This window comes from Archocentrus centrarchus, chromosome 8 (assembly GCF_007364275.1).
Source record: "Archocentrus centrarchus isolate MPI-CPG fArcCen1 chromosome 8, fArcCen1, whole genome shotgun sequence".
In the NCBI taxonomy this organism is placed as follows: domain Eukaryota; kingdom Metazoa; phylum Chordata; class Actinopteri; order Cichliformes; family Cichlidae; genus Archocentrus; species Archocentrus centrarchus.
The window spans coordinates 15,842,167-15,964,062 of record NC_044353.1 but is presented as its reverse complement, the minus strand read 5'-3'; the positions used below and the strand labels follow the sequence as shown (position 1 = coordinate 15,964,062).

The following is a 121,896-nucleotide window of genomic DNA, read 5'->3' as shown; positions in this document are numbered from 1 at the left end:
GGGTCTCTTACCTTACAATATAAAGCGCCTTGAGGTGATTTGGTGCTATTTAAATAAAAGTGAATTGAACTGAATGTACGGGAATGTCTGGTGAGATCTGAAATGAGGCCCAAATATATGAACAACTGCTTATTATAATTTTTGTTGATCACCATGTCTTATTAACTGTAGATACCTTTGATAATGAGATCACTTACATGATGACATCAGAAGAGACCAGAATGGAGAGTATAACTCAAATAAATATAAAGAAGGTGCCGTTAACTCTCAATCAGGTACAGTGCAGTAGTATTAATAATGGTATTGGTATTAGAATCAGTAATATCCTCATTATACTGCAATTATAAAGCAAAATAAATGATCTATTATAAGGACTGTAGGTTTTTGTACAGCTGCTCAAACAACTTCAGTCACTGTGAGTCTCGAGCACAATAATAAACAGCAGAGTCTTCAGTCTTCAGACTGTTCATCTGCAGATACAGCTGCTCTCTGCTGTTGTCTCTGGAGATGGTAAACCGGCCTTGAACTGACTGAGAATAATAGATGTAAGCACTGTCATATCTGATGCTCGCAACCCACTCCAGCCCTTTTCCAGGAGCCTGTCTGACCCAGGCCATCCAGTAGCTGCTGAATGTGAATCCAGAGGCTGTACAGGTCAGTCTGTGGGATTCTCCTGGCCTTTTAATCACAGGTTCAGACTCAGTCAGAGTCTGACCATCAACACCTGTGAAATCAAAAGAAAGTCATTTTGATTCAAGCTCAAACTTTATGAAGACAAATAATAATATTAATAATAATATGTTTTCACCTGCCCAGCAGAGAGCTAAAAGCAGCAGTCCTGTGCTACAGTCCATCATATCAAACTGTGTGTTCACTGACCTTCACTCTCTCTGCAGCCTGATAAGTGAGTGAAAGACATCTGAGTTTTGCATTGACTCCTCCTCACTGTGTGGACTGACTTGAAACGAGTGTGTTTGCATCTCATATGTGTTAATAACTTAGTTCTGTCAGCGACAAGAAAAACACAGCACACAGAAACCAAAAAGACACAAATTATACAATTCTGAATGTACTTAATATGTCTCAGAGTTTTTTTTTTTTCTTAAATAACAAAGCAGACATTGTTTGTACTGGTGTAACAACAAAAAACTGGCATGGTACAAATACTTCATTACTGTACTTAAAGAGAATTTTCAGCCATCTGAAGATGCTTTACTTGAGTATTTATTTTCATTTTTCTGACTACATTTTACTACAGTTTTACAGAAATATCTGTACTTTCTACTCCTTACATTTTCAAAATACACTCATTACTTTAGGTTTAACACATTTGAGGGAAGTTTTGATTTCAGATCACTGCACCTTCAATCTTCAAACCAATCTGAGACTAAATGGAGGAACAATTACACATAAAAGCCAATATTATTGGTGTATCCATCTCCAGGGTTTATTGCATACAAAGAGCTGAAAGAGGCAAAACCATATAATCCATGCATCAATTATAGTGCTAAACTCAGGGGTTAAAGTGGGTCCAAGCATGTGCACATGTCTGCAAGTTGTGGTCGCTGTACTTCAGCATCCAACTAGAGCAACAAATGAGGAGCATAAATGAAGCAATTTCAAATGCAACATTTCTATCTGCTCGACAAATATCAGCAAACACACAAACTGTTTGCATGCAGATTGTCACACTGTGTATCTGCGAGCTAAAGGTCCAGGTCCTGTAAGTCCCAGAGGGAGAAAAGAATGAGAGATAACTTCACTTAGAGATGGAGAAAGAGAAGAGGAGGACAGGAAAGGATGAAGAGAGGTTACATTTAAAGGTAAAGACTGCTCAGTGATATCTGATGAACTGGAAATTTAAAGCTTACATGTAATGTCTTCATTTTTAAATCTGCTGAAGTTATGTATTTTCATAACTGAGGTACACTAATTTTGTGTTATTCATAGGTTGCATGAAAATACTGCAGTTTGGTGCAGGATAAACAGGTTAGTTTGCTGTACTGTTGTGTATTGACAGTAAAGCTCTGTGTTGGACTGGTGCACAGCTGCTGTGGGAAACTCTCCATTACTCATATTTTCATTTACGGCTCCTGTGTGGTTGTATGTTGCCAGTTGAGCAGCGGTTTGTATGACTGTGAGGTGACGTGCACAGTAATAAACAGCTGTGTCCTCAGGCTGCAGATTCTGTCCTGTTATTGTCACTGTTTGAGCAGAAGTGTCTCTGCTGATGCTGAACTTGTTCTTTAAAGCATCATTTTTGTCAGTACCCCCACCACCCCAAATAGTGAGAATCCACTCCATTGGTTTTCCTTCACGCTGTCTGATCCAGCCTGTTCCATAGTGAGTCACAGAATAACCAGAGACCTGACAGGTGATGGTCAAAGACTGTCCAGGCTGAACAACCATTGAGTCTGGCTGAATGAGATCAATACTGTACACACCTGTGGAAACAAATCAACATTGTTGTCATTACTCATTTGATTGTTTGACAATACTATTGAATTTACTTTGTGAAGTTTCTCACAGGATCCCGCTGTTAGCAGCAACATCAGTGGTACAAAGAACATGGTTGATCTTGAAGCTGAACTGAGCTCTTCTGTCCTCTCACTGATGCAGTCGCACTTTACTTCAATTATGAGGAAGTGCTTGATGGTTATTTGAATAAAAGACCTTTGCATTTACACTTATATGTGTGAAATATGTGTATTTTTGTCTAATTGGAAATATGTGTATTTTCTCTTTACTTCATTATATGGAAGGTGTTGATGTCTGTCTGAATAAAGGGAGTGTTTTTGCATTTCATTACTTAATTTGAATGTTCAGTGATAGACTGTCAAGTAGATTCTTTTTTCTTTTTTTTTTTATTATATTTTTATCATGTGATATCACATCAGTAAAAGCTGCAATTACAGTAACGTTTTTCTATGGAAGGGCAGCACGGTGGCGTGGTGGTTAGCAGTGCTGCCTCACAGCTAGAATGATGTTTAGAAGGTCTGGGTTTGATTCCACCTTGGCCCAGACCTCTTGCTGTGTGGAGTTTGCATGCTCTCCCCGTGTCTGTGTGGGTTTCCTCCAGGTACTCTGGTTTCCTCCCACAGTCCAAAGACATGCAGTTACTGGGGTTAGGTTAATTGGTCACTCTAAATTGGCCATAGGTGTGAATGTGAGTGTGAATGGTTGTCTATCTCTCTGTGTTAGCCCAGCGACACGCTGGCGACCTGTACAGGGTGTACCCTGCCTCTTGCCCTGTGATAGGCTCCAGCCCCCCGCGACCCTGAATAGCAGTAGAGGATGGATGGATGTTACTGAGGAATATGTTATGCCTGACACTGTACATGAACACCTAAAGTTGGCTTGAGGTTATTTTCTCATTAATGTAAGGGTAAACTGCTTGTCTCTGTTTATGGTGGTCTAAGAGCTCCTCCACTGGTGATGTCATGCTACAAATGTTTAGACACTGCAGAGTTTTTGTTCAGGTCTGTTGATGGTTTGTGTTGCTGTGGCTCTCTGGCACAGTAATATACACCAGAGTCTTCAGGCTGCAGATTTTGTCCTTTTAAAGTCACTGTCTTGCTGGAAGAGTCTAATTCAATGCTGAACTTGTTTTTCAGTGAATCTTTGACTTCAGTGTCCTGACTGAGGCATTTCCTTGCAGGCTGTCTGAGCCAAGCTGTGTAATAGCTATCCAAAGAATAAGCTGAATAGCTGCTGACCCGGCTTCACTGACATGGAGGCTGGCTGTGTCAGCTGTTCACACTTCACACCTGTTAAAAAAGAAATTGTTTTGTGACAAACGATTAAGTCATACAACGAAAGGAGGACTGATCACTATTACAAATATAAATAGACTCACATCAAGTCAGCAAGAGTAGAAACAGAGCTACAGAAAACAGGTTTTTTGGTGAGCAGGATGTGCTATAAACACACTTCATGGCCATATATGTATATATGGCCATGAAGTGTGTTTATATATATATATATATATATATATATATATATATATATAAACACACTTCATATATGGCCATGAAGTGTGTTTATTTATATATATATATATATATATAAATGCCCGCTCCTCCAGTCTTCTGGCTTTTTTCATGAAATTTAACATCGTGAACTACAGCAAAAGTTCACACACAGAGCAGCACCCACTGTTTTCCAAAGGAAGAGACTGACTGCCCTCTTGTGTTGTGATAAGAGCTTTTTGTGCTGCTTTTCACTGTATTTCAAGCACATGGTGACAGCCTCCCAGCAGAAAAAAGTGGTTGGATGGATGGATGGATGGATGGATGGATGGCTGATCAACTAACTCAAGTCACTGTGGACGTCAAGCACAACAATAAAGAGCAGAGTTCATCTGCAGATACAGCTGATGTCTTCTCAAATAATCAGGCCGCATCTTATCTTAAAGACCTCATAGTACAATATCAGCCCAGTAGAGCACTCTGCTGGGTTACATGTGGTTCCTGGGGTAATTAAAAGTAGAAATTTCCTAGGAGCTCCTCTTGGGTGTAACCTGCTCCCACTTTGGATTCGGGAGGCAAGTGACCCTGAACCATCCCTTACTTGTGCTGCAATAGGTGTCTGGACCTATTGCAGCATGATGCACTTTTTCTTTTTCACTCAACTTTTTTCACTTAGTTTCCACACCACTCCCTGTCTCCCACCCCTCAAACCCAACCAATTAGACTGAGGTTTCTTCCTGTTAAAAGGGAGATTTTCCTTCCCACGGTTGCCAAGTGTTTGCTTATATGGGGTCGTTTTGATTGTTGGGTTTTCTCTGTATTATTGTAGGGTCTTTACCTTACTATATAAAATGCCTTGAGGCAACTTTTGTGATATGGCAATATATACATTGAACTGAACTGAACTGAACTGCATTGTCTATGATGATAATAGATGCTAGCACTGTCATACATGCTCGCAACCCAATCCAGCCCTTTTCCAGGATGTGACGACCCACTCTGCCCTGCCTTTATTTTGGCCTGCTTGTGTGGCAGGTCTCTGGTAATTAGTGGAGGGCTGGAGTGGCTCATTTGCTGATTAGTGACACTGGCAACACCTGGACCCATTGTGTGTCAGTGCTCTATAAGGTCCCACAGGTAAGTTGTTTGCGGGCTCTCCTCCTTGGGACATTATTTTGGTGTTTGGTTTGGGTTCTTGCACTTGACAACATCGCATACACTTTTTTTTTTTCCACTCATGCACTCACTGACACTACTGATTGTACTGACTACACATATCATGTTTAGTTTGAATTTTGCTTCTGTTCATTTAATTTGGAATAAAACACATTTTAATTGGCCTTGCTGTGCATCTCCCCTTTTCTTTGTCATGGCCGTGCGGCCCGGTTCGCGACACAGGAGCCTGTCTGACCCAGGCCATTCAGTAGTTGCTGAATGTGAATCCAGAGGCTGTACAGGTCAGTCTGTGGGACTCTCCCACTTTTTTGATTACTGATTAAGAATCTGTCAGCGTGTGACCATGAACACCTTTAAAAAAAAATGTCATCTGCTGTGAGTGTGTAAATCATTAAAAACAAACAGAGCAAAATCACCTACCCAGAAAATAAAATTAAAAAAAAAGCAGCAATCTTGTCCCGATGTCCATCATGTAAAACTGTGACCTCTTATTAGCTTGTTAGCTCGGCTGTTCTGAAGAAAAAGTCGAGCTATTGTCACACCCTTGGTGTTGGCATCTGTTCCACAAAAATGCTGTGGTTGACCCTAACTTGAGAACGATGTGATCTAGGATGTTCAGAATTCACACCATACATGCTTTAACTAATCTCAGATCACTTCAAATTTCGGTGGCCTTGACCCAAGGGTAAAGGTCGGAGGTAAAGTTTTTCTGAAAATCTCATGAAGACAACAACTCAAGAGTGATCTCACCTAGGATGTTCAAATTCATACCACAGTTGCTTCTACTAGAAATCTCAAACAATTTTAAATCTCGCCAACTATGACCTGAAGGTAAAGGTCAGAGGTTAAGTTCCACAACAAAATTTACATTGGCAACAACTCAAGAGCGATCTCATCTAAGATCTTTAAACTTACTCCATAGATACACATTGTTCAAACTAGACCATCGAACTTCACACACTTCCTGGCTTTACTATAACAGCACTTACCACTTGTTATATTGGGCTTTTGTTTCTTGCATGTGTGTTAAATGAAAATAAAATTCACTGACAGCTGCAGAGAAATAAACTTGTGTTTGTTGGAGGCCTTTAGAAAGAAGACATGAAGACATGAATCTGTGTTAGTTTCTCATTAATGTAAAGGTAAACTGTTCTTCCCAGTACAAAGTGGTCTGAGAGCTTTTCCTCTGGTGACTTCAGGGTTCAAATACAGAAAACAGAAAATGTTCAACAGTTTAAGAGTTAATAACTCAGGAAATAAAAATGGTGTGACTCTGCAAAAAAAAAAAAAAAAAAGTGAAATACAATCCTGCACATGGTGCTGACTTCATTTTTAAATTAATGAATAGCTAATATAAAGCTGCTCTGATTTTGACATTCAGACTTTAAAGGTCAAAAAATTTAGGTTTATTTACTCATTCCTATACGGTTGTTTTCTTATATGCAAATTCTATATGGGGAATTAAAATGTTATTGCTTCCAGTCTCAGGCAGCACGGTGGTGTGGTTAGCATGCTGCTGCAGTTAGTGGGGTTAGGTTGATTGGTGATTCTAAAATTGCCCATAGGTGTGAATGTGAGTGTGAATGGTTGTCTGTCTCTCCGTGTTGGCCCTGTGACAGGCTGATGACCTGTACAAGGTGTACTCTGCCTCTCACCCTATGACAGCTGGAATAGGCTACAGACCCCCCATGACCCTGAACAGTAAAAGAGAATGGATGGATTAATTAAATTAAAATAATGATGTAAGTCAATTTGGTATTTACAACTTCTTTAAGTAAAGCAAAATTTTATTTATATAGCACCTCTCAAGACACACATATCATAAAGTGCTTCACAATATAACAGCATAATAGGAAAAACAACAAAACAACCCCACAAGTCTAAAAAGAGTTTTAGCTGTTTTTAAAAGACACTATCAAATCCACAGCTGTCAAGCTCAAAGGGAGAGAGTTCCAGTGTTGGAGAGCCACTATTGCAAAAATATAAATAATTGCTCTAATTGTATTTCTTTTCATCTGCGCAACAATCTTTTATGGTTTGGACTATCCATTTGAATAGTTGGAATAGGCCTGAAAGGATTCCCACATATATCAACAACTGCTTGTGATCATTTTTAACTGATCACAATGTTTTATTAACTTTGGATGGAATCACCTTCATGATGGTTTCAGAGGAGGCAAGAATGGAGAGCACAGCTGAAACAAATATAAAGAAGGTGTTGATTCTTAGACAAGTGCAACAGAGATTTCTTAGTAGTATTAGTAGTACTAGTAATATCTTGATTATACTACAGTTAACATGCAAAATAAATGTAGCATAATGAAGACTGTTGGTTTTTGTACAGCTGTTCAAACAACTTGAGTCACTGTGAGTCTCGAGCACAATAATAAACAGCAGAGTCTTCAGTCTTCAGGCTGTTCATCTGCAGATACACCTGCTGTTGGCTGTTGTCTCTGGAGATGGTAAACCGGCCTTGAACTGACTGAGAATAAAAGATGTAAGCACTGTCATATCTGATATAGGCAATCCACTCCAGCCCTTTTCCAGGAGTCTGTCTGACCCAGACCATGCTGTAGTCGCTGAATGTGAATCCAGAGGCTGTGCAGGTCAGTCTGTGGGATTCTCCAGGTCTCTTAACTGTTGGTTCAGATTCTGTCAGAGTCTGACCATAAACACCTGTCAACAGAAATAAATATTGATCAACAAATTAAGCAGAAAGTTTTATCATAAACTAAAGAAACACAAGAACATGAGTCAAGTATTTCACCTGCCCAGCAGACAGTTAAAAGCAGCAGTGCTGTCCAAAAGTCCATCTTGTTTAACTATGTCAGCTCATTATTTTGTCATACTCTAAGCAGTCAGATAAATAGAGGTAGGAGACAATGAAATATTTGCATTGACTCCTCCTTAAATGTAGAAGAGAACTGGTGAATCATTATTAATGGGCCTCATTTACTAATATTTGCATGGAAACATTCTTACACTGGGCAGCATGAAGGTCCTGCATTCAAATACACTGTCTGACTGGGGCCTGTCTGTGAGGAGTTTGTGTATTCTCACTTCGTTTTTGTGGGTTTTCGCTGTCTTTCTCACACAGTCTAAAGACATGCAGTTAGTGGGGTTCAGTTATTGGTGATTCTAAATTGGCCATAGGTGTGAAAGTCAGTGTGAATGGTTGTCTGTCTCTCTGTGTTAGCCCTGTGACAGACTGGCAACCTGTCCAAGGTGCCTGTCACCCTGTTAACAGGCTCCAGGGACTCTGGTTCCCCTGCACAATAATACAGTAAACTGCAGAATCCTCAGTCTTCAAACTGTTCACCTGCTGTCTCTGGAGATCATAAACCAGTGTTGAATTAGAATAATAGATGCTAGTGCCGTCATATGATGCTTGCAACCCACTCCAGTCCTTTTCGAGAAGCCCGTCTGACCCGGACCATCCAGCAGCCACTGAATGTGAATCCAGAGGCTGTACAGGTCAGTCTGTGGGTTTGTCCAGACCTTTGAACTACTGATTCAGACTCAGTCTGACCGTCAGCATATGTAAAATCAAAAAAGAAAGTACTTTTAATGCAAGCTCTGACTTTAAGAAGACAAAACAACTAAACATTAGTGAAAATCTTCACCTCCCCAGTGGAGAGTTAAAAGCAGCAGTCCTTAAGGTATTGTCTTTAAAATATGCATATTTCATTTTTAAATATCACAGTATTGTTACTACTGGTATATAGTGGTGAAATTTCTCCACTTTGTTCACCTGGAATGAAATTGAGTTGTAAACATAAGACATGCAGAAATATGAAACGCTGACCTTTTGAGGTGTGACCGCTACTGATGCACCTGAAAAAGTCACTACAAATACACCAGTTACCGCATGTAACTGTAAAAGGCCACATACACACATATTCACTGAAAATCAATGTATGATACAGCAATACAAATACAGTAAATATATGTGTGTTTTTCTCTCTGTTGCTGCCTGGCTTGCTCCTATTTTTGAGCATTCAGCCTTTAGCTTAAAAATAAATGCATGTCTCAGTTTGTGAGAGAGAGAGCATAAGAATCTGACATAAAGAGCAAATAAAAACATAAAACTGCTAAACCATTTTTAAAGGAATTGTCTTTATTTGTGTTTCCATTCAATGTGTGCGGTTCAGTAAGAGAGTTCTATTTGTTCAGGTAGATTGATAGATTGAATCAAAGTTAGTCAAACACATTTTTACACCCAACAAAAACAAAAACTCATACTATCACTCATTCATATTCATATTTAGAACATGTGTTGAGTATTTGCGCAGGTTTGTCAGTGGTTTGTATCACTGTGCATTACGTGCACAGTAATAAACAGCTGTGTCCTCGGGCTGCAGATTCTGTCCTGTTATTGTCACAGTTCCAGCTGAAGTGTCTCTGCTGATGCTGAACTTGTTCTTTAAAGCATCATTTTTTGCAGCACTCCCACCAGCCCACATGGTGAGAATCCAGTCCATTTGTTTCCCTCCACGCTGTCGCATCCAGCTTGTTGCATAGTTGCTATCAGTCAAAGAATAACCAGAGACACGACAGGTGATGGTCAAAGACTGTCCAGGCTGAACAACCACTGAGTCTGGCTGGATGAGATCAATGCTGTACACACCTGTGGAAACAGAAATAAACATTAAAGCCATTATTCATTTATTTATTTAGCATTTGTATTTAGGGTGTAAATCCACCAAAGTTTCTCACAAGATGCAGCAGCCAGCAGCAGCAGCATCAGAGCTACTGAGAACATGGCTGATGGTGAAAGTGAACTGATCTGAGGTCTTCTGTCCTCTCACTGATGCAGTCACACACTTTACTTCACAATTATGAGGAAGTTCCTGATGGTCATTTGAATAAAGGGACTGTATTTGCACTTGAAAAAAATCTATGTGAAGGTTCAGTGACTGATGAATGATTGGACATATAATTATTTATTTATTTAAACTTGATCTCTAATTTTCAGCCTCATCAATTCTGAAACTCTAATATTAGTACAGATCTCAAGTCTGCAGTGGCTTTCCTCAACTGTTGCTTGCTACTTGGAATCAATAGGATAGGATGGAGCTATAATTTGCACTTTTCAATCACCACCTTTTAAAACCTGCACAAGATGTAATGTGATCTTCTCGATAGTCACTGTTTGCAACACTCTTTCTACAAAAATTTAAGAGGATGAAAAAGGCGCACTAAATTACAACAGAATTCCAGCCAAGGGGTGGAGTGCCCATTCCCAGAACGAGTCCAGAATGAGTTTCTGCCCCAAGTGGAGTAGGGAGCTCACTCCCATCATCTTCCCTGCAGCCACCAGAGTACGTTTAAGAGATCCAAGTTTCGCACTGACTCCTCCTCAAAGGAAGGACACTGTATAGTCAGGGTGGACTTCCATTTTCTACCATCACGTTTGCTTATGCAATGTTTTAAATTAGACTGTTTCAAATTAGACTGTTAGCATGCAAGTACAGGCCATCATAAAAACAGCACACTTCAAACAATTACACTGATCGTGCAGCTGACACTCAAAAAGTGTCTTAAGAATTAATCTGACTATTCAGCCTTTTTGAATGTGTTCAATAATGTGAGACCTCTTCAAAGGATCCAATGTTTACGCTGAAGCAGAGATAACTGACATACTGATTCTATTTTTGACTGAAGTTCATAAATATTGATTGTTTTGAATATGTTAGCTTTGTTCAGTACTTGTAAAATAGCAGTAGTTTTTTTTTTTGTTATCATGTGATATCTCAGCAGTAAATAGTGATTTGTTCTTTGAATGTGTGTTGAATTTAATATTTGCACTGAAAACATCTGTCTGATGGAGACTCTAAAAGATCACATGACCAGTGTTTGGGTTGTTACTCAAAAAGAGTAATGTATTACACATTTATTTTTCTCAAAGGTAATGCAGTATGCAGAGGTGGAAAGTAACAAAGTACAAATGCTTTGTTATTGAACTTAAGTAGAATTTTCAGGTATCTGTACTTTACTTGAGTATTTATTTTCCTGACAACTTTTTACTTTTACTCCCTACATTTTTACACAAACATCTGTACTTTCTACTCCTTACATTTTCAAAACAGGCTCGTTACTGCAGGTTTAATGCATTTGAGGGAAGTTATTACTTCACATCATTGCACACTTGCAAACATCAAAATGATTTGTGCATAAATGAAGGTAACGATAACACATGAAAGACAATCCTATTGCTGTATCCATCACTGGGACTTTTCATATATAAAGAGATGAATAATTTATGCCTCATTTACAGAGCTATATTCAGGGTTTAAATTGGGTCGGAATGGTGCACATGTCCACAAGTTGTGTTCACGATACTTCAGCATTTAGCTTTTTGTTTGTTTGTTTTTTTTTCATATTTTGAAACATCCTGCGAATCAAATTGAGGTATACTAACTTTCTGTTATTCACACAGAGGCTGTGGTGTTCATGGTCAGAGTTGGGATACATCAAGTGTAGCAGAGATGAATTTGAATGTAAGCTGATGATGTTTAGATTCATTCACTGAATTCCACCTTCATATCAACTCTATACTGTCTGTAATGTATTCTGCCAGTGTAGGGAACAGAAATCAGCCAAGATAGCTTGTGAAACATCTGCTTACATTGTGTTGCATTCAGTTGTGTAAACCCACAAAGAACAAAAGCAGCACAAGTCAGCTTATCATAGCCTGTACACAGAAAACATTTATGGGAGCTCACAGTAGAAATGATTACCTCCACCAAGGAAGTTATGTTTTTTTGCAGCATTTGTGTGCATGTCATCATTCTGTTTGAAAAAGGTTTTATGAATAAATTCTGATAAAACTTTGTAGGAGTGTAGATTGGGGGCATATTAACAAGCCTTTAAAATTTGGCTTACATCCTCTAAGGTCCTCAAGACCATCTTAAAGATTTACTGGCTGATAATTCACAAAAAGCCTCATAACTTAGGAATTATGATTCTTACAAGTATGGTGCATTGTCAACATATAGAAAGTATCCATTTAAAATATCATGTCACATTTAACCTCTCATAGACCAATAGACATACAAATTCAAAGTGATAATAGTTTGCATCCAAATTTCATCACATTTGACCTCTGACCTCAATTTTACATTTCACATCTGCCTTTCTTTCACGTTGACCCAAAAATGTGTTTATCTTTAAAGAAAAGATTGTCAAGAGAAAGAGAATGAGCTGCCTGGTTAGTTAGAAACATACTGTAGTATAATATTATATAATAATCTCATTACTTATATCCAGTTATTTACAATCAACACCTATTATCATTACCTGCTGCTACATAATGACTGTGTAATCAAAGTAAATATCTGCCATGCTGCTCTTATGTGATTTTTACTGAACTTCTTAAAGCACCTTTAAAAATAGCAAAGAAAGCAAAATGAATATTCACAAAATAAAATACTATTCCCTTAAAAGTAAATGCTGCCCAGAGAGGGAGCTGCCTTGGTGGAAGTTTGTGCTCTTGGAGGGCTTCTTGTTGTGAGTTGTGATTCTTTTCCCCACCCTGAGCCACTACAACAGATCTCAGGGTTCCCCCACCTGCTGAATCCCACTTTAACCCCTGACTGCAGTCATTCTTCTGTTCAGGTGTGGAGACAAAAAAACAAAACAAAACAATACATTGTGTTCCCATGTACTAATATTATTTTATTAATATAGCATTAGGTTGAGTTAACGTCACACAAAAATAGCTGCTAGAAATGTCCTCCAAATAGCTACTTTTTACTTTCTTACCTTGAATACATTTCAGAGGCCGTACTTTTTCATTTTTACTTAAGAAAATAAGTACTTTTGCCAGAGTATTTTTTAACACAAGTATCTGCACTTCTACTTCAGTAAAGGATGTTTGTATTTTTGTCACCTCTGGCAGTACATTACTTAATTAATCGCTGGAGAAAGTAATTCATTATGCTACTTGTTACAGTACTTGACCTCAAACGCATTATGACATCACAAACAGTCACCAACATAAACCTGAGGCTGAGGCAGCACAGTTCCCTGTGCGACATTTTTGTTTTTACGTATGAATGCAAAACGACAATACCGAGCAAAGCTGAAAACCAGCTGAAAGACACTCCAAGTGTGCGATTTGTCAGGTCAAAATTCTGAAGTTAAATTAATCAACCTCATCTGGCCAATCGGCTCTAAATTCAGATTTTTAAACCCCAGTAAGAACAAAAAGAAACTCACTCAAAGCAGAGAAGAGCAGAGTTCATCGCTAAACCGTTTATTGAGCATCTACAAAAGTGCAGGTTCAACAAAAACAACAAAACGTAAGGAGCAGCCTGAGATGTCTGCAAGTCTCAAGCTCAAAGAAACATACAAAGACAAACGGACTGCCAGGGGCTCCTCTGACTCCCCTAATATTGAGAGAGCAAACATTTCATATGCAACACACAATGTATATATAATATTGAGTGTAGCTACAATGCTACAAGCCTGACTGTGGCATAAAGCACTTGTTTTTGTCCTGGATGCAGTTTGCATTTAACCATCACATTTTGTCCTTTTGTGCAATAAAATAATTTCAGTATCTGCACTCCTGCAAAGCTGGAAACTGCTCCATCACTTTCCTCCTCCAACTGAAATCAGCTTATTGTAGCATGAGTGCAAAAAGAAAAAAAAAAAAAAAAAGCAAGTTTATTTATTTATTTATTTTCTTGTTTTATTTCCTTTCTATCTACCTGGTGTGCAGATAACTTAAGAACATTAACAATATAAATAACCACTATACTGTAGTCTTAATGTATAGTATTTACTAGATTTTGTAAAGTAACATGCTTCATTATGGCATCACTAAAAAATGCAGTGTGACTACAGTAAAGCATTACTTTGTAACATGTGACACCGGGTTCTCATTAATGTAAAGGTTAATCTGCTCATTTCAGTTCATAACTGTCTGAGAGCGCCTCCTCTGGTGACTTTATGCTACCAGGATTCAGGCACTGCAGGGTTTTTGTTCAGGTCTGCTGATAGTTTGTGTCACTGTGGCTGTCTGGCACAGTAATACACAGCAGTGTCTTCAGGCTGCAAATTTTGGCCTGTTAAAGTCACTGTGTTGCTCGAAGAGTCTAATTCAACACTGAACTTGCTCTTTAGTGAATCTTTGACAGTTGTGTCAGCACTGAGCCACTCCAGTGCTTTTCCTGCAGGCTGTCTGATCCAAGCTGTGACGTAGCTGCTCACAGAATAAGAGACCTGACAGTTGATGGTCAATCGTTGACCCGGCTGCACTGACATGGAGGCTGGCTGTGTCAGCTGTTCACACTTCACACCTGTCAAAAAAGAAAATGTTTTGTGACAAATTCTCAAGAATTACTGCAAAAGAAGGACTGATTATTAATACAAATATAAATAAACTTACATCCAGCTGCCAAGAACAGTAACAGGGCTACACAAAACATGTTTTTAGTGAACTGGATTTTCTGTCAACACTACTTGACAGTCTGATATGAAGGTTTTATAGCTGAATAACAGGAAGTCAGTGAGTTTGCATAGAATCTGATATTTAAAGCATCAGTGCTGGGAACTGGAACAAAAGTAAAAATACGAAAAAGTAGCACTAACAACAGCTAACAGGGAGCTGAATTCAGTAATTTCATGGCAAAAAAGACTAACCCTACTGTGTCCCTAAGAAAGAATGATGTCTGAACTACTTGCAGTGTACACTTGTTTTTAGCTGGTTGTGTTTATGCTTTCTATTCAGTATTGTTAATAATGCTGTGCAGGTGTTATGTGCTGTGTTTATCCATCATAGGGAGGAGAGAACTGTACTTGGATCACAGCTGTTAGGTGGTAAATGACACTAGGACCTGTGGTACATTGTATATGAAAAACAAAGATGGAAATGAGGGAATATGAGAACCTTAAGTTACAACCTCAGACATCCTTATTTATTCATTTATTTGTTTATTCATATAATTCTGGAAAGCTTTCTTTGTCAGAATAAATAAACACCAGATTCTTTAGTCATAAGTCAACAGCTGCTGTCTGTTCTAAACCAAGCTGGGACTAACTTGGAATAACACGCGTAAGCACTGTCATATCTGATATAAACAATCCACTTCAGACATTTTCCTGCAATCTGTCCCAGTCAGTGCATGCTGTCATCACCAAGTTATATCCAGAATCTGTGAGATTCTCCTGGTCTTTTAACTGCTGCTTCAGATACTGTCTGTCTGAGCAGTAGAGCTGGTAGACATCCAAACATTTGCACTGAGTCCTCCTCTGACCACGACTTTGTTTAACAGGAGTTTGAGCAGAAACGTGAACTAAAGTTCAATAAGGAAGATCTGTAATCACTTATCAGCCTGCTCTCCTGGGTTTCCAGCTGTTAGTCTGTTCTTTACATCACTTCCCATTTCTCACACTGTCTCAAACTCAATACTGACATCATTACTCTAGTCTAATAATTTTCTTGCCCGCCCTCTGCGAGCCAGAATCTGCATGTTTCAAATCTCTGTACTCTTCTGTCATTCTGCATTTCAGGCTGTCATTCGTGTAACCACCTTGTCTCCATCTCTGCCTCACTCAGCGACTCATCCACGCCTCCATCTTCATCTTCCATCATCTAGACTCCAGGACATTGTTCCTAACATCTATCACCTCTGGGTTCCTGTTCGGCTACAGTATTCTTGATCATCAGAGTCCAATCATTAAAAATTTTAACTGAATTCTGTGGCTTAATGAATCACATTCACTTCTTCCAAATTCAAACATTAAATTGCAGCAATTGCTGATCTAGTTGTTTTTTAGACAGAGAGATTTGACACCGACTGCTCTCTAGTGTTTTGATAAGAACGGCAACATTAATGTCTAAATTCACTGTGTCAGTGATACTGCAACTGTGGTTTTAGCAAACAAACTGTTTAACATACACTCACTGTTAGCACTGGGATGTGAGTCCATTTTTCATTTGGTTATTTCTGATGGAAAGAATCAGTGTTTGCATGTTCATTAAAACCAGATACCAACAGCTCTCTGGTGTTGTATTTGGAGATGTTGACTTAGCCTTCAACGTTTTATTTTGTGTCATTTTGGTGGGTCAGTGCTGAGAAGGCGTAATAAATATAAACACTCTCATACTGTATGTGTTAGCAGCAAACCACCCAGGATTCACTGAATTTGAATCCAGAGAGTGTGATGATCAGTCTGTGGGATTCTCAAGACCTTTTTTTTCACAGACTTAGTCAAGCTGTCAGCACCTGTCAAAGTAAAACTGCCATTTGCTATGAGCTGGTAATTTATAAAAAGACAAACACAAGTCAGTATGATAAAAGTCTTCAACCTGCTCAACAGATAAAAGCAGTCCTGTCCTGCAGTCCATACTGTTAAACTGTGAGTCCTCTGCTCCCTGTCTGATAAGTAGAAGTGACTCTGATTTTCACACTGACTCCTAATTGCTGGTTGCTGGTTCTGAACATGGTTTTAGCCTGTCATGTGCTGAACCTTGACAACTGCACTTCATTTTATTGTTAGACTATAATGTAAAATTATTTTCATAGAGTTTCTGATTTTCACAATCACTTTTATAGCATTACTTTTATGGTATCTGGTATTTCCAGGGGTTTACAGTATTTGTTCAGAGTATTTGCGCAGGTCTGTCAGTGGTTTGTATTACTGTGCCTCTCGTGCACAGTAATAAACAGCTGTGTCCTCAGGCTGCAGATTCTGTCCTGTTATTGTCACTGTTCCTGCAGAAGTGTCTCTGCTGACACTGAACTTGTTCTTTAAAGCATCATTTTTGCTATTGCTCCCATCATACCACATGCATAAAATCCAGTCCCATGGTTTTCCTGCATGTTGTCTGATCCAGCATGTTCCATAGCTAGTCAAAGAATAACCAGAGACCCGACAGGTGATGGTCAGAGACTGTCCAGGCTGCACAATCGCTGAGTCTGGCTGGATGAGATCAATACTGTACACACCTGTGGAAACAGACATTAACATTATCTCCATCATTCATCTGAATATTTAGTGTTTCTAGAGATTATTAGAATGAATCCATTAAAAGTTCCTCACAGGATCCAGCAGCCGGCAGCAGCATCAGAGTGAACATGATTGCTGTTGAAGCTGAAATGATTTGAGCTGATTGGTTCTCTCACTGAAACACAGATGCACCACTCCCTTTTTAGTGACACTTTTATTTCCATATTTTTAAATAAATTATATTTTAATAAATATTATGACTGGACTGCATTTCACTTTTTTAATGTCAGAGGTCACATTTACTATAGTGTGACCTTCTATTTATTTAAGTAAACTTGACATGTTTTTAATTAATATTATAAATATGCAAATCTATTGTTCTCATACAAATTGTCATGACAGTTAATTGATGACCGTGTGTACTATTCATGTAGAATTGGGGAAAGGCTGAAATCACTGAAAGACCAGGACCTGACCTGTAGGTTTGAATAGTTTGCAGTTGTGCTGTGATAAGGCAGCTATTCAGTGTTGTCCCATCCACTTAACCAAAAATAGTTTCTTCCACTTAAAACACTGAATCCAAGTGAGATAAATAACCTGCTGGGACATGTAAACATGCATCAAGACAAAAGCAGCAGTTCTGCCCTTTAGCCCATACTGTTACACTGTGAGTCCACTGCTGTCTGTCATCGTTGCTTTTATTAAAGAAGCAGAAATGAAAGACATCTGAGTTTCACTCTGACTTTTCCTCACTGGAAGGATCGAGATGGGAAGAAAACTTGGACAAAATTTTAGTGTATTTCATACTGAACGCTGATAATTTAACTACACGGTAATGGTAGGTCATAGTATAGCTATAGTATGAATGAATTATTTTCTGTATAGAGTTGATGATTGTGTGTTTATAAGAGATGACATATTTGCATGGACCACCTTCTGCAGGTTTTAACCTTAAATAGAAAAAAAAAAAAAAATAAAAGAAAAATATGTTTTCTATTGTATTATTATATTTTCCCATACTCAACAAACTCCGTATCTCATATCATGATTATTTTTTTTCTTTACAGGTTGTGAGTTGCTGGTTGCTGAGTATTTGCACAGGTCTGCTAGTTTCTGTCACTGTGGTATACAGTAATAAACAGCTGTGTCCTCAGGCTGCAGGTTCTATCCTGTTATTGTTGCTGTTCCAGCAGAAGTGTCTCTGCTGACACTGAACTTGTTCTTTAAAGCATTATTTTTTTCAGCACTCCCATCAGACCACATGATGAACATCCAATCTGTTTGTCTTCCTTCATGTTGTCTGATGCAAGAATAACCAGAGTCCGGCTGGGTGAGATCAATACAATACACACCTGTGGGAGCAGAAATCAGCATTGTAGCCATTATTAATTTGATTTTTCAGCATTTCTACTGTGTTTAGTTGCATGAATCCAGCAGTTTCTCACAGGTTCCAGCTGTTAGGATACAGAAAACATGGCTGATGATGATGCTGATCTGATGCCAGTTATTCTGTCCTCTTACTGATGCCATCACACACTTTACTTCAATTAGGAGGATGAGGTTTGAGGATGAAGATGTCTTTGAATAAAGTGAGTGTGCATTTGCAGTTGAATAATTAATTTGGATATTCAGTGTTAAAACAGATGGGCACATAATTATTTCTATATTTTTTTAATTCTTTTGATTAAAATACCTTTTTAAAAACACCTGAAGAGAAATCAATAATGTTTTTTTCCAGAATTCATTTGAAAAGGATTCAAAGATGTTTGTTTGTCTTTGCATTTTCCACAATGAAATTTAGCATTGCAGTGTTTTTAGTCAGTGTTCATATGTGTAGTTAATAATGTGAGAGCTCCTCACAGGATTCAGCTGACAGTATTTCAGAGCTACAGAGAAGATGTCTTATGTTGATGCTGATTCTGTTTGTTTGTTTTGACTGAAGTTCATAAATGTGGTTGTTTCTGACTTGTGAAATAACTTATTTTAGATTATGCAGTATCACAATATTAAACTGTGCTTTTGTTATTTAAAGTTAAGTTAAAAATTCCCAATGAAAACCTAAGAAACATGACCACAGTTGGTTTCTCCTTACTGCAAACATAAACAGTTCAGTAAAATGTTACTTTGGAACACGTTTACACCCAACGCTGCCTGAATCTGTCTTATAGTCAGTTTCTCATGAATGTCAAGGTAAACTGCTCATCTCAGTTAAAGCTGGTCTGAGAGCGCCTCCTCTGGTGACTTCATGCTACAGACGTTCAGGCACTGCAGGGTTTTTGTTCAAGTCTGCTGATAGTTTGTGTCACTGTGGCTCTCTGGCACAGTAATACACAGCAGTGTCTTCAGGCTGCAAATTTTGGCCTGTTAAAGTCACTGTGTTGCTCGAAGAGTCTAATTTAACACTGAACTTGCTCTTTAGTGAATCTTTGACATCACTGTCCCTACTGAACCACTCCAGTGCTTTCCCTGCAGGTTGCCGGATCCAGTGCGTGTAGTAGCCGCCAAGCGAATAAGAGACCTGACAGTTGATGGTCAGTCGTTGACCCGGCTGCACTGACATGGAGGCTGGCTGTGTCAGCTGTTCACACTTCACACCTGTTAAAAAAATAAATAAAATACATAAAGTTTTGTGACAAACTCTCAAGTCATGTTACAAAAGGAGAAATGCTGGCTATGACAAATGTAAAGAGACTTACATCCAGCTGCCAACAGCAGGAGAAGAGCTACAGAAAACATGTTTGGTGAATCTGATGAGCTGTGAATCCACCCCACGGTCTGATGAGATGTTTTTATAGCCAAATAGGAAGTCAAGTTTGCATAGAAGTGAACATAGAAGCCATCAGTGCAGTTAACTAAAGACAGTCTGAGAAACTGATAGTAATGTATGCTGTGTCAAACTCACTCACTTGTAGCACATTGATGAAACCAGTGATTAATCCAGAGACTGAACAGGTCAGTGTAGATGATTCTCTGGGTTTTTTTAATCATGGGGTAGACTGGGCTTTGCATTGTCTGTTTCCTCTAAAGGCAGTTAATCTAAAATGCTTTATAATATTTTGGCCCTCAAACAAAGTGGGCTGCAGCTTAAAATATTTGTTTTCAAAGAGAAGATTTATCTGAAGTGAACTGATTATTGTTTCACTGTCTACATAGTCAACAACAATTCAGGACAATTGACACTGACAATATAAAATAAACCTTTGGGTAGGATAAAAAATGAAATAGTTTTTGTATTATATTTCTACAGGGGTTGGACAATGAAACTGAAACACCTGGTTTTAGACCACAATAATTTATTAGTATGGTGTAGGGCCTCCTTTTGCGGCCAATACAACGTCAATTCATCTTGGGAATGACATATACAAGTCCTGCACAGTGGTCAGAGGGATTTTAAGCCATTCTTCTTGCAGGATAGTGGCCAGGTCACGACGTGATGCTGGTGGAGGAAAACGTTTCCTGGCTCACTCCTCCAAAACACCCCAAAGTGGCTCAATAATATTTAGATCTGGTGACTGTGCAGGCCATGGGAGATGTTCAACTTCACTTTCATGTTCATCAAACCAATCTTTCACCAGTCTTGCTGTGTGTATTGGTGCATTGTCATCCTGATACACCGCACCGCCTTCAGGATACAATGTTTGAACCACTGGATGCACATGGGCCTCCAGAATGGTTCGGTAGTCCTTGGCAGTGACGCGCCCATCTAGCACAAGTATTGGGCCAAGGGAATGCCATGATATGGCAGCCCAAACAATCACTGATCCACCCCCATGCTTCACTCTGGGCATGCAACAGTCTGGGTGGTACGCTTCTTTGGGGCTTCTCCACACCGTAACTCTCCCGGATGTGGGGAAAACAGCAAAGGTGGACTCATCAGAGAACAATACATGTTTCACATTGTCCACAGCCCAAGATTTGCGCTCCTTGCACCATTGAAACCGACGTTTGGCATTGGCACGAGTGACCAAAGGTTTGGCTATAGCAGCCCGGCCGTGTATATTGACCCTGTGGAGCTCCCGACGGACAGTTTTGGTGGAAACAGGAGAGTTGAGGTGCACATTTAATTCTGCCGGGATTTGGGCAGCCGTGGTTTTATGTTTTTTGGATACAATCCGGGTTAGCACCTGAACATCCCTTTCAGACAGCTTCCTCTTGCGTCCACAGTTAATCCTGTTGGATGTGGTTCATCCTTCTTGGTGGTATGCTGACATTACCCTGGATACCGTGGCTCTTGATACATCACAAAGACTTGCTGTCTTGGTCACAGATGCGCCAGCAAGACGTGCACCAACAATTTGTCCTCTTTTGAACTCTGGTATGTCACCCATAATGTTGTGTGCATTGCAATATTTTGAGCAAAACTGTGCTCTTACCCTGATAATTGAACCTTCACACTCTGCTCTTACTGGTGCAATGTGCAATTAATGAAGACTGGCCATCAGGCTGGTCCAATTTAGCCATGAAACCTCCCACACTAAAATGACAGGTGTTTCAGTTTCATTGTCCAACCCCTGTATTTCTGCCTCTCACAGTGTCTCTCTGGAACAGTAATGAACTGCTGTGCCCTCAGTCTTCAGGCAGTTCATCTGTAGATGGGTTTTAATGCTGGAGTCATCTCTGGAGTTGGTGAATCTGACCTTCATGTTCTCTGGTGTCCTCCCTGCAGACAGCTAAGACGAGCATTGGCTCTCCCTCACAGGAAGAAGAAAACAGTTTAATTAAAACAACAGCAACTAAACATAAACTTGTAGTTCTTCTTTGGGATCTCTCTACATGATAAAAATAAGTGGAGCATTTTATTTCTTTGTTTTCATGATAATGGTCTTGTGAAAGTGTGTGTGTGTGTGTGTGTGTGTGTGTGTGTGTGTGTGTGTGTGTGTGTGTGTGTGTGTGTGTGTGTGTGTGTGTGTGTGTGTGTGTGTGTGTGTGTGTGTGTGTGTGTGTGTGTGTCACAGATCTGTTTATAGAGCAGTTTGTGTAGAGTATCTTATTGTCCTTGGAATCAGTGCTTTGGCGGCAGAGGAAGACGTATGAAGGCAACAGCTCTGTAAAAAAGTTGTTTCTTATTCTGCGGGTGAAGATTTATTTTGTCCTAAAACATCAACCAGACAGCTGTGCTGCTGACATAGAGTGATCAGGATGTATGGTGTTCTTCTCAGATGGCTGAAATATAGATTTATGAGCTATATCATGTGCTTCAAATAATGTACCTTGGCATACACATCTCACAGGACCTGTGGTGGTCTTGCCACACCAGCTCCACTGCAAAGAAGGCTTGCCAGCATCTCTACCACCTCAGACGTCTAAGAGACTTCAGACTGCCCTCCAAGGTACTGTGGAACTTCTACACCTGACATCTGATTTGGAAACAGCACCAAGCAGGACAGACAAGCTCTTCAAAGACTAGTGCATTCAGCACAACACATCATTTGGACTGAACTTCCTAACCAGCAGACCGTCTACTACAGGTGGTGCCAGACAAAAGCCAGAAAGATTGTGAAAGACCCCAGCCATCCCAACTATGAACTCTTCTCTCTGTTGAGGTCAGGGAAGCGCTTTCGCTCCCTGAAGGCTAACACTGAGAGGCTGAGGAGGAGCTTCTTTCTGCAGGCTATAAAGGAGCTGAACTAGGACAGCTGACAGTCTAGTGCTAAACTCACCCGACTTATACGATCACATTTAATTGGAAATGTATTACAATGGGACCAGATTTTTTATCTGAGATAGGCAAAAATTTGACTTGTATGATCTGATATAGTTGAAGATTTTATTGGAATTAAGGTTAGGAAAAATCGGGACTGCAGAAGCCATCCGACTAGAGCGAAAGTCCAATTTGTGCAACTTTGACTTATTACTGTATTTTGATTCTGAGCATTTCACCTTTCTCCTCCAGATGAAGTTACTGATGAACTCTAATATATGGCTTACACAGCAGCAATAAGTTAACAGCTGAAATGACAATGGAACGCTCATTCATATGTGCAGAAAAAAGCCATTGAAGTCACATGGCTATTTGAGGTTTTTGTACAGCTGTTCTTCTGTTTTCAGTCACTGTGCTTTCACGGGCACAGAAGTAAACAGCAGAATCTTCTGCAGTCAGGCTGCTGATCTCGAGGTACTGTCTGCTGCTGGAGTCTTCTTCAGTCATGATGAAACCACTTTGAAAAGAGCTGCCATAGCTAGCAGAGTTTCTTCCTGTGTTCATCCTCCCAATCCACTCCAGAGCTCTCCCCGGCCTCTGTCGTATCCAGTGCAAATAATGGCTTGTCAGGCTATAACCAGATATAATACATGACATCTTCACTCTCTCTCCAGGTCTCTTCACCTCAGGGGGAGACTGCTCCAGTTTGACCTCACTCTGAACTCCTGTAAAAAAAAAAAAAAAAAATGTGATCATTGTTGATCAGACTTGTCTTTGGTGTTTTAAAGAAAACACATATTTCATACCATGGAAACAAACAATGAAGAATAAACTCCAGGTAATCATGTGTTCCATAATTTACAACACTTTATATTCACAATGATTGTTTGGTTAAAAAAGTGCCCAAGATGTCATGTATCAAATAAAATGAGGATTGGTGATGATGTGTTTATAAAGGAGTAAAAATTTGCATAGACCTCCCTCTACAGGAGCCCTTTGGTATTCAAATTCAGTTAAATAGCTTCTAAGTATTTTATGACTACCTATCATACAATATCATGAATATTTTTGCTGTTGTATCTAATAATCAGTTTTGCTCTTTTTTATTAGAATAAAGTAGTGTAAGCCTCAGTGTCTCACCATTTTTTGTGTTGTCTAACTGTTCTCACTGGGATTCACTGCACACTCTGTTCTCAAACAAATGCTTTAAAAAAATAACACTGTTAACCTTGATGCTAAAAAACAATTTACCTTTTAATACAGCATAGCTAAGATATAGTTTATATTAGATTTATATTTTTGAATGAACACACTGAGCACATCTTTTGCGTGGGAATAGTTTGTGCATATTGCAGGTTTGGTGCAATGCTGCTCCTGTGCTGTAGGAGGAATACCGGCCACCAGAATCAGCAGTATCATTTTGATGATACTTTCTTTTTCTTGTACTCTTTAATGAAGGTAACTAACAGTGTCATACCTTAAACCGTGTGTCAGATATAAAACAGTGTGTGAATTAAAAAAAAAAAAAAATTTGTTTTATTTGGAGTGAAGGAAAAATTATATAAATGGGTTGGAATAAATTATGTGAGTGGATCCATTAAGACCTTTAAGATCAGTAACAGCTGTAAGATTTTGTACAGCTGCTTAAACAAGTCCTCTCACTGTGAGACTCGAGCACAATAATAAACGGCTGAATCTTCAGTCTTCAGGCCGTTCATCTGCAGATACAGCTGCTCTCTGCTGTTTTCTCTGGACTGACTGTGAGTAGAATTTGCCACTATCACCTCCATCAGTAGCAATCCACTCCAGACCTTTTCCAGGAGCCTGTCTGATCCAGGTCATCCAGTAGCTGCTGAATGACAGTCCAGAGGTTGTGCAGGTCAATTTGTGAGACTCTCCAGGTTGTTTAAATGGTGGTTCAGACTCTGTTAGAGTTTGGCCATTAACACCTATCAAGAAAAAAAAAAATCAAAGACTTCAACTTCAAAGCATGGACCCAAATATTTTAGATGAACATCAGTAAAGTTCTTCACCTGCCAAGCAGAGAGTTAAAAACAGCAGTCCTGTCTTACAGCTCATCATGTTAAGCTGAGAGTCCACTGTTCTCTGTCATCCACTCTGCAGTCAGATATAAAGCTGTACAAGCTATCAGTGCTTTTGTATTGACTCCTCCTCCAGCCACATGAAGGACAATTAGAGGAGGAGACAAGCAGTATATGCCTGAAATAAAAAAAAAAAAAAACTTTCTTAATAGAAAACTGAGTCAAGATGATGCCAGATGTTTCTGTGCTTAAGAATGCTTGTATAATCAAGGGCAGTAATAAACAGCAGAAACCGCTGCTTTCAGCCTCTTGACCTAGAGGTCAGTGCTCCAAGACACATTTTGAGAAAGCCTGAAATGACTTTGTAAGGAGCTAACATACAGTAAGAAGCAGTTTTTATTTTTCAAACATCAAATCCACTCCCCAGCTGTCGCCGACATGGGTAATAACTTGTGATAACTAGATGTAAAAGTACAGATTTTCTTTTTCTTCTGTACTTGCAGATTTTATTTTTTTTATCATGAATACTAACAACAAAAAACTGTCCAGGTAACCATAAGTTCAAACTACCCTAACTATCAAAGTGGACACTGAAATTTGTAATCAAAGAATTACTAAAATGAAGCCATATGTTTTGACCAGATGATAAAAAGGTTAATGAAAAATGGGAAATTCATTTGCATAGACCTTTCTCTAATATAACCTGTTTAATACACCTTTGGGTACATGCAGTACAAGTAGTCTCCTTAACAACGTGACACCGGATGTCTGCTATGTTTTAACTACAATGTACAGAAAAATGACCACAAACATTAAACAAATTGCTTTATATTGTAAGACAAAACCTAACAACAATAATTACAGAAAAAACCCAACAATCAAATGATTCCTTATGAGCAAGCACTCAACAAGACCTGTTGGGGTGAGGGGAGGGAGACAGGACAAAAGAAACGCTGTCAAAGAGAGCCTGAGATTAATAGCAACTAATGAATAAATGCAGAGTGGGGTATAAACACAGAATGAAAAGAGGTGAGTGAAAGAAGCGCAATCAGTGTATCAAGTAGTATCAGGGGAACCCCCCAGCATCCTAGGCCTATTGCAACATAACTAAGTGGGGGGGTGTCAAGGTCATCTGATCCAGCCCTAACTATAATCTGTAATTTTAATTTTATATTGTACATCTGCTGTCTTATGTAAGAAAAAAATCTTAAACTTGATATTATGTCTCCTCTCAGAAATATATTTCTTTCAGACTGGGTGTTTTTTCTAATTTTATTGTATCTCGTATCTAGTACAAATTATAGTCTGTCAGGCTGAACCCAGATATTACACATATCTGGTTTCAGCCTGACTGACTCCTGTAAGAAAAAAAAAGAAAAAAACAAGAAATTGATTATCATGATTTTTTGTTGTTTTTTGTTGAATCAATTTGAATTATCTTTAATAATATGTATAATATGCATGTGTATTACTTGGACCTGTTACAATTAATACAACCATGTTATGCTGTATTGGCTGGTCGTGACACGCCTGATACATAAATTTTGTGTATTCCTGTGTGGATCCACACACATTAATTAGAGGCCTCTAGAACAGACCAGGGGACATCTCCTGCTACGAATTTCTAGATGGCAGTTGGGATGAAAAGTTAAAATCAGATTTGATGCTTTGCACAGCAGTAACTGCCATTTGTGCTGGCTGTGATTGCACCCCATTGGCAGCCATGCGGGTGGTTCAGTCTTTGTTCAAGAAGAACTTTCAGTTTCAACTTTTTTTTGCCATCCATATTTCTCCACTTGCTGGCTGCTGGCAGGGTTCTTTTGGAACTGACAGATGAAAAGATGTTGCTCTTCTAGCTCACCTAGATGAGCAGCTGACTCATATACTGAAGGTTAGAGTCCCGGACTTGAGTTTGCTCAGACCATGTAGGAGGAGGACAGGATGAAGGGACAGAGTCCCTCCACACTTTTAGGGACACCACACAGGGGTTAAGGCTTGTTTAAAGTCATTTTATCTAAAATGCCATTTTATGACTTTAGCAAAATGAATGCTTGATGATCCCTGACAGAGACACAGAGAAAATGATTTGAGCAGGAAATGTTTGGTTTACATTGAGCTCAAAGGACAAACAGAACTGTATGTTCTGAGGTTTTCTTATTTCTCATGGGAAAAAAAAATCTGTCTTTTGACAGCGTGAAATCCAACTTTCACCGTGATAATTTTGGGTGTGAGGGGTATGAGTGACATGATTCATTATGATGACAGATTCTTCTGTACTTGAGCTGGCCTGTGCATTTGAACAAAGAAATCTTTTTGCAGTCTTTTTAAGCAAATCCTTAACGTTTGCATCAATACCACTGTAATCCACTTCAGGCTGCCAAATCTAAACTGTGTCACAGATGCTAAGAGAATAAGATGGATCAAGCATTAGCTTATGATCATGTTGTCTTCTTCAAAGTAAGTCTTATATTATATTCTAAGGTGAACAGCTGCTACAGAAAAGGGTGAAATATGATGGAAACATCAGCCTTTAAAATCATCTTTTTCTCATTAAGAAGAGTTTGCATTTGACATCAAGTTAATAAGAGCTCCAAAGTCAGATTAGAAAATGGACAGATCAGTTTTACATCTTAAATTTTATTCATCATTAATCTTCTGTTTACAGTGTATTGATTTGTCAGTTAATCTGTCACATTGTTGCTTAGAAACATGTTTCTTGTCTTGTAGTTTCACTGCAGTGTTGACCTGTTGGAGCAACTCAAACAATTCCACTATGAAATTTTCACTTCTGTCAAGAACTAAAGTTCATTATGTGCCAGTAACTTAGTCAGAATCCACTTTAATCCTTTCACAATAACCTGTCTGATCCAGAGTCTCCACTCCTTCATTAGACTGTAAAAGTCAGTATGAGAGAATTCAGGTTCCTACTTCAACAAAGAAGGAAGTCTTTGCTTGCACTAATTAAACCAATTAAATATTGTTTTAATGTCACCCAGCTACTCGAAATGAATGTTATATATTATTGTTGAGTCTTTACCTTACAATATAAAACACCGTGACTGTTGGAGTCATGAAAGATCTTTTGCTTGTGCAAAAGAATCCAAGTTTTTGAAGTCACATGGCTACTCAAAGTTTTTGTACAGCTGTTCTTCTGTTTTTAGTCACTGTGCAATCGAGCACAGAAGTAAACAGCAGAATCTTCTGCTGTCAGACTCTTGATCTCCAGGTACTGAGTGCTGCTGGGAACATCCTGAGTAAAAGTAAAACGGTTTTGAAAGGAGCTGGCATAGGTAGCAGCAGTTGTATCTGTGTTTATCCACCCCATCCACTCCATAGCTCGCCCCGGTTTCTGTCATATCAGTTCATGCTGTAACTTGTCATCGTATAACCAGATGTGACACATGAAATCTTCACAGTCTCTCCAGGTCTTTTGACCTCAGAAGGAGGCTGGTTCAGTCTGATATCACACCAAACAGCTGTAATTAAGGTAGACAAATGAAAATCACTATAAATGATACTATCAGAAAAAAAAAAAGTTATTTGTAACTGTTCTTCACTTTCTTACCATGAATGGTCAGAACAAATAATAAAGTCCAGGTGATCATATTTGTCATTTCACTCACTGTGAGCACTGATGCTTCTGATGCTCTTTCTGGAGTTTGAAAAAAATGTAGCAGTCTGTGTGTTTTACCTGTTACTGTTGGTGTGTTTATAAAGAAGGATGAGTTTGCATAGACCTCCCTCTACTGGAGCCTCTGCTGTTAGAATACTTTTAGAGGGGAAAATGCAGACATGATGTAGTGCACTAATGGTTTTCCTCTAAACTGTGGACGTGGGAACAGAATTTGCTGGAAGCCTCTGAAAAACTGACCAGAGACCAAAAATACTTCATTCATCACACTTGGACTACATCAAGTGACCTGAATGACTCCCACAAACAGCACTTTAGGAAATTCAGGAAAGATTCAGGAAAGGTTTCCTTTATGTTTGAGTGAGTTTTCTTCCATGGATTCAATTAAGAATAGTTTTAAATTTATGTTCCTTTTACTCATTTTTCTTGTGAAACAACAAATATTAACACTATTACTGTTGTTTTAGCAGGGTTTATTAGAGACATGGAAAAATAAAAAATGAATTAGATTCATAATTTAATCCTCATTGTTGCTTTAACAGGGATTATTAGCATCATTATTCAAAGACAGAGGCTGATCTAATGTGTCATTTTCCTGAGAGAGGGGTCAGTCTGAGGTTCCCAAAATCTTTATTTCTTTATACTGATGTAGGTCTCAAGTAAAATACATTTTAAATGCTATATAACATCTCTGTAAAGAAGTAACTTGATGTAATACATGTGTGGTTGAGTGTTGCTGGTTGTTCAGTATTTGTACAGGACTCTTGGTGGTTTGCATCACTGTGGTGCGACGCACACAGTAATAAACAGCTGTGTCCTCAGGCTGCAGATTTTGTCCTGTTATTGTCACTGTTCCTGCAGACATGTCTCTGCTGTAGCTGAACTTGTTCTTCAAAGCATCATTTTGATAAATGGCACCACTGCTTCCTCCCCACTGATCAAAAATCCAGTCCATCGGTTTTCTTCCACACTGTCATATCCAGCTTGTTGCATAGTTGCCATCAGTCAAAGAATAACCAGAGAGCCGACAGGTGATGGTCAAAGACTGTCCAGGCTGCACAACCATTGAGTCTGGCTGGATGAGATCAATACTGTACACACCTGTAAAAACAGAAATAAACATTAAAGCCATTATTCATTTATTTATTTAGCATTTGTCAACAACATATCAATATTTGAGCTAAATATTCATGATCTTGTTCAATTTATTTGTTTGAATCAGTTGAAAATTCCTCACAGGATCCAGCAACAAACAGCAGTATCAGAGCTGCAGAGAACATGGTTGATACTGAAGCCGACCTGATGTGACTTCTTCTGTCATCTCACACGTCCCTTTCTTATGAGAAGCAGCTGTTTGCATATTAATGAAAGAACAAAGACATTTACATGATGATAATGGTGATGTCATCCTCTCAAACAATCACTGACGCAGAAACTGTTAATCCAAACTGTAATTTATTTTTTCATTTCATTGTGCAAACACTGGCCGAAAATGTAATGTAATGTTAGAGAGATTTTTTTAAATTATTAATTTATGATTTAATTTCTGATTATAATGAGCTATCGCCGATTTAGCTGGCTGATGTGAAAAAACATATGACTGATAATACAGAGGATATTTATGAAACAGGTCTTGAAGCTCCAATACAATCTGCTCTACATATTGTTATTGTTTCAGTGATTACCATTATTATCTATAAGAATCAGGGACCAACTGTAAAAGCAAAATTATTCCAACTAGCCAAAACAGATATTTTAGGACTGCAGATCACAAGAAAATCTAACTTCTTACAAATTATCAAAGCTCATCACTTTGATATGAGCAGACTGGCTTCACTGAGATTGAAAAAGAAACTTGATTTGTATCTTAAATGTGTCAAAATCATCGTAGATTGTCTCTTAAAATATAATACACTTGCAAAAGCAACAGAAGTGGTTCCAAAAGAAAGCAAACATAAAAAATAATCAGTTTATTATCATTTTTTTCAGATGAGGATTTGAAACATAAGCTAAATATGTCTGATGAGCACTGTGGGATTTTTTTCAGCTGCTTAACTAAAATCAGTCACTGTGAGTGTCGAGCACAATAATAAACAGCAGAATCTTCAGTCTTCAGGCTGCTCAGCTGCAGAAACAGCTGCTCTCTGCTGTTGTCTCTGGAAACAGTGAACCTGCCTCGGACTGACTGAGAGTAATAGTTGGTGCCACCATTAACATCAGTTGCAATCCACTCCAGTCCTTTTCCAGGAGCCTGTCTGATCCAGGCCATCCATGCTACTAAATGACAGTCCAGAGGTGGTGCAGGTCAGTCTGTGAGACTCTCCAGGTTGTTTAACAACTGGTTCAGACTGTGTCAGAGTCTGACCATGAACTGTAAAAACAGAACAATAATCACGTGTTTTTATTTCACAACATTTTAATGACAGAAGCTACAGTAACTGATCTTCACCTGCCCAGCAGATAGTTAAGAGCAGCAGTCCCGTCCTGCAGTCCATCCTGTCCAAGCTCAGTCTATCCCAGAAGAGCACCGAGGGAGGAAACGACAAAGGACGAGGGGAGACAGGACCTAAAATTTAACACTGTGAAATGCCACCATTTATGTGCACTGTAGACTATGACTAGTTGAATTTCTCTATCAAATACTGAATTTGCTTCTAAAGGAATTAAAGGCCTACTGTACCTCCTGTCAACTCATAAAATACAGCTGGTAGTTACCATGAGGGGCCCAGATTCTGTGGTGTGCAGAGAAATGTTTAAAAGCTGTACTTACAAAACTATAAAGGCTAAGGCTGGGTATAAACCATTTAAACCCTTGATAAAGATGTGAGTTTAGAAATTGATGTAAAATGTTGAGGGCACATGGGTCAAGTGACTGAAAGGTTAGGGTCATTTGAATTTTTTAAAAAGTAAAGTTTCAAACACGTGTTAACACACAATTAAGGTGGGGCTAAAAAATGTTTGTCAAAGCATTTTTTGTCTTTTTGTTTTTATTATTTTAAAGCCACTGATCCAACCTGTTCCAAATCAAAGAATAATCAGATATGTGACAGACGATGGTGAAAAAAAAATTCTCATAATTAAAATTCATCAGATTATTTAATTATTCACAATTTATTCTTTTGGATGCTTTTGCTAGAGTAAAGCTGCTAATCTCTGTAAGATCTGCTTTAAAGAGCTACTATGTAGTTCTTCCATCTTTTCACTGACACACGGACTTTGCTGCTGTCCTAGTTATATTTAAAGTATTGGTTTATTCTGAAAAAATAATATTTACTGTTAACTGTTAATGGTTTGTTTAGAAATTAACAGTTTTGTAATTAAATTACAGTCACAGTGCTTTTTACATTATGGATGTTATAAAGCTCTGAAGCACTATTAATGAAAATGTTATTTATTCTGAATTGGTAATTTAAAAATTAAACTTTTCCAGCATAATTTATCAAAGAAAATATTTTTTCATGTCCTGTCCTACAGCCATGTTAGTCTGTGAGTGAGTCCACTGTTCCCTGCCATCATGCCTACAGTCAGATATTTCAACATTTCTGGATGAAATTGCACTAATTTACTGCACTATTCAAAGTGAATAGTGAAATGCTAGACAAGTGACACTGACATTGCTAAAAGTTCCAGGCGGTGAGAGCAAATAGAGGAAGTAGTTTTTGTATGACATTCCTGTTTCTGTCTCTCACTGTGTTTCTCAGGCACAGTAATAAACTGCTGTGTCCTCAGTCTTCAAACTGTTCATCTGTAGGTAGATTTTACTGTTGGAGTCGTCTCTGGAGATTGTGAATCTACCCTGGACTGACTGAGAGTAACGGAGAGGAGAACTAGAAGTGCCTATATAAGCAATCCACTCCAGTCCTTTTCCAGGAGCCTGTCTAATCCAGGCCATTGCGTAGCTTCTGAGTGTGAATCCAGAGACTGTGCAGGTCAATCTGTGGGACTCTCCTGGTCTTTTGGTGACTGGTTCAGATTCTGTTAGAGTCTGACCATCAACACCTGCTGAAAGATTTCAAAGATCGTGTGAATTAAATAGGGTTACAAAAATAAATATTTAAGCATACTGAAGTCAGAGAAAACCTTCCTACCTGCCCAGTAGAGAGTTAAGAGAAGCAGTCCTGTCCTGTAGTCCATCATATTAAACTGTTTGATCTCTGCTGTCCTCCCTGGCAGTTATGTAGAGATGATGACTATTTAAAGTTTGTATTGACTCCTCCTCACAGGAAGGAGATGACTGAACTCCACTGATCTCAGCTGCTGTTCAGTGAATATGCACTTCCTGTATACTTTAATTAGGAGTTATTCCTTATCAAGGTTAGCTTCTTTTTTCTTCTTTTTATTGCTCACACTTCACACCCATTGAAAAATATGACACCCAAAAAGTGCAGAGTATGACAAAGACACTCACAGCCAGCTGCTAAGAGCAAAAACAGAGCCAGAGAAAACATTGTTTTTGCTAAAAGTCATTTGACACAGTCAGAGCCTCTGCAGTCTTTCTTGCTCACCGGACTGGGTGGAGATTATTTATCTAACTATGTATTTATTTTTACTTATGAAGTATGACCTCACTACATTAAACCCACATTATAAATTGATTTAAAATAAGCCTAAATAATACTCGCATTGAACACAATTATATTTTTCTGATAGGTGTTATTAAATAGAGCAGCTGTGCTGCACATCCTGTTTAATTTAATTTGCTTTAAACTGATGCATAAGCAAGGATGTCCTTTCAGCTCCAATGTGCCAAATCATCTTCTCTCCTTGGATTTAAGTCTTCCAGCCATCTCCTAGTATTCCTTGTTGTCTTGTTTGTTGTATACCTCATGTACAGTACAGTCTTCCAAATGATCCCTGGACTTTATCTTTAGCCTGTTCCTTCTTTTTTGGATTATTTGCTGCACTAACTGATAATCTATTTATGACTGTGGTCTGTCTTTAGACTAATGATTAGGAATGTGGATTATACTCTGCTACATGCTGTTATGTGCTTGGGTCTGTTGGAGTTATGGTATAAATTCCATTCTGTTTATTATAAATTATCATATCTTCTGTTTGTATATTTTCTATAAGTTGTTTTATGTGCATATGACTGTTGTTTTTATGTTTGAAATGGGAACACGTGGTGGTATTTCTTACAAAGGAAGTTGTAGTTACCTGCAGGCTGCTCTCGGCCTGCAGAGAACACATATAGGATACGTGTCTCGTATACGCCATGTTACATGCGCACATGTCACAGTATGCTTACGACCATATATGGTAAGGAAAAAGCCAAGAATGTTGTTTATTACATGCTGTAAACTGCGTTTGATGTAACCCACGTGATCTTATTGTGAAAATCCGAATAAAAGCGCTGCGCAGGAAGCAGTTCGCCAGGACAGATAACTTCCGCTCAGCTGAGAGCTGAGTTCAAGGAACGGATCTCTCCTCCTTGCGCAAGTTCAAAAGAGTTGTGTGTTTGTCCTCTGAGTTTTTAAAATGATCTGAACCTATCAGGTCCTTTCAACAAAGGTCATTTTTCACTGTGTGAGTTCATGTTTTGAAGGGCTGCATTTTGGCTCAAATCTCAATATTTTTAAAACTGAATAGTGTTATGTGTCTAAAACCCATGAGTAGAAAAGCTGCCATCACCCAGACACCCACCTAAAAGAGAACCTTTACAAAGTGGGATCCAATCATGCTGACTGTGATGACATGTCTGACAAAATAACATTATTTGATGCCCTGGATGAGAACATTGTTGGATATGATTTTGGTAATATATTGAGCATAAACTTTTATTTGTAAAAATATTGATTATTTTTATCTTAGTGTAAAGGTTGCTGTAACCCATACTGCTGTAAAGTTTTCTTTTTGGAAATGTCAAAACATAAAACATGTTTATGTTGTCAGAATTCACATTTACAGCAATTTTTAAAAAATGTCAGTCAAATGAACATGATCCTTTTTTTTAGGAATCAATTAATTTTATTATCATTTCATCATGTTAGTGCAAACTGTACAGTTTATCTTTTTCACAGTAAACTGGCATTTACAGCAACAGTGGTCCAAGAGCTCCTCCTGTGGTGGCTTCATGTTACAACTGTTCAGGCACTGAAGGGTTTTTGTTCAGTTCTGCTGATGGTTTGTGTTACTGTGTCTCTCTGGCACAGTAATACTCAGCACTGTCTTCAGTCTGCACATTCTGTCCATTTAGGGTCACTCTGTTGCTGGAAGAGTCTGTGGAAATGCTGAACTTGTTTCTGAGTGAATCTTTATAATATGTTGTGTATCCAGAACGTGCTACTCCAATCCACTCCAGTCCTTTTCCTGCAGGCTGTCTGATCCGGTGAGTCCAATAGCTGCTCACAGAATAAGAGACCTGACAGGTGATTGTCAGACTTTGACCTGGCTGTACTGTCACAGAGGCTGGTTGTGTCAGCTGCTCACACTTCACACCTGTTGAAAAAGGAAATGTATTGTGGCAACTTATCAAAATATATGACAACCAAAAAATGCAGAGACAAAGACAAAGACACTCACAGCCAGCTGCTAAGAGCAGAAACAGAGCTGGAGAAAACATTGTTTTTGCTAAAAGTCATTTGACACAGTCAGAGCCTCTGCAGTCTGTCAGGTTCTTAAAGCCAAATAACTCAGGAAGACAAAGAGTTTGCATACAATCAAATACATGAGTCATCATTGGAAATGGATCTAACAGGAGCCAATCAAGGAGTCTGTTATTCAAAGTAATGAAAATATGCTTGGAAAATGCACAGAGGATATTTTAATTTGATTGATGATACAATTGTAATGACAGTGAAACAAGTCACTGATGGTAACACTGCATTTAATTTTAACATAACTACAAAAAGAGGTACCAGAGAATTTTATCAGTGTTGATTAGACTTTATTTATTTTACCATTATTTGTAAGATTCATTTATTGGTCTCTTTATTTTCATACTTTACAGATTTATTTGTTTCTTATTTGGCTTCAAGAGGGTTGTTTAATTTGCATAAAGTCTCAAGTCTGCCTTGACTGATTTGCAACTTTGTATAAAATATAATTGGGTTAAATTTTTCATCTTTCCTCTCCAGTCAAACTTGGTGGAAAAGGTCATGGATCCAATCAGGCTGGAAACAGAAAGGATACATGACAGCTTTACTCTCTCTCTCTCTCTCTCTCTCTCTCTCTCTCTCTCTGTCTCTCTCTCTCTCTCTCTCTCTCTCTCTCTCTCTCCAGGTCTCTTCATCTCAGAGGGAGATCGCTCCAGTTTGGTCTTCCTTCAAACTCCTGCAAGAAAAAAATTGTCAGACTTGTTTTTGTTTTTCTGTTTTTGTTTTTTAAAGAAATCAAAATAGATAAAGAATCAAAGAATATTGATATGTGACAGTGAAAAAATGTCCAGTCATTTCATTTATCTGATGATTCAGAGTTTCTGTTGTTTGTTAATGTGAAGCCAATAATCTCATCACAGGATCTAATATGTATGAGCTGAAATAATGAAAGCTGTACAGTCTTCTCATCAACAGACAGACGTTACTCAGTTATATTAACAGTATTTGCTTGATTTTGGAAAAGAAAAGTTAACTATGAAGCATTTACAAATTAACAATAGAATTAATAGTTAAATAGTCTCTCTAATTCATGGATGTTACTGAGCTCTGAAACCCTGTAAATGAACAAGTTATTTATTCCAACCTTAAATGAAAAAAAAAAGATCTTTCAGTATATATTTGATGTTTCATTTCTCATGCACTCTTTAGTGAAGGTAATTATCCAGCATCTTATAAAATAGTCTGTAATTTTTAAATATATATTTTTCTCTATTGGAAAAGAAAAATCTCTAAACTGACAGTACAAGTTATGACTGAGTGGATCTAATAAGACCTGCAGGATTTTGTACAGCTGCTTAACTAAGATCAGTCACTGTGAGTCTCGAGCACAATAATAAACAGCAGAATCTTCAGTCTTCAGGCTGCTCATCTGCAGATACACCTGCTCTTTGCTGTTGTCTCTGGAGATGGTAAACCGGCCTTGAACTGACTGAGAGTAGTATTTGCTACCACCACCACCATCAGCAGCGATCCACTCCAGTCCTTTTCCAGGAGCCTGTCTGATCCAGTGCATCCAGTAGCTGCTGAGTGAGAATCCAGAGGTCGTGCAGGTCAATCTGTGAGAATCTCCAGGTCGTTTAACTGCTGGTTCAGATTCTGTCAGAGTCTGACCTTTAACACCTGTCAAGATAAATACAAAATCAATAACATGCACAACTTACAAGCACTTACCAAAATATTTTAGATCATCATCAAAGAAACTCTTCACCTGCCAAGCAGAGAGTTACAAACAGGAGTCCTGTCCTACAGTTCATCATGTTAACCTGTGAGTCCACTGCTCTCTGTCATCATCTCCACCTTCAAATATAAAGATGTAGAAGCTATTCATGCTTTTGCATTGACTCCTCCTACCAGAGGTGTGTGATTAGGTTCAGCCTGACATTCAGATACAGTGAGGTGGAAATTTATGATGAAAAAATGAAAGTTAATTAAGGCTTGTTAAAATTATGTTTATTTAAAATGCTGTTTTTGAATTTTCCAGCATTTATACTTGACTCCTCAAAAAGAGATCAAAGCAAATCTTTGTTTAATGTTGGGCTGAAAAGGTAGTGTGTATTCTTGTCTTTTTTCCTTTTTTCTTTGGTCACTGCAGAACAACAACTACGTTTTGAGTTTGAAATTCCATTGTTAGTTAATATAATGCTCTCCTTTGGGTTTTACAGTAAATAAAAATCATACAATAAAACATAAAAATTATACTCTTTCCCTCTCCTAACCCCAACTGGTCACAGCAGATGATGGTGAGCCTGGTTTTCCCTGGAGGTCTTTTCCTGTTTAAAGGAGTTCTTCCTCCTTACCATCAACAAGCGTTTGCTCAGAGAGCATCAGCTGAGTTCTCTCTCTGATCGTGTCTTTACTTTCCAATCTAAGGCCACTTGAAATGACTCCTTCTGTGAGCACCACTTACAGTTCAGTATGTCACTTGTGCAACAAGTGTTCAGAAAGTGAATGGGGTTTATACTGGGGTCAGCTACGTTTGTGTTACTGTGGTTTCTGATCAGTAACAGAGTCTAAACTGAAACTGAACTTTAAGCAAATCCTTGATGTTTGCATCAATACTACTGTAACCCACTCCAGGTTGCCAAATCCAAGAGAATAAGATGGATCAAGCATTAGCTTATGATTATGTTGTCTTCTGCAAAGTAAGTCTTATATTATCTTCTGAGATGAACAGATGCTACAATATGAAATATGTTGGAAACTGAAGCCTTTAAAATCTTAATTATTAAGATCTCCAAAGTCACATTAGAAAATGGACAGATCAGTTTTATGTCTTAAATTTTGCTTTTTTTAATCTGTGGTCTTCTGTTTACAGTGTATTGATTTGTCAGTTAATCTGTCACATCGCTGCTTAGAAACATGTTTCTTGTCACACTTTGCTCACAGGATAGGTTTATTTTTATTGTGTCACATTTTTACTACTCAAAGCAAGGATATCATGTAGTTTCACTGTGGTGTTGACCTGTTGGAGTGTTGGAGCAACTCAAACAACTCATTCAACAACTCAGTGTTCAATTCTGTCCAGAACTAAAGTACATTATGTGCCAGTAAGTCAGAATCTACTTCAATCGTTTTGCAATATCCTGTCATGTTGGAAATTGTTATCACTTTTTGCAGTATATTGGTATTTACTGTCACTATTTTATATCATGTATTAATGAACACTGTGTGCTTTAAGGTTACTGGGGTAAAGGTAAGGCCTGTTATATCTAATACTCATATATGCTTGAGGCCTTGTTGGGCTGCAGGAACATCTCTGGTTCACTTTTGTAACCTCATGTTATATTTTAGGAACTCTTCTGAAAAGTAGGCTCCAAAAGTGGAGTTCTGCACACTCACCTGTGTTTTTGTAACATAGATTAGCAGGGGATAAATTCTAGCTAAGTGGGGATTGTCAGAGAGGTGTTAATTGAAAGAAGATCAACCTTTCAGAGCTCTTGAAAACCATTGAGTTACTCTGGTGACGATGTTTCTTTAGCACACGTGTGACGAAAGTTGGCAGAGCCTCAACAGATGATTGGTTGGGGTTCAAGTTTCAGGGGTTGAGACTTTATGTAAATTTGGAGGGGTCAAAGGCAAGTGGACAGTTAACATCTTTAAGATATAAACGTTGGCCCGCTCTTTGTCTCGCTCTCTTACTTTTTGCTCTTCCCTTTCCCATCTTTTTCTTCTTGTCTTCCTGTCTCTGCATGTTTCTCCATCTCTTTGTTTCTCTTTTCACTTCTCTCTTCTTCTCTATGTGTGTGTGTGTGTGTGTGTGTGTGTGTGTGTGTGTGTGTGTGTGTGTGTGTGTGTGTGTGTGTGTGTGTGTGTGTGTGTGTGTGTGTATCTTAGTCTTAACTATGTTACTGTCTGTGTTTTGGTTTTTGTCTGTGTGTTGTGTTATCAATATGTCTAATAAACAGCCTGCACCGGAACTTGCTCATCCCAGTGATTTTTTTGGAAACTTTGGTTTTAATTGGGAACCACTAAAATTACACCCAACAGTCTGATCCAGTGTCTCTACTCATTCATTAGCTACTAAAAAAGTCAGTATGGTTCCTGCTTCGGTTAAATACCTGACAAAGAATAAAATCAGTATTTGCACTCATTAAAACAATAAAACACTGTTTAAATGTCACCTGGCTACTCAAAATGAATATGTTACTTATTGTTGTAGAGTCATTACCTTACAATATAAAACACCTTGAGTCAAATGTTGTTGTGATTTGGTGCTATAAAAATAAAATTCAATCAAACTGAGTTTATTGATTTTCACCTTGTTTATCTTTCCAGATAAAATTCATGGTTGCTTTTTACAGTGTCAATTTAGGATTAATGATTAATACTGAAATAACAACTTGAGTAATGAATATTTTCTTGTTCATCTACAGTAAAATGAACCATGGATTCATCAGAGTTCTTTTGTTTGTGCAGAAAATTGCAAAAGTCATAAAGGTCACATGGCTATTTGAGGTTTTTGTACAGCTGTTCTTCTGTTTTCAGTCACTGTGCTTTCACGGGCACAGAAGTAAACAGCAGAATCTTCTGCAGTCAGGCTGCTGATCTCGAGGTACTGTCTGCTGCTGGAGTCTTCTTCAGTCATGATGAAACCACTTTGAAAAGAACTGCCATAGCTAGCAGAGTTTGAGCCTGTGCTCATCCTCCCAATCCACTCCAGACCTCTCCCCGGCCTCTGTCGTATCCAGTGAATATTGTAGCTTGTTGGGCTATAACCAGATATTATACATGACATCTTCACTCTCTCTCCAGGTCTCTTCACCTCAGAGGGAGACTGCTCCAGTTTGACCTCACTCTGAACTCCTGCAAGCAAAAGAAAAAAGAAATGTGATCATAATGAATGAGAGTTGTTTTCACATTTTAAAGAATATATTATTTTCTTACCTTGGAGAAAAATGCAAAAGAACAAACTCAAAGAAATTATATATTCCATAACTTAGAACACTTTATAATCCGAATGTTTGTCTGGTTAAAACGTGTCCAAGGTGTTCTGTAACAAACTAAATGAGAATTAGCAATGACGTGTTTATAAAGGAGCAAAGCTTTGCATAGACCTCCCTCTACAGGATTTTTTTTTCTTTTCAGTATTTTAGGAAACAGATAGCAGGATACAGTATCATCAATATTCTATTTTTGCTGTTCACATCAAATAATCTGTACAAAAAACATAAACAGTATTTGCAAATATAAAAACTGGTAGTTTTTTCAGTCCCAGTCCCACTTTTTGTATTCTGTAACTGTTCTCACTGGGATTTACTGAACTTTCTCTCCTCAAACAAATGCTTAAAAAAAGAACTAATACTGCTGTTTGTTAAAGTGATAAAAACAACACATTCCCTTTTTAGTATGGAACACTGAAAAAAGTTACTTTGAATATTGTGAACTTGATAATTGAATATCAAGTTCACACTTTTTAAGCACATCATCATAAGGATGATGCTGTATTATTCCAGATTATTCCAGAGATTGTAAAAGTGAATATGTGAGAATACTGATTTCTGCTTCTGCTAAAAATCTGATAAAGAAGAAAATCCTCACTTACACTTAAGGTATCAAAACAATGAAATTAAAGTCACTCAGTTATTCAAAGTTACTGTGAATAATTTTCAGCTTGCTCATTTTTCCAGACAAAGGTCAACTGTTGTTTTTTTACAGTGTCAATTTATTACTTACTTAATACTGAAATAATTGCTCAGTAATGGATATTTTCTCACCTGTTTACAGGAAAATTATATATGGAGGCATCAAAGTTCCCTTGTACATATTAAGGTCACATGGCTACTTGACGTTTGACTGTTGCACTAAAGTAAACAGTAGAATGATCTGCTGTCAGGCTCTCGAGGTTCTGTCTGCTGCACAAGTTTTCATCAGTCATGACGAAATGACTTTGAAAAGAACCGGCATACTTCGCACAGTTTAAGCCTGTGTCCATCAAACCAATCCACTCCAGAGCTCTCCCTGGCCTCTGTCGTATCCAGTAAATATTGTGGCTAGTTGGGCTATACCCAGATAGGATACATGACATCTTCATGTTCTCTCCAGGTCTTTTCAACTCAGAAGAAGTTTTTCCCTTATAAAAAAAAACAAAATGTGATCATCATCTATCAGACTTAAATGAAGGATTTTAAAGAAGAAATAATTTTCTCACCCTGAAAACAAACAACGACGATTAAAGTCCAGTAAATCATGAGAATTGTGATGATGTGTTTATAAGGATCAAAACGCTGTGTAGACCGCCCTCTAAAGGAGGATTTTAAAATTAAAAAACTCAGTTACAGCACTTCTTTATGTAGCAGCTGGTAGTAGACAATATCATGAATAATCTATTTTTGTTGTTATAGCTAATCATCTCTTTATATAAATCCACATAAGCCATGAAGAGTATTTCTAAACATTAAAAAATGTAGTGTTGTCAGTCTCTGCTCCTCAACACTGTTTTGTGTAACTGTTGATGCTGAGATTTACTGCACAAATATGAATCTCTTCAGAATCAAATGATTTCCAAAGAAGCAATATTTTCCCAAGCTACATTTTATACTCAAAAAACAGTGTTTATGCCCAGCTCTGATTCCTCATTATGTGGCTTCCTCTCCCACATGGATAGGTTAAGTTCATTCTAAATAGGTGTGAGTGTGAATGAGAAACTGTGAAATCTTCACAGTTTCTCCAGGTCTTTTGACCTCAGAAGGAGGCTGGTTCAGTCTCATATCACACCAAAAAGTAAAAAAATGTAAAAAAAAATACTATGATGTTTCAATATATATACGGAAATGAAATGAATTAAAAGGCATTAAGCAGTTTCAAATATTTAAAGTCATAGAGATTTTTTTTTAATAATTAATTTGTGTGATTATAATGAGCTATTGCTGGTTTAGCTGGCTGATGTATAAAAACATATCACCGAAAATACAGAGGAAATATATGAAACAGGTCTTGAAGCTCCAGTGATTACCATTATTATGTATTAGAATCAGGGACCAACTGTAAAAGCAAAATTCATTCTGACAAGGCAAAAATATATTTTCAAATAGGACTGCAGAACACCAGAAAATCTAACTTCTCACAAATTATCAAAGATCATCATTTTGATATGAGCAAATGAAGGTTAGATTGGCTTTAATGGCCTTGAAAAAGCTCTAATCATACAAACCACTGTAGATTGTTGCTCAAAAATATAACACACTTGCAAAAGCAACAGAAGTGGTTCCAGAACAAAAGTAAAATTAAAGAAAATCATTTTTATTATAATTTTCTTTAGATGAGAATTTAAAACATATAAGCTAAAGATGTCTGATGAGCACTGTAGGATTTTTTTCAGCTGCTTAACTAAAGTCAGTCACTGTGAGTGTCGAGCACAATAATGAACAGCAGAATCTTCAGTCTTCAGGCTGCTCATCTGCAGAAACAGCTGCCCTCTGCTGTTGTCTCTGGAGACGGTGAACTTGCCTCGGACTGACTGAGAGTAATAGTTGGTGCCACCATTAGCATCAACTGCAATCCACTCCAGTCCTTTCCCAGGAGCCTGTCTGATCCAGTGCATCCAGTAGCTACTAAATGACAGTCCAGAGGTGGTGCAGGTCAGTCTGTGAGACTCTCCAGGTTTTTTAACAACTGGTTCAGACTGTGTCAGAGACTGACCATGAACTGTAAAAACAGAAGAATAATCATATATTTTTATTTCACAACATTTTAATGATAACTGAAGCTACAGTAACTGATCTTCATCTGCCCAGCAGATAGTTAAGAGCAGCAGTCCTGTCCTGCAGTCCATCATGTTAAACTCTGTGTCTTCTGCTCTGTCATGCTCCCTGCAGTCAGCTGTTTATAGGTGGAAGATATGCAAGTTTTGCATTGACTCCTCCTCACATTATACAACTGACTGACTTTAACTAAGCCTCGCATCTCAGTTGAATGTAAAATGAATCTTATTTTCTTGTATCTTTTGCTGATAAAAGAAAATAAGATGTTTATGATCATTCTAAAGGCTCCAATAGGCTCCAATACAGCAAAGGACATTACTAATAACTAAGGCAACAGCTCAGCACAGATTATTATTTTTTTATTACAGCAGTGATGTTCAAAGTTCAGCTGTGTATTTAACAAACTGTTGTTAACTAAAAATATATCAGCAGGTTATGGCATGAAATGGAAACTACCATTACGTTAACATTTACATTTACATTAAACTTTGTTCATTAGCGCGATTGTCTTCATAAATGGTCGAATGGTCTGTCACAATGAATTATGGGGCAGCATTTTCTCCTTTCCTTTCATAAATGATGGAGCCAGTGTATCCTACAGTATACCAGCTGAGGTTTTAAAGGAAGCACTGAAGCTGCTTTGCTCAGTATTTGGAGAATTGGAACAGCTTTTATTCTGGCTGACACCCACATACTTCCAAGTCACTTGCCTCAGTAGGCAATATCCAACTCAGTAGCAGAGAGCTGGTTGGCTATCTGTTTATTTTTATATATCTACTTGTAAAGTATGACCTCACCACATTAAACCCACATTATAAATTGATTTAAAATAAGCCTAAATAATACTTGCATTGAACACAATTATAATTTTCTGACAGCTGTTATTAAATAGAGCAGATGTGATACACATTGTGTTTAATTAAATTTGCTTTAAACTGATGCATAAGCAAGGATGTCCTTTCAGCTCCAATGTGCCAAATCATCTTCTCTCCTTGGATTTAAGTCTTCCAGCCATCTCCTAGTATTCCTTGTTGTCTTGTTTGTTGTATACCTCATGTACAGTACAGTCTTCCAAATGATCCCTGGACTTTATCTTTAGCCTGTTCCTTCTTTTTGGATTATTTGCTGCACTAACTGATAATCTATTTATGACTGTGGTCTGTCTTTAGACTAATGATTAGGAATGTGGATTATACTCTGCTACATGCTGTTATGTGCTTGGGTCCTTTCAACAAAGGTCATTTTTCAATGTGTGAGTTCATGTTTTGAAGGGCTGCATTTTGGCTCAAACCTCAATATTTTAAAACTGAATAGTGTTATGTGTCTAAAAGCCATGAGTAAAAAAGCTGCCATCACCCAGACACCCACCTAAAAGAGAACTTTTACAAAGTGGGATCCAATCATGCTGACTGTGATGACATGTCTGACAAAATAACATTATTTGATGCCCTGGATGAGAACATTGTTGGATATGATTTTGGTAATATATTCAGTATAAACTGTGTAACCCTGGAGAAATAAAAACTGTTTTATTTGTAAAAAAAAAAAAAAAATATTGATTATTTTTATCTTAGTGTAAAGGTTGCTGTAACCCATACTGCTGTAAAGTTTTCTTTTTGGAAATGTCAAAACATAAAACATGTTTATGTTGTCAGAATTCACATTTACAGCAATTTTTAAAAAATGTCAGTCAAATGGAAATGATCCTTCCAATTAATCAATTAATCAATTAATTTTAGTATCAATTCATCATGTCAGTGCAAACTATACAGTTTATCGTTTTCACAGTAAACTGGCATTTACAGCAACAGTGGTCCAAGAGCTCCTCCTGTGGTGGCTTCATGTTACAACTGTTCAGGCACTGAAGGGTTTTTGTTCAGTTCTGCTGATGGTTTGTGTTACTGTGTCTCTCTGGCACAGTAATACTCAGCACTGTCTTCAGTCTGCGCATTCTGTCCATTTAGGGTCACTCTGTTGCTGGAAGCGTCTGTGGAAATGCTGAACTTGTTTCTGAGTGAATCTTTATAATATGTTGTGTCTCCAGAACGTGCTACTCCAATCCACTCCAGTCCTTTTCCTGCAGGCTGTCTGATCCAGTGCGTCCAATAGCTGCTCACAGAATAAGAGACCTGACAGGTGATGGTCAGACTTTGACCTGGCTGTACTGTCACAGAGGCTGGTTGTGTCAGCTGCTCACACTTCACACCTGTTGAAAAAGGAAATGTATTGTGGCAACTTATCAAAATATATGACAACCAAAAAATGCAGAGACAGAGACAAAGACACTCACAGCCAGCTGCTAAGAGCAGAAACAGAGCTGGAGAAAACATTGTTTTTGCTAAAAGTCATTTGACACAGTCAGAGCCTCTGCAGTCTGTCAGGTTCTTAAAGCCAAATAACTCAGGAAGACAAAGAGTTTGCATACAATCAAATACATGAACCATCATTGGAAATGGATCTAACAGGAGCCAATCAAGGAGTCTGTTATTCAAAGTAATGAAAATATGCTTGGAAAATGCACAGAGGATATTTTAATTTGATTGATACAATTGTAATGACAGTGAAACAAGTCACTGATGGTAACACTGCATTTAATTTTAACATAACTACAAAAAGAGGTACCAGAGAATTTTCTGTTTCTGTTGTGTTTGTTAATGTGAAGCCAATAATCTCATCACAGGATCTAATATGTATGAGCTGAAATAATGAAAGCTGTACAGTCTTCTCATCAACAGACAGACGTTACTCAGTTATATTAACAGTATTTGCTTGATTTTGGGAAACGAAAAGTTCACTATGAAGCATTTACAAATTAACAATAGCAGTAATAGTTCAATAGTCTGTCTAATTCATGGATGTTACTGAGCTCTGAAACCCTGTAAATGAACAAGTTATTTATTCCAACTTTAAATGAGAAAAAAAAGATCTTTAGAGTATTTTTCTTTTTTTTTAGTAATTTAGTTAATCTCTCTTCATGTGAATTAATTAATAAATCTGGTGTAACTTTGTTCTCTTTTTTTACAAGTTGGGAGACACGTGATGACCTGGTGTGCTGCCAGATTCAGTATATATTTAATGTTACATTTCTCATGCACTCTTTAGTGAAGGTAATTATCCAGCATCTTATAAAATAGTCTGTAATTTTTAAATATATATTTTTCTCTATTGGAAAAGAAAAATCTCTAAACTGACAGTACAAGTTATGACTGAGTGGATCTAATAAGACCTGCAGGATTTTGTACAGCTGCTTAACTAAGATCAGTCACTGTGAGTCTCGAGCACAATAATAAACAGCAGAATCTTCAGTCTTCAGGCTGCTCATCTGCAGATACAGCTGCTGTCTGCTGTTGTCTCTGGAGATGGTAAACCGGCCTTGAACTGACTGAGAGTAGTATTTGCTACCACCACCACCATCAGCAGCGATCCACTCCAGTCCTTTTCCAGGAGCCTGTCTGATCCAGTGCATCCAGTAGCTGCTGAGTGAGAATCCAGAGACTGTGCAGGTCAATCTGTGAGAATCTCCAGGTCGTTTAACTGCTGGTTCAGATTCTGTCAGAGTCTGACCTTTAACACCTGTCAAGATAAATACAAAATCAGTAACATGCACAACTTACAAGCACTTACCAAAATATTTTAGATCATCATCAAAGAAACTCTTCACCTGCCAAGCAGAGAGTTAAAAACAGGAGTCCTGTCCTACAGTTCATCATGTTAACCTGTGAGTCCACTGCTCTCTGTCATCATCTCCACCTTCAAATATAAAGATGTAGAAGTTATTCATGCTTTTGCATTGACTCCTCCTACCAGAGGTGTGTGATTAGGTTCAGCCTGACATTCAGATACAGTGAGGTGGAAATTTATGATGGAAGAATGAAAGTTAATTAAGGCTTGTTTAAATTATGTTTATCTAAAAGTTGTTTTTTTTAGTTTTCCAGCATTTATACTTGACTCCTCAAAAAGAGATCAAAGCAAATCTTTGTTTTATGTTGGGCTGAAAAGTTAGTGTGTATTCTTGTCTTTTTCACTGCAGAACAACAACTACGTTTTGAGTTTGAACTTCCATTGTTAGTTAATATAATGCTCTCCTTTGGGTTTTACAGTAAATAAAAATCATACAATAAAACATAAAAATTATACTCTTTCCCTCTCCTAACCCCAACTGGTAACAGAAGATAATGGTGAGCCTGTTTTTCCCTGGAGGTCTTTTCCTGTTTAAAGGAGTTCTTCCTCCTTACCATCAACAAGCGTTTGCTCAGAGAGCATCAGCTGAGTTCTCTCTCTGATCAGGTCTTTACTTTCCAGTATAAGGCAACGTGAAATGACTCCTTCTGTGAGCACCACTTACAGTTCAGTGTTTTGTCCACATACCTCACACACCTAGTTCTTCTATTATTTTTAACTTATAAACACAATGAAAATAAGTGGTGTTTTGCTGTTGCCTCTAGTAAACTGACCCTGGACTGACTGAGAGTAGTATGTGCCGTAATATCAATAGAGGTGACCCACTTAATTATGTGTTGGTGTCTCTCAGTGAAATAGATATACAATAAATAAAATTATCTAAAATATAGAATCTAAAATCCCATCCAAAAAATACAGCAGCAGTCTGAAAAGCTTTCATGAAACAGTTTTTATGATAACAGTGTTTTGAAAATTTTTATGGTAAAACAGTTTGGGTGCATGAGTGTGAGCATTGGTGTGTGCAATAGTTTCTGAGAATAGTAGCTAATCATTTAGTGAAAACACTGTGACTAAAAACTGTAATAGCAAAACATAATAAAGTTGGACACAAGTTTAAAGCCAAAAAAATATGCTGTAAGTTTATCAAAGCTGGAAAGTCAGATTATAAAAAGGACGTATCAATGGCTGCAGAAGTCAGTACGTGTGACTCTCCAGGAGGACTTTCAGGTTCCTGGTTCTCTATGAACAAACAACTTAAAGAAGAAAAGCATCATGTTCTCTCAGTAAAGCTGCTCTATGGACATCTCAACTTCTCATGTTGAACCAGTGTTTTAAATATTCAGTAAACATCGCCTAAATCGGATTGAAATGACCCATGGAATTTCATCCGACTTGTAAAAAATCTGTCTTATGCTGAAGTCGGATAAAATCCAATTCTTCAAAGTTCTTCATAGTTATATACAGTTTAGGGGTCTAATAGTGAATTTCACAGCAATGGCTTTCTGCTTCATCCCTAAATTTGCTTCAGTGGGCGTGATGGGAGCTGAGGAGGGCTTTAGTGCTAAACTCATCCGAGTTATACAATCACATTTAATTGGAAATGTATTACAATGTCACCAGATTTTTCATCTGAGGTATCGAAAAATTTGACTTGTAATGATTTGATATAGTTGAGGATTTTATTGGAATTAAGGTTAGGAAAAATCGGGACTGCAGAAGCCATCCGACTAGAGCGAAAGTCCAATTTGTGCAACTTTGACTTATTACTGTATTTTGATTCTGAGCATTTCACCTTTCTCCTCCAGATGAAGTTACTGATGAACTCTAATATATGGCTTACACAGTGGCAATAAGTTAACAGCTGAAATGACAATGAAAAGTTCATTCATATGTGCAGAAAAAAAGTCATTAAGGTCACATGGCTACTCGAGGTTTTTGTACAGCTGTTCTTCTGTTTTCAGTCACTGTGCTTTGTCGGGCACAGAAGTAAACAGCAGAATCTTCTGCAGTCAGGCTGCTGATCTCGAGGTACTGTCTGCTGCTGGAGTCTTCTTCAGTCATGGTGAAACCACTTTGAAAAGAACTGGCATAGCTAGCAGAGTTTCTTCCTGTGCTCATCCACCCAATCCACTCCAGACCTCTCCCCGGCCTCTGTCGTATCCAGCCAATATTGTAGCTTGTCAGGCTATAACCAGATATAATACATGATATCTTCACTCTCTCTCCAGGTCTCTTCACCTCAGAGGGAGACTGCTCCAGTTTGACCTCACTCTGAACTCCTGCAAGCAAAAGAAAAAAATGTGATCATAATGAATGAGAGTTGTTTTCACGTTTTAAAGAATATATTATTTTCTTACCTTGGAGAAAAATGCAAAAGAACAAACTCAAAGAAATTATATATTCCATAACTTAGAACACTTTATAATCCGAATGTTTGTCTGGTTAAAAAGTGTCCAAGGTGTTCTGTAACAAACTAAATGACAATTAGCAAAATGACGTGTTTATAAAGGAGCAAAGCTTTGCATAGACCTCCCTCTACAGGAATCATTTGGTATTTTAGGAAACAGATAGCAGCATACAATATCATCAATATTCTATTTTTGCTATCATGTCTAATAATCTGTACAAAAGACATAAACGGTATTTGCTAATATAAAAACTGGTAGTTTTTCAGTCCCAGTCCCGCTTTTGTTCTCACTGGGATTTACTGAACTTTCTCTCCTCAAACAAATGCTTTAAAAAAGAATCAATACTGCTGTTTGTTATAGTGATAAAAAATGTTTTTATACAGAACACTGAAAAAAGGTCAGCTCAGTTTAGGTTTATGTTTTCAATTGAATATCAAATTTACATTTTTTAAGCACAGCATCATGAGGTTGACGCTCTATTATTCTAGTATTTGCTTAATTTTGAAAATAAATATTTATTGTTTACTGGTAATGATTACATGTGAAAGTAGCACTCTAGTTATAGTTATTTTACATCATGAAAGTCATTAAGCTCTGAAGGTCTGTTGCAAACTCAATTTTCTTTCAGTTTTAGAACTGCTATCAACTGTAACACACTGTTAACAGGAGTCATTTGCCAAAGTTTGTTAGTGCTTTATGTGATTTCTTAAATGACTCTGTGGTGACCTTGTTCTCTTAAACTGCAGCACAGTTTAAGTGAAGTATGAGAAATATCAGCATCATGTTTAAGCTACTACAATCAGTAGTGATTTTTTTGTCTCTTTTTTAATGCACTATTTATTTTAGATAATTATCCATACTTTAAACACACGAAGTACAGTTTATAAAAATTCTTTCTGGAGCTTGAAAAAAATGCAGCAGTCTGTGTGTTTTCTCTGTTACTGTTGGTGTGTTTATAAAGAAGGATGAGTTTGCATAGACCTCCCTCTACTGGAGCCTCTGCTGTTAGAATACTTTTAGAGGGGAAAATGCAGACATGATGTAGTGCACTAATGGTTTTCCTCTAAACTGTGGACGTGGGAACAAACTTTGCTGGAAGCTTCCAAAAAACTGAACAGAGACCAAAAACACTTCAGTCGTCACACTTGGACTACATCAAGTGACCTGAATGACTCCCACAAACAGCACTTTAGGAAATTCAGGAAAGGTTTCCTTTATGTTTGAGTGAGCTTTCTTCCATGGATTCAACTAAAATAGTTTTAAGGTTATGTTCCTTATGAAATAACAAATATTAACATTATTAACATTATTGCTGTTGTTTTAGCAGGGTTTGTTAGAGACATGGAAAAATACAAAATGAAAACATGTCATTTCTTTGTAGAGAGGGTTCACTCTGCTATTTTATACTATTGTAGGTCTCAAAAAATATATATAGTTAAATACAAAATATTAAAATTATCTGTTCAGATTTATAGTTTGCTCCTCATTGTTGCTTTAACAGGGATTATCATTATTCAGAGACAGAGGCTGCTCTGATGTGTCATTTTCCTGAGAGAGGGTTCAGTCTCAAAGCCTTTATTTCTTTATACTGATGTAGGTCTCAAGTAGGGTTTAATATTTTTCCCGAAAATGACATGGATCAAATCCCGGGAAATGAAGAGCCATTTCCCGGGAATCCCGGGAAAAAGTTTATTTATTTTTTTATTTTAATTAGGCCTTCTGTAGCCTGTGTCGGCCTTAACCTATTCTGATATTGTAGAGGTAGCTTTCCAGCTATGTCCTGTTATGCCCAGTAGGGGGTAACGTCGGCTTGATTAATGCAATAAAACCTACATCTGGACATTCGAGTGCTCGAGCTATGCGGTGTTGTATCGTTCCTCAACACTCCCTTAACAAATATAATTCGAATATTCCTCCATTGTACATGGAATTATACCAAGATATTTTACAACTGCTGGTGCAAAACAATACGGTTCATCTCCACAGCATTGATAAAGGCTCAGCCACGCTGTCGTGGCGACATCTGTTGGGCTATATCTCCACCAGTGGAACGCTGTAATAGTCATTGAAAAGTTAACTACCGTACTACACTATAATATGGCATAACACAGGGCCTTGAGTAATGCACTACGACTTGGTCATTGCCATTCTGGCAACAGCAAATTTATAACACCGTGTCTGAGGGTTAAAGTAGGTTCGCTGTGAATCGTCTATTGAAAAACTGGCCAATCCTTATAGCCTAAAAAAATATACATTTTACTCAACTCCATTTTAAAAGCGAAATATGTTAAAGCAATCTATTTCATGATAATTTCTTCACACATTAGGCCCGTATCCTAATTCATGATTGTTAGTAAGCGGCTGCAAACGAGGAAAAGAAACACTCGAAGTTAAACAGATATTTCTTTATTGTTCAGGGCAGGCATATTTTATAGGCTATATAATGCAATATAACAATATATAATAATATAAAATTATATAATACAAAATACCTTAGGGTAAACACATTGCCTACGATTTCAACAAATTAAAGAGGAAAAAAGCACAACTGTGTAATACCTCTATTAAAACGCTTGAGATGAAGCTGAAGCCTTAAACGGAGGCTGAACATGCCTGAAATGAAGAGTAATGCTTTTCGCATTAAACGAACCCTTCTCTCAACATTTCCTTAAATTTAACATTCTGAAGCTTTCTTTTCTTTCTGAAAGTCAAATCGACGCGCGCGACTTTTTTCCCGGTTTCCCGTCTAACGTTTCCCGGGAAACGGGAAATGGTTCTGATCGCATTTCCCGGGAATCCCGGATCTCGGGATTAAACCCTAGTCTCAAGTAAAATACATTTTAAAGGCTATATAACATCTCTGTAAAGAAGTAACTTGATGTACTGTACTATGTGTGGTTGAGTGTTGCTGGTTGTTCAGTATTTGTACAGGACTCTTGGTGGTTTGCATCACTGTGGTGCAACGCACACAGTAATAAACAGCTGTGTCCTCAGGCTGCAGAGTTTGTCCTGTTATTGTCACAGTTCCAGCAGACATGTCTCTGCTGTAGCTGAACTTGTTCTTCAAAGCATCATTTTGATAAAAGCTGCCACTGCTTCCTCCCCACTGATCAAAAATCCAGTCCATCGGTTTTCTTCCACACTGTCTGATCCAACCTGTTGCATAGTTGCCATCAGTCAAAGAATAACCAGAGACCTGACAGGTGATGGTCAAAGACTGTCCAGGCTGCACAACCGTTGAGTCTGGCTGGATGAGATCAATACTGTACACACCTGTAAAAACAGAAGTCAACAACATATCAATATTTGAGCTAAGTATTCATGATCCTGTTCAATTTATTTGTTTGAATCAGTTGAAAATTCCTCACAGGATCCAGCAACAAACAGCAGTATCAGAGCTGCAGAGAACATGGTTGATACTGAAGCCGACCTGATGTGACTTCTTCTGTCATCTCACACGTCCCTTTCTTATGAGAAGCAGCTGTTTGCATATTAATGAAAGAACAAAGACATTTACATGATGCTAATGGTGATGTCATCCTCTCAAACAATCAATGAAGCAGAAACTGTTAATCCAAACTGCAGTTTTTAATTTCATTGTTCAAACACTGGCTGAAAATGAGTTCAATATGTTTCAGTCTTTCAATTATAATTTGTAGTAAAAAATGTCAAAAATACTATGATGTTTCAATAAATATAAGGAAATAACTTCAGAAATTATTCATAAAGTATGTGTATGAGTTCAAAGACATTAAGCAGTTTCAAATATTTAAAGTCATAAAGAAATTTTAAGGGTTTTTTGTAACAGTTATTAATTTGTCTGATTATGAGCTATCCACTATTTTAGCTGGCTGATGTGAAAAAACATATCACTGAAAATACAGAGGAAATTTATGAAACTGGTCTTGAAGCTCCAGTGTTTACCATTATTATGTATTAGAATCAGGGACCAAATGTAAAAGCCAAATTCATTTCAACAAGCCAAAAAATATATTTTAGGAGTGCAGATCACAAGAAAATCTATCTTCTTACAAATTATCAATTAAATTAAATTCAATTTTATTTATATAGCGCCAAATCACAACAAACAGTCGCCTCAAGGCGCTTTGTATTGTGGGTAAAGACCCTACAATAATACAGAGAAAACCCAACAGTCAAAATGACCCCCTATGAGCAAGCACTTGGCAACAGTGGAAAGGAAAAACTCCCTTTTAACAGGAAGAAACCTCCAGCAGAACCAGGCTCAGGGAGGGGCAGTCATCTGCCGCGACCGGTTGGGCTGAGGGGAGAGAAAAAAGACATGCTGTGGAAGAGAGCCAGAGATTAATAACAATTAATGATTAAATGCAGAGTGGAGTATAAACAAAGTAAATAAGGTGAATGAAAAGAAACAGTGCATTATGGAAACCCCCCAGCAGCCTAGGCCTATAGCAGCATAACTAAGGGATGGTTCAGGGTCACCTGATCCAGCCCTAACTATAAGCTTGATCAAAAAATAAAATTTTAAGCCTAATCTTAAAAATAGAGAGGGTGTCTGTCTCCCGAATCCAAGCTGGGAGCTGGTTCCACAGAAGAGGCGCCTGAAAGCTGAAGGCTCTGCCTCCCATTCTACTCTTCAGTATCCTAGGAACCACAAGTAAGCCAGCAGTCTGAGAGCAAAGTGCTCTGTTGGGGTGATATGGTACTATGAGGTCTTTGAGATAAGATAGGGCCTGATCACTCATCACTTTGATATGAGCAGATTGGCTTCAATGACGTTGAAAGAGAAACATGATTTGTATCTTAAATGTGTCAAAATCATTGTAGATTGTCTCTCAAAAATATAATGCACTTGCCAAAGCAACAGGAGTGGTTCCAAAACAAATGCAAATATCAATATTATATTTTATTATAATTTTCTTTAGATGAGGATTTAAAACACATAAGCTAAAGATGTCTGATGAGCACTGTAGGATTTTGTTCAGCTGCTTAACTAAAGTCAGTCACTGTGAGTGTCGAGCACAATAATAAACAGCAGAATCTTCAGTCTTCAGGCTGCTCATCTGCAGAAACAGCTGCTCTCTGCTGTTGTCTCTGGAGACGGTGAACCTGCCTCGGACTGACTGAGAGTAATAGTTGGTGCCACCATTAGCATCAGTTGCAATCCACTCCAGTCCTTTCCCAGGAGCCTGTCTGATCCAGGCCATCCAGTAGCTACTAAATGACAGTCCAGAGGTGGTGCAGGTCAGTCTGTGAGACTCTCCAGGATTTTTAACAACTGGTTCAGACTGTGTCAGAGTCTGACCATGAACTGTAAAAACAGAACAATAATCAGGTATTTTTATTTCACAACATTTTAATGATCACTGAAGCTACAGTAACTGATCTTCACCTGCCCAGCAGATAGTTAAGAGTAGCAGTCCTGTCCTGCAGTCCATCATGTTAAACTCTGTCTTCTGCTCCCTGCAGTCAGATATTTATAGGTGAAAGATTTGTACATTTTGCATTGACTCCTCCTCACATTACACAACCAGGCTAACTCAGTCTCACATCTTAATAGGAGGAACTAGAATGAATGTAAGCAAGCAAATGTCTCAAATGTGTTTTCACAAGCTTTAAATTGAGTATGTTTTTAAAATCACTTTAGCAACAATTAAAGCACTAAATATGAAATCTCACTGATTAATTGAACCCTCCATCCCTCCCCCCTTAAAATAAAAGAAAATACACCCACACCCTTTTTATAACTTGTGTAACAGTAAAAGCCGGATGCAGGGACAGAGAGGGCACCAGACTTCGTGAACTAATGTGGAGATTGTATTAACAGTCAGGGAGACGTAGTCTGGTCTGGAGCTCTGTATTTGACTTCATTTTTTTGATGGAAAATAAACGCAATTGGAAATTAATTGAGCGCCTCCTGCAATTTTCATTAAAGAACACGCGAGTTTCATTTTTTAAAACTCAACAACTTAAGTAAAGAAGTTGAACCAGTAGAGTAGTAGCCCCGATCCAATCCATGGCATGCACACGCTCCTGTCTTGCCCCACCCTTAGCACTTGTGCAGGGCTGAGAGCCAAACTACTGCCACACACTTCTCCTCTGACCTGCAGTATCAGACTGATAGGCAATAACAGTGTTTGTGAAATCCCTGACATTGTTGGGTGCAAAATTAACCACAACACTTAACATTATAGCACCGCTGAAAACATTACATGGCTACTGGCATAACTTTTCTTAAGGGGGGCATTTAGGCATCACACCCGCTGAAAATACTTGTCTTTTCATACAAAGAGTATCCATGCCTAATACATAACCTACACGTTTCGTAATCATGTCATGAAATATATGATTGCATAGCGTTGTTCAGCTGTTTACTGATGTTTGTCATGTTTAATGAAGGGGAAAAGGGGGCAAACTACAGCAGACAGAGAATTTGAAGACAATTTTACTGTTTTAAAAATTAGACAAGTTCACTAGTTTTGTTCAAATAGAAATCTTACTTATTTTGGTGCGAAAGCCAGAAAAAAAAAGAAAAGCATGCACACAAATATTTTGCAGGAGAATGGCAAATAGTTTCCATTTATTTATGCAATTTGATAATTTGAGTTATTTGAATGTCTGTGATCGTGCCCATCTGATGCAGCACTCCATCACCTTCTTTCTTGGTCAAATAACACTTATATAGCCTGGAGGTGTGTTTGGGGTCATTGTCCTGTTGAAAAACAAATGATGGTCCCACTAAGCTCAAACCAGATGGGATGGCATGTTGCTGCAGAATGCTGTGGTAGCCATGCTGGTTAAGTGTGCCTTGGATTTTGAATAAATCGCCAACAGTGTCACCAGTAAGGCACCCCGCCCCATACCATCACACTTCCTCCTCCACACTTCACAGTGGGAACTACACATGTAGGAACCATCCGCTCACCTTTTCTGTGGCTTAAAAAGACATTGTGTTTGGAACCAAAGGTGACTGTAGTGTTTTTTATAAAATCAATGACCACCCCCTATGCTTTAGAAACACTTATCTTTAAAAAAAAGTGGATTCACACAAGTCAGTGAAATCCCTGATCATAGGCCCGTGATCACTGCTGAGGAAGAAAAGGCAACAGAGTCATCAGCAAATTTTAAAATGTGGTGCTGTGGATACTGGCTGTGACAATCATTGCTGTATAAATTAAACAAAAGGGGTGAAAAAACACAGCCCTGAGGAGACCCGGTAGAAGAGAAAATGAGATCAGGATGATCCCCTTGACCCTCATTGGCTGAGAACACAGATTTCAGCCAACATACTGTATGAGGCAAGAATCAATGCCATAAAAGCATTATAATTTCTCAGCCAAAATATGGGATTGAATACAGTTAAAAGCAGATGAGAAATAGATAAAAAGTCACATTGGGGTGTTTTTTGGTGTCCTCCAGATGTCTTATGTTATATTCTAGTTAAGGTAGACATTGTTGTCTCTAAATATGCAGAAATGCACAGCTACTGTAACGTCAGATGCTCTCTTTGGCCTCATTTTAATCAAATAAATATTTGGCCTTTTTCTGATTAGCTAATTTTGAGAAGTTGTGCAGGGCAAAGAATTAACACATTTTCAAAAGTATAAATTTATCAATATTACAATATAAAAGTAAACTAAGCCACATAACATTTATAAGCTATGCCATTTTGTACAGCTGCTAAAACAGCTTCAGTCACTGTGGATCTCGAGCACAGTAATAAACAGCAGAATCTTCAGTTTTCAGGCTGTTCATCTGCAGCTGCAGCAGCTGCCTGCTGTCGTCTCTGGAGATAGTGAAGCGGCCTGTGACTGACTGTGAGTAGAATCTCCTGCTACCACTGCCACTATCATGCCAGGCAATCCACTCCAGTCCTTTTCCAGGAGCCTGCCTGATCCATGCCATATAGTTGCTGCTTATTGTCAATCCAGAGGCTGTACAGGTCAATGTGTGGGATTCTCCAGGCCTTTTAACCACTGATTCAGATTCTGTTAAAGTCTGGGCATGAGTACCTGTTAAAAAAAATAAATAAAATTGTCACTAGCTGTAAGCTGTCAAATTGTAAAAGACTGTGAATATTTTCTCACCTGCCCACCACATTGTTAAAAGCAGCAGTCTCATCTTAAAGTCCATCATGTTGAACTGCCTGTCATCTGTTTTTGGTCATCCTCCCTGCAGTCAGATATGAAGAGCTGGATTGCATCTAGGTTTTGCATTTACTCCTCCTCATAGGAAACAGCTGGATAGGAGCTGAATCTTAAAATGTGTAAATTTATATTAGTTATAATGTACATCCACCTATTCCTCATCTACTCATCACTTCTCTGATTTTAAGGGCCGGCTGGTGCTCCCATTCTTCGCTAGGTTGTTGTTGCATCAGTGGTGCAATTTGGCTCATTGAATGTAACTTGTAGCTCTTCATCTGCATTGTGTGATTGTGCTCTCTTCTTTCTTTTAGTACATCTCCGGTTCATGCTTGGCTGGAACCCTGAAGAATCAGCTCCACTCTGTGTGCTTACCTCCAATCATTTTCTACATGTGTCCAGCAACAGAAGATAATTATACACACTTGAACGTACCTGCCTGCCAACTCTCCACTGCTTCCAACCACTGCCCTTCTTTCATCAATAAGAGCATTCTGGCAGATACCTCCTAAAAGACCCAGTTCTCTTCTTGTAGATGGCCCATATGAGATCTCTACCCTCTGTCCCTGAAAAAATCCTTACCAGTGTTTGATCAGCCTGTCCCTCATGATCCTGTTCCTGAGTTTACAGTAAAGTCTGTTAAATTGTCATTGGTTTCTTGGGTCGTGCATTAGAGTCCACTAGCCCTGGTATCATAACACAATCTAATCAAAGTCATAATACTTGTTACTACACTGTTTATGCGCAATAAGTTAAATGCTTTCCTAGTTATTAAATTTGATTCTGAAGTACAATTTCACTAATTCATGAACACAGTCTGGCATTTTTAGGAAGCCAAGCAACTGTAGCAGTAGCCTTTAAATGTCATTTTTATTACTTAAATTTTAATATTTTTGTAGTATTTCAACTTTACGCTGTACTTTTTTTGGTTTAATCTCAAAATGCAAAACAGACACAGACACAATATTTATATATTTATTTTTCTTAATGTGTTTCAGAGCTTCAAATAGCCTGCTGAGTCTAAAAAAAAGACTATATCATGGGGACAAGTTTACCATAATTTTTGAAACACCAAGGTGTTCCCAGGCCAGCCAAGAGAAAAAAATCTCTCCAGTGTTTCCTGGGCCAAACTCAGGGCAGCACATGCTTGTGGTCAGGAGGAGGCATCCTAATCAGGTGCCCCAAACCACCTCAGCTGGCTCCTTTTGATATGGATGAGTAACAGCTCTACTCTGTGTCCCTCCCAAATGCCTGAACTTTTCACCGTGTCTCTAAGGGAGAGGCCAGCCAACCTTCAGAGAAAACACATTTCTGCTGCTTGTACACTATCTGCAGCCTCATTCTTTCGGTCACTACCTCGTGACAGCTTTGTTTTTATGCTCAGCTGTCTTTTCACCACAGCAGACCAGAACAGTTTCCACATCACTGAACACATTGCATCAATTCATCTGTCAGTCTCACTCTCCCCTCTCCCTTCATTTGTGAACAAGACCCCAAAATACTTAATCTCCTTCACTCAGGGCAGCAACTCGTCTCTGACTTGGAATCAGCGCTGTGTCCTTTTCCGGCTGTATACGATGGGCTGAGACTTGGAAGTATTATTCTCATTCCCACTGCTTCACACATGACTGTGAACTGCTCCAGTATGAGCTTGAGTCCATTACCTGATGAGGCCAATCAGACCACATCATCCACAAAAAGCAGAAGTCAGATCCTGAGGCCACCAAAGAGCCACTTGGCTCCACCTAGAACGTTGATCAATAAAAAAATGTGAAAAGAATCAGTGACAAAGGGCAGCAGAGTCATCACCCACCATATATATATATATATATATATATATATATATATATATTGACCTGCACTATCCCAAGAGGAGACTTTGCATAGATTCTGTTATTCTATCTAGAGAAGGGATCACACATAGATAGACAGATAGACAGATAGATAGATAGATAGATAGATAGATAGATAGATAGATAGATAGATAGATAGATAGATAGATAGATAGATAGATAGATAGATAGATAGATAGATAGATAGATAGATAGATAGATAGATAGATAGATAGATAGATAGATAGATAGATAGATAGATAGATAGATAGATAGATAATATTTATTGTCATTCCACGCAACATCAATGATGCACTGCAGAACAAAATTACGATGCATGTTAGGTCACAATATAAAACAGCTGAATCATAAAATCATAAAATAAAATAGAATAAAACCAGGTCAAAACCAGGTCAAAAAAAGAGGGACTGCCATATAAATATAAGTGTAACTTTTGCAATTTGTGCAGAAATGTATGAGGAAATAGAATGAGATAACAGAATAATCACTGTTCTACATGACAGGCTGCGGTATCTTCTGCCTGAGGGTAGGAGAGAGAACAGTTCATGGCGGGGATCAGTGGGGTCTCTGATAATTCCTGTTGCTCTCGATAGGTGGCGTTGTTTTGCCAGATCTCCAATGGGTGGCAGCGTGACCTCAATAATTTTTTTTGCTGCTTTCATGCCACAGAGAGATGCTACTGGTGAGCACACTCTCAATGGTGCCCCTGTAGAAAGCAGTGAGGATCGATGGGTTAAGGTGGGCTCTCTTTAACCTGCGCAGGAAGTGCAGGTGCTGTTGGGCCTTTTTGACAGTGGAGTTGATGTGCAGCGACCAGGTGAGATAGTCTGCCACGTGGACCCCAAGGAATTTGATGTGTGGAACGATCTCCACAGCAGTGTTCTTAATGTAGAGTGGGGTATGCACATGCCGTTTCTTCCTGAAGTCGATTACCAGTTCTTTGTTTTTTTTTTCCACATTCTGAAACAAGTTGTTGTTGCTGCACCAATCTACAAAAAGTTTCACCTCCTCTCTGTAGTACTTCTCTTCACTTCCCTGGATGAGACCTATAACATCTGCAGATCACCTCAGCTTGAACCTATTTTTTTCATTGCACACTCAACTGCAGCATTTTTGAAATAGTGTCAGCATTTACAGTAATAAAGTAACAGTTAACATTACTGTTGCTAAAAGCTAATGATATGGAAATGTATTATAGTGACAAAAAATATTTTTTTAAAACAGGTGCCAATTTTTTGCGCATTAGCAAATAATAATATTGCTAATGGAGGCTACTGATTAACTTCAGATTTTTCATAAGACACATAATGACACCCAAGGAAACAAAGGATATGTTATTTAAATGTAATATAAAGTTTTTAGTGGAGACAATAAATTTACAAAATTTACTACGAACCCTCCTTCATTGGACTTGTGATGAAATTCAAAGAAATCAAAACAAACTATTTAAAACTAAAATATATTTTTTCTTTGATTAGATAACTTATAAACATATTTAGAGTGCTATCAGCCATGACAGTGCAGTACATGAACAGAAAGTTTGTTGTTGCTTGTTTGCATAAATACCCTTAATGTTTTCAGTTCCTGCAGATGTGTGAGAACAACAGTATAACTTGATACTGTAGGAAAATAGCTTTGAAGAACTGAAACTGTGTGACAATGTGCAAATCACAGATGAATAAATGGGAAATGAGATGCAAAAATAATGAACACTTAATATCTTATTTTATATATATATATATGTGTGTGTGTGTGTGTGTGTGTGTGTGTGTGTGTGTGTGTGTGTGTGTGTGTGTGTGTCATGTTTTGGTGTAATGTGCAAAACATGACACATTACACCATGTCATTATTAATTTATGTGAGTCTGTTGACAGGATATATTTTTGTAAATATTTCACTTAATGAACATTAAGAACTTTACAGCTGCAAAAATGTGCTATTGTAAACTTCAGAAACAGGAAGTCACAAACCACAGTAGCAGCTGCTCCTTTTATAGTGTGTACATATTTACGTGTATTTCAGGCTTTCACCTCAGCTCATATGTTTTACTGCCACCTTTCGGTGATTGTAACATATTTTTATTGAGCCTCTATTCTAAGTAATACAAATGTTGAAAGTGAATTATTTCTCAAAACTACACCTTTGAATCTGAAATGTCACTAGAAACTAAAAAAAAAAAAAAAAAAAAGCTGGTTATTATTAATTTGAGGATGTCTGGTAAGTATTGTATGGTTTTGTATGATTACAGCTGCTCGTCCCTGGAGACAATAAACCTTGGACTGACTTAGAAAAGTTGTTGCCACCATTAGTATCAGCTGATATCCACTCCAGTCCTTCCCCAGGAACCCGTCTGATCCAGGCCATCCAGTTGCTTGTGAATGACAATGACAGTGAATGAGGTGGTTCAGGTTGATTTTTGTAAGATTTAGAGGTTGTTTTTATAGTTGGGTAATACAAATCCTCACTGAGTTTTCATAGAAGTAAACAGACAAATACTCAGTCCTGGTTGAACTGGAACTCTAAGACAAGTCAGCTCAGTTTTTGGTATTCCATCAAACATTTAACCACTTTTGTTAATTGGCCTGCATTTAACAACTGTTAACTGTAGGTGAATATTAAAGGCTCAGATGGGACATGTGGCTGGTCAAAACAAGTTATGACACATAAAACATCCCATATTTATCTATGAAGCCAGTAATAAAAATATAACAAAACAAAACAAAACAAAACAAAACAACGAGAGGAATCACAATTTATTATTATTATTATTTAGTTATTTTTAACTTAAGTTGATCTCAAAGATTAATGTTGCATACAATTTGCAGTTGAGTTTCATGGTTTGGGGTTTTTGAGCAGGTCTGTGGGTGGTTTGTGTCACTGTGGGCCACGTACACAGTAATAAACAGCTGTGTCCTTAGGCTGCAGATTCACTCCAGTTAGTGTTACAGATGAAGAAGACGTGTGCGTGTGGTAAAGGAATTTGTTCTTCAGAACATTGTTTTGATAAAAGTCACCTCCACCCCACCGAGACAAAATCCACTCCAACGTTTTTCCTTCACGCTGTCTGATCCAACCTGTTGCATAGCTGTTATCAGTCAGAGAATAACCAGAGACCTGACAGGTGATGGTCAAAGACTGTCCAGGCTGCACAACCATTGAGTCTGGCTGGATGAGTTCAATACTGTGCACACCTGTGAAAAAAGAGATTAACATTATTTCTCTCATTCATCAAAATGTTCTGCATTTCTTTTGTGTTTATTATTCATCTGAAGCTCCTCACAGGATCCAACTGCCAGCAGCAGCATCAGAGTCACAGAGAACATGGTGTCTGGTCGTGGTCTGACTCTCCTGCTACCCCTCCTACAGGCCGAGGAGATTCCAATTGGGATCAGATGGTCTTGGAATTAAAACCAAACTTTTCAAAAAAGGCACTGGAGATGAGCAGGATCTGTTGCCAGGATTTATTGATACACAGAGTTAAACAGAATACAAGAAGACATATAAACAGAGTTTGTGCCTTTGAGCCGTTAGGAAAGTTAGCAAAGGAGACAGAGGGGAAGGAAAAAGCTCCCGGCCTCTCCCACACTTGGCAGTTATACCTTTCCCCCAAAGCTCACTCCACCCTCTCCTTTGTCTTTGGCCAATTTGCATGCGGGGGGGCGTCTCTGGAATCCTGATTGTCAGTCAACCTGCTATGAAGTCCACTAGTTCCGCTCCTTTTTGCACAGGCTCAAAAACACAGTCCACCGAGGCTTTTCATAATCTACAGCAGATATAACAACTGTCAATATGAAGGACTTTTCCCAGCTGAAACTACCGCTCCAAAAATACTCCCACTGACAGCTTTCTAAAACTTCCACTATAAAAAACTCCTTAGGCCAGTTTTATCTAAGTATACAAAATTTATTCCCACGCTTTATTCATATTGCAAAAACACAGGTGGATCCCAGATTTCAAGGGCACACTGTCCTCAGCAACTTGTCAAAACTTATCAAAAAAGGTGATAAAGAGTCATGTGAACAAAATGTTGTGCATTAGATAAAGTGAAGCTTCAAACACAGATGAGAGCTGTTTAAACAGGAGATAAAAGTGAGTCCCTGAACATCCAAAAGAAAAGAATATAACAGACCTCAGTTTTATCCTACTACCTACAGCGTTCATTAATCCAGTGTGTGTGTGACTAATGTAAGTACTAATAAATGATCTAAAAATAGTACCAGTAAATATTAATATCAAAGTGATAAAAAAATTCCAACATTTGCTGATGTTAAAAAAAACCACTGTGAGCTCTTTTGTTCTCTCACTGCACAGACACACTTCACCTTCTAATAAGGTAACACACAAGAAAGCTGATTTGCATATGACTTACATTCAGTCAGGAAACTACCACGCATCATATCACAATGTCCTGGCATCATTCATCTCACAAAAATAGAAGGTGAAAGGGTGGAGAGCATGAGGCAAAGCACCTTAGGTTTTATATAAGCTCTAATGGTACTCAGGGCTTTATGTTCAGGGCTAAAGTTGGTTTGTGTTATAGCTGGTTTCTTGCACAGTAATAACCAGTAAAATCTTCAGGGTGCATATTCTGCCCATTTAAAAATACTATAATTGTTGGACGAGTCTAAGTTAATAAATGACTCATCCTTTTGTAAGTCTTTAAAGTGAGCGTCTCCAGTAAATGTTATTTCAATCCACTGAATACTCAAAATACTAGAACAATCTTGGTACAGTACAAACACTAAATGAAATTATTTTACTGAGACTCTGTATGTCTGCATGTGTTGATAATGTTAAACAGATGTTTATTTCTTCTCATGTAAATACAACATTGGGATGTAAAGTTTTTGTAGAGCATTGCTTATTCTTGTGTCCCTGTGGCCTTAAAGCAAAATAATAAACAGAATCCTCAGATCAGGTGCAGATACATTTCCCTTTTTTGTCTCTGGAGATATTAAACTGGCCTTGAAATAACAGAGTAGCTGCTATAACTGCCACTTTCCATGTAAACAATCCATTCCAGTCCTTTTCCAGCAGCCTGTCTGATCCAAACAGCATGAATATCACTGCTGAACTCTGAGTATGTGCAGGTCAGTCTGTGGGATTCTCCAGGCCTTTTAACCACTGCTTCAGACTCAGTCAGTGTTTGACCCTCAGTACCTACACATATGTTAACAGATCATTAGTAAAATTATATTTTATGCATATACAGTACCAAACTTTTGACTGACACTGTAAATTAGTTTGTCTGACAAATTTATAAAAGTTACCAACCAAGGTAAAAAATACAATGAGAGAAACAACAAATAAGCACCTCTGATCATTGTAAGACAGCTTTGTCCAGTCTGCAGTGCATACTGTATGTAAGACTGAGTCCACGCCTTTCCTGTGCATCATACATGAAGTGACTGAAGATGAAGTTTTGCATGGACACCACACTGCATTTGTTCACTTATATATATATATGCATTTACTTCCAAGGCATACTTTTCAAACAGTTTTTTATTTGTTTGAATAAAGTTCTAAAAATCAATAAAATACCACAAGCTCAGCATCATCTCTGCATTTAGCTGATTAATTGAGAGATTTATTATGTTAATATTCTGCAAGTATAATGTCATTGTTTCAGAGTTGTTGTGCCTTTAAAGCATGTATTAGAACCTCATTAAGGCAGGACCTGATTGTCAATGCTTTAGATAAAATAGTAAAGATAGTTTGTTGTTAGTTTGTAGTTCATCTGCTGGAAATGGTATTTTCAATAGTGTTGACATCTGCTGTCTCTGTGCACCACGCTTCTCATTTTTAAGTTCTTATTAACTCTCGTTTACACCTTTCCTTGACCTCATGGCGTTTTACAGAGATCAAGGAAAAGTGGTTGGGAAAAGGACGGCATCCAGAGGCTCCATGTTAGCCGTGTCCTGCCCCTGCTTCTTGCCAACTTAGTGACAGCCAGGATGAAATCAGGGATATGATGAACTAATGTAGGGTACTTTTCACCCTCAGTCACCCTGAGGCTCTGAACAATTTTAGGACTTTAGAAAATATAAAGATTTTTTAAAAACTAATTCAATGTATAGCAACATATTGGCATATGCAATATATAGAATCTATTGTTTATGTTAAGTATGAATGTTGTACTTTAATATTTATAATATATAATGAATAAAATAAATAATCAAATATACTAAATGTTTAGACCTCAGAATGAGGACAGTAGGATTTTGTACAGCTAATAAAACAACTTCAGTCACTGTGTGCGTCGAGCACAGTAATAAACAGCAGAATCTTCAGTTTTCAGACTGTTCATCTGCAGATACACCTGCTGTTTGTCATTGTCTCTGGAGATGGTAAACCGGCCTTGAACTGACTGAGAGTAGAGTTTATCACTACCACTTGGTTTACTTAATAAAGAAATCCACTCCAGTCCTTTTCCAGGAGCCTGTCTGACCCAGGCCATCTGGTAGTCGCTGAATGTGAATCCAGAGGCTGTGCAGGTCAGTGTGTGGGACTCTCCGGGCCTTTTAACCACTGGTTCAGATTCTGTCAGAGTCTGACCATCAACACCTGTTAATGCAAACATGAAAACATTTGAGAAATGTCAGTAACACAAAAATAAACTTTATAAAGATAAAGCCAGATCACTTAGAGACTTCACCTGCCCAGCAGAGAGTTAAAAGCAGCAGTCCTGTCCTGCAGTCCATCATGTTTCACTGTGTGTCCACTGTTACAAGCAGTCAGATAAGTAGAGATGAGATGAAAAAGTTTTACATTGACTCCTCCCCTGAGAAAAAAAAAGGAGTGTTCGTGTGTAGAGTTATTCATGATGTGGGGAAATTAATCAGTTTACATATTACATTTTTTTTTTTCTCTTCAGCTCTCAGCAGAGATGGTCGCACTTTTCTTCTCTCCCCAGCCCTTCCTTTTCCCCTGCTTTGCTCCTTTAGAGTCTCTCTTTTCGCAACTTCCGAACTGGAATTTATAATTATGGATCTGGTCAGCTGGTCTCTCAACGCCATTATTTTGATCAAATTTTCACCATGAGGAGATTTGGAGAAGGAGAACCCTGTGCTCTCTTATTAATTGACATTCCAGCTGGCTACGTTATGGATTCCTGAGTGGTGTGGAAGATGACGTGCCTGGCCGTATTGCCAATGGAGGACACACACATTTGGCTTATTGACACTGGGATAGCTCCGAATTGGACCTGGAGATACCTGGCTTGTCGTTGCAATTCAGGAAGTCTAGGCAGCTGTCTGGCCTTGGTAAGGCTGCTTATGACAAGAATGCAGGAAGGTGCAGACTCAACTCAGACTCAGTATATCTGGAGCTGATTCGGAGGGGTAAGATCTTGGAGGTGTATGTATCTGTTTCTGCACGGCGAAGGAACAAACCAAGAAGATTCGGATGAATTGGATTTTTTTGCCACAGAGAGGTGCCAGAGAGACTGAAGGCTGTCAACAAATTAATCAGTGCAGTCTGTACCCAAAACAAGTCGTAGAATCAGGAATTCGGCTCCCTGGACTTGGACTGCCGCTTATCAAATTGTCTTCGGGATGTTTTGTAAACAGATGCTCTACACCCCCGCTGTCCTGTCTTCTTCTGACCTGTGTTGGACTGATCTCCCTGACCTGGTGATGAACTATACATCTTATCAGAACTGTTAGCTGAGGAGGGAGTTTGAGTCAGCCCCACAGTAGCCCAACCCCACCCCAGCCTCCGCTGGCTCCCCTTTCCATCCCTCCCCACCCTAGTGCTCCCATGCTATATGTATGCTTCTGCTCTATCGCAGAGGTTTTTGTAACCTTATACTGTGTATGTGTGTATGTATACAAAGTATGAGATGATTTTTTTCCTCACTCATCCCTATATGTTTTCACTATTGTTTCTGTCTTTTTAATGGCAGCACCTCCAGAAGGGGGGCAGCATGGCTACAATTCACCTATCTCCCCAGTTTTATTAAAAAAACAGAATGTGATCTTTAATTTTTGAATAATTCATTCTGCTTTTGAAATGTGTTACTGGATGAGCCTTATTAGAGCAGGAACTGAAACAATCTTTCAGCATGTTTGTCCCACTGGAGATGTTAATTGGAAAAATCCCAGTTGCCACTTGAATTCTCAAAATTTTCCAATTCAGCCTTCATTTCTATCTACAAAACAGCTGCCAAATTTCAACCACTGGATACATTTTTTGTAGTTTTATATCATTCTGTCCATAAAATTTATAATTTACAAACTTATTCAGAGCTTTAAGTAAAACAAAATAATTGCAATGACACATTTGTTACATGTTTCTCCAATGAAAAATGCAGCTGCAGAGTGCTGTGCAGATTGAGGGATTACCACTTTACCCCCATTGATAGCAGCAAGGTTCAGATGTTTAACACAATCCCATGCAATTCAATGAATTTCATGAAGACTGTTCTATCCTCTGTTCAACTCTCACATGCTGGCTCACATAAGCATAATTTTTAAGCCACTGATTTACTTTACTTTACTTTACTTTTGATTTTAGTGCAGTACCGTGGCATGGTGGTTAGCACTGCTGCATCACAGCTAGAATGACATCTGGAAAGTCTGGGTTCGATTCCACCTTGGGTCGGATCTCTTGCTCTGTAGAGTTTGCATGTTCTCCTATGTCTGCATGGGTTTCCTCCCATAGTACAGAGGTTAATTGGTCACTCTAAAGTGCCTGTGAGTATGAATGGTTGTCTGTCTCTCTGTGTTGGCCCTGCAACAGACTGGTGACCTGTACAGGGTGTACCCTGTGTCAGCTGGGATAGGCCCTGCAACCCTGAATAGGATAATAAGATGTACTGACTTCCAATTTTAGGCGAACACCTAGAGACACCAGCAGCCTCTTCAGAATCACAAACCAATCTCACAAGCAAGCAGTTTTGTAAAGTTGGTTAGTGTTTTGTGTTCAGCCCCCTCCTAGCTTCGCCCATGGTAAATGGACTGCAAATTTTATAGTGTTTCTTTACTCTTATCTAGCACTCAAAGCACTTTTTACAGTGCAAGCTGCAACCATAGCATCATTTCTACTGCTACACCATACACCGTTTGCAAATTTCAGCCATCTTGAACGAGACAGCAATCATGACAATGCCCATCTTCAGTTTTTAAATGGCTAATGGCCTTTATCAAATAAGTAATCATAAAGGAGTTTATGTGGGAATGAGTTCCCTGAAATGTTATCTGCTGCATGATAATCATGTGGATAGGTCTTCACAAAAAAAAAATAAATAAAATAAAGGAAAACTTTTTAATCATTAGTCTGATAATTTGAGTAGCAGAGGGGGTTGTTAATTAGTTTCAGCTGCTTTGGTTTTAAAGAAATTAACAACAGGTGCACTAGAGGGCCAATAATGAGACAACCCTCGATACAGGAATGGTTTCACAGGTGGAGGCCACTGACATTTTTACCCCCCACATCTTTTCTGACTCTACTTACTCTAGGAGAGCTGGACAGGGGCAAACTCAAATAAATGTTGCCAGATATCAGAACACTTTTTTTTTTTGGGGGGGGGGGGGGCGGTATGACAGAGAGGGTAATTCTTATTTTTAAATATTGATGGAGAAAAAAAATTGGACTCCAGCAGAAAGGGCACATTCCTCATTCAGGGCAAAAGGGCAGCACTAGGGGTCTATCTGTGCAAGTGCCTGTGTGTATGAAAACTGCTGGAGCCTGTACAACAAATCAAACTAACAACAGTTACTGTGAATTGTCAGTCCTGACCTGAACTCACAAATGACATCATAGTAACTTAGTTAGCAACTTAGTCAGAATCCACTTCCATCCTTTTCCAAGACCTTGTCTGCTCCAGTGTAGCTGTTCACTGGATGTGAACTGAGAGTCTGTAAAATCAGTTTGAGAATTCAGGTTCCTGTTTGTGTTAAATACCTCACAAAGAAGAAAATCACCACATGTACTTATTAAAAACAATTAAGCAATTAAATTTTTTTTTCACTCAGTTACTCAAAGTGACTGTGAATTATTTTCACCTTTCTTGTCTTTCCAGAATAAATCATTTTAGAGTATCTATTTAGTAGTAATACTTCATACTGAAGGCAACAGGTGGTGCAGTGGTTAACACTGTTATTTCACAGCTAGAAGCTCTGGGTTTGAATCCACCTTGGCCCGGGCCTTTCTGTGTGGAGTTTGCATGTTCTCTCCCCATGTTTGCGTGGGTTTTCTCTGGATACTCTGGTTTCCTCCCACAGTCCAAAGACATGTGGTCACTGGGGTTAGGTTAACTGGTGATTCTAAATTGCCCATAGGTGTGAATGGATGTCTGTCTCTCTGTGTTAGCCCTGTGAAAGACTGGTGACTTGTACAAGGCACACCCTGCCTCTCACCCATGACAGCTCGGATAGGCTCCTGCGCCCCAATGCTGAATGGATAAGTGGAAGAGAATGGATGGATGGACTTCATACAGAAAAAATAAGAGTATTGAATAATTTCTCATCTGCTTACAGTAAAATTATACAGTATATGGAGAGATTCTTTTTCCTGTTTTTTAAGAAAAAACTTCAAATTCATTGAAGTCCCATGGCTACTCAAAGTTTTTGTACATCTGTTCAATATGATGTCTGTCACTGTGTGATCGAGCACAGAAGAAAACAGCAGAATCTTCTGCAGTCAGGCTGCTGATCTCGAGGTACTGTCTGCTGCTGGAGTCTTCTTCAGTCATGATGAAACCACTTTGAAAAGAACTGGCATAGATAGCAGAGTTTCTTCCTGTGCTCATCCTCCCAATCCACTCCAGAGCTCTCCCCGGCCTCTGTCGTATCCAGTGAATATTATAGCTTGTCAGGCTATAACCAGATATAATGCATGACATCTTCACTCTCTCTCCAGGTCTCTTCACCTCAGAGTGAGACTGATCCAGTTTGATCTCACTCCAAACTCCTTCAAGTAAAAACAAAATAAATTAAAAATTAATAAAGAATTTTAGAGTTGTTTTTATTTTTTTTTATAAGAATAAATCATTTTCTTACCCTGGAAACAAACAATGAACAACAAACTCCAGGAAACCCCATACTCCATATTTTCCAGCAGTTTGTAATCTGAGTGTTTGTATGTTTGATAAAGTGTCCAAGAAGTTCTCTAACAAATTAAATGAGACTCGTTGATGATCTGTTTATAAGGGAGGTAAACTTTGCATAGACCTCCCTCTACAGGAGCCTTTTGGTATTCAAAAACCAAGTTTCAAGTATTTGGGGAAGCAAATAACAGCATGTGTCTTGTGCTATGTCTAATGCTACTATGTCTAATAAGCAGTCCTGTCCTGCAGTCCATCATAACAAACTGTGAGTCCACTGTTCACTGTAATCCTCTCTGAACTCAGACACTCAGAGGAAGGAGACCAATGATCTAAACATTAAAGGCTTTTTTAACCCTTTGGCTGTCAGCTGATGTCTATACAATAAAAATAAAAAATCATTTGTGTGTGTTTTAAGTCAGAAACTTATTTTAGCATTTTCTCATCACTGTCACTATATTTACAAATCAATAAACTCTCTTTCAGGGAGGGCAGACATGTGCTCCCAGCAGTGTTTATTCTCTGGCTCCTGTTGAACATGGTGAATGTTTTAACTTGTGATAACTAACTAACTAGATGTGGTGTAGAAAAACATCATGTGGTATCTCACTTGTCTTAGTAATGTTACAGAATGTAACAAACTTATGATTTTTTCTTTTTTTTATACCTGCAGTTTTTCTTTTTTTTTTCATTGCTTTCAAAATAATTGCTAAGATTTGTAAACAGAGTATTAGAATTAATGATAATTAGGGACCATGAATCCAATGAGGTTTGACAGTGAGGTCATTACAACTGTGCATGTGGAAATGCTGTGATAATTTGCTGATTGTTTAGAAATACTCTTTACATAGTGACATACTTATCAGGATTCTATACTATACATGATAATGGAGCTTTATGTTTTATTGATTGTTTAACAAATATTTTTTCTGCTTTAATAATGTGTTGAAAATTGTGTTTCTGTTGTCTTTTAATGGAATAAAGGAGCAGCCCACAGATGGAGGTAGTATGAGTTTGGATGAAGCTTCATTAAAATCTTTAACATATCTGGATTGTTTCAAACTTCATGATGCAGCCAAAAGGGATGCTGTATAACCCAAATCTTCAGAGTGACACTGGGCAGGAGATAATGCATTAATATTTATTAATTTTGTTTTGGTTTCCTTAATGGATTCTGCAACAGGATTTTATTTATTTATTCTTTTTTTTTTTTTCCATGAACATTTAAAGATAAAATTACCAGTGCAGTGAAGAGGCACTGAGTTTACCAGATATCCCCTGGTGCTGGTAATAGAGGAAGTAGTTTTTGTATGACTCTCCTGTTACTGTCTCTCACTGTGTTTGTCGGGCACAGTAATAAACTGCTGTGTTCTCAGTCTTCAAACTGTTCATCTGTAGGTAGAGTTCACTTCTGGAGTCATCGATGGAAATGGTGAATCTACTCTGGGCTGTCTGGGGATAATAGGCAGGATAACCCAAAGTGCCTACATAAGCAATCCACTCCAGTCCTTTTCCAGGAGCCTGTCTGACCCAGACCATAGCGTAGCTGCTGAGTGTGAATCCAGAGACTGTGCAGGTCAATCTGTGGGACTCTCCAGGCCGTTTAATGACAGGTTCAGATTCTGTCAGAGTCTGAGCATCGACACCTGGTAACACATTTGAAAAGTCACTTGATTTAAGCTGGGTGAGAAACAGAAAAAAAGCATATTAAAAACAAGGTCAGAACTATCAGATATTTTTCACCTGCCCAGCAGAGAGCTAAAAGCAGCAGTCCTGTCCTGCAGTCCATCATGTTATTTTTTTGTTCTCTTCCATCTGCTGCACTCAGTTAAGAAGAGTGACAGTTTTGCATAGACTCCTCCTCACAAGAAAACATTTACTGAAAAAGAACTGCCTTTGCTTTCACTTGGTCAGAAATGTAAACTGGCAGACTGGAGTTCAGGAAGGAGTTCAGTGCGTCATGGGAAGTCCCCCAGCAGCCTAAGCCAATGACACAATAATTAGGGGATGGTTCTAAAAGTAACTTATGATTGTGGTGTTTTCTTCAAAATAAGTATTAGATTATTTTCTTCTGGGATCAACAGCTGCTGCAGCAGCTGGGTGACATGACGTGAACTTCACCTTTCAAAACACAAACTTAATACTCTTCACTTAATTTTACCCTCACAAATTTTTCATTCAGCTTCATTTTAATAAAATTTGAACTTCAGATTAGAAAATGGAGAGATTAATTTCTTGTTTTAAATTCTAAGTATTGTTTTATGTGAGGAGAAAACAGCAACATATGATTCACATTATTATTATTATTATATCTCAGCCTAGAATATGTATTTTGCCACAATTTGCTCACTGGGTGTTTAGGTTATTGTGTCACATTTTTACTACTCAAAGCAACAACACGCAGTTTCACTGTGGAGTGGAGGAAACCTGTTGGAGCCTGTACAGCAACACACAACTCACTCAGCATCAGTCTGTGAGTTTTAAGTCCTGTCATGAACTGACATGCACTGTGCATAATACTGAAATAATAACTGTCAGTAATGGATGTGTTTATGGTAAAATTACATACGGAAAAAACAAAGTTCCTTTGCATGTGCACAAAAACATAAACTAAGATTTACACTGATTTGTGTGCAATTTTTGAGAAATGTGCGTTCCAGTCCACACACAAATACAAAGCAATTTTGTCACATTTTAAACCATTCATAGTGATCATATTCACACAATTTTTAAAGTTCAGCTTTTCATTTTGGCTTTAAAACACTTCCTGTGCCTACAAACATCTAAAAATATTTGTGATATTATTTTCACTCGCTTACATTGCCTGATACCCACAGATCACATCAGATGCCACACTGCCTGCTTCACACAGAGCTGCAAATGTAAGCTGGGTTCAAGTGCCACTGAGAAACTGGGACATCTGGGCTTCCTCTGTATTCCTGTGTCATTTCAAATAAAGCAGGCCTTTATTTTCTAAATAAAGAGAACAGCCAACAGTCCTTTTCTAGAAAACTAAGATTTGCCATTTACAGACACTACACAGTAATGTATAAATATGAATATATGGTTTGAATAAGCTGCTCTTACTTCTGCTGGAAAAAGTCAGTCAGTGCTCAGCTGCAGATGGGGAAACACCATGGCTGAACATCCCTGTGGATCCCTGTCTTCTGAATCTTCTGTCCTTCTATAATCTAGTTCTATTAGAAACAAACAAACAAACAAAAAAACAGACAAAAAAAGCTGCTGAAGAAAAACATCACTTTTTCTGAGTAAACCTACTAGGTTCATCCAATGCATTAAATAAATTAACAACTAAATTCATTGCTATGAGTAATTGCTATTTTCCCATCCATTTTGAGTACAATTGTGCAAAAAAGTCCAAAAGTTATTGAAGCTGCACGGGCAGTTTCGGGTTTTTGTACCGCTGTTCTTCTGTCTCTCGTCACTTTGCTTTGTGGAGCACAGAAGTAAACAGCAGAATCTTCTGCTGTCAGGCTGCTGATCTCGAGGTACTGTCTGCTGCTGGAGTCTTCTTCAGTCCTGATGAAACAACTTTGAAAAAAGCTGCCATACTCAGCAGAGTTTTCTCCTGTGTCCATCCAACCAATCCACTCCAGAGCTCTCCCCGGCCTCTGTCATATCCAGTGCAAATAGTATTCTGTCGGGTTATAACCAGATATTATGCAAGAAATTTTCATTTGTGGGCTATTTTTGTATGGTTTTATACTCTGCTATTAATGACTTTAAATCAAGAAGTTTTCAGTAATGATTATAAGCATAATCTGGTTTATTGAAATGTTTGATTATTGAATTAAGACACTACTGATTTGAATGGACTACTGATTATTGACCTAATTTGGTTTTGATTATGCTGTTTGATTTATTTTGTCTTATTTTGATTATATTGACTGAGAACTGTTGATTTAAGTATTATGCTTTATGACTGTCATTTATACTGCTTTTGCTTTCTTTCATTTAAAAGTACATCCTATGTATGTCTGATTGATTACTGTCAAAGAAATGCTGAGTAAGCATCATGTGAAGGCTCATGTGAGTGAAAGATACCCAGAAGAGCTGGATAAAGATAACAGATCAAGCAATCCTGTCCATAAAGCTGAGGCCACTTTGGCATCATATTCCATAAAGTGTTATAAAAAGGCTAAGACTCTAAATCAAAGCAAGTAAAGATATTTAAAATATATAATTATTCTTAGGAAACATTTAGGCTCAAACTGGGAAGCATTTGGTGCTAAAAGATACAATAAATAACAGCTCAGGGGATATGACGTGATTAAAGAGGGGAGTGTTTAGATGACACCTTGAGCGATAAATGGCGGCGCTCAAAAGCCCCGTGAGCTTTTTCGCTGCCTGCTTCTATCATCTGTGACCTGCTTACGGTGAGTTTTGCATTTTCCTCTTTGTCTTTTTTGCAATGCTTTTGCTGGACACTGTTCAATAAATCAACTGGTAACGGCTCTGCTCTATTTTTGTGGATTTGCTCTCAACAGTTGGCTCTAACTGGAAATAAAAGACCTGGAAAGATAGCTTTTTGGCCAAAGAAGAGAGGGTTACTCCCATCAAATTTTTGACTCAACATTTGGTGCTGCGAGGACGGGAGAACCGGGTGCGTCTCCACTTTGTACTCCAGAGTAAACGACGGATGCAAACTGAGGTGAGCACAGTTTTTCTGCAATAAATAAGTGTTTTTTTTCAGCCTGGGTCAAGGTAATCACCGTTCCACTTGACAAAAAAAAGAACTTGCTCATTATAAAAAGTTTCATAATAAAATTTCAAAATATAGGTATTAATAAAATAGGAAAGAGAATTTTATTGTTACTATTATCTTATAATTAATTAAAAAGCAGAGTCTTTGTTGTGTTATATGTGCTTTACATGCAAGTCTGTCCTCTGTGTTGCATGCACTTTATGTCTACTAACTATGGTGCAAAAAGGAAAAAAATAAAATCATCAGACATAAAGGAGTAAAATAAATGACTAAATTTAAAGAGTAAATTAAAAGAGAGAGTTTAATTTACTGATATACTGAGTTGATAGTGACATCTGGGCCAAGGGTAAATAATTGTAAATAGTTGTGGTTACTTTGTGGGTGAAGTTGCTCGTTTTGATATACTTCCCTGGTCAGTCGCTTGTCTGTAAAATACACAGAAGCATTGGTGGATTTGCAGAGGATAGGAGGCTGCCAAAGTAAATAAGTGTAAATAGTTGTAATTATGTATAGGTGAAGTAGTTTTTTGTTGTATATATTGATTTTTGTGTGTTAGTAAATTTTGTGTCAGTTATTGCAGAACATATTCCAAGTAAAGATGCAATGGGATAAAAGTTGAGTGGAGGAATTTAAGGAGAAATAAGTTAAAGGTGACAAGATTTCAGTAGAGTACTGTGTAACCAATTTCCCGAGATACGAGAGCAGATTACATTTAATAGTGATATAACTGATAGAACAACTGTGGGCCTAAGATCAGAAGAACCTGGTTCGTGGAGCCAAGGAATAAAGCAGCAATAATGAGCCGAACACAGAGATGAAATTGAGTAGCAACTCTTATATTGTTACATAATAAAAATAAAATTTGCCATGGCTTACAATCAATTAACTGAAAACCCCAAAACAAAAAAAAGAAAATTGTGCACAAGTCCCACTAGGGATGAAAAAGGAAATTGTCCGTCTGAGTCTCTTATGGGAAAGACAGCCCGTGTTGCAGGTGTACCGGGTATGCTGAGTCTATCTGAATGGTCTGTATGTGTATATGTGTGTACTTGACTCTTTCCTTCTCTGGATCTGGGTCTTTCTCCAAAGTCCTTTTAGCTCGCCATCGAATTGGATCGGAGTCTCGCTGGGTCCTCAAGACTGTTTTTCTTGTCCACTCAAAAAACCTGACCTACAGATAAGGTCATACATGTACATGTCCATTACTTCATATTCTTAGATGCATCATTAAAGATTCAAAATCAACATATCTATTGAATTTAACCTTGGTCATATGTCCTCAGTCAGTTAAATATCTGTTTTAGTTGTACAACATTCAGCAATTCAAAACTAATCAAACATGAGAACTAAATATTCAAGCACTCATATTACTTACTGTTCGTGTGAACAATGTTCTACTAAGTTACAATTCAAATCAATCTTGTGAAAAGTTATCACAACCTGAATAAACAAACAATTTTAAACAAAACGAGTACACATACAAGTTGGTTTAGAGGTATCAAAGAAGTGTGCTTAATTTCTTCCCTTGCATTACAGGCCTATTAATACAATAGAGAAACTGCACCAAAAATTGCCCTCTAACCTGCTTTAATTTACAAAAGAGGAATAGAGTTCCCCTATAATTTGAACTTACAAAACACATTTAGCAACAACACACAACTACAACTCTTCTTAGCATACATTACAATACATAAATCACACTGACTGCAGCCTACTCGCAGCTACACATTCAGTTTGCACTTATTTCACCATAGCTCACTCATTAGCTTTAATTCCAGCAGCCGAAACAAGCTAGCTGTAGCTAAACGAAACGTGGTTCTCACCGTTGCTCTGGATTTCAAACGGAGTTTGTTAGCTTCGGCTCATCCACAGCTCCCAACGTGAACGGCAAAACCAGCTGCTGTAACTCGTCTCCCTTTGCCGAATCACTCTCTCCTGAACTCGCAGCAAGTAAGCTAATTGCTTCTGGCTTTCTCTTCACTTTATCAACCGAGATGTTCTCCCTTCAGCATGTAGCTACCTTCTCCATTTGCGCCTCGACTTCACCCTACGCTTCTGAGCGTGATTCCTGATTGGCTGCCGAACAGCGTAGGATCGCACACACTGAACGATGCATTCAAGTGCAGTAGGGCATTTGAAATTTAAGCATACACTCCTATTAATTCCATTTTCCTTTCATTAGTCAGTTTTGTCACCTGGGCTACACCCTCCCCTCCTGAACCTATGCACGTCCCTGTGCATGGTAGATGGTTAAATGATGATCACTCGGGGGGACAGAGAAGGGGTATGACCAGGTTCTTTACCATCACCTTCGATATCTTCCCAAGCTTTGGAGAGTCCTTGAAAGAATGACTTCACTGCAGTGATTAAGGGATTACCTAACTCCGGATAGTCGAGCCGTTTTGGTGGTTGACAGTTCCTCTCAGATCTTCTGACAAAATCATTCATATCTGTTTCCTTCTTTTCCTTCTCTTCATCCATCAGGACTGTCCCATCTTCCTCAGATTCTGCACTTTTACTGCCATTCTCCTCAGTACTCGCTGTTATCTTTGCTGGAACTAGAGGTTGCTCACCTTGGATGCTCGGGTATTCAACCTCAGGTAATTCTTCTTGAGTGAAGTCTGTCTTTTCTGCTTGTTCGGTGGATTTGGGTAAGCACTCAGTGTCACTCTGATAAGAGTTAGACTCAGTGAGTATCAGGGGACCATCTGAAGTACTGTTGGACATATCAGGTAAGTTTTGGTCAAGATCGGGTAGATTGTCAATATCAGGCGGGTTGTCAATATCAGGCGGGTTGTCAATATCAGAAATTCTCTTGGCATTCTGAGCGGTTTCTGGACTCTCGACAGGGTGAAGGCCTGGAGGTTCAGCACGCTGTGTATCTTGTACATTAGTCAACAATAGATCAGGTTCCACAGGACTTTCACAAACTGTGGGAACAGGAGACCCTGAATAAATTGGAATTAGTACATCATCTCCTTCATCTGAGGAGTTCTCCTCCTCTACAGCAGGATTAGCACGAGTTCCTGGCTTGCGGGGTACTGGGTTTTGGACAGGCGCACTGCTTTCCTCCATGGGCAGATACCCACATGGGAGTAGTAGATCTCTATGTAGCGTCCTTAAGGGACCATCCCTGTTCTCAGGCTTGACCATGTAAACTGGGAGGGTACCTGCTCTTCTCACCACTACATGCACAGTGGTTTCCCATTTGTCTGACAGCTTATGTTTACCCCGAATGCGGACATTTCTGACCAGCACTCGATCTCCAGCTTCCAAATCTGAGGCTGTTACACGTCTGTCGTACCTTGCTTTGTTCTTATGAGCTATTTTTGCAGCCTGGTCCATAGCTACCTGGTAGCTTTCTTTGAGACGTGACTTGAGGTTTCTCACATACTCGGAGTGAGATGAATGCTGACTCTCGTTTACTGGCAAGTTGAATGCAAGGTCAACTGGCAGACGAGGTTGGCGGCCAAACATCAGTTCATATGGGGTGAAACCAGTTACCTCATTCCTGGTGCAATTATAGGCATGGACAAGAGGTCTTACATGGTCACGCCAACAACACTTATCTTGATTTTGAAGAGTGCCCAACATGTCAAGCAGGGTGCGATTAAATCGCTCCACAGGGTTTCCTCTTGGGTGATATGGAGTTGTCCTAACCTTGTGGATACCGGCGACATGACAAAGTTCCTTGATTGTTCGGGACTCGAAATCTGGCCCCTGGTCACTATGTAGATTTTCTGGGATACCATAGTGTACCATGAAATTTTCCCACAGACACTTTGCTACTGTGCGGGCCTTTTGGTTGGGTGTTGGGATGGCAACTGCAAATTTGGTGAAGTGATCTGTGATCACAAGTATATCCTTGGTTCCACTTTTGTCAGCTTGCAGGGACAAGAAATCCATGCAGAGGAGTTCAAGGGGTCTGGTTGTGCTAATATTCACCAAGGGTGCCGCTCTTTCAGGTTGTGCTTTCCTCCGCACGCACCTGCCACATGTCCTCACTTTCTTCTCTACATCCACAGCCATCCTTGGCCAATAGAACCTGGTCCTCACAAGATCCATGGTGCGGTCGACTCCCATATGACCCATGTGGTCATGCAGGCTGGTGAGGACTGTGTCTCGAAGCTCTGATGGAAGTACAAGCTGGTAAGTTATCTGAGACCCTACCCGGCGTCGTCTATACAGAACTTTGTTCATAAGCTCAAGACGGGGGAGTTCTCGGAGAAGGAGCGGGAGATCAGGGAGTTGATCCCGCAATGTGGGAGGTGGTGTGCTCCCATGCTCCATCTGGGAAATGACATGTTTTATGCATTCATCAGCCCTTTGCTTATCTGCCAGTTCGGTCTCAGACAGGTGGGGGATGGTTGGCAGGCCACCAAACCGTTCGTCCTGTCCATAGCTGTCGGGTACAGCACTAGGGGACATGGCAAGAGTCTCCACTAAAGCAACGCAGTCTGTCTTCCCCTCTTCCCCATCATCAGGACGGGCACTGTAGATGAGCTGCCTCTCACAAATTGCTCTCACAACTGACTGATCTACTGCATTGATGTTCTTTGGATCAGAGAGGTGATCTTGCGTGAACTGTTGAATGCGCTCTCTTTCTTTTTGAGACCTTAAATCATCTGCCAGTACCCCATGGGGTCTTCGAGATAACCCATCTGCATCTCCATTCTGTTTTCCTGGACGATAGAGGAGTTTGAATGAGAACGTGGATAGCGCTGATAGCCATCGATAGCTGGTTGCATCAAGTTTTGCAGAGGTCAGGATGTAAGTCAGTGGATTGCTATCTGTTACAACAGTGAAGTGGTTGCCGTAAAGATAATCACTGAACTTCTCTGTCACCGACCACTTGAGTGCCAAAAATTCCAACTTGTGTGCTGGATATCGACTCTCACTTCGAGACAGCCCTCTGCTTGCATAGCCTATAACTCGAAGCTGGCCCTCTTGTTCCTGATATAACACCGCTCCCAGGCCAGTGGTGCTGGCATCGGTGTGCAATATATAAGGCTTCTGGGGGTCAGCAAAGGCTAATACAGGGGCGGTTGTAAGGCTCTGAATGACTGTCTCGAAAGCCTGCTGGCAACCTGGCGTCCAGCGACTTCCAAAGGGCTCTTTCGGGTTATGGTATTGGTCTCTTCTCTGTGTTATACCTACTGGTTTCCCCCTTGATTTCTTGTGGTAAGGTGGGTAACCAGAGGTCAAATTGTGGAGAGGTTTTACGATGCTAGAGTAACCCTTAACAAACCTCCTATAGTACCCAGCAAAACCGAGGAAAGATTTTAGTTCTCGCAGGGTCTGGGGAACAGGCCATGATTTAAGGGCTGCTATCTTCTCAGGATCAGTCTGAACCCCATCTCTGGAGACTATATGGCCCAAGTATCTAACTGAGGTCTGAAAGAAGATGCATTTTTCTGGGGATAGCTTCAATCCGAACTCTTTGAGGCGAGTGAGAACCTTCATAAGTCTCTCCTCGTGCTCCTCAAGAGTTTTGGAGAATACTATCAAGTCATCCAGGAATACCAGCACGTCCTTCAAATGCATGTCCCCCATGCACCTTTCCATCAATCTCTGGAAGGTGCTGGGAGCATTAGTTACACCCTGGGGCATCCTGTTGAACTCCCAGAATCCGAGGGGACATACAAAGGCTGTCTTTTGTCTGTCTGCTTCTTCGACCTCGATCTGATAGTATCCTGACTTTAGGTCGAGTACAGAGAACCACTGGGAACCACTGAGAGCTGAGAATGTGTCCTCCAGCTTTGGAAGGTTGTATGCGTCTTTTATAGTCTGGAGATTCAGACGTCTGTAGTCAATGCATAGCCGTACTTGGCCATTCTTTTTCCGTACTACCACTATGGGTGACGCAAAGGGTGACTCTGACTCTCTGATTACTCCTGCATCAAGGAGCTCTTGAATGTGCCTTCGGACAGCCTCAATGTCTTGAGGGTGTATTGGTCGGGCACGCAGTTTGAAAGGGGTTTCATCTGTGAGTTTTATGTGGTGTCTCACTTTATCTGTCTGGCCAAAGTCCAGATCATGCTGCGCAAAGACATCAGGCATGCTGTTGAGCTGCCGAGTGATGCGCTCTCTCCATTCAAGTGGGACTGGGGAGTCACCAAAATTGAAATGTAAGGTGGACTCTTGAGATGACTGAGTTTCTGGGGTTCTTTGGAGGGATTCTGATTGCTTGACTATGCCATGTTCTTTTAATAGGATGGTCTGATAAGTGCCAATCTCTGCAATAGTGCTTTTTGCAGGGATGACAATGTCATGGTCTGACTCATTGCTTATGACTACTGGCAACTTATGGGGCCGCAACCGAGGGAAGTCAACTAGACCAGCTCGAACCAGCAGCCCACCTGGCAAGGGGGATGATGATGGGTACTCAATAATAACGGATTTTTCACCTTGGAGGCCATTGGCCAGAGCAACACCCTCCACCACTACTGTTTTACCGGCTGGGATGACTTGAGGGCTCCTGCCTTGCATTCTCACCAACCCCTGCTGGTCATTACTTGCTTGTTTTCGTCTCAGCTCAATAAGTTTGAAAACTACTTTGTAGCCATATGGGAGAGAATGGCGACAGATTACATCAGTCCCTGAGTAAATGTCAAACAATACATCTAACGTGTTTGTGCCTATAATCATGAGGGACTGTGAGGTATCAGGCACAACTAAAGCGAGTGTGGTCACATCTATCGAATCCCCTAAGAAGTCTTTTGGAAAAGTTATGGTAAGCTCAACATAACCAAAATATGGCACCAACTGGCCATTTGCACCTTCCACTTCTAAGAGGTCGTGCAGGGGCTTAATCTCCTGGTCGGAGAGGTATTGCTTGTAAAATGACTCAGGTACAGTTGTAACTTGCGATCCTGAGTCAAGAAGACAGCTAACCTCTTCCCCTTTCACAATCACTTGAGCTGTACTCTTGGTACCAACCAACCGTTTGGGCATTTGGGAGGGTTGGTTCTGCTTTGAATGTCGTAGGCCAGAGCGTGGTTGAGCATTAAGCTCTTCCGCGGATGTAGTCGCCCCACAGCTCTTGACAGAGAGTTTGGATTCACTTGGCATGTCTGAGGGACATTGTTGACTCCCCTCAGTCCCTGTTTGTCCCACAACAGGAACTGTTAACCGTTTAAAGGTGAGGCAGCACCATTTTGTGACTCCCACTTGAGCTGTCTTTCTTTCAACTGCTTCTTCTTTTCTCCTACTAGGATAGGGTTGGGAGGGTCAGTGCAACGTGAGGCAATATGCCCATCTTCGCCGCAGTTGAAGCAGTACCAGGGTTTTGGTTTGTATATCTGTTTCTTTTTAGTCTGCCTTTGTGCGTCTGCATCCCCTTCCTCTGGTCTTGACATTCTGCCCTGAGGTTTCCATGGAGATCCCTTATTTTTGTCTTTCTTCTGTGTCATGAATGTAGTTAACTGACTTTGTAAACTGGCCACCTGTTTCCTCAATTCCTCAATGGCATTTTTACTACCCTCATGTTTCTTTTCTGGCTCACAAGCATAGGCACCTTGGAGCTGCAACTGGGCTCTGTGTTTTGTGGTACCCATGTGTTTTTTCATACGACTACCTTTTGCTTGTTGTCGATCTTCTTCAGAGCGAATCAGTAGTAGGAGATCTGAAAACTGGGGGGGATCGGTTTTCTTTTGTTCAAGCTGCAAGGCACTCAGCAGAGCGTCATCCCAACAACCCCTGCAGAATTGTTTTAGGAGATGTTTGTCAACCTCTGTACAGGCAATTCCACCCCTCTTTGCAACGCGGCTTAATGCAGCCTGAAGTCGATGGAGGTAAGTGGATGGTTTCTCACCTGGATCTTGGAGAGTATTCAAGAATCGGGCAAAAAGTTCCTCCCCATCTTCCACTGTGCCAAAGGCGGAGTCTAGGAGCTGCAGGTAGGCTGCGGGTGATGACTCAGGCCGTAAACCCCTTACTATATCCGCTGCTGGAGGAAGCAGGCTCTCAAGAATCTTTCTGGATATTTGCAAGGGAGGCATACTAGGATCACTTTGGAGTAGTTCAATGTGTGCGCGCCATGTGTCATAATCGGTTTCATTATTAGGTCGGGAAGTTTTCCCGGAGAAAGAGCGAAGCCTCACTTGGGACTGCATGGGTGGAACAACATCTTGACTCCGTACTATATGCTCAACCACGACCTTCTGGATGTCAGGTGGGTTCATATCACTTAATGAAAGTGGCAGTGTCCTCCCTTTACTAGTGAGGGTGACATGGTCAGTGGCACCTTTGCTGCTTGGTGTGGCATTTAGGAAAATAGTGGGATCTTGTTGCTCTTTAATAGTGGGTGAAGATAGTGTGATGGTCTCAACATGTGTATGGGGAGAATCTTCGGCTACGGGTTGAATGGCTTCAACATCCTCCCCAATCTGGGACATTGTTTGCTTCAACACCTCACTATAGTCTTTGCCACTCAGCTTGGCTAGTTCTTTAAGTTCAGCTAAGTAAGTTTTTGTGACATTACTTCCAACCTGGGCAGCATATACGCTACTGAGTGCACTGATTTCATACACAACAGTGGGGTCATCATGTGAGGTGTATTTATAAGGTAAGTGAGCCTCTAAACCTTCTATGGCTGAACCACTGGAATATTCAACGATCAGGTTTTGGTGGAACTTAGACAATGAATCATCAACAGAAAAGCATCTCTCAATCTTCCCATAATGTTTCAGAAAGTCGATCACCTGCTCATCTTGGCTGGCCACCTTAGTGACTCCGCTGATAATAACTGCGTTTGGAATTTTGACGCCAGACTTCTGTATGAAATCCATACTGATCACGTCTCAGTATTGCTGCTAAATTCAAATGGCTCCTGGCTGGCTCGCCACTTATGTAACCAATTTCCCGAGATACGAGAGCAGATTACATTTAATAGTGATATAACTGATAGAACAACTGTGGGCCTAAGATCAGAAGAACCTGGTTCGTGGAGCCAAGGAATAAAGCAGCAATAATGAGCCGAACACAGAGATGAAATTGAGAAGCAACTCTTATATTGTTACATAATAAAAATAAAATTTGCCATGGCTTACAATCAATTAACTGAAAACCCCAAAACAAAAAAAGAAAATTGTGCACAAGTCCCACTAGGGATGAAAAAGGAAATTGTCCGTCTGAGTCTCTTATGGGAAAGACAGCCCGTGTTGCAGGTGTACCGGGTATGCTGAGTCTATCTGAATGGTCTGTATGTGTATATGTGTGTACTTGACTCTTTCCTTCTCTGGATCTGGGTCTTTCTCCAAAGTCCTTTTAGCTCGCCATCGAATTGGATCGGAGTCTCGCTGGGTCCTCAAGACTGTTTTTCTTGTCCACTCAAAAAACCTGACCTACAGATAAGGTCATACATGTACATGTCCATTACTTCATATTCTTAGATGCATCATTAAAGATTCAAAATCAACATATCTATTGAATTTAACCTTGGTCATATGTCCTCAGTCAGTTAAATATCTGTTTTAGTTGTACAACATTCAGCAATTCAAAACTAATCAAACATGAGAACTAAATATTCAAGCACTCATATTACTTACTGTTCGTGTGAACAATGTTCTACTAAGTTACAATTCAAATCAATCTTGTGAAAAGTTATCACAACCTGAATAAACAAACAATTTTAAACAAAACGAGTACACATACAAGTTGGTTTAGAGGTATCAAAGAAGTGTGCTTAATTTCTTCCCTTGCATTACAGGCCTATTAATACAATAGAGAAACTGCACCAAAAATTGCCCTCTAACCTGCTTTAATTTACAAAAGAGGAATAGAGTTCCCCTATAATTTGAACTTACAAAACACATTTAGCAACAACACACAACTACAACTCTTCTTAGCATACATTACAATACATAAATCACACTGACTGCAGCCTACTCGCAGCTACACATTCAGTTTGCACTTATTTCACCATAGCTCACTCATTAGCTTTAATTCCAGCAGCCGAAACAAGCTAGCTGTAGCTAAACGAAACGTGGTTCTCACCGTTGCTCTGGATTTCAAACGGAGTTTGTTAGCTTCGGCTCATCCACAGCTCCCAACGTGAACGGCAAAACCAGCTGCTGTAACTCGTCTCCCTTTGCCGAATCACTCTCTCCTGAACTCGCAGCAAGTAAGCTAATTGCTTCTGGCTTTCTCTTCACTTTATCAACCGAGATGTTCTCCCTTCAGCATGTAGCTACCTTCTCCATTTGCGCCTCGACTTCACCCTACGCTTCTGAGCGTGATTCCTGATTGGCTGCCGAACAGCGTAGGATCGCATACACTGAACGATGCATTCAAGTGCAGTAGGGCATTTGAAATTTAAGCATACACTCCTATTAATTCCATTTTCCTTTCATTAGTCAGTTTTGTCACCTGGGCTACAACTGACTGAGAGAAAAAAAAAGAAGAGAGGAGAAAAACTGTTGAGCTGCAGCTGTGCGGGGAAAGCTGGGAGCATTAAAGGGCTGCGGCCTGGCTGTAGATAACTCCAAGGTCAGAGTGAAGACTCAGAGCAGAGAAATACATAGTCTGGAACAGACAAACAACTGGCAACAAAAAAGACCTAAATATTGTAAATTTAAGGACAAAGATCAGTTGGAAAGAGGTTGAAAAAAATATACATGGTTAAACTTTGTAATAGTAACTTAACATACGGCAGAATAAAGCAGAAAGATTTAGAAGGAAAAAAAAGAGACTGTTAGTCAGCGGCTTATTGCTCGGAGGCTGTAAGGAATCAGGCAGACCTCCTGTATGTAGTAGAGGCAATAAAATACCAAATAGAGAAAAATTAAAAGTAGAGTTAAACAATAAACAATAGTAATATTATTAGAAAAGTAATTATTCATAAGAATAAGTAGGAAAATATGCTATAAGCCTCCCATGAAATACAGGAGGACACAGAGACAGCCAGAGTAGTGAACTGTAAGAGAAGACTAAACTGCTCTAAATATGCAGTGATAGTGTCAGGAAACCAACAATAGTAAATATAGTAACAACAGTAACAAAAACGTAACATAATATCAGTAACTGTTATATTACAATGCAAAACACTCCAACAGGTAAGCAGCCCTTAGCCTATTATAGTACAAAGTTGGATAATGTTGAAGCTGGCCTTCCACCTTGTTATCAGGGGTTGGCAGCTGCTGCATTTGCCTTTCACAAAGCTGCATCCATAACTATGGGGCATCCTGTCACATTATATACATCACACTGGCTGCATGCTCTACTTTTCAGACCCAGATTTGTAATTGCCCAAGTTAGACGAACAGGGTATGAAGTAATTTTATCTGCCTCAGAACTCACCATACAAAGATGTAATAGTATTAATCCTGCTTCTAGGACGATAATTCCGGATGAAGGAATTCCTCATAATTGTCTGCAGTAGACAGATTTATGAGTGAAAGAGAAGATTTATATAACGAGCCCTTTGCAGCAGATTTGACATTATTTGTGGACGGCTCCTGTTTTAGAGATGAAAAGGGGAGCCACGCAGGGTGTGGCATTGTTCAACTCAATCCTGTAGATTAAAGTTTTACTACTTTACAGGTACGGAAGCTTGATCAGCTGTGCCCGTAGCCCCGTTGACCCACCACCATCACATTCTCAGGCAATGAGATAATTCTTCCCAATCAGCATGACCTTTGATCAGTCTGAGGAGCCCAGCTGGCCGGCCCCACCTAGTACACCTTGTGCTGGTGTGCCAGAAGCAGTGATGACACCCTGGGGAGACATAAGAGATCCTGTGGTGCAAGAATTCTTCATTTATATGTCGTTTGAAACTTTCGAGCTGAAATACAGAAGCTGCCAGCAGCGTGGGCCCACAAATTGTGGAGGAAGCGAAAGTTCCTGAAGTCCCCTGGCAATTATGGCCATAAAAAAGCAGCACCATCTGAGCTACACCGAGAAAGAGAGCAGAATGTTGAGCGCCTCATTCGCCATAACTTCATGTGGCAGATGGGTTACCTGAAAGCCAGATATGAAATGGAAGCGATTAAGATGCAGAATGCACAGTCCTGCAAGAGCAATGCTGCTTTGGAACGTGAGCTGACTCGTCTGAAGGGTCAGGCGAGAGAGCTTGAGAAGAGATGGGATTTCTTGAATAAGATGTTAGCTGTTGCTAGAGCTATTATCAAGGAACAAGCCAGTGTTAACCAAAGGCTCACTGCTGAGAGGGATAAGCTGAAGGCGATCAACGACCAACTCAAGACCAACCTGAAAAAAGAAGAAAAAGGAGAAATCGCCACTGGGGCTCATATGTAATCATGAAATTATGATTGAACAGAAAGGAGGAAAAATAAAGAAAGCCAAAATCTTGTTCTAAATCATGTCTTTATATGATTTATCTTTCAATAGATGTGCTGCAGTTTAGTCTTTGGTTTGTAATAATAGTCAATTAGTTTTCCTAGTCTTAGCTTAGGTTTGTCTTGCATGCATATTATACACTTTTATATACATTATGTGTTACACTTTTATACTGTGCTGTGATTGCACCCCCCCCCCCTTCCTTGCACAGCAACTGCTTGTATTTCATTTATATTATTTGAAGTACTCTTTAGAGCTTGCTAAAATATATAGACATGACATAATAGCTCACCCATTTAATTTAGTTTTGCACAATTTTTTAAGTGATTTCTTTTGAATGTTTTTGATGGATGTGGTACCCAACAAAGGGTACCATAGGAAGTAAATGTGGGATTTTTTTTGGTATGTTTTTCTATACTATTTTTTATGTTTTTACACAACTTTTGATATGTTTTTATATACTGTTTTTGATGGGATTTATACTGCCTTTAATAACTTTAAATCAAGAAGTTTTCAGTAATAATCATTATAAGAATACTGTGGATTATTGAAATGTTTGATTATTCAGTTAAAACACTGATTTTGTTGTATGTCTGTCTGATTGATTTATACTTATTCCGGATAAGTTTATGTTATCATTTAATTGCATTTATCAAAAGAAATTCTGTTTTTGTTGTGACTCATTCTGGGGATGGTTGTGCAGGTGCAGGTCATAAATCAAAAAGATTTGAAAGTTTTCAAAGGCCATCTGGGTTTGGGAAAATTTTCCATAATGTCATTTTTTTTACAGATGAGGTAATGAAGCTGTCAAAGAAATGCTGAGTAAGCATCACGTGAAGGCTCGTGTGAGTGGAAAGATACCAAGAAGAGCTGGATAAAGATAATAGGTCAAGCAATCCTGTCCATAAAGCTGAGGCCACTTTGGCATCATATTCCATAAAGTGTTATAAAAAGGCTAAGATTCTAAATCAAAGCAAGTAAAGATATTTAAAATGTGTAATTATTCTTTATTCATTTGGGCTAAAACTGGGAAGCAATTAGTACTAAAAGATACAATAAATAACAGATATGATAAAGATTAAAAGGTGCTTAGAAGACCCTTTGAGTGATAAATAGCAACTCTCAGAAGCCCAGAGAGCTTTTTCGCTGCCTCCTTCTATCACCTGTGAACCTGTGACCTGCATCAACCCCTGGGGGAGCTTCGCTGTTTCCTCTTTATCTTTTTTCCATGCTTTTGCTGGATACTTTGTTCAATAAATAAACTGGTAACAACTCTGCTCTGTTTTTGTGGATTTGTCCTCAAAAGTTGGCTCTAATTGGAAATAAAGGACCTTGAAAGATAGCTTATCAGCCTAAGAATGGAGGGCTACTCCCATCAAATTTCTGACCTAACACACTCTCTAAACTAAAAAAAATAGTTCTGTTGTCAGCCCCTTTTCCTCACCACTGTTTGTTTTGTGTAACTGTTCATACTGTTCATTTACAATGCAAAAAGAAAAAAAAAGGGGGGGTCATACAAATGTTTCAACCTCAAATCTGTGAATCCTTAATAATAATAATATTAATAATAATTTGCATACCACTTTTCGAAACACATAGTTACAAAGCGCTTCACAGTTTGAATAAAAGCCACACAAAGTATACATGTTATGAGCATACTGTACAGACACATCATCAACCATTTGGTCAGGCATTCATTCCAAAATACACACTTCTGCACAGGCAAATAGCTGCAAACTATGTCCCAAATTAAATAATAAACCCAAATTAAAGAGGCAAAGAATACAGGGAAGCTAACTAATAAAAATTGTTTTCAGCAGTCCTTCAAAACAAATCTAAGAGCTAACACGCTGAAGAAGGCTGTTCCAATAGGTGTGATATGTGAACACTGGCTAGTTTTTGTTAGCAGTGTTGGATATTTTCATCACTCTGATATTAGTATTTTACTGTCATTATTCTATATCATTTATTAGTACCTATATTAATCACACACTGGATTAATGGTTGCATTTTATATTGTTTGTCACCTACATTGTCTCTCACACACTGGAACACTGCATGCTTTAAGTGAGTGGAAAAGACTGAGGCCTGCTCGGCTCAGGGCCTCATTTTTTTCCCCTTATTAAAACCACACTCATTCATGTTTAGAGTCTCACTTTTATCCAGTGTGCACTTTTAACACTATATCACCAGTTTAACAGAGGTCAAGTTGCTGAGAACTGTGTGCCTCGAATTTGGGGTTTGACGTCCCACCTGCGTTAATTTAATAATATGGGGAAGTAAATTTGTATACTAAGGCCCCGTTTACACGACACCGTTTCAAAATGAAAACGGCGTCGTTTTGATGCATTTCAGCCTTCCGTTTACACAACAACGGAGTGAAAACGACGTGTTTTGGAAACGGGGTCCAGAGTGGAGCATTTCAGAAACGCACCAGCTTGCATTCTCGTGTAAACGCTTGAAACCGGGGTGATTTGAAAACGGGTGGCTCGCACATGCGCACTATGGTTGCGACGGCCACAGTGCTTCTTGTGCTTTTCTTGTGTTTTTTACCATTTTGTAATTCAAGGTTGTGTGCACCAGCGATCCAACCTCATCGTCAGTCCATACAAAACCTCTCACATTGGCCGTTTTGTAAGTAATGATCAATTTGCCGCGCTTCCTACTGTGTCCCTCCATGCATGCCCATCTTGCGTAAACAAGCTTTGCAAAGAGAAAACCAACGCCAACTTGTGGCCTTGCATGGGAACTACATCGTTTTCATCGTTTCACGTGTCATCGTGTAAACGCAAATCATTTCTGAAATGCTATTGTGTAAACAGAAGGCTGAAATGCATCAAAACGACACCGTTTCCAGTGGAAATGGCATCGTGTAAACGGGGCCTAAGATAATACCGCCCTAAAGTGTTTTTAGTAATGAGGAGTCAAGGACAGCTGTGCAGGGGAGTATTTCTGTGGGAGGTAGGTTCACACGGGAAAGAGTGATCATATTAACCCCTGGTAGAGCGGGGAGTGGAAATGGTGGAGCTCAAAGGTGACTGGTCTGTTTTATGGATGGGTCAATGGCAAGTGGACGGTTACTATGTTTAAGGGTATAAAACAAGGTGCTTGGTCTGGGCTTCTCACTTCTTTCATCCATTTTACTCACTTTTTCACTCACTTCTTTTTTCCACTCTTTTAATTTCACTTCTCACTTCTTACTTTTCAACTTCACTCACTTACGGTCCTCTCCTCTCCTTCTACTCTTTCTGTTCCTGCATCTTTCTCTGTCTGTGTGTGTGTGTGTGTGTGTGTGTGTGTGTGTGTGTGTGTGTGTGTGTGTGTGTGTGTGTGTGTGTGTGTGTGTGTGTGTGTATCTTAGTTTTAACTATGTTACTCTCTGTGTTTTGGTCTTTGTCTGTGTTTTGTGTAACTACGATGTCTAATAAACAGCCTGCACTGGAACCTGTTCATCCCAGTGATTTTTTTGGAAGCTTTGAATTTAATTGGGTTTGAATTTTCAGCCAAAAGGAACATGGAGACCCTTAAAAATTTTACCAACAGCATCTGTTGGGGATTTTTTTTTTTTATTATTTTAATGTTGATATTCACAGCTATTATTCTGCACACTGCGTGTCTAAATTGGTATGAGGGATTTGAGGCCCGCTGTATCTGCCCTCATTTCTATTCGGGCCCCTAAATTTATCTTCCACTGTATTCACTCTTATTAAGACATAATCTTTAATTCATTCCAGATTCATGCCTGAGAGCCTCAGTTTATTTACTACCCACCTGGGTTCATGTTCAGGGCATTGCTCTCAGCTGTAGCCCACTTTCAGATTTCTTCTTGGTAGTGGGCATAAATCTGCCCACTGTTGGGGTTCATGTTTAGAGCATCGCTCTCAGCTGTTGTGAACTTTCTGATTTGTTTTTGGTGCTGGGAATGAATCTGTCCAAGCAGCAGGCCCTTAGGCCCTATTTTTAAGATTAGGCTTAAAACTTTCCTTTTTGATCAAGCTTATAGTTAGGGCTGGATCAGGTGACCCTGAACCATCTCTTAGTTATGCTGCTATAGGCCTAATCTGCTTGGGGGGTCTTTTGTCCTGTCTCCCTCCCTTCAGCCCTAACCGGTCATGGTAGATGGCTGCCCTTCCCTGAGCCTGGTTCTGCTGGAGATTTCTTCCGGTCTTTACCTACAATACAAAGCTTTGGGGTGACTGTTTGTTGTGACTTAAGGACAACGACAATGACCACAAACACAGTGTCTGTGCAGTAAAATACACCTGAATAGAAAAACACATAATGGAACAGTATTAGTCATGCATTGCCGTCCCCAGAGCCGGGTCCTCAACATTATTGAAGCAGTGTGGGATCATCTTGAAAGAGGACAGAATAAAAGGCAGGCCAATCCATGGCTGACAGTGTTCCAGTGTGTGTGCCAAGATCACTTTAAAAAGGAGCTGCCATAGCTACATGTAGCAGAGTTTGAGCCTATGTTCATCCTACCAGTCCACTCCAGAGCTCTCCCCTGTCTCTGCCTTATCCTAATAATAGCTTGTCAGGTCATAACCAGATATTATACATGACATCTTCAATCTCTCTCCAGGTCTCTTCACCTCAGAGGGAGACTGCTCCAGTTTGATCTCACTCCAGACTCCTAAATTAAACCCATCTCTCCCACAATTTAGAACATTTTATAATAAAAGCACTTTGAGTGCTAAAAACATTTAAGAAATCCCTGCCAGTCCATTTATTTTTAAAACCACTGAGCCAGCATCTTCCACGTCAAAGAATAACCAGATATGTGAAAAAGCTGATAATCTCCTCACAGGATCCAACAAGTTTGAACTAATGTGAGTGCTTCTATTTTCTCCCTGACACACACAGACGTGTAATTTTGTTCTGTTATAGTTCAGGTTGGGAGACAAACTGTAATCTAAGAGAATTAGAAGAAACAGCAGCTTTCCACCAGAATGAGGAATTTATCTTCTCATGTGAAGATAATGATCCACTGCCATGTCTGAAACTACTTGTAAGATGTAAAATAGTATTTCAGTGTATGTCATACTTTATTGGGTGTGAAAGAGCTCTCTAAATTGATGGCATTAATTATATAGGGGAGTCTAATAAAAACTGTAGGATTTTGTACAGCTGCTTAACAATCTCCAGTCACTGTGACTCTCGAACACAATATTAAACAGCAGAATCTTCAGTCTTCAGGCTGTTTATCTGCAGATGCAGATGCGCTCTGCTGTCATCCCTGGAGACAGTAAACCTGCCTCGAACTGACTGTGAGTAGTATTTGGTACTCCCAAATGTATGAATAGCAGTCCACTCCAGTCCTTTTCCAGGAGCCTGTCTGACCCAGGCCATCCAGTAGTCGCTGAATGTGAATCCAGAGGTTGAACAGCTCAGTCTGTGGGATTCTCCAGGTTGTTTAACTGCTGGTTCAGATTCTGTCAGAGTCTGACCATCAACACCTGTCAAGATAGAGAGAGAATCAATGACATGCAGAACTTAGAAACACAGACCCAAATATTTTAGAAGAATATTAAAGAAACTCTTCACCTGCCAAGCAGACAGTTAAAAGCAGCAGTCCCGCCCTGTAGTTCATCATGTTGGGATGAATCCACTATTCTCTGTCATCATCTCTGAAGTCAGATATGAAGAGGCAGAAGTTCAGTGGTTTTGCATTGACTCCTCCTCATGGAAGTATATAACTAGACTGGGATTAACATTCAGATTTATAATCAAATAATTAAAAAATGTGTTAAACCTAAAGGAACAAGTCTGTTTTGAATTTGATATTGATGTAAAAAATGCAGAGAGTAAAACTAAAAAGTTATAAGGAAAACAAATACTCAAGTAAAGTATAGATATCTGAAAATTCTACTTAAGTACAATAAAAAAGTATTTGTACTTTGTTTACTTGCCACCTCAGAAGTAGTGTTTAGATCTGGTTAAAAGTCTCACCCCGGGACACAAATTCATGAAGATAACCGTGTGAATGATGAAAAAATGATAAGCATGCTCCTGGTCTCACTCCTCACCTGATGTGCCAACATTAGATTTTAAATCCCTACATTTTTTGACTGAAGATTCTTAAATCTAAGGAATCTATTAAAAAAAACAAAAAAAAACCCCAGACTGAGACAACACCGCTGTACTTTACCAGAAACAGGCCAGAGCAGACACTTCCTGCCCAGGAGACTGAGCTCGTTCGGGGTGCCGGGGGCAGTCCGAAAACACAACTCTGTGGGGGCATCAGCTGTTTTTATTTTATTTTTTTTTTTTTTTAGGAAGTAGGCCAGCTCTGTCCTGAGGGGCGCCCTGGACACTGTGGCGATGGTTACAGAGTGGAGGATGATACCAAGGCCCACCCCATGTGTGATACTGTGACAGCTTTGAAGAGCTCCATCAGTGATAGGCTGCTGCACCCTTTCACAGGCCTTTTCTCCCTGCAACAGTCTGACTTAGAATTCAACCATTATGACCCCCCCTGTCTTTACTAGTACCATGCAAAATATGTCATTTAATGTATTTATTAGTGCAATAAACGGGTGTTATATAATGATCTACTTTGTAAAATAATCTTTGTCCTCCATTATTGTTTATACTGTTTTGTTTTATCATTCTACTTTCTGTTTTATCATTATTATTATGGTATGTTAGTTATTGTTTATGCTCTTTGGTGCTGTTATACTGAATTTCCCCATCGTGGGACTAATAAAGGGATTTCTTTTTTGAATTTGTGTTCTCAATCAGCTCAACTGTTCTCATCTGCATTTGTGTCCACATTTCCACCAGCACAGATCATGACAAATGAATGCTAAATGCAATTCAATGTCTCAAAATGTGCTCACAACCTTTAAATTAACAGTGTTTAACATCACTTCCACAACTGAAGCACCACTTATGTAATATGACTGATTAAGTGAAACATTTTTTCCAGCTCTCATATGCTGAGCTTTGGCACTGAATTCTCTATAGAGAAAAAAGATAATAGACATTGTTAAAATTTATGAATTTTACCTCTTTTCAGCGTGCTGAAACACTATCAGTGTCTCTAGTGTTCAAACTGAATGCACATTCATTCAGGTTGCAATATTATAACACACTCTTTGCAAAACTGTCAACACAACTCACAGCTTTACACGTAGCAATCATTTCTGTGCTGTGTTTGCTTCTAAATACTCGTCTATCCATGAAATACTCATCCAGGCTGACAAATCTTTATTGGAAACTGCTTTGTCTTAAACACAGAATAAATGAAAGCCAACAATGTGTTTTTTTTTAAATATACTGTTAGTTAAAATGATGTCTTGCATGTAATTTAACAAGAAAAGTAAACCTTTGTAAAAAAAAAAAAAAAAAAAAATGTTTGTGCATGCAAGACTTGTGCCATGTTTTGACAAAGTACCCTAAATTATCAGGAACTGTACTTAAGTAATTACAAATAAGAAGTAATCATATTAGGACAGCTGCTATAAGACTCTGTATGTTACCAATGGTAGTGATGACTAAGGGAAGAAGTTTTTGTATGAGTCTCCTATTACTTCCTCTTACTGTGTGTCACATCGGGCACAGTAATAAACTGCTGTGTCCTCAGTCCTCAGACTGCTCATCTGTAGGTAGACTTTACTGCTGGAGTCGTCTCTGGAGATGGTGAATCTACCCTGGACTGACTGGGAGTAATAGATAGGAGTGCTAGCTGTGCTGATATAAGCAATCCACTCCAGCCCTTTTCCAGGAGCCTGTCTGACCCAAACCATCCTGTAGCTGCTGAATGTGAATCCAGAGAGGAATCCATAGTCTGTGCAGGTCAGTGTGTGAGACTCTCCGGGCCTTTTAACCACCGGTTCAGATTCTCTCAGAGTCTGAGCATCAACACCTAGCGAGACATTAAAAAAACAAAAGATCAAAAACATCAAATAAATTATTCTCCAAAAATAAACATATCAAATCAAGATCAGAATAGCCTCACCTGCCCAGCAAACAGCTAAAAGCAGCAGTCCTAACTTGTAATCCATCTTTCAATATCACACCCAAAGTTGGCTGTTATCTGTTATTAAGTAGCAGTGGAAGACATCCCTGCTTTGCATGGACTCCTCCTCACAGGAAGGAGACAGCTGTTTTTTTCAAGACTCAAACTTGAACAATCTTACCAACATGCATTTTAGCTTAAAAGTAATGTATATGGACTGTAAGGATAAAGTGATGGCAGAGGAGGTAAAGTGTCCAAGTAACTCATGACATTATGATGCGTTATATAGTCTAACTGCTGTTGGGATGAATGACATCTTGCTGTTATATCATTTTACAGTTTATTCTGATTACATTAATCTAGTGGAGATGTCCAGGTTCTTTAAATAAATCAGTCAATAAATAATATCAAATACACTTAATGCTTACTGTAGGCCCAAGTGAGTGCAGCAGGGTTTTGTACGGATGATAAAAAACTTCAGTCACAAAGTAAGATCAGTTAGTCTTCACCTCCTCAGCTGAGCATTAGAAGCAGCAGTCCTGCCCTGCAGTCCATCATGTTACACTGTGTGCCCTCTGTTTTCAGCAGTCAGATAATTAGAGGTGAGACTGAAAAACTTTACCTTGACTCCTCCTCCGAGAAAGAAAAGTAATGCACATGTATACTAGAAATATTCATTGTATGGAAAAATGAATCTGTCATGTTCATGGGTAAGGGTCAGTGTAGAGAGACAGTAATAAATGTGAGCATGAGTGATAGCAGCATCTCATCCCAGTCCCTTCAGACCTGCCTGTCTGACTCAGATCATTCAGAGGGGGTACAGTTCAATTTGTGGCATTCTCCAGGCCTTTTTCACATTCATTCAGAGTCTGACTGCCAGCAGCTGTCAAAATAAGAGAAGACTGTCTCTTACTATTCATAATTACAGCACAGATGTGGTTGTGTGTTGCCAGTTGCTGAGTATTTGTGCAGGTCTGTCAATGGTTTGTATCACTGTGTAGTAACGCACACAGTAATAAACAGCCGTGTCCTCAGGCTGCAGGTTCTGTCCTGTTATTGTCACTGTTCCAGCAGAAGTGTCTCTGCTGAGGCTGAACTTGTTCTTTAAAGCATTATTTTCATAAATGCTCCCATCATTCCATATGTAGGAAATCCAGTCCACTGGTTTTCCTTCGCGCTGTCTGTTCCAGCCTGTTCCATAGCTGCTATCAGTCAAAGAATAACCAGAGACCTGACAGGTGATGGTCAAAGACTGTCCAGGCTGAACAACCATTAAGTCTGGCTGGATGTGATCAATACTGTACACACCTGTGGAAGCAGAAATCAGTATCACCTAAATGATTATTGAATTAAATAAATCATTATTAACAATTATTATTTAGTATTTCTATTATATTTAGCAGTGTGAATCAACTAAAATTTCTCACAGGATGCAGCAGCCAGCAGCAGGATCACAGCTACAGAGAACATGATTGTTACTGAAGCTGAGCTGATGTGAGCTCTTCTGTCCTCTCACTGATGCAGTCACACACCTGCCAATTATGAGAAACTACTTTATGCTGATCTGAATAGAGGGACTGTGCATTTGCACAGAATCAAATATGAAGGTTCAATGACTGTGACAGATGGACATATGTTCATTTTCTCTATTTCTTTTTAATTTGCTTCATTTTTGTTCATTATCTGATCTCTAAACTGTTTTCCGTCAGTTTTCAGACTGTTTTCAGACTCATACAACTGCTGGTTTTTGTTGTTCCCGGAGATGGTAAAACAGTCTTGACTGTCTGAGACCAGCATTTTATGCCACCACTAGTATTGTCAACCCGGGCAACTCATTCTATTCCAGTAGCCTGTCTGACCCGGGCTGTATAGTAGCTGCTAAATGCAATTCCAGAGGCTGTACAGGTCAATTTGTGGGACCCTCCAGGCTCTTTGATTGCTGATTGATCATGTTTTTGCTTCACTTTTTCAGTTTTTAAAGGTGTCACAAGAAATTCTTTACCTGCTGTGAGTTTATAAATCAATGAAAATTAGTAAGCTCATCACTGAAGTCACCTGCCCAGAAAATGAAAGAAAGAAAAAAAACTGTCCTGATATCCATCATGGAAAACTGTGAGTTAGTCCCTGTTATTCACCCCTGAGTCACAAGAGAAGATTTAAGACATTCAAGTTTTCCACTGAGGCTTTACAGAATGGATATATTTATTGGGGATTTTTATTATTGATATCTGGACAATGATTTCAACAATGTTATTTTTAAACAGAAATTAGCTGTTGATGCTGTTATGTGGGGATATTCTTCTTTTCTTTTTAGTTTTGTTTTTTATTGATCTCTCAGAGTAAATTTTCAATAGAAAATACATTCTGGAGGATTTTGTACAGCTGTTCTGCTGGCTCAGGTCACTGTGAGTGTCGAGCACAATAATAAACAGCAGAATCTTCACTCTGCAGACTGTTCATCTGCAGAAACACCTGCTGTTTGCTGTTGTCTCTGGAGATGGTAAATTTGCCTTGGACTGACTGAGAATAATAGATGTTATAACTGTTATAATGGCTTGCAATCCACTCCAGTCCTTTTCCAGGAGCCTGTCTGACCCAGGCTATATAGTAGTCACTGAATGTGAATCCAGAGGCTGTGCAGGTCAGTGTGTGGGATTCTCCAGGCCTTTTAATCACAGGTTCAGACTCGGTCAGAGTCTGACCATCAACACCTGTCAAATCAAAAAGAAAGTTTTAACACAAGCTCTAACTTTATGAAGACAAATAAAAATAATAATAAGGCTTCACCTGCCCAGCAGAGAGCTAAAAGCAGCAGTCCTGTGCTACAGTCCATCATATCAAACTGTGTCTCCACTGACCTTCATTCTCTCTGCAGCCTGATAAGTGAGTGAAAGACATCTCAGTTTTGCATTGGCTCCTCCTCACTGTGTGGACTGAATTGAGTGTGGACATTGTGTTTGCATCTCATATGTTGGAAATTACACTGTGTAAATATCTTCCTCAGTTCTGTCAGCTACAAGAAAAATGTAAAGAATAATAATAAAGGAGCATCAATCATGCACTGAGAGAAAAGTACTGCTTGTCTTACAAAACGTTAAGCTGTTCATTTAAGAGCTGTTATCATGTTGACAGAAAACATAGAAACACACTGGTTTCTCTCATTATGACTGACATTAGATTTTACCAGCATCTCTGTATCTGTGCCTGTTCTTCTATTTATTATTATTATTTAAGAGGCAATGATTTCAGGAACCAGATCACTGCATGGTTCATAAGTGGGTTGTAATATAACATATTTAATTGCTCTAGAATTTCCCAGATTTTTAAGATTAATGAGAAAAATCTGATAAACATTCAAAACACGTAAAAATATACATCAGTCAGAAGTGAGCATCACTGACTCATTGTCTCATATCAGACTTCTTATGCAAAGTAAGAAAAGAGGCTCCTGCTTCAGGTTGATGTTGTAATAATGTTTTCTTCACATGCACGCGCCTAAATATGTTTCTATTGCAGGTATAAATCTGGGTGAAAACTGAGAGTCATGGATTAAATGAAATGAAGCATCAGAGCAAAGGATTTGCACGGAGAATTTTTTTTGTAATCAAGTTCTTAGAGTTACACAATGAATCATTGCAGAATTAGCTATTCCTGTTGGTGAGAAACAGTGTTTCTATTTGCATTAAAGCCTGATACAGCTGCTCTCTGCTGTTGTCTTTGGAAATTCCTCTATATGCAAATAATTCCTCTTTTAGTATTAAGAGAGAAATTATTTGCATGCAGTAGATCTCCTTCTACAGGGAGAACTAGAGTGCATAGCTGAGAAAATATGAAGAGAGATTGAGACTTGAAAGTCCCATCAAGGGTGTTGGAAGCACTACAAGTAAATAGAAATGGGGAACAAAGCATCTGTTTGCAATACTTGTAGCTCAGAGATAACAAAAGCAGGTTCAATGATGGAATCATAATGGAGGCCATTTCAAAATGAATTTTAAAAGTTTTTAAAGGAAATATTACTCATATTAGTAAAAGATCCCACAAAAACTTCACTAGATTCTTTAAACACACCAAACAAAACACTGAATATCAGAAACATGTAGTGAGAATGAGAACGGGACAGGATGGCAGTGGCGCAGTGGGTCACCTCACAACCAGAGGGTCGCTGGTTTGAGTCCCTGTGTGAGTGCATGCTGTCATTGTGTCCCTGTGCAACCCACGTTGCCTAAGTGTGAATTTGGTGTTTGGTGGTCGGAGGGGCTGTAGGCGCAAATTGGCAGCCACGCTTCTGTCAGACTGCCTCAGAGCAGCTGTGGCTTCATTAGTAGCTTACCACCACCAAGTATGATTGAGGTGTAAATGAAATTGTAAAGCATTTTTGAGTGTCTAGAAAAGGGCTATATAAGACTAATGCATTATTATTATTTTAGAATAGGATTTTGTACATCTGCTCAAACGTGTTCAGTCACTGTGGCTCTCGAGCACAATAATAAACAGCAGAATCTTCAGTCTTCAGGCTGTTCATCTGCAGATACACCTGCTGTCTGCTGTTGTCTCTGGAGATGGTAAACCGCCCTTGGACTGACTGAGAGTAGTATTTGCTGCTACCACTAGCAGTAACTTCAGCAACCCATTCCAGTCCTTTTCCAGGAGCCTGTCTGTCCCAGTGCATGTTGTAGCTGAGAGTGTGAATCCATAGGCTGCACAGGTCAGTCTGTGGGACTCTCCTGGCCTTTTGACTGCTGGGTCAAATTCTACCAGAGTCTGACCATCAACACCTGTTAAAATGAACAAGAAAACTGTCAGCTGGTGTGTGTTGGTAAATCAATGAAAGAAATGCATTGCTCAGAGTGAATCACTAAAAATCAGTGAAACTCCCCACCTCCCCAGAATATTAAAGTAAGCAGCAGTCTGGTCTTTATGTCCATCATGTTAAACTGAGTTTACTCCTCATTCAGCATATAGTCACCAGAGTAGGTTTCAAACATCTGAGATTTGCATTAACTCCTCCATCCCCTGTTTTAAATTAGACTGCAGATTTTGGAGTCAGTCTGGAATTAAGGATGATTTCACTGTAGTTGTTTTGACACAGAAGTGCATTATCAAATATGGAAGCTTGTTTACACTACTGAAAAAAAAATGCCATCCATAACTTGAAATTTCAAGTTAAATATTTTGAAAATATGTCACAGGGTAAGAGGCAGGTTACATCTCAGACAGGTCACCAGCCTGTCGCAGGACCAACACAGATAGACAACCAAACACACTTCCAGCCAATTTGAAATTGGCAATCAAAAACCCCACTAGTTGCATATCTCTGGATGTGGGAGGAACCCCAAACAAACATGACGACATGAGAATACAGCGGGAGAGCCCGTTTGCCGTATATTTAGATGGTTCCAAAATCACATTATAGAGGCCTCTAATGACTACAATAAACTATGTAATGTAAACAACAACAATGATGGAAAATTACAGCATATAATTACAGACTATAACGCTTGTACCTGTTATTTCGTTGATGGAAGAGGCGATGCATGCTGGGTAATGTCAGACACTGGCTCCCTTTATTTTTCAATAGTACCTATAAAATGTGCTACGATGACTTTCCCGGTTGGCATATCTGTGAATTCCTAACGGGTTCATTCATTCCGCTTCAGTTTGAACATATTTCATCCTGTGGATTCATGCAGTCATTTACCATCTCTGATTTAGACAATCCAGCTTTTGGAGCTGTACCAAAAATTAATAAATAAATAAATAAGGACAACTTTAATGTGGGCCAAAACATGTGCAGTGTTCATCTAAGACTATGCCGATTAACGTATTTTTTATAATTTTTTTTTATTTCAAATCCGTGTCACTGACGTCATCGTATGCGACCATTACAAGAGCGCTCGGTGAGTGAAAACACACACCTGTAGAGATTTGATATAAAACACAAAAGAACCCGAAAGTGTCAGCTCACAAATTTCTTGTTAGCGTTTTTAGGAGTGAAGGGGAGCAATTTTGTGGCATAGTGAATAATTTAAGACATTTAAAAATATATCTTGCCACAGTACATTTGCGGTAAGCTAGCTAAGGTAGCGGCTGTTAGCCTATCAAGTTCACGTTTGGCTTACTTCTTACAGGTAATCATCCAGGTACAGTCACAGGGAGGGTTTGCTCATGCATGCTTCGTTACCTACATCACAGCAAAGTTTGTAAAGTTTAAGGAGTTTAATGCAGATCAGTGTTGCCACATTGGGTTGATGCATCAAATCTGTCCAGATGTATAATGTATACAGGTTCATTCATACTTTGATTTGTAACTTTTCAGTATTACACAGTAAATAAACAGCTGACCAAGAGCCCCCTGTAAAACATCAGTGGGCAGTAAGTAGATTTAATCTAACTTGTTAAACTGCATCAAGCTTTGACAGTTTGCCAGCTGAGTGACTGGGTGTGTTCAGATCAATAAGAATTGAATGTACATATTGATTTATGCAGTTTTCCTACTTGTTGAATTTAAAAGCAGGACAAACTTGGGAAAGAACACCCAAAATCCTCTCCACCTGTCTTTGCCAGCCAACAGTCCAGAAAATCTCTTAGTGTGGCAACACCGATCAAGAGAACACTGAAAAGCAAGCTCTTTCTATTCTGAATGCTTTTTTCCCCTCAACAGGTACCTCAGACACTAGTTTAATATCCTTTCCTACTTCCTGTTTGTGAAAAACACCCAAAGGCACTTTTAAGAGCCACGGCTGTCTCGTTTCTCTGTCCTCACTGCTGTCGCTGCTCTTATTTGTCAGTCCTTCTGTTGTCCCTGTCCCTGTCTCTGTCTTTGTTTACCTCTTCATCTTTTTTCATCTGTTTTACTTGTTTGTCAGTGGGCTGTTTAAGTCTTAAGTTGCCTATTTTTGTGTGCATTACTCTTTGTCTCAACATGACCCCCCAAATTCAGGCCCTGTGCATCTTGCCAGGCTCCCAATCAGGCAAGCAGAAAAACCTGCTCTGTCTGCTACGGAAGTCTGTCCACCAAACAAAGACTAAAAGAAAAGGTGGAGTCACTGGATGGTCAGTGGGGGAAAGCTGTCCTGAAAAACCGAAATGTTGGCCGGATAATTGATTGCGCCCGTATTGCAGTAAGTAAAAATCCTCATCTTTCATACATTAAGTGAGGTCCATTTGTTCCATATAATCAGTACTGTGAATGAGCACAACATGATCTGGGCTTTACAAGCAAAGTCCTGCTGCTACTCGTCTTCCTACTTTGATCCGTGTATAATGGATGAGCTGTTTTAAGATGTTACTGGCATATTAGCGCAGCTCATCATACATGGTCTTCATAAATTTCACAATTTCTTATATTTTAAGTTTTTTTTTTTAAATTATATGTCAAATAAGCTATGTCTGTTTATATTTTGCAACAGTATTTTATCTATATTTTGCTAAAGATAAACAATTATTGTGCTCTAATAAAACGGTGGGTTTAAGTAATCTGTGCCAACCGTTTTTGTTCATTTCAGGTGCGGAAACTTGAGACTATCGGCTACAAGCCCATTTTATTTATTGGCAAAAAAGATAAGGTCTCAAATAAGTGGGTAGCAGATGTTATTACCCATCTGGGCCCCAGTTCTACTACCAGAAATTTCCTGGAGAAGATGCAGAGGGCTTATGAATTTATCTTGACTAAGGGTAAGAGTAAAATCTTTTTTTGTGGTCACAATTCTTTCATTTCAGTTGGTTGAAGGTTGAAGAAGAGTTTTTACCCACAAGCCATCCGTCTGCTCAACTCTGAGCCCTAACTGGACTATTATTGCACAATGTAAATATAATCTATAATTCCATGTAAAAGTGTGTATAGTGTATAGTATATAGAGTATAGTGTATAATGTGAATTACTGACTTTATTTTTATTCTTCTTATTTATATGTGTGTGTATATATGGTTGCAGGTACAAAATACATTTTACTGTGCATTGTACTGTGTATAACTGTGCATGTGACAAATAAACACTCTTATCAGTTAAGTTTGACTTATATAACAGCATTTCACAAAAAGCTGTCTCAAGGTACTTTATGAGCCTGTACTGACTGTTAGATATGAGCACTTTTCTTTGAGATTTACAGATTTTTATGAAAGTAAATGTGTTTCATAGGATCCTCCACACCAGTGCAACCTGACATCCCCACAGAACAGCAGTGTGTGGAGCCCAGGAATGCTGCTGAAGAGCAGCCTGAGATGACCACCAAGGAGCATTGTGCCAATGAGCATCCAGAGACCCTCACTGACAAGCAGGCAGAGACCATCACTGAGGAGGATCCAACGATGCTGTCAGACGAGCTGGCAGAGAGTATTTTTGTACTTAATCTTGTTCCGGTCTCTCCTTCTAGTCCATGCTCCCAGTCTTTCCAAAAAAAGAAGAGAGAGAGAAGCACTTCTCCAACAATCTCCACCACCTCTCCACAACATGTTACAGCCACAGATCGACCATCTCTGCAGTCTTTTCATCCACCTGCTTGCCGTGACATCTCCCAGTCTTTAAGTCAGGGTGGCCCAAGTGCAAAAAAGGGGAGAAAGGGTAAGTTTTCTTTTGCATGGTATGTCTTAACATTACAGTACATTGTTCATTCCTAAATGAACTTGCAGAAAATTAGGCGTGTCTTGGCTGTGTTTGAGAACTTACAAACCAGTACACAGTATTTTATGCACTAGTTATTCATCTGTAATTTGGTTGCCTCTCTAAAATGGTTCATCTCAATCCCTGACTTAAGAGGACTTTGTACATCCACTGGATTTGATTGAGAAAATTAAAAACTTACTTTGAGAAAAATGCTCAAATATGCAAGTCAACTCACAAATTTTCACTTGAGTGAAATGTCTTTGTCATATTTTGTATTCAGTATATACAGAAATCATGGCTCTTAGTTAAACTTTTCCTTTTTCATTTCTGAAGGTTGTCGAAAATATAGCAGGCAGAAGATCTTCAAGTTTGAAGCGATCACTGGGAACAGAATAAATGAGGTAATATAGAGCCGTTTTAAGTTTGTTTTTTAATTGGCTGTTTACAATACATTTGTCTCAAGTTGTTTTCACACATGCACTCCAGCCATGAACTTTGCTGGTCATCACCTGGAGGATTTGCATGTTAGAATTCAAGTGTGTTATTGAGAGCAGTGTAGGGAAATGTCCCATGTGTTTGCATTTGGAGAGTGTATTTCATGTGTATGTTGTCAAACAATTCAGCCAAAATAGGCACAGCCGTTGTGTGCCTGCTACATGTAAAGAGCATTTGTTGCTCTGCAGCAAAAATCTACATGGCTAACACAGAGATGGCTGTGTCTCATTGAGGGCTCATAGAGTTTTCTCTGTAATCAGGCTGCCCTCAGTTTGTCTTGTTGACAAACATACACACAAATATACTTTATAGATAGATGCTGACCAACTGTGTCTCAGTTTCTGTGAAAATTGATGTGGCGACTACTGTTGTTTCAAGTGTGTAAATGGAGACAGCTTTTGGGATGAATCTTTATTATGTCACTGTACTGTCACTGTCTACTTCAGAGTAGAAGTTCATAATAATGTTTTGGTAAAAGCCAGATTTTTGTCCATTGTGATGTAGTATTTGTAGTAGTTAGAACACGGTGGACAAACTGCTGTAGTATGAAAAAGTTCAACTTCAAACAGTGTCATCACCTGATTCTTCTTTCACCGTCCAAAATTCATGTCTGAAAATGTGTTTTGTGATTCACTGGGTGTAGCTCAGGAGGTAAAGGAGGCCACCTGCTAATCTGGAGGTTGATTCCTGGCTGCTCCAGTCTGCATGCCAAAGTATCCTTGGGCAAGATACTGAACCCCAAGTTTCTCTCCAAAGCAACTGTTGGAGTATGAATGTGTGTGAATGAGGCATGTTGTATGAAGTGCTTTGAGTGCTGAACATAAAATAGAAAAGGCTATAAGAAGCAGTCCATTTACCATTCAGAGCTTTTTAAAGACACCTAATATATGCTCACCAATGATTAAGCTAAAATTCTTCTTTTCTTCTGTCTAGGGGAAAGCAGAATTGAAAGTGCCTTGGGTCCCCTGCTCTTTTTGGTAAGAAGTAGTTGATATTGAATTCACTGATGTTGAATTCACTATTTGCATTTACAGGCTTTTCAGGGGGCAGTAATTAAAATTGGGTTTTATTTTTTCTCCCATCTAAATTTTTGGAGAAATTTTGTGAAAATTTCCTCCCGTCATTGTGGAATCATAACTGTATTACACAACAAGTAATGTATTTGATACACTTTTATTATGATATTGGTAGCTGAGAGTGTTTCTTGGAACTGTGGGGGAAATACCTGCAGTGTGTCACTTGGATGGAGTAGTGTTGGGAATCATTCTGGCAGGACTGTGCTGTGAGCATGAGAGCACTCAGAGCAATAATAGGAAATAAAATGAGGACTGTGGAGAGCAGATGTTCATGTCTGACAAAGATTTCTGTGTGAACACACCTGAAATGGTTAAGAAGTGGAAGTATTCAAATTCTTTATAAAAGAATTACTAATATCACACTGAAAGTTTTCAGTGGTTTACATTCTCTTTTTAGCATTATTATAGTGTGAGAACAGTGCATCTCTAAAAAGTGGAAACAAAGAGCTCAGAAAAATATCTTCTTTTTGTCTCTTTGGTGCCGTTAACAGAAAATCACTGAGGAAGCAGAATTTCGCAACATACAGCAGAACACAGGCAGCACAGTGGGGTGGTGGTTAGCACTACTGCCTCACAGTTAGAATGACATCTAGGTCTGGGTTTTATTCCACCTTGGCCCGGGCCCCTCTGTGTGGAGTTTGCATGTTCTCCCTGTGTCTGCGTGGGTTTCCTCCCACAGTCCAAAGACCTGCATTTGAGGTTAGGTCAATTGATCACCCTAAATTGCCCATAGGTGTGAATGGTTGTCTGTCTCTCTGTGTTGGCCCTGCGACAGGCTGGCGACCTGTACAGAGTGCACCCTGCCTTTCACTCTATGTGAACTAGGATAAGCTCCAGTGCCCCCCCCCCCCCCCAGACCCTGAACAGGATAAGCGGAATAGAATGGATGGACAGCAGAACACTTCAACCTTTATAATTGTCAAAAAGAAAAAATCACATTTGGAGAAACTTTGTTTTAACTTCACAGAAAGGACATGAAGAAAAGTTAAACTGAAAAGCAGGAACTAAGGCTGTCATACAAATACTAATGAGTGCACCATTTCAGTCTGAGGTGTAGTGGAGTAGAAGTAGAAAAGAGCTATAAAATTTAAGTCATAATTTTAGTGCAGTACTTAAGTAAATCTATTTTTATTATATCCTACTGCTTGGTGTAAGCAAAATCTCTATGTGCATAAAGTAACTCCGAACCTGATTTTAAATGTCTTGGTGTTCTTTTGTTGCAAAATTATATTTTTCAGTGGCAAAATCTGGGATGACACGTGGGAGCCTGCCAGTCAGTTTCACCATCACTTTGCCGTGTCCGAAGTGCCGCCTCCTTCAGCCAGCGAACAGCTCTCTGGATGATATTTTGCTGGTAGTTTTTTCTTTTTTTCTTTTTTCATGTTACATTTAAGTTTGGATATCCATATCTGCAAACTGTATTTGTGTACTCTTTCCTGGGAACATTGTCAAAAATCTGTGGAACCAAAGATCCACACGTGTAGATACCACATTGGTTTATGCTGTTCATTGAAAAGATGCGTTCTTTTTAAGTGGTTTGATTGTTACAAATGTCTGACATGTATTTATACTTGTTTAAATGCTTTTTGTTTTATGAAAAATTCATTGTCCTCTGTGTTGGTACTGACAGTAATTTTTCTGGAATCTGATGTTAAATGCTTTAATTGTACAGCACCTTTTTTTGTTGTGTAGCCAGGTCTTTGCAACAATAATAGGGGGGTATAATTCACAAAATGAATATCCTGTTGTGTTCAGTATGACATCAAACTAGCAACAAAGCCCATAAACTCATCACTCTGTTTCCTTTATTTCTCAAAGGAAGGTGGTATTGTAACCTTGTGTTTTGTTTGTTTGTAGTTGCATGAAGTCTGATGTGAATTGTATATTAACTATCATCACTGCAAATAAACTTTTTAAAACGTTCATTGAGATGTGAGAACTTGAAATGTTTTTCATGCTGATGTTCAATAATTTTTCCATTATAACTTATATTACAAATTAGGATTCCATGAGACATACCTGGAGCAGCACAGTGGTGTGGTGGTTAGCACTGTTGCCTCACAGTAGGGAGGTCCTGGGTTTGAATTCACCATCTGGCCAGTGCCTTTATGTGTGGAGTTTGCATGTTCTCCCCAAGTCCAAAGACATGCAGTTACTGGGGTTAGGTAAATTGGTGGTTCTAAATTGCCCATAAGTAAGAATGATTGTCTCTGTGTTAACCTTGTGACAAACTGGTGACCTGTACAGGTTGTACCCTGCCTCTCGTTCTATGACTGCTGGGATAGGCTCCTTCCCTGCCACAACCTTGACAAGGAGAATGTATGAACATGGATGGAAGAAATACCTTCAGCCACATATTCTTTGGGAATGTTCTAACATTTAATAACCAATAAAAAAAATGACTTCATAGAGTTGGTGGCATTTGGATTCAATTATGAGAATTTTAGAAAATATTGTGTACAGCTTGAATGACTCTGTTAAACATCAACTCAACAAAATGCGTTGAGCAACACAATGTGTCGACTTTTAAGTGCCTGAAATTTTACAAAAAAAGTTATGAATTTTAACCACATTAACAATTCACCAGGGTGTGTGTGTGTGTGTTAAAAAAGGGTCTTGATAGCAGAATATTTTACAAGTTACAGGTGTAAATATTTGTATTATAGAGACATTTAATCTGATATTGATAATACTTTTTCTGACCTAATTCTTAATGACAAATACTTCTAAATTGTACCTGCCCAGTGTACCAGCAATAAAGATCAAAATGCTTCCCTGACAGAAAGTCCTAAAATCTTAAGCACATGTTATTTTCCCACTGAAATAGACACTAAAGACAATGTTTGTTTGGATTTGGGACATATTAGTGGTTACATGTCTGCTCGACACAACAATCTTCCATCTTCTCTGGTTCAATTCACTCTGATAGAAACACTGCAGAGCTAAAAGATGCAAACTAACAAAACGAATGTCATATTCTTTGTAACATCTTTTTACCTGGACATAGGATAATCATTTAGATGTAACCAGGGGACCAATAAGCATTCAAGTGTCTACTAAAGTGATATAAATTAGTTTGATGTTATCTTTGGACCAATAGAAACTCTTACAGTTGTGACACATCATTTAGGATTAACAGAAATTTAGAGTATAAATAGTTCAACTGGGATGTAACACTGCAGATGCCTAACTGGTGTTTGGTGTTTTTGTTTGGTCTCTTCGAAACTGCATCTAAAATTGTTAGCATAATCTAAGAAAATCAGCTAAGCATACATTTAAAGTATTTATGGTTATTTTTGGCAGATATGTTGGTCTCTTGTTGACTGTATTTCCCTAACAACTGCAGTGTGTCAAACCCACACAAGTAGTTAAGGTTTCTGCTCTCGTCCCCTGAAATGGGCGCATTAAGAATGCAGGTGCAAATTTATAAATGTAAGAAATGAAAACTATTAAAACAAAGGCATGAAATCATTCCCTTCCCTCATTTTTCAGCATCTTTCTGGTCAGAAGATAAATTATTGACAAGCTGTAGAAGCTCATCTAATGCACACATTTTTTTCTTTTTTTTAAGCTGTGAGTGGTTTATCAGATGTCTGATAACCTACTTCTTTAGAACACCTCTCTCTCTTCTACACAAAGTATAGAACACAATACTCTGGAAAATAATCACTCCTCATAGGACTGGTGCATTTGTACTCTTTCCCCTTAGTGGTAGTTGACATTTCCAAAGTTACATTATTTGACAAAATGGCCCAGAGTGTAAAACAGTGGTGATCTGTGTTTCACAATAAAATAACTGGTTGCTCAAGTATCATTTCCTAATCGTTACACAGCCCAGCATGTCCCTGCCTCATGTACGGTAGCTACTGAGTTTTAATTCTCACACTTTCTCAGTTTTCCTACATGTGTCAATCCCTTTGCAGCCAGTAAATAGCTCAAAATACACCATGAGTTTTAAAAAAATGTAATAATAAAAGAATCCTCAAATGAGATCAATTTTTTTTTTTTATTTAAGTTTATAACAAGTATTCTGATTTCTGGTTATTAATAATCAAATAACATTAATAATCAGTAGAATAACTTGATGGAACTCCTGACCAGCCCAAGCTCTCTCTGAAGACGAGGAAAAACTCCCCTGACTGATAGGAAGAAACCTCGGGAAAGGCAATTCAAAGAGAGATCCCCCTTTCCCTGGACGGCTGGGGGGTTACAGGAATTCCAGGACGGAAAATAAAGATTGATGTACCAGTCAAAAGTTTCAACTTTTCACTGCTACTGGGCAATGTGAGTGAAATTTAGAATAGTCCAATTAAATATCATCAATCTTTTTCTGTCAAAAGCATTTTGTGTGTGAGTGTGTGTGTGTGACGGTTCATCTGAACCATCGATGACGCAGGAGGTCCTTCAGTTTCGGGCGTCTTTTGGGGTCCAGGTTGAAACACATTTTCAAGAAATCCTGGCAGTCTGCAATGAAAGAAGAAGAAGAGAGATGAAGACAACAGTTCCAGTGATCCAAGTGAAAAGTGAATGTTTTAGTGTGAACTTTTCTTACTTTCAGACAGCCTCTCGCTAATTTCTAAGCTCCCTTCAAGGACATATAGTGTATCAAAGAAGGCTCCTGCATGGACTGTTTTATACAACACCGCTCCCAGCTGCCACACTGTGGTGGGTCCAGGCCTATAGGACTCGTGGATCGTCCACTCTGGAGGGAAGTAAGCAGGTGTGCCTAAAAAACATACACAATTACAATTTCTTTTGTTAGGTTGGCCCTCATTTCAACTCTTGTTCTGATATAAGAATGAAAGCTTACAGTATGTTGGCATTATATGCATTTTTAAGGAGTGAAAAACAAAAAGGCCCAGATTGGTGCATCTGTGAAGAGCAGGAACAAAATATCTTACCAGCAAAAACGGTGTACCGTGAGTGTTTGTTACAAAAGCAGCTCACTCCAAAGTCAATGAGGCGAACACGAGGCACATCGGAGCCGGTCTCAATCAGAATATTGTCAGTCTTGATGTCCCGGTGAAAGACGTTTTTATCCTCGAGTTCTTTTGCCGCCTCAATCAGTTGTTTTAGAATGACCTGGGAAAGATGATAAATTACGATTAGTCAGTGCATTAACATTTCTGTTATACTCTGTGCTTTGATTCAATGCTGTACAGTATAAGGCTCTTCCAGGAAACTTACCTTGGCTGTCTCCTCTGTTATAGTATCTGCATATTCCTCTATGTATTTATCTAAGTCCACAGCAGGGACAGGTCTCTCCATCACCAGGATCAGCTCCTTGCTCAAATCGAACCAGTCCAGCAAGGACACGGTAGCTGATGATCCTGGTGTTCCAGCTGCAAGTTTGAGCATGGCAGCCACTTCCATGGGGATTTGCTTCCCGTTCTCAGCCTGAAAAATGGCAACAAAGTGGATGATGAGGAACAGACGTTCCACAGCGCAAAGATGTATAATAGATTTTTTGTACGATGTCCAAGTCAAATTTTCCTGTGGGGACAATAAAGTATATTTGATTGATTGAGATTTAAGCATTGCATACTTACCTTTACTTTGCAGGGGACATCACTCTCTGGAATGTGTTTGATAGCGACCTAAAAGACACAACAAACAGGGCATTGGTTAGCATTTAAAGCTCCAGATTTCTACCTCACTAATATTAATTTACATTTCACTCACTGAAAGCAGCCACAGCCTCAAGAATATGAAAATTTAACAAACTTTAAATTGTATAAAAATTAACTACCTGTACAGCTGCGATAGAGGTGGAAATTAGATAAACCAAAACAGTTATTTGTTTTGTACGAGGCTGTAAACACATTTATATCCACTGTAAAGTCAGACATTTTAACATGGGACTGTGGGGACTGACACCCTTTTAGAGTCAGCTTCGACTGACCATTTCACAATCATGCAACAAGACACGTGGACATTTTAGCATGAAAAATAAAAACACTGAAAGGACAGAATCTATGCAGTCATGTGCTCTTATATCTGAGAATACCTGAAAATACTTACTGGAAAATTGTCTTCTTTCCTGTAGCCGGCAAACACTGTTCCACACCCTCCTTTTCCAAGCTTGTGCAGCTCCACGTACTTGGCTTTAAATTCACCTGAACAGACAGACACAGATTTTATTTTAGTACAGCTATAACAGAAATTATTCTATCCTGTACCCTAAATATTAATTATATTCTTCACCTTAACATAGAAGCAAAGTTGCTTTCTACTTACAGATTTTTGCAGCCTCTAATTCTTCGGCGCTGCATTTGCTCTCCTCCTGGTCCAGGCTCTTCTGTTTCTTTGCTGGTGATGCTTTTCCATCACCTGTGGCTTTCCTCTTGCACACCTTTTCTTTTGGATCAGTGGAGCTCTCTGAAATTTCAGTGAAAAACATGCACTTATCTTCCTCCTCAACGTGCTCCTCATCATTGAGCACGTGGTGAAAAAGTTTAATTTCCTTCGCTGGTCTAAATAAGTCCTCGTCATCATCTGAGACCTTCCTTTTTTGTCCTCTGACCATGCATGCGTCTTCAACCGAGTTCATGGAAGGATCACGCAACTGAACGACACTCCTTACTTCAAAGTTGAGCTGCTTTACAAACCTCTTGGGTTTTGGATCTGTAAATGACAACAATACAGTGGTGAGAAAGGGGCTCAACATCAGGACTGGAGGCATTTAGAAGGCATCAAATTCTAAATGAGTATACACTGGTCAAATACATTTTCTACAAGAATAAATTTGCTACACCATTTTACCGAAAAACAGAATGCCTCAGTAACTTCTTTGATTTTATATATATATATATATTAGTGTGAGTAAATGAAATCTGCTTTGTTCCAGTGAGTTTCTGTTGGAACAATCTTCTGCCATTGCAGTAGTCCAAACTAGACAGACACAAATATCTGAAACCTAGATGTCCATCTGTACATTTAATCTAATGCTTTCTCAGTAAATGAGCCTACCTTTACTTTTTTCCACGGAGGAGGATGCTTGCTCCTCATCATTGAGCACGTGGTGAAAAAGTTTCCTCTCCTTTGCTGGTCTAAAACAGCCCTCGTCATCGTCTGAGACCTTCCGTTTCTGTCCTCTGACCATGCAGTCTTCAGCCAAGTTCATGGAAGGATCACGCAACTGAACGACGCTCCTTACTTCAAATTTGAGCTGCTTTACAAACCTCTTGGGTTTTGGATCTGTAAATGACAACAATACAGTGGTGAGAAAGGGCCTCAACATCAGGACTGGAGGCATTTAGAAGGCATCAAATTCTAAATGAGTATACACTGGTCAAGTACATTTTCTACAAGAATAAATTTGTTACACCATTTTACCGAAAAACAGAATGCCTCAGTAACTTCTTTGATTTTATATATATATATATATTAGTGTGAGTAAATGAAATCTGCTTTGTTCCAGTGAGTTTCTGTTGGAACAATCTTCTGCCATTGCAGTAGTCCAAACTAGACAGCCACAAATATCTGAAACCTAGATGTCCATCTGTACATTTAATCCAATGCTTTCTCAGTAAATGAGCCTACCTTTACTTTTTTCCACGGTTGAGGATGCTTGCTCCTCATCATTGAGCACGTGGTGAAAAAATTTAATTTCCTTTGCTGGTCTAAAACAGCCCTCGTCATCGTCAGAGACCTTGCGTTTCTGTCCTCTGACCATGCAGTCTTCAGCCGAGTTCATGGAAGAATCGGGCAGCTCGGCGATGCCCTTTAATTCAGCTTTAATATTCCTTTTAAACATCTTGGTTTTGTATCTCCTGAATCTCGACAATTTCAGAATATCGATTCAAGCTTTTGTCTCTCTGTCTGAGTTTGCAGTTGTACTTAATAGACTCCGGAACCAGAATAAAGAATCTTGCCTCGTTTGATATTTTGTTACAAGTTTGTGACGTCATGACATTCTGTCAGTGGCTGACTGATGAACTGACGGACTTTAATTTATCCTTTTATTTATTTATTGTTTATTTTTTCTTCCTTTATTTTTTGTTTGTATTATGTTAATGCTCTGAGAATGGTTAAATAAAGACTTAAAAAGAACAAAACAAAACAAAAAAAAAAAACGACGGACTGACCGCCAGTACAAGTTACCATGGTGATGTACCTCAGTAAAAAAATAAGCACCGAGACTATGTTGTAGTAACGCGAGACTTCAACGCGAATCTCGGCAATATCAAGCAAGGCCGGAAGCCATTGATTGTTAAATATTCTAGTGAATTTAATATTTTTCGCCAGCTTAGTTATAGACAGCTTTAAAGGTTATAAAATTTATGTTAGCTAGATAGTCACTAACTGAAGCGCACTGGAGGACGGCAAGAGTGCGCGGACAGTCTGCAGATACTGACGAGTGTTTCGAGCGAGTTTTCATGGGTAAACCAGACAAGACTCCGACTCCCTCCGGCAACAAAGGGGCTCCGTTCACCAAGAGCAGTCGCCCTGAAGGTTCCTCAGAGGCGGCTTCTCCACTTACCAGCGATATAGTGGATATTTTGGACTCCATAGACAAGAAACTGTCCGGTTTCGACGCTCCCCTTTCCACTCTGGAAATTCTCCAAAAGGAGTTTCAGACTCTCCGTGAGTCTGTGGAGTTTAGCCAGCAGCAGTTGTCGATCTGGAAAAGTCGTGAAAAATCCCGATCTGGAGACTCCCGAGCTGTCATCCCGGTGGATAAGTTTAACGTGAACGGACAGCTTTACCGTGACCAGAAAACCACGCTGTGGCTGTACTGATCTAACAGGTGATCTGTGTACACAACAACGCCTTTTTCCAAATCTTCACTCCATTTTTCTACAGGTTCATCACTCAGCATAGCGCATTGTTGTTTTGTTAGCATGTTTTTGTTTGTTTTTTACGTTTGTCACTTTGTAATAATGAAAACTGTTTGACCGTTTCATTTTCTCTCTCACTTTACACACGTTTTCTCTTCTCTTTCTGCACCCAATAAGTTTGCCATAGGGATCATACAGCACACACACTGTCATATAAGATACACACACACACGCGGACATGCAGGACACGTGCGCGCGCACACAGTCATGCAGGATACGTGCGAGAGCGCGCACGCACACATCTTTAATGAAAACACAACACTTCACAAGCTAGTGTAAACATGAGCACACTGAGGTTTCAATGGCGCTTTCCTTTTCAAGTTGTTGCAGGCAGCAGATGACTTTTTTCTTGTAGTTGCTTGTGGGATCACGTCTCAACACCTCATAAGTATTGTTGTCACTGAGGAGTGTAGTAATTTTGTTGTGGTGATCAGATGAATTCAGAACAACCATGCATCTCCCCTTGTCAGCTGGCAGTATGGTGATGTTTTGATCCTTACTTAGGGCTGTGATGGCCTTCTTCTCTTGAATGGTGAGGTTGGATGGAGCAAGTCTTGCACTGGAGAGGGTGGCTGAACCTTTCATCCTGATCTGTTCTGCTTCAAGTTGGGATAGTTTGTTGTTTCTTATAGCGGACCCTGTCTGATAGGTTCTTCACCCACTTCTCTTGGTTACCATTGCTTATGGTGTCTTCCTGTTTGTTAACAGATGAATGGTATGTCTTGGTTTGAAATTTATGGCGTTGTCTTTCCTTGCCTTTGATGTGTTGTGCGAGCTGGGCTTTGTCCACAAATGTAAAAACTTCTTCTACGATGGTGTGAGGTAAGAGTGATGAGAGTTTCTGCCGAGTCTGGTGGATTTTGTTCTGGAGTGCATCTATGGTGAAGTGGACCTGTGGACCTCTTTCCTGCTGGCTAAAATGTATAATTTTCAAACTTATTCAGAGCTTCAAGTAGAACAAAATAATTGCAATGACACATTATGTTACATGTTGCGCCAATAAAAATTGCAGCTGCAGAGTGCTGTGCAGATTGAGGGATTACCACTTTACCCCATTGATAGCAACAAGGTTCAGATGTTTAACATATTCCCATGCAATTCAATGAATTTCATGAAGACTGTTTTTCCCTCTGTTCCACTCTTTCATGCTGGCTCACATTATCATAATTTTTAAACCACTGATTTAATTTCATGTATTTAATTATTTACTTTTTATTTTAGGGCAGCACAGTCTCAATTAAATGTCTCAAAATGTGCTCACAACCTTTAAATTAACAGTGTTTAACATCACTTCAACAACTGAAGCACCACTTATGTAATTTGACTGATTAAGTGAAATTTTTTTTTCCAGCTCTCATATACTGAGCTTTGGCACTGAATTCTCTATAGAGAAAAAAGATAATAGACATTGTTAAAATTTATGAATGTTACCTCTTTTCAGTGTGCTGAAACACTATCAGTGTCTTTAGTGTTCAAACTGAATGCACATTCAATCAGGTTGCAATATTATAACACACTCTTTGCAAAACTGTCAACACAACTCACAGCTTTATGTCATGGTTTGGCTGTGCGGTGGAAGGGTAGGACCCAAATGCAGGACGCGTGACAAGGAGCTAAACTTTAACAGCTTTATTGTGCTGATGCTAACAGGTCAAAAATAAACAAAAACGACAGAAGACGAAAACTGAGGGCTTAAATACACAGCAGGTAATCAGGGCAAGAGGAAACAGCAGGGCACAACAGGTGAAGCAAATGAAACTAATAACATAGGGGAAGCAAAACTAAATAAAAAACACAGGGAACACAAGACTGGCAAAATAAAACAGGAAGTGACTAACCAAGGTACACGCAGACTACATACGGGGGACTGGCACACAGACAAGGGACAGAGACGCAGACTAGTCACAACACTAGGAAAAACAACATGAAAACACAGGAGGTCAGGGTCAAGACAAAATGACAAAACAGACAAGACTGGGGAGACAAGTTTTTATTGGAAACTGTTTTGCCTTGAAAACAGAATAAGTGAAAGCAGCAGTGTTTTTTGTTTGTTTGGTTGTTTGCTTGCTTGTTTTTTATTATACTGTTTGTTAGAATGATGTCTTGCATGTAATTTAACAATAAAAGTAAACCTTTGTAAAAAAAAAAAATATAATAAAATCTTTGTGCACGCAAGACCTGTGACATGCTTTGTTGGCTCAGGACAAGATGAGTATTTTGCCAAAGTACCTTAAATTATCAGGAATAGTACTTAAGTAATTACAAATAAGAAGTAATCATATTAGGACAGCTGCTATAAGACTCTGTATGTTACCAATGGTAGTGATGACTAAGGGAAGAAGTTTTTGTATGAGTCTCCTATTACTTCCTCTTACTGTGTGTCACATCGGGCACAGTAATAAACTGCTGTGTCCTCAGTCCTCAGGCTGCTCATCTGTAGGTAGACTTTACTGCTGGAGTCGTCTCTGGAGATGGTGAATCTACCCTGGACTGACTGGGAGTAATAGATAGGAGAACTGTAAGTGCTGATATAAGCAATCCACTCCAGCCCTTTTCCAGGAGCCTGTCTGACCCAAACCATCCTGTAGCCGCTGAATGTGAATCCCGAGGCTGTGCAGGTCAGTGTGTGAGACTCTCCGGGCATTTTAACCACCGGTTCAGATTCTCTCAGAGTCTGAGCATCAACACCTAGCAAGACATTTAAAAGAAAAAAAAAAACATCAAATAAATTATTCTCCTAAAATAAACATATCAAATCAAGATCAGAATAGCCTCACCTGCCCAGCAAACAGCTAAAAGCAGCAGTCCTAACTTGTAATCCATCTTTCAATATCACACCCAAAGTTGGCTGTTATCTGTTATTAAGTAGCAGTGGAAGACGTCCCTGCTTTGCATGGACTCCTCCTCACAGGATGGAGACAGCTGTTTTTTTCAAGACTCAAACTTGAACAATCTTACCAACATGCATTTTAGCTTAAAAGTTAATCTCACCTCTGGAACCTCACTCCAAGGAAGCTTGTTCAACCACCTCTCTGGCAACAATTGTGACTCAGAAAACAAGCAAATCATCCATTTCAACAACAAGGAAACTGTATCAGTGTTTTACCCTTAGCTTTGAGGTCTGAATGATTATTTTAAATAAATTACCATTGCACTGAAAAACAATAACATACATAGGAAACAATATTTCTCAAAAATGAATCAGAATGAGCATCGCCCTGTTGAATATGTTATGTGGAGTGAATTTTGTAGAATGTGGTCATTTTGTGACTCACAGCTCAGTCAGAACAGACTTTAGTTCTGCCTGTTATATAAAAAGTTACAGCAGTGTCACTTCAGTTTTAAACAATGAATGCTTAATTTTTTTTTTTTCTTTTCTCCATAACATTCAAGTTAGTGGTTAATACAGTTAGTGGTTACTTTGAGGGGCCCAGATTCTGTGTTGTGCAATGCTTATAAGAATTTTTTTAAATTGTCTTTACAAACAGAAAGGCTAAAGATTGGCTGGTACCCCCTTTAAAAGGTGAGTTTAGAAATTGATCTAAAATGTTAAGAAGCTTGGATTTATTTAAAAGTGGCTGGATTATAAAAGAAAAAAAACTTTCAGTTTTTCCTTTAAACTATTTGTGGTCTGAGGGCTCCTCCTCTGGGGGCTTCATTTAAGTGCTCAGGCTCTGAGGGTGTTTTTTGAGGTGTGTTATTGTATGCCTATGGCACACGAATACACAGCAGTGATCTCCACTGTTAACATGTTTTTGCCCAGTAAGAGTCACTGTTTTGCTCGAAGTGTCTGAGCTGATACTGAATTTGTCCTTTTAATGAATCTTTGTAAGCTGAGTCTTCAGTATATCTCAGCACAAAGCCCCTCTGGTCCTTTTCCTGCAGGCTGTCTGATGCAACCTGTTGAGTATCTGCTCCATATGTAAAATTTGAAGTTACAAATACTTGGTGAAAACTAATGTTTCATAAACAGTTTTACTGCATCTATAAGAGTGTTAATGGTGAATTTAGTTTCACTAAAATAATACTGAAAGAGGAAGATTTGACTTCCATTGTTAGATTCAGTGAACAATTATTATTTCCACAGTTTTTGAGAACGTCATAATGAATGTCATATTTATCCAGCTCATTCAGTTGATGTTGTAAATGATTTTATGATGTTAGAATTTATGCTACAGCTGTTATTCAAGCTTATTTTATTACTCTGGTAAATATGGTGAAATGTTTGTAATGAAAAAGCTAGAATAGTTAGATGTCATTACTCATCTTTTTTACTATTGCTTTTTATCATAAAATATAACTTACACGATGTACGTCAGTGGTGTTCAGACATCTTGCTGTTATATCATTTTACAGTTTATTCTGATTACATTAATCTAGTGGAGATGTCCAGGTTCTTTAAATAAATCAGTCAATAAATAATATCAAATACACTTAATGCTTACTGTAGGCCCAAGTGAGTGCAGCAGGGTTTTGTACGGATGATAAAAAACTTCAGTCACAAAGTAAGATCAGTTAGTCTTCACCTCCTCAGCTGAGCATTAGAAGCAGCAGTCCTGCCCTGCAGTCCATCATGTTACACTGTGTGCCCTCTGTTTTCAGCAGTCAGATAATTAGAGGTGAGACTGAAAAACTTTACCTTGACTCCTCCTCCGAGAAAGAAAAGTAATGCACATGTATACTAGAAATATTCATTGTATGGAAAAATGAATCTGTCATGTTCATGGGTAAGGGTCAGTGTAGAGAGACAGTAATAAATGTGAGCATGAGTGATAGCAGCATCTCATCCCAGTCCCTTCAGACCTGCCTGTCTGACTAAGACCATTCAGAGGGGGTACAGTTCAATTTGTGGCATTCTCCACCTAAATTATTATTCAATTAATAATAAATAAATACATTATTATTATTATTTAGTATTTCTATTATATTTAGCAGTGTGAATCAACCAAAATTTCTCACAGGATGCAGCAGCCAGCAGCAGGATCACAGCTACAGAGAACATGATTGTTACTGAAGCTGAGCTGATGTGAGCTCTTCTGTCCTCTCACTGATGCAGTCACACACCTGCCAATTATGAGAAACTACTTTATGCTGATCTGAATAGAGGGACTGTGCATTTGCACAGAATCAAATATGAAGGTTCAATGACTGTGACAGATGGACATATGTTCATTTTCTCTATTTCTTTTAGCTTTTTGTTCTTTATTTGATATTATTCCTTCAGTTTTCAGACTGTTTTCAGACTCATACAACTGCTGGTTTTTGTTGTCCCCAGAGATGGTAAAACAGTCTTGACTGTCTGAGACCAGCATTTTATGCCACCACTAGTATTGTCAACCCGGGCAACTCATTCTATTCCAGGAGCCTGTCTGACCCGGGCTGTATGGTAGCTGCTAAATGCAATTCCAGAGGCTGTACAGGTCAATTTGTGGGACCCTCCAGGCTCTTTGATTGCTGATTGATCATGTTTTTGCTTCACTTTTTCAGTTTTTAAAGGTGTCACAAGAAATTCTTTACCTGCTGTGAGTCTGTAAATCAATGAAAATTAGTACGCTCAACATCACTGAAGTCACCTGCCCAGAAAATGAAAGCAAAAAAAAACTGTCCTGATATCCATCATGGAAAACTGTGAGTTAGTCCCTGTTATTCACCCCTGAGTCACAAGAGAAGATTTAAGACATTCAAGTTTTCCACTGACGCTTTACAGAATGGATATATTTATTGGGGATTTTTATTATTGATATCTGGACAATGATTTCAAACATGTTATTTTTAAACAGAAATTAGCTGTTGATGCTGTTATGTGGGGATATTCTTCTTTTCTTTTTAGTTTTGTTTTTTATTGATCTCTCAGAGTAAATTTTCAATAGAAAATACATTCTGGAGGATTTTGTACAGCTGTTCAGCTGGCTCAGGTCACTGTGGCTCTCGAGCACAATAATAAACAGCAGAATCTTCACTCTGCAGACTGTTCATCTGCAGAAACACCTGCTGTTTGCTGTTGTCTCTGGAGATGGTAAATCTGCCTCGGACTGACTGAGAATAATAGATGTTAGCACTGTTATAATGGCTTGCAATCCACTCCAGTCCTTTTCCAGGAGCCTGTCTGACCCAGGCTATATAGTAGTCACTGAATGTGAATCCAGAGGCTGTGCAGGTCAGTGTGTGGGATTCTCCAGGCCTTTTAATCACAGGTTCAGACTCAGTCAGAGTCTGACCATCAACACCTGTCAGATCAAAAAGAAAGTAGTTTTAACACAAGCTCTAACTTTATGAAGACAAATAAAAACAATAATAAGGCTTCACCTGCCCAGCAGAGAGCTAAAAGCAGCAGTCCTGTGCTACAGTCCATCATATCAAACTGTGTCTCCACTGACCTTCATTCTCTCTGCAGCCTGATAAGTCGAGTGAAAGACATCTCAGTTTTGCATTGGCTCCTCCTCACTGTGTGGACTGAATTGAGTGTGGACATTGTGTTTGCATCTCATATGTTGGAAATTACACTGTGTAAATATCTTCCTCAGTTCTGTCAGCTACAAGAAAAATGTAAAGAATAATAATAAAGGAGCATCAATCATGCACTGAGAGAAAAGTACTGCTTGTCTTACAAAACGTTAAGCTGTTCATTTAAGAGCTGTTATCATGTTGACAGAAAACATAGAAACACACTGGTTTCTCTCATTATGACTGACATTAGATTTTACCAGCATCTCTGTATCTGTGCCTGTTCTTCTATTTATTATTATTATTTAAGAGGCAATGATTTCAGGAACCAGATCACTGCATGGTTCATAAGTGGGTTGTAATATAACATATTTAATTGCTCTAGAATTTCCCAGATTTTTAAGATTAATGAGAAAAATCTGATAAACATTCAAAACACGTAAAAATATACATCAGTCAGAAGTGAGCATCACTGACTCATTGTCTCATATCAGACTTCTTATGCAAAGTAAGAAAAGCGGCTCCTGCTTCAGGTTGATGTTGTAATAATGTTTTCTTCACATGCACGCGCCTAAATATGTTTCTATTGCAGGTATAAATCTGGGTGAAAACTGAGAGTCATGGATTAAATTAAATGAAGCATCAGAGCAAAGGATTTGCACGGAGAATTTTTTTTGTAATCAAGTTCTTAGAGTTGCACAATGAATCATTGCAGAATTAGCTATTCCTGTTGGTGAGAAACAGTGTTTCTATTTCCATTAAAGCCTGATACAGCTGCTCTCTGCTGTTGTCTTTGGAAATTCCTCTATATGCAAATAATTCCTCTTTTAGTATTAAGAGAGAAATTATTTGCACGCAGTAGATCTCCTTCTACAGGGAGAACTAGAGTGCATAGCTGAGAAAATATGAAGAGAGATTGAGACTTGAAAGTCCCATCAAGGGTGTTGGAAGCACTACAAGTAAATAGAAATGGGGAACAAAGCATCTGTTTGCAATACTTGTAGCTCAGAGATAACAAAAGCAGGTTCAAGGATGGAATCATAGTGGAGGCCATTTCAAAAAGAATTTTTAAAGTTTTTAAAGGAAATATTATTCATATTAGTAAAAGATCCCACAAAAACTTCATTAGATTCTTTAAACACACCAAACAAAACACTGAATATCAGAAACATGTAGTGAGAATGAGAACGGGACAGGATGGCAGTGGAGCAGTGGGTCACCTCACAACCAGAGGGTCGCTGGTTTGAGTCCCTGGGTGAGTGCATGCTGTCATTGTGTCCTTGTGCAACCCACGTTGCCTAAGTGTGAATTTGGTGTTTGGTGGTGGTCGGAGGGGCTGTAGGCGCAAATTGGCAGCAACGCTTCTGTCAGACTGCCTCAGAGCAGCTGTGGCTACATTAGTAGCTTACCACCACCAAGTATGATTGAGGTGTGCATGAATAGTGCATGAAATTGTAAAGCATCTTTGAGTGTCTAGAAAAGGGCTACATAAGACTAATGCATTATTATTATTTTAGAATAGGATTTTGTATAGCTGCTCAAACTCATTCAGTTTGAGCAGCTCTCAAGCACAATAATAAACAGCAGAATCTTCAGTCTTCAGGCTGTTCATCTGCAGATACACCTGCTGTC

At 39.0% G+C, this 121,896-nt stretch overlaps 2 protein-coding genes, 1 pseudogene and 9 gene segments (V, D, J or C); 1 reads left to right on the top strand and 11 right to left on the bottom strand.

Annotated features, from left to right (window-relative positions):
* Positions 1 to 410: 410 nt before the first annotated feature.
* Positions 411 to 2,570, bottom strand: LOC115784418 (immunoglobulin heavy variable 3-21-like). The segment is given in 2 exon segments: positions 411 to 724; positions 2,528 to 2,570. Coding segments are annotated over 2 exon segments (357 nt in total).
* Positions 2,571 to 7,506: 4,936 nt separating this feature from the next.
* Positions 7,507 to 7,965, bottom strand: LOC115784004 (Ig heavy chain V region 6.96-like). The segment is given in 2 exon segments: positions 7,507 to 7,820; positions 7,912 to 7,965. Coding segments are annotated over 2 exon segments (360 nt in total).
* A 1,489-nt stretch (positions 7,966 to 9,454) lies between these two features.
* Positions 9,455 to 9,906, bottom strand: LOC115784016 (Ig heavy chain V region 914-like). The segment is given in 2 exon segments: positions 9,455 to 9,771; positions 9,861 to 9,906. Coding segments are annotated over 2 exon segments (363 nt in total).
* Positions 9,907 to 19,404: 9,498 nt separating this feature from the next.
* LOC115784417 (immunoglobulin heavy variable 3-74-like) lies at positions 19,405 to 19,838 on the bottom strand. The segment is given in 2 exon segments: positions 19,405 to 19,697; positions 19,799 to 19,838. Coding segments are annotated over 2 exon segments (333 nt in total).
* A 4,563-nt stretch (positions 19,839 to 24,401) lies between these two features.
* Positions 24,402 to 29,696, bottom strand: LOC115784416 (immunoglobulin heavy variable 3-7-like; annotated as a pseudogene).
* Positions 29,697 to 36,321: 6,625 nt separating this feature from the next.
* LOC115784415 (Ig heavy chain V region 914-like) lies at positions 36,322 to 36,809 on the bottom strand. The segment is given in 2 exon segments: positions 36,322 to 36,632; positions 36,721 to 36,809. Coding segments are annotated over 2 exon segments (360 nt in total).
* Positions 36,810 to 45,974: 9,165 nt separating this feature from the next.
* On the bottom strand, positions 45,975 to 52,212 carry LOC115784414 (Ig heavy chain V region 914-like). The segment is given in 2 exon segments: positions 45,975 to 46,285; positions 52,170 to 52,212. Coding segments are annotated over 2 exon segments (354 nt in total).
* A 4,263-nt stretch (positions 52,213 to 56,475) lies between these two features.
* On the bottom strand, positions 56,476 to 56,926 carry LOC115784413 (Ig heavy chain V region 914-like). The segment is given in 2 exon segments: positions 56,476 to 56,792; positions 56,868 to 56,926. Coding segments are annotated over 2 exon segments (366 nt in total).
* An 8,098-nt stretch (positions 56,927 to 65,024) lies between these two features.
* LOC115784412 (immunoglobulin heavy variable 3-48-like) lies at positions 65,025 to 65,481 on the bottom strand. The segment is given in 2 exon segments: positions 65,025 to 65,341; positions 65,433 to 65,481. Coding segments are annotated over 2 exon segments (366 nt in total).
* Positions 65,482 to 94,383: 28,902 nt separating this feature from the next.
* Positions 94,384 to 96,277, bottom strand: LOC115784006 (Ig heavy chain V region 914-like). The segment is given in 2 exon segments: positions 94,384 to 94,714; positions 96,235 to 96,277. Coding segments are annotated over 2 exon segments (372 nt in total).
* Positions 96,278 to 100,693: 4,416 nt separating this feature from the next.
* On the top strand, positions 100,694 to 106,810 carry LOC115783994 (uncharacterized). Its single transcript, XM_030735032.1, has 7 exons — positions 100,694 to 100,704; positions 101,748 to 101,928; positions 102,313 to 102,481; positions 102,945 to 103,367; positions 103,743 to 103,810; positions 104,838 to 104,881; positions 106,219 to 106,810. The coding sequence occupies exons 3-7, from the start codon at positions 102,448 to 102,450 to the stop codon at positions 106,322 to 106,324; spliced, it is 675 nt and encodes a 224-aa protein (XP_030590892.1). The 5' UTR covers positions 100,694 to 100,704; positions 101,748 to 101,928; positions 102,313 to 102,447; the 3' UTR covers positions 106,325 to 106,810.
* A 2,213-nt stretch (positions 106,811 to 109,023) lies between these two features.
* Positions 109,024 to 121,896, bottom strand: part of LOC115783986 (serine/threonine-protein kinase pim-1-like) — a 1,015,907-nt gene continuing 1,003,034 nt past the window's right edge. The window contains exons 1-9 of one of the 2 annotated variants that reach the window (XM_030735025.1): positions 112,523 to 112,859; positions 111,950 to 112,177; positions 111,218 to 111,604; positions 111,002 to 111,096; positions 110,530 to 110,577; positions 110,168 to 110,377; positions 109,882 to 110,062; positions 109,533 to 109,706; positions 109,024 to 109,444 (exon numbers count right to left, since the gene is read on the bottom strand). In XM_030735025.1, the coding sequence (XP_030590885.1) occupies positions 109,353 to 109,444; positions 109,533 to 109,706; positions 109,882 to 110,062; positions 110,168 to 110,377; positions 110,530 to 110,577; positions 111,002 to 111,096; positions 111,218 to 111,604; positions 111,950 to 112,177; positions 112,523 to 112,736 (1,629 nt within the window). In that variant the 5' untranslated portion in view covers positions 112,737 to 112,859 and the 3' untranslated portion in view covers positions 109,024 to 109,352. Of the gene's footprint in view, positions 109,445 to 109,532; positions 109,707 to 109,881; positions 110,063 to 110,167; positions 110,378 to 110,529; positions 110,578 to 111,001; positions 111,097 to 111,217; positions 111,605 to 111,949; positions 112,178 to 112,522; positions 112,860 to 121,896 lie in introns of those variants that run through there. The other variant, XM_030735020.1, reaches the window with a different exon arrangement.

What these genes read in the sequence shown, in the direction of transcription:
- LOC115783994 (XM_030735032.1), top strand. Translation starts at nt 102,448, where the DNA reads ATGCAGAGGGCTTATGAATTTATCTTGACTAAGG. An exon ending in TGAATTTATCTTGACTAAGG is followed by an intron (nt 102,482 to 102,944) that starts GTAAGAGTAAAA and finishes TGTGTTTCATAG; the next exon opens with GATCCTCCACACCAGTGCAA. An exon ending in TGCAAAAAAGGGGAGAAAGG is followed by an intron (nt 103,368 to 103,742) that starts GTAAGTTTTCTT and finishes TCATTTCTGAAG; the next exon opens with GTTGTCGAAAATATAGCAGG.